A 120,882-nucleotide genomic window follows, 5' to 3' on the forward strand; every position below is an offset into this window, starting at 1 on the left:
GAACAGAATTTCAAACATTCATTTGCTAAAAATGTAGAAATCAGAAGTGGAAGACAAAATTCTTGTGAACCCTTATGAAGTCTGATTTTAATTAAAATAATGGGATCAGCGAATCTCAGCCTGGTTTGGGTGGGAAGGGACATTAAAGCTCACCAAGTTTCTACCCCCTGCCATGGGCAGGGACACCTTCCACTATCCCAGGTTGCTCCAAGCCCTGTCCAACATAGGCTTGGACACTTTCAGGGCTGGAGCAGCCCCAGCTTCTCTGGGCAACCTGTTCCAGGGCCTCCCCACCCTCACAAGGAAGAATTCCTTCCCAATATCCCATCTAACTCTGCCCTCTGGCGACTTTTATGGCTTAAAAACCCTAAATGAAGTTTTCCTAAGTCTAATGCCAACTCTGCATTCCAAGCTGCAAAACTGGCAGTGAATTTAGCTAGTCTTACTACTTTATATATACAAATTTGCTTTACGTGGTGGAAAATATGAATTCAGATGCGTCCCCAAAGAGGTGGAGTCCTGCTCTTGTAGGACAGGTATGGATTTCTTGAGTCAGTCCTAAATACTGCACTGAGAACTGTAAAACAGTTTTTAATTGATGTAGCACAGATTGAATATGGAGCACATGGTAAAGTCTAATTCATCATCAATTGGGCCTTTCAAGACATCAGATGAATTTTGGCATTAGTTCTGTTACAGCTCATTTTTCCATCTTGTGATATCTCAGTGGCACCAAGTTTGACAAGAGCAAGTGTTCACAACATCCCTATTGACAGGCAGTGGATTCATCTGTCTGGCTGCTTTTCCAGCTGAAATTTCAGACCAAGGAACCAAACAGAGTTCTTGAAGAACAGACTGGACCAACATCTGACAAATAAATACCTAATCAGCTCTGCACACAAGTCTCTGCTGACACCAGACCTCAAGGTCAAACCCAAATCATGCCAAATGAACAGGCAGGAGAAGAGACAGTCAGCTGAAATATTTTTTTCCCCAAAATGTTTGTTTGAAGCCTATGGCTCGTTGGTTGGCAATTTAGAGGAAAATGAGTTAGACCTTGCTCAATGTGTTTGCATTCACCATGAGAAGAATTTCTGACCATGAAAAAAAAAAAAAAAAGAAACAAGAGAAATTGTTAGCCTGGCATCTCATAAATGAGGAAGGCAAAGATCGACCTCCAGAGGCTGGAGGACTTTGCCAATTCCAAGAGAGCTTGAAAGACTTAGCACAAATTACCCAAATCTGAAGGAATTTGAATTTTCCAGGAAATCAGCTGGCATCTTGCTAAAAGGACTAGCAGTAAATACTGTGGTTCTGGGAAACAGCAAAAACTTATTCTCAAAGCCTTTACCTGTCTGTCCTGGACAGGTGATGTCCAGAACATGCTGGATGCTATATTTCCAGTTCACTGCGATACCTAACCTTGTCAATTTTTTAGGATTAGGATCCATGTGGGAAAATAAGGAAATACAAGAAAGAGATTTGACTGGGTAGAACGAGGTGGCTTTTGACTGTGTAGAATGAGGTGCTCTGGTGAGGCACCTGGAAAGCTGTGTCCAGTTCTGGGCCTCTCCTGGTAAGAGAAACATTGAGGGGCCAGAGCATGTCCAGGGCAAGGACTGGAGCTGAGGAAGGATCTGGAGCACCAGAAGCAGCTGAGGGAACTGGGGGATATCATAACTCATTGGTTGGTTCATTGTAAATCCTCACCAGGCTGAACTCTTATTGTACAGTTGCCTCAACTCCAGCAACCAGCCAGTTGAGTCTAGAGTATAGACTCCAAAGGTGTTTGCCAACAAGCTCCTGAATATTTACAATGCACTTCCACAGGATTGGTGGCTACAAGCCCTTAATTTTCTGCAGTTAACTTTCTTGAGTTATCAACTCCTAGCACAAACTCCTCCATGGAGCTGGCTAACAAGCCACAGGACCACTACTCAGTGTCCCAACTCCCACAGCCACATTCCAGGGCACAGGATGGAATGTGACAACCATGCTTTGCCCAGGCAAAGCAAGGGAGCAACTCCAGAGCACCCTGAAAACTGCAGACCTGTCAGTGTCACTTCAGTGCCTGGTGAAGTTATGGAGAAGGTTACTGTGGGAGATATGGAAAATAAACCTGAAAGACAATGCAGTCATTGTTCACAGCCAGAACGGCTTCATGAAAGGAAGGTCCTGCTTATCAAACCGGATTTCCTGTTATGACAAGGTGATCTACCTGCTTGATCCAGGAAAACCAGTTGATGGAATCTTTTTTTAATTTCAGTAAAGCTTTCAATACTGTCTCTCCCAGGATTCTTCTGGACAAAATGTCAGCCCATAGCTGGATGAAAACATCATGGGATGCGTGAGCAACTGGCTCACAGGTCACGCACAAGGGGTGACAATGACTGAGGTGATATCAGACTGGAGATCTCTTACTAGTGGGGTTCCACAGGTCTCTTTCCTCAGCTCTGTGCTCTTCAACACGTTCATAAATGACTTGGATGCAGGACTAGAAGGGATACTGAGCAAGTTCACAGATGATACAAATCTGGGAGGGAGCAGTTGACTCCTTCAAAGGCAGGGAAGCCCTGCAGAGAGACCTCAACAAATTAAAGGTGGGTAATCACCAAATGTGTGAAGTTCAACAAGGGAAAGTGCTGGATTCTGCACCTGGGATGGGGCAAACCTGGATGTACAGACAGACTGGGGAATGAGAGGCTGGAGAGCAGCGCCTGGAAAGGGACCCAGGGGTCCTGGTCAATGGATCTGAGCCAGCCAGGGGGGACATCCCTGCCTGGGGAGCATCAGGCTCAGCATTGATGGCTGGGCAGGGACAGGATTGTTCCGCTCTGCTCTAGGCTGGGGCAGCCTCACCTTGAGTGCTGGGGGCAGTTTTGGCCACCACAAGATAAAAAAAGACATGAAGCGGCTGAAGAGGATCCAAAGGAGGGAAACAAAGATGGTAAAGAGCCTTGAGAGGAAGCCATAGGAAGAGCAGCTGAGGGCACCTGCTCTGCTCAGCTGGAGGAGACTGAAGGGAGACTCACCACAATCAATTTCCATGTGAAAGGAAGAGGAGGGGCAAACACTCCTCTCTGTGGTGACTAGGGACAGGACCAGAGGAAATGGCTGGAACCTGGAGTATCAGGGGAGGATTAGACTGAATAGCAGGGAAAGGTTCTTCCCCCAGAGGGTGCTGGGGCTCTGTCCAGGCTCCCCAGGGAATGGGCACAGCCCCAGGGCTGCCAGAACTCCAGGAGAATTTGGGCAGCACTCTTAGGGACAGGGTGGGATTGTTGGGGTGTCTGTGCAGGGCCAGGAGTTGGACTCTCCTTGTGGGTCCTTTTCAACTCAGGACATTCTGTGGTTCTGTGAAATAAAGACAGAAGAGGGGGAGGAAGAGAATAAGAGCAAAGAATATCACTAGTCCTTAGATCCCACCTTGTTCCTGGAGCTGGGCTTGTGAGAAAAAGCAAAAGTGAAATAGAGGAAAAAGAGAACCAGGGGGCCAAATCTACTTCCTTTCATAGTTAACCCAGAGCAGCCACCTAAGTAAATTAGATTTTTTTTTTTTTTTTTTTTGGTGCTGTTTTGTTCACATATGTACAACACTTTCAGTCCTCCTTGAGAGGGGGGACTGAGCACGAGCCTTTGGGAGTTGGCTCAGCTCCATGGGATTTTCTCTGACCACACCTTTCCTGTTGTGGCTGTCACAATGTCTTAGACAAATCATGCCTATGCTTGATCCTCCGCAGGGGAGGACCTGGAGAAAAAGGAGGCTCAGAGGGACTTTGTGGTTCTGCACAACTCCCTGACAGGAGGGGGCAGCCAGGGGGGTTGGGCTCTGCTCCCAGGGAACAGGGACAGGACAATAGGATACGTTCTCCAGCTGTGTCAGGGGAGGTTTAGTTTGGACACTGGGAAAAATTTCTTCATGGAAAGGGTGATCAGGCCCTGGCAGAGGCTGCCCAGGGCACATGTGGAGTCACCATCCCTGGAGATGGTCAGGGGATGTAGTTTAGTGATGGCTTTGCAGTGCTGGGCTAACAATTGGTCTTGATGATCTTAGAGGGCTTCTTCAGCTGAAATGATTCCATGATTCAGTGAGTCTGATTTGTGACTAGGATTACAGATTTTGTAGGAAGCTGGAGAGAGATTCACAAGCACAAGTTTGGGCATAAGCAAATCCCATTGACAAGGTGCTGGCCAAGAAGTACCCACAAGAGCTTTTAAAGGCTCCCTTCTGGGATGAAATAGTGGGGTGTTTCTCCAGGTAACTTCTTGAGGCAGCCCAAGGTTTGGATCAGTGCAGGATCCTCTCAGAATGGTGACACGGACAGACTGTGACTGGTCATGGTGGCTTTGCCTGGTGTCACAAGTGTCCCCATGACACCTCTCTCTCTGTAAGCCCACCACTGGTTTCATGGCAGGTTCCAAACTCAGTCTTAGTTTATAAAGGAATAGTAATTCTAAAGATTATAATTTTTTAGGTGTATCAGGAACCACAAAGATCAGAAGATGGTCTAAACCTCTGTGTCTTGAACCTCAAGATGTGCCAGTGGAGGTTCAAGATAGACATGTGGAAGAATTTCTTCATGGAAAGGGTGTTCAGGCATTAGGAGAGGCTGCTCAGGGAATGTCTGGAGTCTCCATCCCTTGAGGTGTCCAAGGAATACCTGGATGTGGCACTTAGTGCTCTGATCTGGCTGATAAGGTGGAGTCAGGGGTCCTGGAGGGCTCTTCCAACCTGAATGATTCCAGGATTCCGTGGATGACTTTATAACTCAACTCTTTGCCCAGGTCGTGTTGTACATAAAATAGGAGAAGGATGATTGGGTTGGGTATAAGTTACCCTAATGAGGAGGAAGACCTTGGAGAGAATCAGTGGGTGATTCTGCTCTCCCCGGTCCCAGCAGGGGATGCCTTCTTGGTAACATTTTGCATACAATTATTATTACCCATGTTAGCACACCATTATTAGTGTGGTTGTTGTTGTTGATCATCATCATCATCACCATCATCATCGTCACCACCATCATCACCATCATCATCATCACCACCATCATCATCACCATCATCATCATCATTCTGGTGCATTTATCAATGGCAATTCCAAACCTGTATTTCTGTTGTTTCAGTAATTCCTACTGCTTGTGAATTTGTTATTACGAAAGTCCTTATTAAACAGGACCAGACTTGTGGTGCCTAGTTGGTCATAATTGGAAATTCAAGCCAGCTGTTCCCAGCTTCTCTGAGGACCAGCTGGGACACAGGGGGATTATTTTCTGCCAAATTTCTATAAACTCCATGGGATAGCAATAATTATCATGGGCAAACACTTGATGTTGGAAAAATTAATTTAGTTTATTGCAAATCAAAATATGGTTGGATGGTAAGAAACCAATACAAGATTTATATCACTTTTTTCCCAGGCTCAGCTTCACATCCCCAACTCCTCTCTTTCCCTCCAGCCTGGGCAGTGCAGTGGGGATGGGGAATGGGGGATGTGGTCAGTCCATAAAAACTCCCCTCTGCTGCTCATTCTTCCTTGCATTTCTGCTCCAGTGTGGGTACTCCATGAGATGGATGTAGTTTCTTCAGGAAGTTCACTTTCTCCTGTGTTACCCCAACGCCCTGTTGCTACCACAATCGGGACATTCATAAATCCAGAGAGTTTTGACTCATTGTCTTGCTTGGGGTGGAGGGGGGAAAAGGGGGATGCATTGGTGGTGAAGTCACTGTCATTGGGCATTGTCCTGGTTTGAAGGACAGGTGTCTGCCAATAAATGCAGAAGCTTCTCTTTGAAATGGAGAATGCAAACCCCCTTCCTCCAAATTATTATTTTTATAATTTTGAAATTAAGAGGGTCTCAGGCAAAGATATGGAAATTAGGAATAACAGTTCTTTACAGGGAAAATTAAAATAGAAATACAGTATTACAAAGAACAATCCCAACCCTGCCAGAGTCAGAATCCAAGCTGACACCTGTCAGTCAGTCAGGGTGTTGGCAGCAGTCCCATTCAATGGTGGCTGCATCCTCCTGCAGTGGCAGATGTGGTTCAGTTGGAGCAGTGCTCCTGGAGAAGGTGCAGTTTTCCTCTGAAGGTCCAGGGATGATGTGGAAAAGTCTGGCTTTCCTCTGGAATCCAGTGGAAAGAAGGTAATTTGGTATCCAAAATCTCAGTTTTTATCTAGGTAGGAAAGGCTTGGCTCCTCCCCTGGCTGGAGCATCTCCCAGTGGGATGATGGAATTTTATCAGTCATGCACTGGGACTCAATGGGCCAGCAGCAGATGATATCTCCTGGAGGGAGGATGGCTGTGGAAAAGATAAAGATGATTGCCCCAGCTGGTTTAAAGATGGCCCATTAGCAGATAATATGTGTCAGGAGATAAAGATCACTGCCACACCCGGCTGCAACAGATGGTGACAGAATACACATTTCTGGCCACATCAACTCAACACAGACATTTCAAGGAGTGACTGTGTGGCGCTCAGTGCTCTTGTTCAGCTGGTGACCTGTCACAGGTTGGACTTGATGGTCTTGCAAGTAATTCTCAACCCAAGTGATTCTGGGATTCTCCTGGTCATGAAGCAAGAGAAAGAGAGGACAGAATATGAAAAGGTCTTTCAGTCTATTTCCAAGGAGCAACATGCAAATTAGTGACAAGAATCTCTCAAGCAGTTCTTTAACATCTCAGAATCCCAGAATCCTAGACCAGTTTGGGTTGGGAGGGACTTTAAAGCTCATCCCAACCCACTTCCTGCCATGGGCAGGGACACCTTCCACTATCCCAGGATGCTCCAAGCCCATTCTTCATGGATAACCTGGCCCATCTTCATGGATAACATGACATGGAGCACCATGTTTGGCCACACTGGTGACTGTCAGTGTGTTGGCTCTGGGCTGGGGAAGCAGCTGAAGCTCTGGGAAGTTGGGGTTTGGGCTGACACAGTCATTCAAACTACATGGGCTCATCCTTGCCAAAGAAGGAGAATAAGCCTTGTGACACAGATGGAGGGACACAGCTTCCAAAGCTGTTCCTTCACCTGCAGATAGCAACCAATGTGTCCCCAGCATTTCACATCACTTTGGCAATTTATGGTTAGTAAAGCAAGATTTTAACAGGTTGTTATAAATGATTTGTGTTAATTAAATTGTATCAATATTGGCAAAATTGTGGCATTATAATTAATCAATAATGGTATCTAATTGCTATAAGGCAAAAAGAGATTAAGGAAATGGTTAAACAAAGCAGAAAAACTCAATGTCCAGATGTTAGGTGGGAGGCAGGATGGGAAGGGTATAGGTCTAAGAACAAGTGTCTAGAAATAGGTTTTTGACCTTGAGTTGGGCCAAATTGGGGTGATTCCAAAGAGTTGGTCACTGGACTGAGGCCTCTTGTGGGAATATATATTTATTATATAACCCTAAGCTCAGTGTGTCTGTGCTACCTGAGAGGTCAAACAGCGAACACTGAGGAAGACCCAGAGTCTTCATTGGAAACAAGACCCTGAAAGGAGGAGAGACCCCCGATCACTGGTGACGCATGGCAACACAACACAGTGATGTGAATTTTGGGAATAGAAAGGAGGAGGAGCTTTCTAGAACATTCTGTATTAATATGCATTAGTAACCAGTATATAATTGAGATTTTGGCTTGGCTGATTGGGTACATGCAGGAGGGAGAATCCCTCCCCGTACCCCCCAGTCGGTTTTGCTTATGCATTATTCACCGAACCAAACCTCTATTATAATCAAATTGCTGCCACATTTTGTATTTACTCAAATTTATATAACTCATACATTTTAATTATATTCATTTATAGACAATGGCTATTATTAATAAATTACTGTTAAATTTAACTTTGTGGTTTGATTAATTGGACAAAATTGAACACATCCAATACCCATTTATAACAAGGTGATTTTGAAACCCTTCCCTTCCCTTCCCTTCCCTTCCCTTCCCTTCCCTTCCCTTCCCTTCCCTTCCCTTCCCTTCCCTTCCCTTCCCTTCCCTTCCCTTCCCTTCCCTTCCCTTCCCTTCCCTTCCCTTCCCTTCCCTTCCCTTCCCTTCCCTTCCCTTCCCTTCCCTTCCCTTCCCTTCCCTTCCCTTCCCTTCCCTTCCCTTCCCTTCCCTTCCCTTCCCTTCCCTTCCCTCACTGCAGCGTTAGAGAGTCTGATACTGCAAATCATGGAATCATTGAGGTTAGAAAATCCCTCCAGGATCATTGAGTCCAACCTGTGACCAATCCCCAACTTGTCAACCTAATTAATATAATATAATATAATATAATATAATATAATATAATATAATATAATATAATATAATATAATATAATATAATATAATATAATATAATATAATATAATATAATATAATATAATATAATATAATATAATATAATATAATATAATATAATATAATCACCTTTAGTATATGTATTTATACACTTGTATACACACACTTTCATGTCTATAGGTCCATGTATTTACATAGTCTCAGACACCCCTCTATCCTAATGTTACACCAATATATATGATTTGTGTTATTTTCACTCACCATTTTATGCACATACACACACACACTTTTACACTTTACAAATGCACACACTGCCAGGCACTCTTTCACTTCTCTATATAAATCTAGTAACACAGAATATATAACAGAATGTAGAGGATATTTTATATCTGTCATGTGTTACACAGTATATTATTTGTACTTTTATTTACTATTACATCCTACAGAGTCATGTTATTGCTTGTTGTTGGGTACTATACATGCTGCTATATTAGAACATTATCTGTAATTACATATTATATATGTACATATATCACAGCCTCACACAATCTCATTTTATGTAAACATATACATTTGTAGTCTGTGAAGGCTCAGATGTCTCTTTTCATAGCATCTACATAATGTAATACAAAAATATATTTACCTCATGTAATCTGTAATACAGATTATATAAAATTTAAGACCATAATAATGATACAATTTTATTGTCTGATTATGTAATTATTTATGACTTTTATTTCAATTTATTTTACCACAATTAATTATAATTATACAATTGTATCATTACATTAGATGATCTATTATAATTTTATATATTACATAATACACATTACATATAAATCTCACTGATAGCATACAATGCTTCTCACATTGCATTCACCCCACTTCCTCTGACACACCTGTCCTTGCATTACAACATTAGAACATTGTATTATAGACATCTATGTAACATCATATTATAGTAGACATTATCATATTTGCATATGCAAATTGAGGCCGCTGCCCCGCCCCGCCCGTTTCCGCCCGCACCGGAAGCGCCACGCCCGCGGTGCCGCTCGCGGCCGCCGGGTGGCGCCACTTCCCGGAAGTGGCATTCCGGAAGCGGTCGTTGCAGGGGCGGGCGGGCGGAAGTGACGCGCATGCAGAGCCGCGGCGGGGCCGCCCCGCCATGTCGCGGAGCCTTGAGCAACGGGCGCAGTTGTGAGTACGGGCGGGCCCGGGGATCCGGCTCGCAGGGACGCCCCGCCAGGTACGGTCCCGCCGCTCCCCGCCCTGCCGGGACCCGTGGGCGGAAACGGGAGGGCGGGGGCGGCGGGCCCGGCGGGGGGTGGCGGGGAGGGCGTGCTCTTATTCGTTCCCTTCCCTTCCATTCCTTTCTTACTCCTTTCTGTCTCTTTCCTTTCTTCCTTCCATTCCTTTCTTACTCCTTCCTTCCTTCCTTCCTTCCTTCCTTCCTTCCTTCCTTCCTTCCTTCCTTCCTTCCTTCCTTCCTTCCTTCCTTCCTTCCTTCCTTCCTTCCTTCCTTCCTTCCTCCCTTCCTCCCTTCCTCCCTTCCTCCCTTCCTCCCTTCCTCCCTTCCTCCTCCTTTGCTTTCCTCCTCCCTTTTTCCCGTTCCCAATCCGAGCAGAGCACTCTGTTATAGTTCCAGCCTCTCCCACGTGCAGTACCGTCTCCGGCTCGACGCTAGTTGTGTTTTGCTGTCAGAGGCTCTTGGTATTTGTTGTCACTGCGGAATTATTTCTGTTGGAAAAGCTCTTAAAGATTAATGAGTCCAACCATTCCCCGAGCACTGCCACATTCACCACTAACCCAAGTCCCCAAGTGCCACATCCACTCATTTTTTTTAACACTTCTGCAGATGGTGACTCTGCCTCTGGAAGCGTTTACCAGTCTTTGGCCACCATTTCCTGAAAGAATATTTTTCTAATACTCAACCTAAACCTCCCTTGGCACAGCTTGGCGCCGTTCCCTCTCGTCCTGTCCCTGTTCCCTGGGAGCAGAGCCCGACCCCCCCTGCTGTCCCCTCCTGTCAGAGAGCTGTGCAGAGCCCGAAGGTCCTGCCTGGGGCCCCTTTTCTCCAGGCTGAGCCCCTTCCCAGCTCCCCCAGCTGCTCCCGGGGCTCCAGCCCCTTCCCCAGCTCTGCTCTCTTCCCTGAACTCTCTGGGTTTCTCTCATTCTGGCCGAAGCACAGGGAGGTGCCTGTGCTGGGCCATCCTGGCTGCAGTGGTGCTGAGGGAATTCTCCAGGCTGCCAGCTCTCTGTGCTTCCCTTCCTGCTTTAGGCTGGAGCTCAGCAGGCCCACGGCTGCAGCCCTGCTTTGGCTCCTGGCCTTTCTGTCTCTCAGGAGTTCTCAGGGTGCTTTGTGTGTTCAGGGATGAGTTCTGGGTGGTTTCTGAATCCCGGGGCTGCCGTGGGATCCATGCTGGGTGTTTTTGATGGTCGCAGATTCTACCAGAGGTGTTGTGGCTGGAGGAGGATCCAGTCGTGGAGCAGGAGAGTTGTGTCCATAGTGGAGCACAGGGAGTGTTTCCTGGCAGTTTGCACATCCACAATTATCTGTGCTCCAGGGAATATTCCGCAGTGGATGAAAAGAGTTCCAGAAACAATCAAACAGAGAGTTGTTTCTCTGCTATTATCGAAAGCTTCTGGTTTAGGGTAAAACCTCAGGTCATTCGAGATGCCTTGAACTGAAATTCTGGTCAAGATTCCTCCAAATTCAACATCAATTTTTAAATTGCCTTTAGATGATGATAATGATAATAATGATGATTGTTGTATATTATCTAGATTATATGTTACTATATATTTATTTTTAGCATTACTATATGTTACTATAATTACTATATATTATCATATGTTACTATATATTTATTTTTATCATTACTATTACAATTTTCAGATAATCCATAGAACGAATGCAGCTGTATAAAATAAATATGTATCAACTACAATCAATTAATTTTACTTTGTCCCTGGGCACACATTTCCAATTGACAATAAATTATTAATTTGCCACTTCCTGGATCCAACTGAACCTATTGAAATAAATTCTCTTGGTCCTCTGGAGTGGCCCATACTCTCCTTGGTTATTTATTTGCATTTGTGAATGAAAGTTGTGCCTAAAGGAACAGCTGAGAGTGGAGGCAGTGGATAGAAAAGTACCTCATTGTTCCTTCTTAGGACTTTACAGTAAAATTGAGCCAGTCTGTCTCTTTGGTCTCCTTTGATGCATTTTTTAATGGCACAGTCAGGATTTCTGTGGGAATCATGGTGGTGTTGCACTGGATTTGGTGAATGAACTTATTTGGCAAAAATAAATATTCCTGTTTCTTGAAAAAAATCCAAGGGTGTTTTTGTTAATACAAGCATAAAGGACAGAAGGTGAATAAATACTTGGTATTTTGTGTTTTGTGCTGCTTACTGAGAGTAATGAACAGTGAGAGAAGTTTAGACAGTAAGACTGGTATGTCTGGTCAAGAAAACAGGAATTCTGGTGAACTGAAGGAAATGTAGATTATTCTTTTTATTTTTCTGTCTTGAAATAAGTAAGTAAAGAAATAAATCTTCCAGTTTCTTTCTGTTTTCTCTGCTTTCCTGCCTTCCTTAATGCCACATCCATAGGGAGATGTTGGTGTTGCCACACACAGATTCTTTACCAAAGTAAATCTCCTTTTTAGGTCCAGAAAATGTGATCTGGTTGGCAGATCTCTCTGTGAATGTCACAGAATTTTATTTGATTGTATTTACTGAATTTGATAATTTCTCTGGTGATGTTAAATAACATTTCTACCAGTCCATTTTTTTCAGCCTTTCATGAGCTTTGTTTTCCCTTAAGGTTTGCTCATGGATATGCCTCAGGCCTTTCTAAAGTATCATAACAACACAATTATTTCTGAGTGTTTGCATATGAAACTTGAGGAGGTTTATTCTTACGGGTTTGGGAAGTGAAGTAGGATGAAGAGGGGAAGAGAAAACTCTGCTTCAGTAACTATGGGAGAAACCCCAAGGACAACCTGACATGATACAGATTTCCTATTTTGCTTTGTTTTGGTTTTTTTTCTTTGTTTTAGGAAAAAAATGAACCTGTTCTTTATTCGAATTAATCTGACACCCTAAAAAGGGGATACTGAGGGAGTTTTTGTTATTCTGCTCAAGAGATTCTTAAAGATTCATTAATTCAAAGAAGCAGTGACTTTGAACACTGAAGCAAAACAACTTCTAACTCTCCTCTTCATCACTCAGAAATGTATGGAGATGGTGCTTTATTTTATTCTGGTAACATGAAACTTCCTTATGGTTATTTCATTGTATCACTTGGGAAAAGCTTCATGCTGTGAAACTGTTGCAATTGCACCTTTTCAACTTAAAGAGCTAAAAACATTTGCAGTGATCCTTTCTCTCCTCTGTTGTTTGAGTAAATCTGTGTGAATTCCACTTCTCAGTATCTCCTTGGACTTTTCCTTTTCTCTTGCCTATCCATTAGCTTTTTATCATTCTCCAAACATGTAAATACCTGATACTTGTTTATAGATAAAGAATGTTATTTCCCGGGCAATTACAATTTTGTGATATCTTTTTCTTTTTCATGCAGATAAAAAGCTACAGTTGCCTTCTGTAGTCATTAAAAGCAGAATAATATGAAATTCAGGCAAATGAGATTTTTTTACTGGTGCTTTTCTCCCAGTTTGCTTTTCAGTTCCTGTTTGTGGCACAGTCAAAACTAGTTTGTAAGTCTTGTCAAGCTGGAGGTGAATGGTGATTCCAGGTGGAATGAGGAGGTCAATGCTGGAAACTGGCAGAGGAAAATATTGATACAAAGATATCTTCAGCTCATCTCTCCCTCTCTTTCTTGCTTCCTCTTCTTCTGATCCGCTCCCCCTCCTCTTGCCCAAAAGTTAGAAGTGTCCCTTTGCTTTGACAGGTGGAGGAACAAGCCTCTTCGGAGGTTTCTTCTGCCCCTTAGTGTCAATTTGCAGCCCTAGTTAGTTGGGGTGCAGGTAAGTGCCTGTTTGTCTGTTCCACATTTGTGGGACTTGCTGAAAAATTCCTTCTGAATTTGCCTTTACTTTTTATATAGAAACAAAATTGAGGCTGTAGATCATGGAGTTATGAAAGAAGTGTTGAGAGATTCAACGCACAGAGCAGACAAAGTGTTGTCCAGGAGCTGCTGCTGTTCCTCATTTGCATTGTCAGTAGTGCTGGGAGGTTTAAAGAGCTCCAAAAGTCTTATTTCTCTGCTTTAATTATGTTCAAACACACAAATATTTCTGCTTCCTCTTCATTGAAGCAAAACTGTGTTCTGTCAGATTGTTGCCTGTCAGTGCTAGTTCATCTCAACTCTCGTTTTTTATTACAAAGCCTCCAATTCCATTTTGTTGCTAAGCCCTCCAGTCACAGCTTCCCTTAGGAACCATGTGATATATTGCCCGTATTTTAATTTTCAGTACTTTAAAAACAAAAGTACTGCAGAATTTCCTGCCCACTGCATCGATAGCTCATGTAAAAATCTCAGTTTTCACACATTGTGACCAGAAATGAGGCATTGTACCAAAATACTAGATGTAGGAGTTAATTCCAAGGTGACAGCAAGGAAAGCTCTGTGTGCCTGATGCTTTAGTGTGTTGGGCAGACAGTAGTGGGGTGTTTGTGTCTGTCCCCAGGGGAGTGGGATCCCCAGCAGCAGCTGCCCGACTTTGGGAGGGAAGAGCATTCCTGTGACTTCCCACTTGATGGGAAAAGGCAAAGGTTGGCTGAGTCCTGAGCAGACACAGTGGTGGGATGCTCTCCCAGGACTGAGCTCTCCCAGGCACTGCTCCAAGCTGAGTCAGAAGCTTGAAGAGAAAAAATGTTGGTTTCAAAACTGACAGAAAGCAGAACACAGCACTGATGTGATTGGGATGGCACTGGGAGCTACTCCATGTCTGTATTCCCAAGGCATTTATTGGTGTACGAAGTCGATGGGGTGGAGCTGGTGCTCTTGGTGACTCCAGGTGGAGTTGGCAGCTCTGCCTTTTAATTGCTCTGGTTCTGTGTCAGGAAACAACTTCCAGTGATTTGGTCTCTTCTTTTCAGTGAGGGCAGCTCTGTTTGTCCACACATGTCTCTGCTGTGCTTTGGGTAGTAGATTGTTCTGCTCAAGAGTCCAGGAGTTGTGGCAGAAGAGCCTGCTTGTGCAAACTCCCCTGAAGCGGGAAAGGTTCTTTGTCTTGCCATGGACTCAAAAAAATCTTGGCATTTGGAGCAGTCACAACTAACTTATGTTTTGACAAGATCTGTCTGTCTCTTGGCAAGTTCTTACCTTTACCTGCAAGAAATCTCTGTTTTCTCTCCAGATGTCCCTGGTGCTCTTTCCATATGTTCCTCATTGGTTTTGAAGCTTTTTCCTTCCCAGACTTAAACTTCTGTTCTCAAAAATGTTCATAGCCCAGTAGCCTTTGAGGGTTTTCCATCTCTTTGAGGATGAACCACCTCTGTATCTGCCTCCAGAATGCTGGGCAGATGTGATGGAGACACAGGAGCCACCTGTTCCACAAGATAAATGCATTCTGCTTCTAAATTCCTTTGTTATGTCTGAATTTCTCCTTCCATCTTGCCATGCAACTACTCTCCCTGTATTTTCCTGAAGTGCTCTTGAAATTCATAGTTCATAGCAGTCAGGAAGGATATAAATGGTAACAGGGAGGTGGGAAAGGGAAAAATAAGGCTTCTCTGGGAAATCGTGAGGTAGTGGTTTCATTTTCATAATGAAAGGCCCCATAAGGGGAAGAATAATGTTAGATGTTTCCTGGGGTCTTTTAACTTATTTTTAATCTGAAAAATATGCCATTTCTTGCTACTCTGGGGTCTAGAAGTTGGGCACTATTTTCAGACAGTCTGAGGTAGTCTGAAATGGAAACTGAGGTAGGTCAGTAGGAAGCTCCTGAAGATTAGCTCAGGCATTTTCCAGGAGTTCATCTGCTTCAGCCCCAGGTGTAGAGTTCACTGATGCTCATGAATTAAAGTACCTATGCTTACTCACTTACACTGCCTTTCATTTTTCTCTCTTTTCCCTTTTCTTTGTTAAGCATTACAGGCTGTATGTACCGAGTCATTCAGACAACGGGACCAGATGGAAAAAACCTTCTGAAATTGCTTCCCATTTCTAAAACTTCTGGAAGCTTTGTGCCAATAGCTCAGTCTCCAGCCATGCCAAATAATTCTAACGCGAATATTTCTAGCCCAGTCCATCTTACTTTTAAGACACAGCTTGGCAATACTACTGCACCTTCATCTGTTAAGATACCTATATTTCAGCCTCCTAACCCTGGAAGGATTATTCTTACAAGGACATTAGACAAGCAGGAAAGTGCTAGGGCAGGTTCTGAAAAGGAAAGCTTGATTCCAAGTGCAGCTGCCAGTGCCCAGAGCAGCTGCACGCCCACGGATGGAGTGTCCTTGCAGAACATTGGCATCATGAGCTCCTCTCACCAGAGCAGCACAACCTATATGGTGGTGAACACCAAACCCCTCCCAGTGACTGTCAAGTCTCCAGTGCTGCCCTCTGGACACCACCTCCAGATTCCAGCTGATGCAGAAGTGAAATCTGTCCCAGCGTCTCTTTTGCCACCTGCAATACAGCAAAAAATCCTGGCAGCTGCAGCCACCAATGCGCCTGGAGGAGCCGACAGTACAAAAACGCCGATGGTGATTTACGTGTCACCTGTGAACACAGTGAAAACCCCCCAAGTCCTGCCCAAGCACTTGCAGAGCTTTTGCCCCAAACCTGCCACAGAAGTTTCAAAGACACTGATTGTGACAGCTGCCCAAAAGGAGTCAGGTTCTTCTCCCGAGCCAGTCACATCTGAGGGGCAGCAAACTCCCATGAAATGGATTGTGCAAGAAACTGCCCCACTCTCAGCAGCTTGTCTTATCCCTGTAAAATCTTCAAATAATGTGGCATCCAAGATCTTGAAAACTTTATCAGACACAAAGAATGTAGAAGTTAATTCTGCAAATATTTTGCCACTCTGCTCTAATGGTCCTGGTGGAAACCAAACCAAAATCACACCATTAAAAGAAAATGCTCTGGTCATGTACAATGGGAAAATCTATTTATTGACCAAAAGAGGCTCTGATGTTCTGTCAGCCCAGGCTGAAAAACAAACATCTTCCTCTTCTGATGGTTTACTGAAAAAGGAGACAACCAAGCAAATTGATTCTACCAAAGTCAATAAAATAACCAGTAAAGTGGTGAATCTGGTGTTGTCAAAAAGCAAAGGAGTGGTGCTGTCTCAGAAAGACCCAAAACCATGTACAGTCTCCAATAATTCTTCACCGATTGCCTTAAGAAATGACTTAAAATCCACACCTGCAGCTCCGCTGGTATCAGATGCTTATCAGCAGGATCCCACTGTAATCCAGAGACAGAGTTTGCCCTTCACCAAGAGTGTTTCTTGCAGTGGAGTGATCTCAGTTCCAGCAGTAGGGATGCAGGAAAGTGTGTGGCAAAATGGCAAAGACATGAGTCATTCCCCAAAAGCAGCAGGGGCTGTGTTACCTCAGGCTAAGCAGGAATGTGCTGTCAGTGAAGACGGGCCAAAGGTAATAAATCATAAATGTGCCACCTCAGTGTCTGCTCAGTGGTTCTGTGGTCCTGGTTTTAGGTGGCTCTTCATAAGTTTGCACATTTTTGTAACTAGATATCCTGGAAATGCTGCTCTGAGGTTGGTTCTAACCAATAAATGGCCTTTTTCCCAATAATTTTGCACTGTGCAAGTGAGAAATGCATAGAAAAGAAAGGGGCGGAGGAAAGGTGCCTTTGATTTCCTCCCAGGATAAATGGTCAGTGATAACTGAACTCCAGGGAGGCTGTTCATGGTTTGGGCTCCTAGATGTTGATGCCACATGCTCACAGCACAGCCTTAGGACTGTAGGGTTGATGTAGGGTAGAGAAGAACAAGTTTGTGGCTTCACAAGAGGAAGACAAGTTGGAAAAGCAGAGTCTGTCCTCCAGAGACAGCTCTGCTGTGGCACTGTTGGCTCCAGGCTCTGCTTGCTCTGATGGCCATGGGCAGGAGCTGTGTTTCCTTCCTCCCCTGCCCTAGTGGGGAGGGTCCATCTCCTTCACTCCTGGGTCTACATCAGGCAGAAGGAACTCTTGAGTTCCTTAATAGCTGCATTGACATATTCTTGTAAGATCATAATGTTGAAAATATGTTAAAAGTTGTAAGCCTTCAATCCCCAAACTCCCCATGCCGGATTGGGAGTCATGTTTTTAGTAGCTCCAGAGGCCAGGATGAATTTGTCTCTGAAGAAAAAAATAATTCTGAAATTAGTTTGTGTTGTCCAGGCAGAACAGAAATGTCAGCTGGGTATATTTTTGCAAATTTTAGACATTTAATTGTTGCAACAGACTGTAAGACCTAGTTTTTTGATTGTTTGTCATGTGAAAAATGGTTGAGTACCATTTATTTTCTTCAGTGCTGTGTGATGCTGAGTGTAAGCATTTGCATTTGCTTTAGCCTTGGTGAGAAATAGCTCAGCAAATTTGGTGTTCTTGTCCCTAAACTTGCAAACCCCTGGATTGCAGAGTAACGACACTACCTGCTCTTTGCTCCTCTTCCTTTGGTATTTTGAAGGGGTAGAACAAGTGATTCTTTTGTTGCTTCTTTTATTTCTGTGGGTGCTGGTTGGCTGGGACATTTTCTGGATGTTCCACAATGTACTTGGAATGTTAAATAACAAGGGTTAGACCTACGATAATTTACATATAATTTATCAAAGTTGGCTTGTCTGTGTTAAATGTTACCTGTGTTAAATGTAGCTCTTGAAGAATGGCAGACAAAATAAATGTCTTTCTAGTACCTATTTTTTGTATATTAATATATTTTATCTATATATCTACATATATATATAGAAAGAGAGAAAGTGAGAGAGTGATTGATGGCTCTCTCACTGTTTCTGTATTTCAGATCCAATGTGAAAAGATGGATTCACCGGGAAAGGTTATTCAAATCAAACACCAAGAGCACCCACACTGGAGACAATACTTGGAATTAAGGAAAAAATTTGGTCTCTTTAAGGAAGAGAAAGTTTACCTTATGAGAATACCATTAAGGGCCTTCTGTGAGAACCCAGAAGAAAGGGTTTGTTCCAGTAACAGCTTGGAGAGGAAAAATGATTCTTGCAGTTCATCCTCATTGGATGTGGAAATAAGGAGTCATCATCAGGAATGTGTAAAAGAGCAAAAGGTATCTGGGATTTCTCAGTGCTAAACACACTCAGAAAGCAGTGTATGTTTAGTCAGTACAAAACTGGGCATGTTTGGAGCCTCCTACCTCTAGATTCACCAGGAGACTCAGGAGTTGTTGGGATCTCTGTGAAAATTGTTCCTAGAATTTGTTTAAGATTTCTGTATGACTTCAGCACCCTCTAGGAATTTTTATCCGTGTTTTTGGGTTCTACTGGAGGAAATTTGAAACAACAAATGCTTATGAGAAGACTGTCCCTACTGTCCCTACTACTGTGGTGATGGTCCTTGTTGGAATAGGGGCCAGACCTCCTCAGGATCCTGATTTATATTTAAGCCTCTGCAGATGGTTATGTTTGTCTAGCAGTGCAGTGGGTACAGGCAGAGGAATGGGTTTGTTAAAAGAAATTTACTAATGGATCTGTCCAATCTTTAGAATTACAAATAATATAAACGTACAAATATAAACTTTGTCATTGGTTGGGTACTTCTGGAAGCGAGAACTTCCATGTTAATGTATGAAAAGGATTTTTTCCATCCAAGTATTTCTGTTTGGCTATATTTTCTTCTGTGTGATTCTACTCAACTCAATCAAAGACTTTCTCAGGTTTTACTAATTTTGTGCTAATAATTGAGCAGATCCATGGCCGCTCTTAACATTAACATTAACAAACATTAACATTAACCCATCCCTTAGAAGTGTCCAACACCAGGTTGGATGGAGATTGGAGCAACCAGGTCTCATTGGATGGTGTCCTTGCCCATGGCAGGGGGTGGAATGGAAAGGGATTCAAGGTCTGTTCCAACTCAAACCAGGGTGTGATTCTCTGATTCAAGTAATAAAACATCTGGGAAGAATTTAGTCTAATAATGGACATTGCTTCTCAGAGTGAGGTTTTGGAAATGTAGACATGAAGAATTCTTCTACACTGAACTTTCCCACCAAATTAGAAAGTTTTTGTCTTGCAGTACTGTTAACTTAAACAGCCACAGGAGATGATGGACGTGCCCAGGAAAGGCAGACATGCAGTGTTGACTAAGGAAGGAACTCAGTGTTCTGGAGTTGTTAACTGAGAATCTTTGCTGAAATATCATCAAGTGCAGAAATATGTTTGTTCCTTTGCTGAAAGGAACTTCTTCCAGGAAGTAATTTTTAAAAGCTTGCAGCAAATAACTCATTATTTATGCTTAGAGAACTTGGTGTTATAATGTAGCTGATGCCAAGTTTAACAGAAGTGAATTTTGTCTGTTTCTACTGTGCAGATAATTGTGGATCTGGAAGAGGATTTGATTAGGAAAAGGAAAATAAAATCCTCACCTTTGTTGGACAGTGGCAAGAGGAGGAGAACTTCAATCAAACCAGCCACAAGTCCCAGTTTAGAAACCACCAGCTCGACTTCCAGTGCACTTACCATTGCACCTGCAGCAGCCTCACCACAGCCAAGTGTTCCCAGTGGCTCTGTTGGAGTGTCCCAAGGGAGGGACTCGGAGCAGGACATACTGCCCCGGTACAGTGACACTACCCACCCAGGGATTTCACTTTTAGTGACTTCTGAAGAGGATACTTCAGTTCTGGAAGGTTCTTTCCGAGATGATGCTTTCCCTGTGGCTCCCCCGGACCTGGATGAGACGATAAGGGATGAAAAAATCAAGCGCCTGAAGCAGCTGCTGCGAGAGCGGGAGGCAGCGCTGGAGGAAATGCGCTGGGAAATGCAGCAGAGCTGAGACACCTGCCCTGGGGATCACCCTCGTGCATCACCTCTTCTGTGACTTCAAGAGGAAATCCCTTGCTTAAATTAATATTTCTGGTAGATAGAAGAACTAGATAAAATTTAAGTACGTGTGTATTTAGAGAACTGTAGGTTTTTGTTAAATCCAGAAATGACAGATTCGGACCATCGGGACATGATCCAAGAGCACAGACAAAGGGCATTTTTACCAGCATATTCCCCATATTTTGAATCAAGGGGGTTCTGTATTAGTCTTAGGAAATAAACTTTCCCCTTTCAAATTCCATGGCTTGGCTCTTACAACCCCAATGCAAACTGCAAACCCTAGTTGTAGATACTTCTTTGTTTTTCTCATGTGCATGAGAACTTTGATGAATTCCTGAGAACTGTCAATTTTCAGAAGAGGTCAACAGTCAGTGGTTAATAAATGCTATTTAAAGGATCTGAAAATTAGACTTTGGACAGTAACAATGCAGATATTTATACAAAACTTCTTGCAGATGTGAGGACAGAGGCAGGAGGAGCCCTGTGACAGTTGTGTGGATTCATGGCTCTTCCTGTCATTATTGTGAGCCTTTATAAGGCCATGGCCAGCTGTGCAATGTGGAAATTCTGTTGTGAGGTTGTTTTGGTAGTGTGGGATGTATTTTTTTTAAACAGAATTCTATTAATAACAATTTCTTGAAGCTAAAAGACTTCTTTATCCCTGGATGGTATCTTTAACAATCCTCAATGAGTGTCTTATAATTTGTTGTTGTTTAAATGTGTCTCTTGCCACCTTCAGTTGTACCTTAGCTCACCTTATAGGAGGGGATGTGCCCTCAGACTTACATCCTAATTTTTATGGAACTTTGTGTGTATTTTCCCATCATGCTCTGTTGTGTGTGTAGGGATGTCTTTCCTTGTCCTCTGTTGTCTATGTCTTTGATCCTTGCAGGTTCCTTCTGCAGTTTTCAGTTTCCCTTCCACCAGTTAATAACTTTTTTTGACAGCGGAGTTTGTCATTGTTTTGTTCTTGTCTATTTATGTCTATGTTAAACTTCACCAATCCCAGCAGAGCTCTGCTGCAGATTTGTTTTCATGAGAGGCTGTTTTTTTCTGTCCTTGCCTTTTTTTTTTATTCTTATCTTGTTTAATTTGTTTAAGCAGATTTTCGTCTGTAGGGTTTTCATTTATTATCCCATGGATGCCCAGTTTATCTGTAGGGTTTTGGTGGAAGATGGATGTTTCTTGAAGAGCTTAGTCCCATATTCCTTATTTATATAAGTTTTGACAGTGGAAAAAATTCCAGTGGATTGGAGAGGCAGGAGAGGTTTTTACAAGGGAAGAAAGAGGAAGCTCCTGCTCTGGAGAATGACAGAATCAGAGAAGGGTTTGGGGTGGTTTGGGGTAAGGCACCTTAAAGCTTATCACATTCTACCCCCTGCCACGGGCAGGGACACCTTCCACTATCCCAGGTAGCTCCAAGCCCCATCCAGCCTGGCCTTCGACACTTTCAGGAATGGGGAGAGCTTGAGCTAGACCAAAGTAATGGACCAAATTCACTGTGGTGGCTGAGGAGGAAAGATGAATAAAGAAAATAAACTGTAGTGATTGAGATAACTTGGTAGGATGGAAGTGTGGCGGAACAAGGAAGTCAGGGTGGTACTGTGGTATCCATGGGCTCACTGAGTATGGGATGGGTGTTTTGGGAATGAATGGACTGAATTGGCCAACTCCCAGACATGCACATGCTCCACTTGCACTTCTCCTGTGGGATGAGGGAAAATGGAAGAATGGAATTGTGGGTGGGGATAAAGGCAGTTTAACATGTCAAGCAAAAACTGCTTGCATAAAAAATAAAAGGAGGGATTCAGTCACCACATCCTATCAGCAGGCAGAAGATTGGCTGTGTCTGGGGTCTCGTGTGTGCAGTATTCACAAGGAAGACAAATACTGTGACCAGAAATGTGTTTCCATTCTCCTGCTTTCATAAAGTTTTTATTTGCTGAGCATGGCCTCCTGTGGTGTGGAATATCCCTTTCATCAGTCTAGGAAGACTGTCCAGGCTCTGTCTGCTCCCAGTTTCTTGTCCATCCCCAAATTCCTGTCCATCCAAAGCCTGCTAGGGGCTGCACAGTCAGAGAAGGAGAAAACCTAGATGTCGTGGAAGCTCTCCTCAAAACACAGGTGTGTGATCAGCAGTCTCCTCAAAATCCCAAGCACAGCACAGTGTGACTACTGTGAAGGACATTGACTATCCCACCTGAAAGGATGAAGTGGGAATTGGGAAGGAGATGGAGGAAGAAGCCTTGTGTCATGTCTGGTGCTGCAGTCACCTGGTAGATACTCTTCCAACAGGCTCTGCTCACTTACTGTCCTCTAAAAAATGTCTTTCCTCTATTTTCCAATGATCTCCAAAGAAATTAATGAAGCTGAGTTCTCTTACCCTCTTATTTCACTTGAGCATTCCAGCATTGACATTCTGCAGTGCACCATCTTCTATCTCCCAGAACCTCTGTTACCCTAACAAAGTAGTCCATTTACCTGAGTTTTTCATAGAGACGATAAAATACTCAGAGTTGGGAGAAGAATCCTCACTGCAAAATTTTGAAGACGTAACCAGGATTTGGTGGAAGAGAGTGAATGGGCTATGTCCAATATAGTGATGGAAAACACTGTTTCAAAACAACAGTGAAACCAAGTATGGGAGAGAGAGAGATTTCCTTGGAACAACATCAATGCAAGGTTGGAGGGATCACTGAGAACCAAGAGAAGCCTCTTGATGTGCTGATGGGGGAAAGTTGTGCCAAGAGGAGCAAAGGGGCTTCTGACAGCCAAGGAACTTGAGGCTGTTGGAGCTGCTCCTCATCCAGACTCAACATCTGCAGCATGGGTTAGATTTTGCTGCCCTGTTCATCCTTGGACTCCTGCGATTTATGAAGAGTCTGTAACAAGAACTAGAGTTCTGGGAATGCTCGCTGTCACCACAGGAGTGAAGGTGACTGGTGGCCATCCCTGAGTGCAGCCCAGGCTGTCAGGATGGTGTTACACACTGAGATTGCTGTGCTAAGTACACACAAAATCCATGGATTTAGGATATGAGTTACAAATTACTTCAAGCAAATTCCTGGGAAGAATCAGTGGAAGACCTTTTAGGAATTTCAGCATCCAAAGAGCAGAAGTGGACAGAATTAATCCTGGACAGAACAGAGCAGGAAGCAAAGATGGTGCTGGGCACATTGCCAACATTAGCCAAAACTGGCACCTTGAAGTCTGGCCAGGACTGTCCCTGTGCTTGTCTCCTGTATTGGAGACCCACCACAGCCCCAGAACTTCTATGTGAGGCACAAACCTTCATAGAATTCTATCCAGACATAGAATCATTGGATAATTTAGATTGGAAAACACCTTCAAGATCATCAAGTCCGACCATAACCCTGGGGTAGCTGAGCCTGGCACTGACCCAGATCTGGGCATTGCCAGATGCAGCCCAGGAAGCCACTGGGGGTGGCTTTTAGGGGGCTGTACCAGGAACACCCATCAGATGAAGCTCTGGACAGACAATAGCAGTGTCCTGTTCACAACACAGCAGAGCATTATTGATCCAGGAGGTTCTGGAATGTGTTGAGGGTAAACTCCAAGTGGGAGGAGCCAGCAAGGACAGGAGCTATGCTGGACCTTGCGCCCACCAGCAAGGAGGACCTGGTGGGAAATGAGAAGCAGCCTTGAACATGGAATAGTAGATTCAGGACCCTCAGGGCAACAAGGAGGGCACAGTGAGCCCTCAGATTCAGGATGCCTCTTCAGGGATCTGCCCTGGAGGGAAGAGGGGCCCAGGAGAGCTGGTTGATATTCAAGGATTGCCTGCAAGCTCAGTAGTTACGCATCCCAAGCACAAGGAAATTGGACACAAACTCCAGAAGGCCTGTGAGGGTGAACAAGGAGCTGCTGGACAAACTCAAAGAGTGTGGAAGCAAGGACAGGCAGCCTGGGAGTAATACAGAGGGATTATCTGAGCAGCCAGGGACTGGGTTAGGAAACCTGAAGCTCTGGTAGAGTTAAATCTGGCCAGGGACATCAAGGGCAACAGAAAAGCTTCTACAGGTAAGTTGGTGATAAAAGGAAGACTGTGGGCCCTCTCCAGAAGGAAACAGGACAGCTACTTACCCAGGACATGGAGAAGGCTGAGGTTCTCAGTGTTTGTGCCTCAGTCTTCACTGGGAAGTGACCCAGTCACACCACCAGAGTCACAGTGCAAAGGCAGGGACTGGGAGAAGGAAGAACCATCCATAGTAGGAGAATCACAGAATCCCAGAACCTTTAAGGCTGGAAAACCCATCCGAGGTCATTAAGTCAAACCTGTGTCATTGAGTCCAGCCTGTGACCAATGAGTGATCTTGTCATTCAGCCCTGAGCACTGAGTGCCACGTCCAGGCTCTCCTTGGGCACCTCCAGAGATGGTGGCTGCATCATGTCCCTGGGAAGCCCCTTCCAATGCCTGACCACTCCTTCCAGGAAGAAATTCCTCCTGATGTCCAACCTGAAACTTTCCTGGTACAGCTTGATGGACCTCTTGTACGTTTCCTCTTGTCCTGTCCTTGTTCCCTGGGAGCAGGGCCCCACTCCTCTGGGCTGACCCCTCCTGTCAGGGAGTTGTGGACAGGTAGAGAGTTCCCCCTGAGCCTCCTTTACTCCAGGCTGGGCTGTCCAGTTCTCTCATCCATTCCTAATAGGACTTAGGCTCCATGCCCTTCACCAGCTCTGTTCCTTTCTCTGGACTTGATAAAATTCAGGAATGTTTAAGGAATATGAAGGTGCACAGATCTGGGACTTGATGAGATGCATCCGTAGATTCTGGGGGAACTGGCAGAGGAAATTCCTAAGCCACTCTCCATCATATTCGAGAAGTTGTGGCAGTTCAGTGGTTTCCCATGGGAAATTTGGCCCCATTTTCCCAAAGAGAAATAAGGCAGAGGCAGTGCAAATCAGTCACACTGGTGTCCAGCAAGATCATGGAGAAGATCCTTCTGGAAATTATGCTAAGACACATGGAAAATAAAAGGTGATTGGTGACAACCAACATGACTTCTCTAAAGACAAATTGCACCTGACAAATTTGGTGGCCTTGTTTGACAAGGTGACAGTGCTGGTAGATGAGGGCAGAGTGACTGACATCATCTACCTGGACTAGGCAAAGCATTTGACGCTGTCCTGCAGGACAGCCTTGTCTCAAAACTGGAGAGAAATGATCTAATGGGTGGAACACTCACTGGATAAGGAATTGGCTGGATGGTGACACTCAAAGGGCTGTGGTCTGCAGCTGTAGACAAGTTTGTCCAAGTGGAGCCCAGTGACAAGTGGTGCCCCCAGGGCTTAGTGTTGGGACCAGTGCTGTCTTTGTCAGTGACATGGACAAGAGAGATATGGTTATAGACAGTGAGATGTGTGGTGGGGTCACATGCTGAAGGGAAGGGATGGGGCCTGGATGGACTGGAAAGGTGGAATTGTGTGAACCTCATGAAGTTCAACATGGCCAAGGACAAGATCCTGCCCTCGGGTTGGCACAACTCCAGGCTGGGGGATGAATGGAGCAGCCCTGAAGAGAAGGATCTGGGAGTGTTGGTGGATGGGAAGCTCAACAGGAGTGACTCCATCAGTGATGAGGGAAGGCTGACAGATGTAATTTATCTGGATTTCTATAATCACCTGATGATTTCCCCCAGTATGCTAAACTACATCGGAGAAACGGATTTAACAAGTGGACTGTCAGGTTGGATGGTCACATCCAGGCAGTTGTGGTCAATGGCTCAGAGGACATCAGTGACCAGTGGTGTCCCTCACAGGTCCGTACTGGGATCAGTAGTGTCCTCAGGGGTCTGTACTGGAACCAGCGTTATTTAATATCTTCATTAATGACAAATGAAGGGACCTAGGGCATCCTGAGCAGCTTTGCAATTGACACTGAGCTGGGGGGGCAGGGACACCTCTGAGTCATTGAGAGGGACCTGGACAAGCTCAGAAATGACCCATGGGAAACTCGAGGTTTAACAAGGCCAAGTTCCAGGTGCTGCACTTGGGTTGCGGTGACTGAGGATGGATCCAGGCTGGGAATGAGCAGATGGAGAAACCTTGGGAGAATGACTTGGGGGTGTCAGTGGGTGAGACCCAGCTGGACATGCCTCAGCCCAGAAACTCCCCAAGCCCTTCACTGACCCCCCAGTGTTGGGCAGCAGGGGAGGGTTAGGGTTAGGGTTCTGCCCCTCTGCCCTACTCAGGTGAGACCCCACCTGCAGAGCTGCCTCCAGCCCTAGGGGCCAACAGCAGGAGAAAGATGTTGAGCTGCTGGAACAGGAGGCCGTGGAGATGCTTTGAGGGATGGAACTGGGGGTGTTCACCAGAGAACGTGAAGAAAAGGCTTCAGGGCAAACCTTAGAGACCCATCCAGTGCTAAAAGGGCTCCAGGAGAGCTGGAGAAGGAATTGGGACAAGGGATGGATTCACAGGACAAGGGAGAATGGCTTCTCACTGCCAGAGGGCAGGGTTAGATGGGATACTGGGAAGGAATTCTTCCCTGCGAGGGTGGTGAGGCCCTAGCACAGGGTGCCCAGAGAAGCTGTGGCTGCCCCATGCCTGGAAGTGTCCAAGGCCAGGCTGGATGAGGCTTGGAGCAACCTGGGCTGGTGAAAGGTTTTCCTGCCCATGACAGGGATGGAACGAGATGATCTTTAATGTCCCTTCCCACCCAAACCATCTTGGGATTCTGTGAATCGAGGTCTGAGGACTGTCCACAGAATAAATCCTGGGGCAGAGCTGAACCACGGCCACCCAGAACAGCTCAAGCCAGGGCTGGATGCTCAAGCTTGGGTTCATGTGGAGCTCGTGGGCCATGAGTGTGTGAGGAGGTCCCAGAGAAATTCCTGCTCTCTGGGGCAGGAATTGCTTCTGGGAGCAGCAGTTGGATGTCTGTTGTCAGTATCAACCTCTCTGTGTTTCACAGGGATCCACAGAGAAAGTGATGAAGGGGAGTTGAGGAAAGCCCTGGGCGCAGGCAGATGCCTTCTAGAGCCTCCTTGAAAGCTACATGAATGAATCAACTGGGGTGTTTTTTTCCTCCTCCTATCATGTCAGACAAAGAGCTCTCTCCCTCCTTCTCCACAGGGATCCCATCACTGTTGGGACCATCTCTTGCTTAAATAATTTGTCTAATGAGCCTTGAGGGAGGCAAAAGATTCTCTCAGCTGAGGCATCACATTTTCTACATTGGAGCAGTTAATCAGGAACTGGGGTTTACTACTCCCTACTTAGGAAGTGTGTGGCCAGGATGTGCAGCTCTCCAAGGCAGCTGGGATCCCTAAGGATTCATCAACAGGTAAAATACAATACTTGGGAAACCCTCCCAGGTCATGGAGCCCAGGGTTCTTTGTGACTCCATGTGAATCACATCCATCTGTCCTCTTACCCCACTGCTCTCAGCAGTATGGCATCTTTTGGCCCCAAATGTTGTTTCCACCCTGTGGATTGTTGTTCCTTGTGGATTGTCTGAACTCTGGCTGAACCACGCTGGAAACACAGTAACAGGGATGGAGACATTTCATTTAAATCTGGGAGAAAGAAGCTACTCAGGGAGCTGCTGGGGTTTCCAGGAGACTTCCGACTTAGATTCATTCCTCTCCTGGTACTTTGCCTGCTCCTCTGGGAAGATACCAGCATAAGGGATTCTGGTGTGGGAGGAAATGGGCTGGAGCTCATGTACAAGCCTTGAGAAGTAACTTGGGAAGGAAGCTGAGCTATTCTTGCCAAGCAGGGCTCAGAGGCAGCTGTGGAGCTACTTGGTAGGCCTGTGTGCAATCAAATATCCCGTTAATCTGCTGTATATTGGTAGAATTTGAGATACTTGTTTTTTAGGCTTCTGGCTTGGTGTGGGCATGACTATGGAGTGTGAGAGATTGTCCCTGTGGATTGACCCTAGAACCAGCTGGTGTTCTGGCACTTGCAGGCTTGTGGAGCTCAGCCTCTCAAGCACACAGACACTACACAGGGCTGGGATATAGGCTGTCGGCACTCTGGGAGCTGCTGGAAGCAGCTGGAGGAAGGAGCAGCTGGCTTAGGGTGGAGGCTCTCAGGGAGCACCAGGGGTGTTGAGGACATGAGAACAGGAGTTGCACTCTGGGGTGTTTAAGGGACAGCTCTTGGCACAGATGGAACAGGACATGGGCTACCTTGTCCAACTCTTCCACCTGTGCGACAGGGACGCTTGGCATGAGAATTCCTGGGTCAGCCTGCTCATCAGCTCCAACAACTGCCAGAGAAAGGGAGGGAGGGAAGGTCAGGTCAGACGGGCTGGAAGCAGCTGCTCTAGTGGAAGGTGTCCTTGCCCATGGCAGGGGGTGGAATGGGATGAGCTTTAAGGTCCCTTCCGAGCCAAACCCTCCTGGGATTCCATGGCTGTGTGGTTCCAGTTGCTCCCTGTGACACCTCTCCAGAGCCAGCAGAAGATTGCCCTTCCAGCAGGAGGGAGCTGCTCAGCTGTCTCTTGACCTCCAGAGAGGCTGTGATGTGAAGAGTGTTTTCCCTATGAGTTGCTCAAAGAATGGGATGGCTTTGGGATCCATCTCATCTAGTCCAAAGTGCAGGGTATGGATTAGCTCCCTGAGCCCAAGGGGAGCAGAGGTGAGGCTGGAGGTTCCACCATCCAAAAGGATTTGGCCTAGGAACACTCAAGAGAGAAGGGTGAGGGAGGTAAAAATGGGTGTGGAGGAAGAGATGAGACACAACTCATGAATAACCTTCATTTAATCCTTCATGACACTGGAAAATGTAGAAATGTCACAGACTCATTTACAGTACTGTTAACATTTGCATTGCTGTGGGTTAATAGCAAAGCCCTTGATGTCAAGTACAAGAAAATCACTTAATACATTTTTTAATATAAAATCAATGTTTAGAAATAACAGCTGCTATTGCTATTCAATTCCTGAGTTCTCTCCATCCATCAGATGCTCCCTGCTATGAGCAGTGCCTGGTCCTCTGCCCTGAAGCTCCCTGGGCTCTCGTGCAGGGTCTGGCCCTGCAGGCTGACCACGGCTTGTAGGGAGATTTTCTGTGGAGGGAAAGCAAGGGAGTCACTGTGAATGGCTCCCTCTCTGCCTTGGTACTGGAAAGTTCAGTGGCCAGAGGAAACACCACAGAATTTTGGAAACACCAACAGATCAGCTCAGACCCATGTGCTTGGCTCCTAGCTGTGCTCTGGACTGGCTCCATCATTTGCCTTGTCCTGGAGAAAAAGGCCCCTGTGGCAGTGAAAGGTCTGGAACTGAAGCCAGTCAAGGCCAGGTAAAGTCAGTGTGATGCTGGAGCTGTTGTAACACAACAGGGACAGATTCTGTGGGGGTCACTTAGAGCTGCTCATGGGTATCCAGCCCTGGTGACTGATCCATGCCAGGTTAATGGCTGGACTCCATTAATTCCCACTGAAACAATTCCATGATCTCATAAAATCTAAGGCTGCCCTGCTGCACCACACTGGGCCATTCAGAAACAGAGAACAGTAACCTCCTTTTACCTGGAAATCACGGATATAGGTGAGGAAGAAGCTGAGGAAGGAGAATGCCAGTGACCACTCAGAGACAGTGCTGATCATGTGGGGGGTGTAGCCCTATGTTACAGAGGGGAAAAAATCCATGTGAAAATTGCCCTGGAACATGCAGTGGCACAAGGATGGCTTGTGACATCCCATGAGAAAATCCTGCATCCACAACTATTCCCACTGGAGACCAAAATCCCTTATTGTATCTGGAGTCTCCAAGAATGAAGTGCTGAAGAATGAGAATGACCAGGAAAACACCTGCTCCCACTGGGATGATGCCCATCAGGAATTTAATAACTACCTACAAAACCTGAAGGCTCAATGCAGAGCTCAATGAATAAAGAGCAGGGAGGTTCGAAGCCCTCCTCAAGATGCAGGAGGGGTTAATTCAGAGTTACACTTTAAGATCCAACAGTTTTGTGAGATCAGAACTTCAGCAAGTGCTGGCACAGGGTGCCCAGAGAAGCTGCAGCTGCCCCATGCCTGGGAGTCCAAGGCCAGGTTGGACAGGGTTTGGAGCAACCTGGGATAGTGGGAGGAGTCCCTGCCATGGCAGGGGGTGGGACTGGATGGGCTTTAAGGTCCCACCTCAGACTGGGATTGTGGGATTCCCAGGAGCTAGCAGTTGATTCAGCTGGCACAGCTCTCCCTCTCCCTCTCCCATCTGTGTCATGAGCTGCAGGAAGTTCCTACCTGTCCCTCCAAATCCAGCAGGATTTGGTCTCCATTCCCCCGCCCCCCCAGTCACTTACTCTTTCCTGGGGATCCCAGTGCAGCTTCTGCACCAGGTTCTGTCCATACAGGCCACTGTACAACACAACTGAGGACACAAACACTGAGGGAAGAGGTTAAGGAAGATTCAAGGCCAAGAATGAGGAACATGGAACTTGCAGACTGTGCCAAGGGTGAGGTCTCAGCCTGAGGAGAAGTAATGGTGCTATGGACTGTTCACATTGTGCTCTTCAACCTGTAGCTTGTCCCAACCCAGTCATTACTGTCATGTCATTGAAGTGTTTAAGCTATGATCAGATGTGAGCACTTACTAAGCATTTGAATTTAATTTTACTGGTATTTACCATTAATAAGAGTCTAGATCTCTTTTTCTGATGGCTTTTCAATGTCTCAACCACCTTGCATTCTTGCTGTGGGCCACAGGTTGGAATTTTGTATCACCTGCAGCACAGAAGATTTCTGGCTTTTCTGTTTCCCTCTTAGTCAAGGTTTGAGAAGTGCTTTGGATTTCATCCCATGTGACAATGATCCCCCATTTAATCCAAAACCTCGATCTTTCTGGAGTGTTTGATGTCACTTTTTCAACATCTTACAGAGGGAAAGTACCCAAAAAAGTGTTCCTGCAACACAACAAATGAAACTCAGATCATGAATTTATAGATGACCTGATTTTCAGAGGATTTCAGTGGTTAATGAGATTAAACATCAAGAGCTTCCTGATGTGAAAGATTAATTTTGGTGGTGAACAAGGCTGGACTTCCTGGCACAAACATGCCTTAAGAACCCAGACTTCCAAAGCTTATTAAACAATGGACCTGAGTGGTTTAGGAGCTCTGGTTACTGACTGGACCACAGACACCCAATTTTCTGCTAGCTGAACTGGACAGATGTAGGAGCTGTTTGTTATCTGCCCAATTTCCTGCTGCAGTGGGAAGAATTTAATCATTGTAATATAAAAAAATCTAGTTCCACCTTCCCCCATTACAGTGGGTCATCAGCTGCCTTGCTCTGGGCTGGCAGTTCTGCTGTTACACTGCACCACAGGAGCAGGAGTATTTTCATAGATTCAGAGAATTGTTTAGGTTGGAAAAAGGACTCTGAGGTTGAGTCCAATTGTTCCTCAAGGCCAAGACCACCACAAACCCATGTCTCCAAGTGCCACATCCACATGTCTTTTAAATCTCTCCAGGGATGGTGACTCCAGCACTGCCCTGGGCAGTTGTGCCAGTGCCTGACCACCCTTTCTGGGAAGAAATTTTCCCCAATATCCAACCTTGAACTTCCCCTGGCACAGCTTGAGGCCGTTTCCTCTTGTCCTGGCCCTTGCTGCCCAGCAGCAGAGCACAACCCCATCATGGCTCCACCCTCCTCTCAGGGAATTTTTCAGAGCCACAAGGTCACCCCCAAACCTCCTTTTCTCCAGGCTGAGCCCCTCAGCTGCTCCCTCAGCTGCTCCTGGTGCTCCAGCCCCTTCCCCAGCTCTGTTCCCTTCCCTGGACAAGCTCCGGCCCCTCAGTGTCTCTCTTGTCAGGAGGGGCCCAGAGCTGTGCCCAGGACTGGAGGTGCCCCAGCAGTTCCAGCACTGGGGATATTCACTGCTGTGACCCCAGAGCTGACACAAAATACATTTCCTTCTGTCTTCCAGTACCTGTTACAACCATTTAACTCAAGGCCACAGACTCCTCCCTTTCCCCATCTTTCCCTTACTACATTATGAGCTGTTAATTTAGAACAGTAATTTCCCTTTTCTTCCCCTTTCATGTTATATATGTACACAACATTATTTCTATTACTTCCCTATAATTTTGGTTAGACTACATTGGCACAAAAAGCTCTACCAATCTGAGGTTTGTGGGCTTTTGGCATCTGTAAGAGAAGTGTAACTTGCAGTAGATCATATTGTTCGTAGAACATATTTTAGTTTCCCCCTAGTTTGGTTCCTTGCTATTCAAAGCTGAAAATCTTGTTTCCTGATAGCAAAATTTTCTGTTAAATACAACAGTTCTCATGTTTCTCGGATGATTTCCTTGCTCCCTGCCAAGGCCCCTCAGCAGGTGAGGGTCCTTCATGATGGATAACAAGCTTGTGCCCCACTGTCCCTGCTCCTCTGGCTCCTACAGATACTATAATCCTGCAGCAGAAGGGATGGGAGCCCAGAGATGCTCCAGCCTTGGGAATGGGACATCTGGTTTACTGATGGTATTGGCTGCCAGCCTGGAAATAAGTGGGGTTGGTGGGTATTAAACCAGTGGCCTGGATACAGCTGCAGATGGGGCAGTATTTAATCAATGGGTTTTGCAACTTGTGTCTCTGGAATTCAGGAGGTTTGGTGGTGTTGTTTGGTTTGACACAAAAACTGAGTTTATTTTTTAAATCCAATGTTCAAATCCTTTGTGGTGAGCAGAGGAACTGTTCTGGTGCAGTTTCCCGACTGTTTCAATGATTCAGGAAAGGAAAAAGGCCTCTATTTTTGAGTAGGTTTGCCCACATTTGTTATATAAATATATGGATAAATGGGAATGGATTCCCACTGTGAGAGGGCAGGACTAGATGATCCCTTCAATCCAAACCATTCTGTGTTTCTTTCTCTAAACCCCACAGCTGCTTCCAGCACTTGAGATTCAGAGCTAAAGGGGGTGATGGATTCTGACACCAAAGGAAGGTGCAGGGAATGCCAGTAAGAAATATCTTGTCTTTTGAACTGCAGGATGGGCAGGGAGGAGATCAAAGTCCCCTACCCTGCAATGTTCTCCAGACTCACCTCTCTGGCAAGTGCCAGCACATCATGCCTGCTCTGGAGCCAGCTGGCACAGCCAGCCCTGGTCTGTTAGAGTATTTCCTCTTGTGCTACATTCTGGGTTTCTTTCTTAGTTGTATCCAAATCTAACACTCTGCAGCATTCCTATCCTCAGGAATACACTTTTATTTCTTACCTGTTTTTTTCCCCATTGAAACCATCTACCCCTTAAGCACACTTCCCTTTGGCTCCATATTTCTTAATTTAGTCAGAACTCTTGGGGATAAACTCTTATTTTCACTCTCTGGTGTGCAATAGGAAAGGGGAGGAGAATGGGTAGTAACCATCCCTCTCACCTTTTTTTTTTTTTTTTTTTTTTTTTTTTTTTTTAATATCCAGGGGGATATTAAAAGTATTAAAGGGATTAACCATTTTCCTTGAAATTCCCAGGATGGAGTACAGAACAGGGCACTCGACAGGCTGAACCATCAAGGATGACAAGCCTCTTGTGGCACATGGTGGTGGTTCAGTTCAAGTAGGTGTAAATCCTGTGGAGGCTGCTGGGTTTTGTTGTCACTGCCCAGGCAAAGGATACTGCTCAGGATGCTGGAACAGCTCCACAGGAACACGGCCAGGCGTGCCCAGAAGATGTCTTTGCTGTGAAGTTCTGGCTGCATCAGGTAGGACAGGATGGTCTGAACCAGCATGTAAATGGACCCCACCCCGAAGGTCAGGCAGGCTCCCAGCACGTGGATGTAGTACAGGATGCATTTCTAGGGAAAGGATGTGCTGCCTGTGAAAACCTGCTTTCATTTTCTTCTCTAAACCTCTGGCATCCACCCCTCAGTGACCTTCTCCCATCCCCAGCTAAGCAGGTCTGGACTGTGCCAGTCCTCAGGAGACTTTTCTTGGAAGCCCCATTGGGAGGTGTCCAGAAGCCAGAACCTGCCAGCCTCTGGAATTTCTGCTTTTGTTAAGTTCTTGTGGTGAAGTTACAATCATACCTTCAGTATAGAAATTTGTGAGAGCTCTTCTCATAAATGGACAGTATCACAGGAATTGGGTGAGAGAATCCCTGCAGGTGGACAGGGAATGGGAGTGACAACATTTCTACCCTAGGAACCTGTGCATCTATGAAAAGATTATGTGATATGAAAGATTATGTAATACAGGACAGATACAACACGATTCTAGTACCCAATTTGGGATTAAAAATAATAAGGTTTTGCATTTCTCTGAATGAACTGTGGCTTGAATAAAGATTGTTTGTCAAATTAGTATATTGGAATACTCTGAGGGAACAAGGTTCAATCAAGCAGCAGTACTTAAAAACACCACCAGGAGAACTAAGTGTCAAATAGCAAAAATAACTAAAACCAGAAGATATTGCAAAAAACCCAACTCAAGTAAAAAATTATTATTAAAATACATGTGTGTGAAAACCCATGTGTGTTCAGCCCTTTCCTTTCTTTCCCAGCTTAGCACATGAGCCAGAGACAGGGAACAAAAAGTGTCATCTGACCTGTTGCACAAGGCAAGGCCTGGCAGCCTCCTGCACCCCAATTATGCAGATGTTTTCTGCCCTAAAACATGAGGTTCTCTGTATATCTTACCAAATAACTCCTAAGATCAATCTTTTCCTTGTGCACTTTCTGTGCACAAATGAATTTTAAGTGCTGCATCCGCAGTGAGAATTTCTATTTAAGAAATAAGCAGGTTACAAAGGTGTATGCTCCAAAATCATGTGCTGTGCAGGGAGGTGTCAACAGAGAGAAATTCTCTATTTTCACACTTTGGGGTCTTGAAATCCACCAGTGGATTTCAGGGCAATATGCAGGTGCATCACTTCCAACTTTTGTTTTGCTGAAGATTAAATGACACACTAACTGTTGTCCAATTAACATGCACCCCCTGGGTTTTGATTGTTGTGAAATACAAAGAAAGTAGAAAAACCCTTCCTTGAGGGCAGTGGAGGAAAATTATGGAGTTGAGCAGAGTCTGGAGGATTCTTGGTGGGTGTGGAATGGCACCTGGAACATCTGAGGGCTCCAAAATAAAAAATACCTAGAATGACAGTGCTGAGGTTTCTAAGACAGAGGCTTCTGAAGCACTGAGGACCTGTGCTAGGGAAAAGGTGGAGCTTCCCATGAGTTTTTCCTCTTGGGTTTTCCCTCTCCTTAATCCAGCAGGAGCCCAAAGTGACACCACAGTTTGTGGTGGCTACAGGCACCACAACAGAGCTCCAAAATCCATCGGTAATTAATGTAATAAGGCTGACAATTATTAAATATCCTGGAAAATAAAGCCAACAACAGGGGCCTGCTCATGGTGTGATGAGTGAGAATATCAGATTTTTTTTTTTTTGGAGTGGAAACTATTGGGGGAAAAAATAGAGAACAGGGATGGAGAAAATCAGAAGAATTAACATTGCAGAATTTTCAAGAATTTGAGAAGGTTTGAAGGAAAATCTACCCAAAAGGGCAGGTTTTCCAGAGCTGAGCTTGTGGGGTTGGGTGGTTTTGTTGGCTTTACTTCTAGTTGTAACAAGTTTTTACTATTTGATACCTGATTCTCCTGATTCCTGAAAGCTGTGGGCTTTCAATCTGGATCTCAGGCTTTTAACCCGCCTGGAAGGAGATCCAAACATGGCTTCTGCAATGCTTGGTGGTAATGAATAGTTTGGTATGTCATGAACAGCTGCTCAGAAGTCCCAGAACAAATAAGGAATAACTAACAAAATATAAGCCAAACTTTATATTTTTTAACCGTTCTCTGTAAAGAATTTGACAAAAAAGCAGTTTGCCATGGAAAGCTGCTTTCTGCAAATCCCCAGTTTATCAGGTATCTCAGAACAGACACAGCTCTGGCAGGAGCACAGCAGAGCAGACAGAGCACAAACCTGGAAATTGGCAATAATGCAGAGTCCAAAGCAGCTCATCCATCCCAGCCTGAGGCCCAGCTTATTCAGCCTGAGGATCTTGGGTTCCTCTGGGCTCAGGGCAGACACCTGCTTGTATCTCACGTACATGGTGGCTATCCCTGCCAAACAGAGGCACAGGCAGTAAGATTCCTGCTGGGGAGCAATGCCCTTCTTCACCTGGGAAGATGCTGAGTGACTCTTAAAATACAAGGATTTTTTTAGGGCACAGTGAAATTGGAAAGCTGAAGGGCTGGAAGTGAAAATTGAAATAATATAACAGCAAACAAGTAGAATTAATAGATTTTCCTGATCTATTTCACTTTAAACTCCTCTATTGTAGCAGCACAGGTAAGATGACTGCCTTGAATTTGCATTTTTATTGCTTTTACTTTTCTAGTTTTTGAAATGCATTTTTTGCCCTTCCAGAATCCACAACTGCCATACTGGCAATTTGTGGATAACATCCCTGACACACACTTTGAATTGCTTAAGAAAATTGAGATTTATTGCTCACTATTTAGTTTTTGAATAAGAATTTTGGGTTGTTTAATGATCTGGAGAAGGAAGTGAACTTGTTTAAAGATGTTGCATTCCAGAACTGCCTGTAGCTCACCAAGGACAGCTTTTGGTACTCACCCAAGAAGGTTGAAACATTTAACATGATCCCAAATAAGCATCTTTCAGGTGGTATTGTCCCTGTATCACTGGAAAAGATAAATGGAGTGATACATATCCCATATTATTTATATCTATATTAAAAATACTTCCAACAAAACTTTACTTATTTCAGTCTACAAAGGACATGTAAAAAAAGCCTCTCCCAGATGTTTTTCACTGAATTTTTCATCACTCAGACTATGCTGTGCTGGTTTTAGAGCTGTAGAAATCACCATGGTAAAGACAAGCTAGCATTGGAGCAGGGAATGATCATGCTCAGAGTAACTGTTCCTTTCATATTGATCTTGATGCCATAAAAGGTGAATAAAAAGGAATAAAACTGGAAAAATTAAGAACATGGAAAAATAAAGTTAGCACTGTAGATTTTAGTGTGGATTTACTGGTGCAACAAACCTGGTGGCAGTGAGTGGCTTCACTCTGAGTAGAAGTGTGGCGAGGCACCCCCAGTTCCTTTGCTCATCATCATTTTAAGGGTATGTTCACAGAGCCAAAGCTTAGAGTTTTGCACAAAACCAGACATCTTTAAATAGAGTAACACAAAAATCTCAGAATAGGTTGGATTGGGAGGGACCTTAAAGCCTACCTCAACTATCTCATTCCAACCAGGGACACCTTCCACTATTGCAGGTTGCTCCAAGCCCCATCCAGCCTGGCCTTGGACACTGCCAGGGATGGGGCAGCCACAGCTGCTCTGGGCAACCTGTGCCAGGACCTCACCATCCTCACAGAGAAAAAATTTCTTTCTAACATTTAACTTGAATCTCGCCTCTGTCAGTTTAATATCACCTACAACTAAATATATAATGGCTATAAACAGTAACTTTAGAACTGGAGCTGTTGGGTAAGAGCTGCTATTTAAGTCTGGAGTTGGGAAGAATTCACAGGAGTGGGATCAGTTCAGTGTTCTGACACAGGGTGGACATCACTGACCTGATGTAGGGCACCAAAGGGTCAACATGGTGTAGGACAATTGCAGTAATGTAGGAAAACACAAAGGATGCTGCTGACCACACAACCAGTGCCACGGGCAGGAACGAGAGCCCTTGCTGGAACCACCACATTTCAGGGCTGACTTCTGCCTCCAGACACTGTGAAGAACCAAATGCAAAGGTTTACTGACTTCTAACATTTCCTGAGATTCTCAAATTTTCTCAGTTCTCAAAGGTTTACTGAGAGTTCTCAAAGGTTTACTGAGATTCTCAAAGGTTGACTAAGATTTTACTATAAGGACTCTGAAGTTTTGCTTCCTTGAGGAGGATTGCTTCCTATACAGCAGTTTGATTTTGCTTTGACTCCTCTCCTCCAAACCCAAAGTGAACATTGACTTCACAGATGAAATCACAAATAAGCAGAACTAAATCTGGAAATGTTAATTTCTGAAATGTTTAGAGGATCATTAGAAACCAGTACTGCCATTTTACTACGTGGCTTGGATTTGTTGCTGCCAGAAAAGGGTCAAGTGGGTCACTCTGAGTAAGTGACTCCATTTTCTTCTCAGCCTTGTGTCACAACACAAGGTCAGTAGAGTGAGTTGACAGAGAATGTGTCCCTGCACTGACACTGCAACTGATGGTGGCTGTGGTGGAGCCTCCAGCTTCTATTAACACTTGGCTGGGAGATGTGGAGAAAATGGCCCAAAATTACTTTACTACTTGCCCTCAATTATTCTCTGTCAGACTGTGTGACTCAATCTGTTATAGAGTCCCAGGGCTGGAACAGAATTTAAACCCTATCTTGTTCAACCCCCTACCATGGGCAGGGACAGCTGACAGTATCTTCCACTATCCCAGGCTGCTCCAAGCCCTGTCCAACCTGGCCTTGGGCACTTCCAAGGATGGGGCAGCCACAAATTCTCTGGGCAACCTGTGCCAGGACCTCCCCTCCCTCACAGGGAGGAATATCCCAATATCTCATCTAACCCTGCCATCCCATAGTTGCACACATATAAGTTTTATTTTCTACTCTGCTTCAGAGTCTCATTTTCTTGTCTCTACATCACAGGCTGATGGGCTCTCTCAAAGCACTGGGGGGTTCCTGGGCTCACTGTGTTCATGTTGAGCAAACAGCTGCATTTCCCCACTTCTCTTCTCATCCTGTCTAGATGTGGGTATTGCCAAGGAGAAGCCTGCACTGAGGTACCTCACAGAGTGGGACAGAAAATGACTTTGCCATTCTGCAACAATTTTTTAAAAATAGTTTGTTTTCAAAATTTTTTAATGTTTAGGATGAAATGTCAGTGAAAATACTAAAAAAAATATTTTGGATGAAATAAAACCTGAAGTAATGATTAGATCTATTTTTCCTATGCTGTAAAGTTAACTTTTGGAAGATCTCACCAATGGAAGTTTGAGAACATAAACCAAATTCTTCTGTGAATGAATCAGAACTTTCCCACGGATTGTAATATCAATAATAACAGTACTTACATTGACAGCTCAGGGGCACCTTTCACTAGAGCAAGTTGCTGAGCTCCATCCAGCCTGGCTTCCAGCCTGACCTCTCAGCTATCTGAGCTCACTGGTACCAACCACAACCCTCAAACTCAAGGGTTACTCACAGCAGTTGCTGTTTTACAGGTGGGAGGAAAAGATCCATGTGCAGTGCAGTGAAATGATGACTCTGTACTCAGACTGTCCCAGTTCCCTAAATCACAGCCTGACAGAAAATCTGTCTCACCCCAGTTCTCTAAGAGCAAGAAGGGCCCTGGTGAGTTCACACAGAGAGAACTGTGACTCTTCCCTACTCTTGCTGCAAAAACAATTTGCTACTAGCTTCAAACACAACCAGAGCTATTTCAGTATCCCAGAAAGGCTGAAGGGGGGAAGGAGCTCTGGAAATCACCTGGGCCATCCCCCTGCTCAAGCAGAGCCACCAGAGCCAGTAGTGTAGGATGACACCCTAAGGATGGAGATAACACAACCTTTCTGGACATTCTGGGATGACCAGTGCCAGTCACCCTCACAAGGAAAGAATATTTCTGATGGTCACTGGAGAGAAGAGGAGAAAAAGCATTTCAACCTACTTAAAACTGGACACTGTAAATGGAAGATGAAAAAGGGCATCCAGGCAAAGATCTGCACATGACAAAAGTGAAATAATCTTAAAAAATTAGAAGGAAGTACTGAGAGGTTTGAGAAGGGCATGGCCTGGGGTGGAGAGGCTGAAAGAAAGGAGGAAGAGAAAAGGAAGAAAGAGGAAGCACCAAGACTAGAAAGTCTCATGGCAAGAAAAAAGTTGAAACAAAAGTGGGTGAATCTTGCAAGAAATCAGAGCTGGTCAACCCTTGCACAGAATGAACAACTACAAACTTGTAGAGGTGAAGATTCAGCTGCTTGTGAGAAAGCTGGTTAGTGCCAGGTAAAGGTGTTTAACAGGATATGTAGTGAATAAGAAGAGATTGACAGAATTCAAGTTGTCTGATTGCTTGCCCATTTTTAAGCTAAATATAAAATTTGCCATCTGATCATGATTTTAAGACTGCAGTGCAGTAATAACTGTAACTTCACAATCCCATCTCTAGTATGAGCAAATTGGGAATTTGAAAGAGAAACGTAGATTTTGCATTACATTCTCTGTTATAAATGTTATGTGCCTGGGTATGTAATTCCCAGCTCCAAGGAGTCAGTCTGAATACACTTTTCCTTTCACATCAAAATATTCATAGTGCCTAATTTTATTTCTGACCTAACAGATTTTCCCCTGCAAACAAACCAACCAAACCACCAAACAATCAACCCCATTCCACATACCTGAGAAAAAGGACATCAGAGGACATGTCACTTAAGGGAAATCCAAGGTCATTTTCTGCTGAAGCTTCACGTTTGCTTCATTTTTATGACTCTCTGAGACAGAAAGGAAAATAAGCAAGATGTGAGGTACTTCTGTACCTCTTGACTTGTTCTTCCTAGCACCTTCTGTTAGTCACTGCTGCTGACTGGACACAAGATTAGACTGTTGGCTTGCCCCACAATGTTTTTCCTGCATTCCAAGTGGTTTAAAGAGTGAAGCTTGTGTGTGGTAGGGAGGTAGAAATGAAGAAAAACTGGTGTTTAAGGCATTTTGATTTTAGGAGTTGTCTACACAATCTTTTAACTTGAACTGAAGAGCTTGCAAGAGATGGGAGAATGCAACTAAAACCAGTGCCTAAGACCACAGCTTTCACCTAAGAAAGGGAACAGAACCCAGAGACTTCCCATTTAATTGTGGACACATATCCCAGTGTCCTGCTGGTGCAATGCTAAATACATGGCTGGAGAGGGGCTGGTGCAACCTCAGTATCATAGGATCATTTAAGTTGAAAAACTTAAGATATCAAGTCTAACTGTTCCTCTGTCACTGCCAAGGCCACCACTAAACCCCATCCCCAGGTGCCATATCCATGGCTTTTAAATTCCTCCAGGGATTGTGACTCCATCTCTGCTCTGGGCAGCCCAAGCCAGTGCAGGACAATCTTTCCAGGAATAACTTTTTCCCAATATCCAACCTGAACTTCCCCTGCTGCACCTTGATGCCATTTCCTCTTATCCTGGCCCTTGCTGCCTGGCAGCAGAACTCGACCTCTCCTGGCTGTCCCCTCCTGTCAGGGAATTTTGCAGAGCCACAAGGCCCCCCCTGAGCCTCCTTTTCTCCAGGCTGAGCCCCTCAGCTGCTCCCTCAGCTGCTCCTGGTGCTCCAGCCCCTTCCCCAGCTCTGTTCCCTTCCCTGGACAAGCTCCGGCCCCTCAGTGTCTCTCTTGTCAGGAGGGGCCCAGAGCTGTGCCCAGGACTGGAGGTGCCCCACAGTGCCAGCACAGGGCACCACACTGGGCCTTCTGGACACATCATGGCTGTGACTGCCCAGGTGCCACTGCCCACCTGGGCACTCCTGGGTACATGTCCAGCCAACTGTCATCAGCACTACCAGATCCCTTCCCAGTTTTCCAGCCACTCCTCCTCCAGCTTGGAGCATTCCAATGGGACTGTTGTGACCCAAGGGTAGAAGCTGGCATTGGGCCTGGTTGACACTCCCACTGTTGGCATCAGCCATGGATCCAGCCTGTCCATTTAATCAGACATTCCATAATTACTGACTTCTCTTCCCACAGGTTTGGGGGATGCAGATGGGCTGAAGCTCTTTGGGGATGAAGCTCACAGACAATACAGATTCTCTACCTGCTGAGGGTATTTAGGTGCCTGTGCAGACTGATTTACCAGGGCTAGGACAGGCTTAGTAAAGCAGAACAGCTATTGCCAACTTCTCCCTGCATATTGCCCTTACTACAAAATAAATGTGTCCACACAGGCAGCCCATCAGCACTGTGTGCTCCAAAGCAAGTGGGCAGCAGAGGAGCCCTCTCTTTGTTAGGACTGGGAATCTCTGTACCCCGAGCTGTCCCCAAGCCCAGAGTTGAGCCCTGCACATGACTTACAATTTTCATGTGGTCTGGCAGAAAGAGCACCTTTAGTCACACCCCAGACTACTGCTGAGGCACAGCTTTTTACTGAGAGTGTAGCTGCAGGCTGGCAGAATCGTGGAATATCCTGGGCTGGAAGTGACTCACAAGGATCATCCAGTCCAATCCCTTCTGTCTGGGCACAGAACAAGACACCTCCAAACACCAGGAGGCAGAAAGGAATTGCCAGGTGCCAGCTGCAAGGTCCTGAGATAAATCATTATTAACACCTCATCCTATCCCATTGTTTTCAAGAGGGAGAAGGAAAATACACTAAAATTCCTTGTTTTTTCATAAACTCCTTTGCAAGCAGATTATACAACAGCAATGGCCAGCCTCAATTTTCCATATAACTATGGTTTTCTTAAATGTTTATCCTGATCTTTAGGGACTTCAGAATTCTAAAGGGTTTGTTTTAAGCTCCAGTTTGAGTATCACAGATTGTTTCTAATATCAAGAGCAAGTAAAGGAAGTGTAGGAGATTTTAACCCTCTTGGAAGTGTTTCTCCCAGTGCAAGAATGCAGCCACACCCTGCCCAGGCTGGAGCATGTGGAATAGAAACTCCAAAGGAAAATGAAAGGTGAGCAAGACCATCAAGGGCAGAAAGTTCATGTTACCTGGAATGACAGAAAGGTGCAAAAATGGTTGGATTATGAAAAGGGAAATTCCTGAATGACTGCTGATCCCTGGATTATCAACCTGCCTCTTCCCTGCTCTGTCAGGCACACAGGTGGAGATAAGGTCCTACCAAGGGACACTTCTTTTTGTCTCCAGCAAATTGTCCAGTGCTCAGTGCTGAGGGAAGGACAGAGGAATTTGTCTGTGCCTTCCTAAACAAACAGAGGTGGGATGGGGCTGTGTCTAAACAGCTTGCAAAGCTGCCTGTCAGGTCCCACTGATAAGCCACTGGTAAAGGTCACTGATCCTCAAAGCACTGATGTAAGGAAGTAGAAAATGTGTCACCTCTGCCCTCCCTGCTACAGGGTAATGACAGGTGACTCATTATGAGTGTTTTTGCACTGCAGACACCAAAAAATTGTCATGAAATCTTTCAGGGGGGCTTTCCAGGAGCTTCCAGGGCATCTCCATGTTCTGGCCCTGCTCCTACTCCCTGTCTGGGAAGGCACAGCATGTCCTGGAGCCAACCCAAACCGTGCCAGGCCCAGGACACTGTGACACAGGATGTCCCCAAGCCTGCTTGGGACACCTGGCACCCTGTGACAGTGGCTGGGTACTCCGGTTGATGCAGGAGCTCTGTGTCAGGAATGAACCCACAGCACTGGCCAATGCCACCTGCCCGACCTCAGATTCACCTCAAACCACCTGAGCCCTCACAGCAGAGCCACCAGCAGGTTCCCACGGGACAGCTGGGACTGGAGCCACTGCATGGTCACAGGGGGAGTGGGGGTGCTGGGGGCCATCAGAGAGGAACGGGAAACCAGGATGGAGGGAGGTTAGGAGAGGAGGGGAAGGAAATGAAGGGGAGAAGAGGGAGGCTGAGGGCAGAGAGATGAAGGGGCAGAGGGGCTCAGTGGGGTCCTGAGGACAGAGGAGTTACGGGAAGTGATTAGGGTCACTGGGGATGTGGTGGAGGGCACAAAGGGGATGAGGGGGATTTGTCAGGAGAGGGAGGGAGGGAGGACACCTGAGGTTCCTGGGGACCTCGAAGGGCAGAGGGGACTGCAGGGCACCCAGTGGGGGCTGCAGTGGGGTGGGAGTGACATGGAGGGGGTCAGGGGACACTGGGGGATCACTGAGGGGGTGATGAGGGCTGACAGGGAGGCCATGGCGTCACTGAGGATTTGGGGGCGGTCTCTGACAGGGGGACAGGGACACCCGAAGGTCGCTGAGGGGGTGACAGAGGATCTCACAGGGGGTAACGAGGGCTGACAGGAACACCGGGATGTCGCTAAGAGAGGTGGCAGGGAGGCCGGGGGATGGTCGCTTGGGGGTGAAGGGGAGGTTGTGAGGTCGCTGGCGGGGGTGACAAAGGTGAGAGTTACGCGGGTTTGGGGTTTGGGTCCCCCGTCCCTCCCCCCTTCACCTCAGCCGCTCCCGCGCCGTCCTCGCGCCGCCCCGGCCCCGCCCCCGGCGCGCGCTGCCACCACCTCCTTTCCGGCCGTCGCAAAAGGGCCGTAAAAACAGCGCCGCCCGGTACGGGGAGAGGAGGTAGCGCGGGGTGCCCGGCGGTGGCCGGTGTGCGCGGGTGCGGCCGGGCGGGCTCTGCAGGGAGCGGGAACCGGGAGCGCCCCGAGGTGTGGCTGGGCCGGGCTCCGGGGGGACCCGGGCTGCGCCGTGGGCGGGGGCGAAGCGTCGGCGGGTCGGGGGTGCCTTGGGCCCCTCCCCGGCCGGGTGTTTGGCAGGCCCGGTGGGAGTCCCGCGGCAGGCGGCCGGACGTTCGTTTTGAAGAGCAAGGCGCTGTTTTCCCTCTGGCTCGTCCCCTCAGGATGAGGGGAAAGTCCAGTTGAATGCACTGGGAGTAGTTTTTCTGGTCATCCGGGGCAACACCCGCAGGGACCTTCGCGGTGACCAAGTCTGGTGTCCAGGCAATTGGAGAGGTGCAGCTCTGCTTCCTCCCGAGCTTATCGAGCACGGCGAAGGCCTGCCACTTTCTCTTCTCCTCCCTCTGACGAGGCTGCCTGAGGTGGCTTTTCACTGCTGGAGTTTGCCTTGCTGAGGGTGTGGAGAGTGGAGCTGAGAGCACTTGTTCTTAGGCCAGTGATGACCTTTGGTTTGCACAGTTTTCTCTACTCGTGCAGTGTGGATGGCTTTAGAGCTCTCTGTCTTCTTCCTTTCTCTACTTTATTTGCTGAACTTCAACCAGGTTTTTTTTTATTATTTTCCCTCGTTGTCTTCTACAGATTAACAGCACACTCTTATTTTTAGTTTCCTTTCTCTACTGCTTCTCTACTTCCTGTGGAGAGTTACATCTGTCTGGTCACCCGCTTTCAAGAGAGATGGAACATTGTGAGGGTCCTTGTTTGTGCTGGAAAATCTGTTCCTGACCCTGTTTTCTTTTTGCAGCTGCTTCGTGCTATCTCTAGCCAACTAAAGCTTTCCAGCTCCTGCATGTTTCTTGTATGTCTTGAAAGTTGAACAGACAATGAGCTAGGTTAAATTTAGAGAGGAAAAAAGCTGCAGCAAAACTGAAATAAGGAACAGAAATCTGAAAAAAAAAAAAAAAAGCATAATTGTTTTTAAGTGGTTCTCTAGCATCACTGCGGAGACAAAGCTGCTTCAAACCAAATTAACTTAAGACTTCTCAGTACTGGTACAGCTTTTAGTGCTGTCAGTTGATAACCTGAGTGGTGTCACCTGCTCTCCTGGGAGAGGTGTAGGGGGACTGGCTGTGCCCCAGTCTGTAGTATAACTCACTGCTGCGGTGGGAGTTTCTGCTGCTGCTGGAATTTTGGCTGGTGGCTGCGGGGTTTTACAGCTGCATTGGGAACACTTGTTTCTTGTTGTTCCTTCAGCAATTCTCCAAATAATTTTCTCTTTGAAGGAGTAATCCTGTAAAGTCACCTTGCTTTGCTGATGGCAAATGAAATGCTCTTTAGGGCGGCAGCTGGAAACTTTTGATATCCTAAAATCTCATTTTATGTTCAAGTATGTCTTACCCCTTTGTGTTGCAGGATCTTATGGTTCTCCAGCCCAGTTGCTGCCTGCCCAAGACACTTGCTAGGCCACCCAACCCATGAGTGGGCACCGGAGCATCAAGAGGCGATGTGGGGAGTCGCACCTGGAGGGCCCCACGGGCTGTGGCCACGGCCCCAGTGCCGCCTGCGTGCTCAGCAAACTGGTGCAGCTGCCCACGCCGCCCCTGTCCAAGCACCAGCTCAAACGGTTAGAGGAGCACAAGTACCAGAGTGCCGGACGCTCCCTGCTTGAGCCACTCATGCAGGGTTACTGGGAATGGTTAGTTGGAAGAGTTCCAGCCTGGATCGCCCCCAACCTGATCACCATCATCGGACTGTTGATAAATATATTTACAACTCTGCTCTTAGTATGTTACTGCCCAACAGCTACAGAGCAGGTGAGTTGTGGTCTCCTGACGCTCTTTGTTACGGTTGCTGTCACTGGTTTTGGGTGGGTTGTTGCTTTGGGGAGAGCTGGTTTTTGCTGTTCACCCCGCAGTCCTCGTCCTTGTAGCCTGCTCTGTGTAAATGTTTGTGCCTCTCTATGACGCTGGCATGCAGAGAGAGCACGTGTGGATGCTGGAGTGAGACAGCAGTTCCTGGGGCAAACACACCTGTGTGGAGCAGGGCCTAACACCAAAGCAGCTGTGAGGGACCTGCTGCACAAATCTCAGCCCTGCCAGGAGTTGGAGCAGTGGCTCTTCTGTGTAGCAGGAGGAGTTGGTACCCGTTTACTTTCTGTGCCTTGAACGGGGTGGCTCCCCCTCGGCTCTGGGATTGGAGTTATCACAGGAGCTGGGTGGGTTGGACACACTTGGGCTGCACCAGAGCCGAGGCATTGAGCTCTAGAGTAGTGCTGGTTAAGATATCAAAGCTGATGTGATCAAACCCAGGTTAGTGAGCCACAGGGGCACCTTCTTGGGCCCCAGCAGGTTCTGTGTCCTGGGAGCTCAGTCAGGACTTTGGCACAGTGTGTTGGAGCTGTGAGGAGGCCAGGTAAACATCTGTGGTTTTATTCTTTGTTCTGAATGCTCCTGACCTGCCATGAACAGAACTGTTTTAACCTGATTTCAGGGGTAGAGAAGCCTTTTTGAGACATTTTAACTTCTTTATCACCAGTTACCTCATAAGGCAGTTGAAGACTCCTTTTTGTGCACCAAAAAAAGTTTTCACTTGAATGTTGAATCTTAAGAACTGTTTCTATGTGTGTGCACTGAGAAAGGGAGCGATTTAGTATAGAAATGTTACACGCCAAATGGCTGGGAGTGTCTCAAGAGTTCCAGCTTTTAAAATATCAACTTCTTTCTAACCAAGTCTCCCAGCTGAAATTGGGAATCCAGCAGGACACGCTTTGTTCCCTACTGGACTCCAAAATCTCACATAGGTTGGCACAGTCAGCACTGCATCCCTGCTCCACGTGTGACATGGGAAAGGGATGTTTGCCTCTCCTAGAAATCTGTTGAAATAGCTTGTTTCACAATAACCTGTGGAATTTGGCAGGTGTAAGGTAAACAGTGACTATTCAGTTTGACCAGGATATACTTGAAGCAGCTCCTTCCTTTTCCAGTCTGTGGCACTGTGGTTTGGCTGGGTTTAACTTGTGTTTACTTCTGAGCAGGGTTATGTGGGGGCTCAGACTCTGAAATCCGGTCTGATGGAGAGACTTCACTCTCAGGAACCCAGAGCTGGTTTGGGTCACTAAACCAAAGCAGAATTTAGAATTTGGAGAGCGGGTGCATTTTGGTTGGTAATTAAACTGCTGAAGTGCACTCCAAGAAGCTGCAGTTAGAGCTTCAGGAAGTCAGTGTTAGCTGCAGGCTGCTGTATGGAAGCACTGTTTGGTATTTAACAGTTTGAGAAGTACTTAGTGTGAGGTGAATTGAGATTTTTCTCCTCACTTGAACTGAAAAATAACTTAGTGCTGAGGCAGCTTTTGGCCTGATCTGATTTGCCACATGGCATAGTGTGACCAGGGAGGTGCTTTTTAACCATAAAGGAGCTGTGTGGGGAAGAAGACGGGGCTCTGAAACTCCAGGAGCAGAATTTCTCCTCCTCCCCCCAAACCACTATTGATTTCTGATGTAAATTTTCTCCTCTTTGGAGCTCAGCCTTAGTTCTGCTTTTTTTCAAGAGTGACTCCTTCCTTCTTGTTGCAGAAAGATGCAGCAAGGGCAGAGCTGTCACTCAGGGCCTCGTGCAGCCAGAGAGTAAAGGAGATGCAAATACTTCCTGCTTAGCTGGGAGGACCCAGCTGACTGATGTGAAATATGCTGACTGATGGAATGGTATCTGAGCTTAAAAAAAAAAAAAAAAAAAAAAAGAAAAATTACCTGGATAAAGAGAGAGCTGTGAAATGTTACTTGGATATAAATAGGTCTAAGTGGAAACACCTACACTGCTCATGAAAGGAGCTTTTCAAAAAGGAGAGCCAGCAGACTGATTTTTAAGTTTATAGAGAAACCTTCAGGGTGATGCAATTTAACTTAACTGTGACAGATAAAATCTGTACATGAGGGATAAAAATGGGAGGGAATTGTGTGGCATCCGAACATTGGCTAAATGTGGTGTTCTGCTCTTGGGTGACATATTTCCTGTTTCTCACCTTGTGCTGTTTGTACAGACACTGCTAAAAGCAGAGCACAATGGCAGCTTTTGGGGTAGAATGAATTGTTTTGGTAAATGCAGGAGCAATGCAAGCTGTAGAAGGAAATACATTTAAGTTGATGTGCTGCAAATTAGTTGTAGTTGTGTTTGCCAAAACCAGCTGGACTCCAGGGCTTTATGAGAGGCAGGTCAGCTTGTATTTGGGAGTTGTTGGTGTGGTCTGTAAAATAAAGCTGCTCATAAATGCTCACTATTATAAAGTGTGGCAATTGGTTAAGATTACAAAATAGCCAATAACATCTGATTGATGGATGTGTAAATGGAGACAGAGTAATGGCAACTCCCTGGCTTTTGTTTTCTTAAGGGTTTATGCTTCAAAAAGCATAAAAAAGCTTGGATTGTAATCTTTGCTCTAGCAGGGCTTTGGCATTGTCTGTGTTTCTGTCAGAGTAGAAGTTATCATGGATGTGACCATTGAGGGTCCTTAAGACAGATTTGGCAAAGCTTCTCAGTGCCTTGTAGGGAGGGAGCAGTTGGTGGTGGAGGGGCTGTGCTGCAGAGCTCCAGAAATGTTCTTGGGCTTCATGTCTGGGCATGGTCAGTGACACAGCTTTCAACTGGTGAGTAGTGAAGGGCTGGTGAGGAGGAGCTCAGTGTTTGTCACAAAGTTGGGGCTAAAAGTTCCCAAGTTTCTTAAATCACTGGGACAACTTGTGTGTATTTAATGAGTACTTTGTTGTGCACCACTTTGCAAATGTACTATTGCAATTTTTCCAGCTCTACAGTGCAGCTTCCTGCTTTAGAGCAGGGGCTGTAACTAGTAATCTGTCACTGGTTTATTTACATTCCACATGTAACAACCCATTCTGTCTGTCCCTTTAAGGACCAGCTGCTGAAATGTCCCTAGGTGAGGAGGACATGTGTGCAAGTGGAAAACTGTTGTGTCAGGCTGTGGGACAGCTCAGCTGCAGGCTTGCTTTTTTTTTTTTTTTTTTTTTTTTTTTTTTTTTTTTTGTTAAGGATTATTTTAAACCTTATTGTGATTGCCTTTCTCTCTTAGGCACCTCCCTGGGCATACATTGCTTGTGCTTGTGGCCTTTTCATCTACCAGTCCCTGGATGCTATAGATGGCAAACAAGCAAGAAGGACAAATAGCAGCACTCCATTAGGAGAGCTTTTTGATCATGGCTGTGATTCCTTGTCCACAGGTATTGTTGTCATTTTTAATTGAAATAGGAGGATTAAATTACTCTGTTTCAGGGATCAAATCTGCAATACCATTAAAAAAGCTCCTTTACTGAAGAAAGGACCACTGGTATCACTTTCAACAAGAAAGTCACCTCTCTTTCCATAGAACAGTGCTCTGTATCAGCTGAATGTCTTCTCTTGTGTTACATTGAAAACCGAATTAAGCGTGTGACTAATTCAACCTGAGCCAGCACTTCTCTGTGATGCTTTAGCTTGGTTCTAAAATTTCTGTGCAAAGTTGTCAGAATACTCTGCTATATTATTTCATATTGACTTGATACAGAGTGATACCAAGACAGGTCTAAGCCTAAGCAGTGGGCCTCTGTAAGTCAGAGTTTAAGATTAGAATTGTCCAGGTCAGTTCCTGGTTAGGTGGAGTTCATTCAGCCAGCCTGAAGCTTAACCCCATTGCAAAAAAAAAATATTGTAAAATCATAGAATATCCTGAGTTGGAAGGTCCCACAAGATCGAGTCCAACTCCTGATTGGGTGTTTCTGGTTCCTTAAATTTTAAAGGTCTTAGACTTTTTAAATTTTATGAAATCTTTATCAGAATTGTGTATGGAAAGGGTGGAGGGGGAAGCTGAGATGTTGTACACCCTGAATCTATATCTTTGATTTTCTTGGTGGCATCAGAAAAATTCAGAAGACAGGGGAAAATGTCCGGCAAATAAAAGAGAAAACCCTAAAACTTGCTGCAGGCTGTGGCTGCAGAAATCACTCAAATCCCTTAATGAGATTAGGCATCACAGGGAATAAAAATATGGGAGACTTAAAAACCCTTAATATTGATGACTTCTAATAACTGATATGGATTGAAATCTGTTATGCAGCCTGTATATTTTCAAGTGGAAGCGTTACTCTTGTATGTCTGTGAAATAACCATGCCAGGATAACCTTCCCACTGTCCCTCCTCTGGGCCCTGTTGTTAGCTTTGCTTCTGGTGAGGATCCTTACACACATCCACCCTTTTCACTCTGTGACTGATTTTCTCCTGCAGTCTTTGTGGTTTTGGGAACTTGTATTGCTGTGCAGCTGGGCACCAACCCTGACTGGATGTTCTTTTGTTGTTTTGCTGGGACATTCATGTTTTACTGCGCGCACTGGCAGACGTACGTCTCGGGAACGCTGCGCTTCGGCATGTAAGTACCTGACTGAGAGAAAGGACAATTCTGCTCTCAGCTGCACCTTGTGTGGTCACAGTGTCCTCAGAGCAGTAGCAAATTGTTTTGGTACACTTAGAGCTTCTGGCAGATGTTGGATCTGTAATTAATAGTGAATGTCCCTTAGCTTATGTTAGAAGTGGTAAAATATCATTTTGGCCTGTTAGCTAATTAGAACATTTTATGTGGTGTAAAGCTAAATAAGTAATGGAAAATACCTGCTGTTTTATCACAAGACTGGAATGCTTTGGTCAGATGGTGGCAGTCTGGCTTTAGCATTGATTAAACTCTGTCTTGATACTGCTTGATTGTGATGTGCAGTTATTTGTTAATATTAGCTGTAACTCTTAGAATATACTGTATTAATTGCCATTGTACCTCCAAATTAAAGTTCAAAATCCCTTTTGGTTAGTGCAGATTATAGTTCTGTCAATAAATTGAACCAAAATTGCAATGCCAAGGTCAGGAGCAGAAATCATGTTTCCTGCTGGATGAGGCTGGGTGGGAGGTGTAACACAAGGACTTGGTGAGCTGTGGGATTCTCTAACCTTAATGGGGAAATAAATGTATTCCATGTTGAGAATTTAGTCTGTGTTTGCATTCATAGAGTAAACAAACACATTTCAAATAAACACACTGCAGATTTTTTTTTTTTTTCCCATCTGGAAATTGAAATTTGATCTTAGTTTGTGGGATTTTGAAACAATTCTACAATAACTACATGCAGATGTCTAAGAGACCTGTTATTTATGCTCTATAATTTCTATTCTATAGGTACCCAGTTACTGCTAACACAGCACAAGTATGGGCTTCTTGGGCCAGCTTTTATTGGCAGGATACTGTTTCAATAATGGAGATGCTCTTGAGAAATTTCATGGTTTTGCTCCAAAATTTAAAATTCTTTAAATGTCTATTAGAGGATGAAAAGAGGAAAATCTAGACTTCTGTTCCAATTCTGAGTACACTGAAGCAGATTGACTGAAACTATCCCATTCTGGTACTTAAATCTTTAAAATAAGACATGTTTCTCAAATAGTTTCTGTTTTAGGAGCCTCACTTTCATGCTGTACCAAAGGTCTAAATGCTTTTAGCTCCCTTTGAACTTTACAGGACCCTGATAATCAAAGATTTCTGGTTATTGATCAAAGAACACGAAAGCCCAGCCTTGACATGTGCTTGACTTTACAGATGGAAGTATGAACCTCCCCAAACTGCTGTTGTGCTGCAGAGACATGTTTGAGTCAGTGCTGGTGTTCACTGGGATATTCCTTTGTTTGTGTTTTAGAGGCATTTTTCAGCCAATTGGATTTTTCTGCGTGGCTTATAAGAATGTGGTGACCATTAATATGTAGCTAATTCAAATTCAAAACAGGCAATAAGCCTAAATGTGTGTATCATTAATTTATGTAACACTGCACTGTGTTGTAAACATTCATTCCTTCTTTTGCTCTGTGTTACAAGGTTAATAGACTGTCATAAGCTGATGTTCATTTTAATGCAAAACCAATGAGACTGTTTATCCAGTTAACAGATTCTCAACTGTTTAATACTTTCTTTTATGAAGCTTTTGTTTCACTAATGTAAAACTGAAAAAAGGGTATTTTATCAACCCTTTCAGACTCACTGCAGTGCACAGACTTAGATATCCTTAATCCTGAATAAGTGGGATCAGAGACAGCTGTTGAAAGGAGCCAAAAAGATCCTTGTGCACAGGAGTTTTTCCCTGTTTGTTTCCCATGTCATGACTCAAAAATCTTCAGGAAGAGGGTATAATAGTGATGCTTTAGGAAATGTAACTGTGTTTTTGACATGCCTTAATTCTGAAGCAGCAGGAAAGAGCAGACAGCTGGCCATCACTTACTCTATTTGTCATGAGATATGTCCAAGAAGTTGTATTTCAGTGTAGAGAGAACTTGATAATCAGATGGTTTGGAGAAGAGCAGAGGGTGCTAAAGGAGGAGATTGTATTTCACTCCTTCTACCCGGACCTGAAATATTCAGTTACAGAACCAACCTGTCTCACTGGAAAAGTCCATCTTAAAAAAAAAACCAGGGAAATTAGTGTGTCAGACAAAGTGTGTACTTGTGGAACAGTGTGTGGTTTGTGTATGGGGAAGGGGCTGGAGCACCAGGAGCAGCTGAGGGAGCTGGGGGGCTCAGCCTGGAGAAAAGGAGGCTCAGGGGTGACCTTCTGGTTCTGCACAGCTTCCTGACAGGAGGGGGTCAGGTTCTGCTGCCAGAAGGATGGGATAAGAGGAAATACCCTCAAGCTGCATCAGGGAAGGGTCAGGTTGGGCATCAGGAGGAATTTCTTCCTGGAAGGGGTGGTCAGGCATTGAAAGGGCTGCCCAGGGAGGTTTGGGGTTCCTATCCTCACCCAGGGCACAACTGAGTGGGATACTCCGTGCCCAGGGCTGGTAATAAGGTGGGGAGTGGTCAGGCTGGACTTGCTGATGCTAGAGGGCTTTTCCAACTTTAGCAATTCCATGATTCCCTCTGTCACTGCATCTGCCTTGGGAAGTCCCTGAAGATGAGCAGAACATGTCAGGCTGCAGGGCAGGATCAGTTCCCCTGAGGGAGCAGGAAATGGGATCCATTCTCTGAGATTCCTAGAGACTCTGCAGGTGGAGGAGGAAAATTTTGTTCAGTTGGGCCATTTACTGAATCCATCAGCTGTGTAGGTTCTTTGTCTTCTCCCTAACAGCTGTGGGGGGATACCTGTGCTACTCCAGGATTTAGAATAATCAGTTGAGTCAATAAAGTCCTGTCATATGTCTGCATCTTCAAATGATCACATAATTCCATTAGATCCTGGTAACCACTGCACTCTTCAAAAAGCAACTGGTCTTGGTTGAACAGCTAAAATAATAGCTAGAGGTCAGTATTGCTTAAAAATTCCCCAGGAGGAAGCAGGAAGTATCTCAAGGCAAGTGGGACAGGCTTCAGGAAAGTCACAGTAATGATTTCAGCAGTGCAAAGGCAGCAAGGAACAGCAGGGATAGAGTTAAGTGCAGAAGTTTTACTTAAAACACCTGATCTGGGAACGATCTTAGAGAACAACAGGAACACTCAGCATATCTGAAAAAGAAAAAGGTGGTTTTTGAATGGCAGAGAGTCACTTAAAATTGAAACAGCCCAAATAATTACTTGGTTCTCCTGACCTGGTTTCCAGCACAGGAACTGGTTTGTCTGGGTTGTGGATTTGCTGTGGTGCAGTACAGGATGAGCTGAGTCATGTGTTAGGGCAGCTGTGCCATCACTGGGACACCTTTGCTTTGGAAACAAAGAATTTTTTCCTGCGTATCCCAAAACTCAAACTGGCAAGCTGCAATGGATTTCCATGTCCTTGTGGAAGCAGATGTGATATACTCCAGGAACATGCTGCAGAAAGCAGATTGTTATGGAATACGGTGCAAAATCCTGAAAGGGTTTTCCTGATGTTATCTGGAACCCAGGTGAGATTGCCTGGTTCTTCCCCATTCCTGGGTTGTCCCACTTGGATTCAGTAGTGGTCCTCGTCCCATAGGAAGTGCAGGAGGAGAAGCAAGTGTGTGCAGGCTCAGGATGTTTCCAGCTGCTCAAGGTCAGAGCACAGCCTGGCTGCAGGGGCTGTCTATATCCAGAGGGGGGCCGAGTCATCCAGCCTGGTCAGAGCTGGATCCTGCAGCACAGCTCAGAATCATGGAATTGGTTGAGTGGGAAGGGACCTTAAAGATGATCCTGTTCCAGCCCTGTCATGGGCAGGGGCACCTTCCACTATCCCAGGTTGCTCCAGGCCCCAGTGTCCAGCCTGGCCTTGGACACTGCCAGGGATGGGGCAGCCACAGCTGCTCTGGGCACCCTGTGCCAGGATCTCACCTCCCTCACAGAGAAGAATTTCTCAATATCCCATCAAACCCTGCTCTCTAGCCGTGGGAAGCCATTGCTCCTTGTCCAACCTGGGTGTTTTCTTGGGAGACAGACACAAACTGCTCAGATAAAGTCTTGCTGCACTTGTTCATGATGGAAGTGCTGGATGTGCTGAATTGTATTGGAAAAACCCAGTGGGCACTGAACACTTAAGGGTCCATCCAGAGATATGAGGGTGCTGCTGTACCATGGTCTCCAGCAATTCTCCTACAAGTTACTGCATTATCTGGTTTATTCCAACCTTTTCAAATGAAAACATCAAAAGTTGGTGATGATAGGAATTATAGATGTGTATGTATGTGTAAATATAGACACAGTGAGATGGAAATTAGTTTCCAAGGAGGCCTCACAAAGGTATAGCATAAATATGAGAGAATCCATTTTTACCACCTTGAATATAACTGAAAAGTTAAAAATGGTTACTTTGCTATTTGAATAATAATCCCCAGGGAAAGGAAAAGAATTCAGGCTCCTGAACAAAGCAACCTTTCTTGAGGAGAGTTGGAGAATTTGGGGGAACATTCCTGTTCAGTGACTCTGGAGTAGCTGCACAAGAGCCTGTGGGATAATGGGTTGGTTCATTTGAGCCCTGTCACCAATACAGCCACTAAGATCCACAGGAGAGGTGAGGAAATAGGGCTGGATTTCAGAAAGCAGCTAAGCCAGCCTTCCTCTTCAGCCTCAGCAGAGGAGGAGTTGGTGTTTTATCTCACATAGACAACACACACAAATACTGAAATGCAGCAATGGAAACCTTCCAAATCAGAGTTTAGTACATTGAGTTCTTGCTCCTGGGAATAGCCTCAGGATCTCCACTCTGAGATAAGGCAATAATCCCCGTGACTGCAGAGCTTAAAACTTTCCAACGCTTCTTGGAGAACTTTTACACCCAGGTTATTTACAGAGGAGAGTCTGAGGTTAAGTAGAGGCACTGTTGATGTCAGGGAGTGTTGGATGTTGGGTGCCTGCAAGCAGGACGTGTTGAAGTGTGTTTGTGGTGGGTGTGAAGTTTGGTGCTGGTAACCTGCACCTCCTGCTCCCTCAGTCGCACTGGCGGCATCACAGAAACCTGTGCAGCTGCTGAGGGCTCATGGAAACCATGGTTTTCACATCCTCCTCCTCTTCCCTCCCACAAGTCCTTCAACAGCATTTTTAGCCACAATCCCATTGGTCACGTGTGGAGATGCTGCTGCTGATTGTTCTGATAAATCCTTGTAGTTCATTATTTCACAGAGCAGTTCTCACTGCCACTGTAAACAGCAGAAGGAAAAACTTATTGGATGTGTGTAAGAACAAGGAAAGGGGTGTATGACGTATTTTTAATATTATTTTTCATTCAACATGAATTTCCTGGTGCTGAAAATAATTCTAATTCATGTTCTCATTTTTTTTCTGTACAGTTTGCTTTATTCATGCTGTTGTATTTCATTGCATCCAAGTGAAACCGCTGGGTTGGAATGAGTTAGGATAAAACTCTAATAACTTTATAACTAAGCATTTGCACTTCTAGCATGTGACTCTCAGCCTTTCTTTCTCTCATGTTCTGATGTTGACACTCTTTTCTTGCTGCTGTGGTTTCCTTAAGAAAACAGTCCTTTGTCTCCTACTCAGAGTCCCAGTTCATTGCCCAGCCTTAGTAATCCCACTTGCATGCTCAGTAGGTAGAGACAAGACAGATGGAAGAATCATCATTTTTCAGACCAGAGCATTAACTCGCAGATAGATCCCTGTGAGTTTTCCAGCCCCATAACTTCAGTTTTCTGTTGAGGCAGGAGTATTTTTCTTGTCTGCTGTGATTTAGGACTTTTTCACAGTTTTGTGTTGGGAGACGAAGGGAAGGATGGTGCATAAACCTCCCCCATAGTTTCACATAGCCTTGAAAAGCTGTATTAGATCAGCTGTGTTGCTAGTGATTGACTTGATTTCAGGGCCATCTCCAGTGTAAGTGACTGTTTCCTGTTGTCGTTGGATCATTTTCTCAGGAAAATGTCTCCATTTGAATTCAGTTTGGGTTCCCTCTTAGCACAAGGAAGGGACTGACTGCAGCTGTCTCTGAACCCTGAGCCAATGATGGCTTTTGAATTGTCTAATGACTTGTTTAGTCAAACAGGGCCTTTTAACAATTGCCCATGCAATATACTCAATAAATTAGCACTGACAAGGGAATATTCTGGATGTAGCACTAATCCCCTGTTTGTTAATTGGCTCCAGACTTAGGAGCCTGACAGGGTTCCCAGCAGAGCAGGCACAGGGATTGTCAGTGCCAGCATCTCCATGGAGTGAAGCACATGCCAAGGTCGATACCCCTTCTTTAACTCCCAGATGATATTTAAAAAATGGGTCTATGTCTGAATCACAAATACCACCTAAAACAACATGGGGAAAAAAGGAATAGAAACTGCAGCTGTTGTGAAGCACAGAAGTAGCTGTGGGATTTGGGCATGGGGCTTTCTCTTCCAGTATTCCCTAGAATACCAACTATTACCCTCCCAGCTATTTATTATTATGTGCTGTGATAATTAAACTGGAAATGCTTACCAGGCTGAACTTCAGTAGCCCCTCTCTTCAGGCCTGATGTCAGGTCTGCCTATCATCACTGCACCTGAGCCCTGCAGTGGGGCCACAATGACTCTTCTGTTCTGCCCATTTTTAATCCCTTGGCATGGTGAGTGTCTTTTCCAGCACACTCTGATAAGCACAGCAATAAACAGGAGCTATGTTCTGGCTGACCCTGCTGCTGAGTTATTGTCTTTTTAAACTAGATGGTTTGATTTTTTTAAAAATTTGATCCCATTTAAAAATCTTTTAGTTATGGTAAAATGCAGGTTTATGTGACTGTATTAGGAGAAAGGGTGGTTTCTATGGCTGTGTTGGCTCCAGCATATTTTTTCATCTCTGTCAGGGATGAGAAATAAATATATATGGAGTGGAGTGTGATTGCCCCTGAGCAGGGGTTGAGAACTCACTTCTTGGAGCATTATTTGCCTAGGACCTGCATGAGGAGGGAGGTGAAGCTTCTTCCTTTCCCTCAGAGGTGTCAGACTGAAATACAATCTGCATTTCTGTTCCACTGAAACATGCAGGAGTATCTTCAGCTAAGGAATTCATGTTTTCAGTGTCATTTGCAGACAGGAACGTGAGGTCAGGAGATGAGAGTCCTGAATTATGCTTGGTTATGGATTTTATTCAGTGTGACTCAGAGCAAGGAATTTCATTTATTCCCTCATGCACACACCAAATGATTGTTTTTCCTCATGTATTGGAGTGATATGGTAAAACTGTAAACTGCAGAAGTTCTGAATGAAGATTTAAATGTGTCAAATGCTGTGTGAGTTAGAATGGCTTTGTTAATTCATTGATACTCCTGAGTTTTGTTGTTGTTAATCCCTTCCCTGACCTGCACTTTGAATCATCCCAACCGAAGTTTTGTCCTTTAGCCTGACTGAAGATGTTTTAATGGCTCCCCTTCAGAGGAGTGCTCAGGAGAATGTTCTGAACTGTTTCTCTCCCTCACCTGTAGATTTGATGTGACAGAGTCCATGCTCTGCACAGTGGCCATCCAGCTCCTCACGGGCACGCTGGGGCCCTCCTTCTGGAACTACACGGTAAAGCTCTGCTGGGCAGTGCCCCGACTGAGCAGGGCAGCACCTTTGTCATGCACTGCTCTGTGGAAAGCAGCTCCTCCAGGGATTTCACCAGTGTTTTCATATTTAACACAAGGAGGAAAAATATTTGAACAAGTAGGAAAATTTTGATTTAACTGGAAACAAATTTATTTGAAAGTATCACATTTTATATGAATCTGGAGCAAAACCTTCTATTTAACAAAAGTTTGATTTAAACTTTTCTTTTTATCACAGTTTTGGCTTTGCCTAAAAGCCAAGCAGGGCTGTGGAAGCAGCTCTTAAGCGTGGGTGTTAAATAATATTGTTGGAACTATTTTTTTAAAAAGGTTCTTTTGTTGCTGCCATTTCAATACCTTTCCACCAAAAAAAAAAAAAAAAAAAAAAGAATTTCTTGGCTCTTTCAAGAAACTCCGTCTTGTGTAATAACTTTAAAAGTCTGGTTAAAAATGTCTGGTTTAAGCTGTGCAGCTTGATCCCTGTGCTTGTAGCTTCATGAAGAAGTAACTTCCTTTCCAGCATGTCTTTATTTTCAAAATACTTTTCCTTTTATCTGTGCTAAATAAATCCTTCTCCCCTCTAGTTTGCTACTCTTAGAAAGGATTTTCTCTTCCTTATTTCTCCTGTTTTTTTCCTAATACATTGCATGTAGGTGAGTTTCTCTCCTAATAAAATGTTATCATTAAAAGCAAATGAATTGGACTCCTTGAAATATCTCACAGATCATGATTATTATTGTTGAATTTTTAGCCTGTACTTTTCCTTGAAATATTTGAGGATACAAGAACAGCTTTTTGATCTCTTTCTTAGAACTGCATCAGATGTTAAACAAAAGTGAGGTTATTTTTTTGGTGGTTGGTTTACATAGCCTTTGTTAAACCTGTGTCAATGCTAATTATTTTCTAATAGTTCTTTAGTTTAGCTCAGCAAAGTCTCTGCTTTCAGAAGTTTATTTAGGAAGATGAATTACTGGCTCTGCTTTAGATGCAGTAGCATCAGCAATCTGGTAAATCCTGACATGTCTTCAGCTGACCCTGGGAGCTGGGTGGCTCTAAAGGGAGTTAGGTGACATCAGTGACTTAATTTTTAAAATATTTTATTAATAATCTATGAAAGGCTGGAAATAGTGTCAAAAATGGTAATTTAGCAAGCAGTAATTGAAAGGAAGGAAGAGCTTAAATCGGGATTTTAGCTTGTGATGCCAACATCAACTGACCAAGGAGTTGCTTAGGGCAGAAAAAAATTATCAAATCACATAGTTCTGGAACACTCAATCTGAAATCATTCCCTGGTGTGATGGCTATGGGGTGGAAATAGATTGGGTGATGAAAAGAACTTGTTTGAACTGGAGTAGGACAATTTGCTATGGGATGGGAGAGAGAAGAAGGTCAGGTGCAGAGGACCTGGAGCTGCTGGAGATGTCCATCTGCAGCCCCTCGTGGCAAAGGAGGCCTTGCCATTGCAGGAGATACTGGTGATACTGGTTTTACAGCCAGCTGAGGAGTGGGGTGTGGGGGGATGGGCCAGGCAGGGCATTTTCACAGAATCCCAGGAGGATTTGGTTTAGAGGGACCTTAAAGCTCATCCCATTCCACCAAACACACTGGTACAGCTTGTTTTATTTTTCCACACCCCCTTTTATAGGGGGTTCAAAACTCTCATGCCGGAATCCATGGTTGGTTAAAATCTCTGTGCTGCCCAGCTCCTTGGCCAGTGATATGTCTGTATTTAGGATGGAATGGGGCAGCAGAGGTCTCTTGTTTGGGTTTGAATCCAACCTGTCATAACATAGGCCAGCTGAATTGGGTTTTCTGTTAGGCCAGATTTATTTGTTGAGCCACAGTCCAGCTGTGCTGTGACAATCTATCCCTTCCCTCTGGAACTGGGAAGCCACTTCCCCCTTGTTCTGTCCCTCAGGCTCATGGCACTGGCTCCTGAGACAGAACCCCAGGTGTTGCCTGTGACAAGTCTCCTCACACACTTATTTTAACACAGTTTTAGGCACTGAGTTACAGGATAGACTTTCAAATCTATTTAAATTCTGGCATGAATAATTTCAGATGCCTTCTGGCATCTTTAGTTTTACTCTTAACTCATAACTAAAGTTGCTGCTGCTTCTGAGTGATTTAGTTAGACACACCAAGCATCAATCACTTATTTACATACTCAGAGGTCATGCAGAACAGATTTTTAGGTCAGTGTTGCATATCTGCAATAAGGTAAGCTACAGAAAATGCATATTCATAATCTGACTGTTTCATGTGACAAGCATTTGTACTGAGAAAATATAATAATACAACCCTGTCTTGAAAATAATGCAGGAGTTGGAACGTATGAAGTGAGTAGCTTCAAATTCTTGCAGCACAGCTAAACCTTGTACTTGCTGGGTAGGAAAGTTTTATGTTCACCAAGGAGGGGAAAATGTCTTAAATTGTTAATGAAGTTTGCTATCCCTGTAGCATATGGGAAAATTATTTAGAAGAACCCAAAGGATTAAAAAGCTGCAAAATAAAAATATTTTGGGAGTCAAAATGGGTTTACTCCATTATTCCCCACATTCACAGTAGAAGTGTCAGAGTTTCAGCCTTATCTCCCTCTCCCTGAAGCTCTGCAGTGTCACACTGCAGTTCTTGTACTGATGGAACGTGACTTTGGTTTGGAACATTTTGCCCTGGTGATTTTTCAGAGACCAGATTTAGACTGTTTTAATTCAGTTTAGCTCAACAATATAGAGGAATTGCAAATAAAGGTGTTGAGGATGATTCCATCTGGAAGCTGCTCAGCCTTTTTTAGAAAACAAAATGTTAAAACAGTAATGTTCCTGGCAATATTTGACGACACAGGTGAGTAGAGGGATAGAAACCTCCTATGAGGAAAGGTTGGGAGAGCTGATGATGTTCAACCTGTAGAAAGGAAGAATCCAGGGAGATCTTAGAGCCCCTTCCTGTGCCTAAGGAGCTGGAAAGGGACTTTGGACAAGGGATGGAGTGCCAGGACAAAGGGGAATGGTTCCAAGTGCCAGAGGGCAGAGATACATGGGATGGTGGGAAGGATAGTGAGGGTGAGGAGACCCTGGCAGAGGCTGACTGGAGAAGCTGTGGCTGCCCCATCCCTGGCCATGTCCAAGGCCAGGCTAGATGGGGCTTGGAGCAACCTGGGATAGTGGAAGGTGTCCCTGCCTATGGCAGGGGGTGGAATGGGATGAGTTTTGAGGTCCCTTTTAACTCAAATCAGGCTGAGGTTCTTCTCTTATTTGGGCAGACTGTACAAGTTAGAACACTGGCAAATAATCTGCATTTCAATTTGTCACAGCAGGGAAAGGAGAATCAGTAGAGGAAAACACTGCAGTGTGTGCAGGAGAATCCATGGATGGCAGTGTCACCACAGGAATTGCAGCTGCCCCTGGAAGCTCTGCAGGAATTCTCCTGTCTTGTGAGTTTAGGCAGATAGGGAGTGAGGGGTGAGATGTTTAAAAACTCACAACTTCTATGCTTCCCTGACTTCATTTGAATTAAATCCTTGGGAATTCTGCTTTGCAGCCCATGGTTTGCCCCCAGTGCAGTGCTGACATTTTCTGACCCTGTCCCTGCCTTCTACAACTCTTCTGGTTTTTATTCTTCCCTAACATCACTTTGCTGCAGAATCAGTACTTCTCAGCATTGTTGTGAGTGTTCTCCCCAGCCTTGTCATTGGATGTTCTATCTGGGCATTTTGGTTTGTTAAATACTGAGTTGTCAGCATCAGCTCTTTGTTCTTTTTCTTCACCTGGATGTTCCTGCTGATCTTAAATCCTAATTCAGGGTCTTCTGTTTATTTTATGGAAGATGAAAAAGCCCCTGGTTTATTTGAAGAAGAGATTTTTAGAACTTGTCCACTGACCTTGTACAATAACTTTCCGTCCATCTATTGTAGTGTGGGAATGTCTTGGGAAAAGGGTTTGTTTCATTTTCTTCATTTTTTGGGGCTTAACAATCCTCCACACAATGTGCACAGTGTCAGTGTCTGGGCTGTGCTGACACAACTCAGTTGTCAGGAAACATCAGGCAGCAAAGCCATCAGACTGGGGGGAAGTGTGTCTCCAGTGATGCCTGAAAATAACCCACTGAATAAAAATATCCCCATTCAGAGGCTTTAAGGACCTCTTGCAGAATTCATGCTGCTTGCTCTTCCCTTTTGTTTTTTCTTCAGATTTCCACTGTAGTATTTAAATGAGTAAATAAATACAAACACAAGTTGAAAATAGAATCTTTGAACTGGCTCGTTCCCTTCTTGCTTTGAAATGGGTTTGCTTTCTTACAACTCTGTGTGTGGTAGCTGCTTGTATGTAATTGTGATTATAGTAATTAAATGAGGCAGTCTGCAGTAACAAAGGCCTTTCCCTATTTTCTGCTTTTTTGCCTTATTTTTTTACAATAATTTGATAAAATATGTATGTCTCCAAAATTGTGTTTTCTCTAATGTTTACCATGGAAGAGTCACTTAACTATGCAGTGGAACTTGATGTAGAATAAAATATGGTGCTAATGGCATCATATCTAAGCAGGAAGATTTTCACCCTACTTTATGAATAAATTACCCATCCACTAAAGCAAGCTGCATGAATTTTCCCTCGAAAAGAAAGGGACTGGTCAGTCTCCATCCACATGGAGCAGGTTTCCTGCAGCCCTGCTTTTGCCATCCCATTTTATTAGGTACTTCCCAGCTCTACCAGGAGTTTAAAAATGCTGTGGTGACTGAGGCAATTTATGGATTTTTTTTTTTTTTGATTGTCAGCTCATTTTCCCTGGACCCATTGCATAAATTGAAGTTAATCATTTAGGTCCAAGAATGTCCTCTGGATCACCCCATGCATTGGTGCTGTCCAGGCAGTGTGGATATTGCACTGCTGAGGTCTCTCTTGACAAAGCCATTGTTGCTTTGGTTTACAATGGCATTCTTTCACTTTTTTTTTTTTTCCATTTTAGGAGCTGTTTAGGACTTTTTTGAAGACTGGTAGCAGTCCACTTGTCTGTCATTCCCATTTATTCCTCCCAAGAGGAGCTGCCAAGTCCCACTGGCTCAGTGTTGGGTTGTGTGGCTTCCAGGGGCTGAGCAGATCCTCCCTTCCCCCTCCCAGCATTCCTGAGGTAACAAAAAAAGCACCAGGGAAGCTGATGGGCTGGGAACTGGCACAGGAATTTCTTCTTTGGTTGGATTGTTTTAGCCAAGCCAATCTCCTGGCCCCACTGATGGCAGATGGTGCTGGCACGGGAGAGAAAGTGGGGCTGAGCAGCTGTTTTTGGGGGAAGAAGTGGTCAGATTTTAAGGAATTAGGGATGATTGCTTCATGTAGCAGCATCCTAGATGTAGCTCGTTCATGCTGTGGTTGCACAGTTACCTTGAATTCAAGTTAAACCCAGAGGGAAACTGTGTGTGTCTCTTTCACCACCTTGGACTTCCAGTTGTTTCTTCCTTCTGTGGTCCATCTCTTTGAGGAGTTGCCTATGGATTTCTGTCTAGAGGCCACTTGACATCCTGTGAAAAAAATTCACCAAATAATTCCAACATCAGGCATGTGCTTTACTGATGTCAAGCCTATCATTTTAAGTCATCTTACAGTGCTTTTAATGAGCATGGGATGTTCCCAGGTCTTTTCCCTCCTTGGGATTAAGATTTCATGCTTTCTTTAAGTGACAGTTTGGTGTTTAGTTTCTCCTCAGTAGGTCTTAATACTTTTGTGCTCTGTTTTAAGGAGCCATTTGGTATTAAAAATCTAGAATATTAAGGTGGAGCTGAATTTAAGACTCATATTTGTTCTGTGATAGGACATTGTTACTGCAAGTCAGGGAGGAGTTTTTAACAAATACTCTTGGCTGCCTGCTGCTGTTTCTGTTTGAGTTGGAAGGGCAGAGCCCTGGGCAAGGGGGTAAAGGTTGTGCCATGGCTGTGTAAAGATAAAACTATCTCCCTAAACTCAATCCAGGCACTGCTCCCCATGTATTTATTGGGCTCTCAGCCTTGTGCAAAGGTTTGTCTGGCAGAATAACTTGGGTTTCCATACACAACGTTGCTTTATTGTGCCTAAGATTTCTGCTGCCAAAAGAAATCTGGTTTCCTGTCCAAGGAAAGCTGTAAATTGGAGTTACCTCCCTGAGTTATTAGTCACTATTTCTGTGAACTTTCTCAGTTTCTTTCTGTTCTTTAGGTGATTGGCAGAAGTAGTGAAATGGGCTAAAACACATTCCTGTGCTCCTGGAATGGAGCTGCTCCAGCCCTTCCTTGGCTGGGCACACTGAGAACACATTTCCATCCTGACTCCAGGGGCTGTGAGGAAGCAGTTTGCATTAAATCAGTTGGTTTGTGTATCTCTGCTGAGCATTTTAACTTTTTTTCTTGCAAGGTACCTCAGTGACTCCATTTGTTTGTATCAGGACATTCTTTCCTCAGTGGAAGTTAATTTTTCCCCCAGCCAGTTGTGATTGCCTTGCAGGATTGTTGTTGAGCAAATTGGATATTGGAGGGCTCCAAAAAACGCTGTGGTGTCCCATCTCCAGGTTTGTGTAGTGAAAAGCAAATTGACAAAGTTAAGAATCATGGAATGGGTTGGTTTGGGAAGGACCTTAAAACTCATCTCATTCCAACCTCTGCCATGGGAGGAATGTCTGCCATGGGATTTGGGTGCAGCCTAGGAATTTTCCCTTGTACGTAAGGCTCTGCTGCTGACCAGACTGGAGATCCTGAAATGAGAGCATCCACTCCCAAAGGGAAACAAAGTCTGCAGAGAAACTCTGAGCTGATATTAACATCAATTCCATGATCTTGTAGCTCATTTAAGGCAGAGCCCACCCCATAATGCTCCTTCCCTGTGCAGGTGATATCTGCAGGGCTTTGTCACAGCAAAGCCTGTGTGTGCAGGAAGTGATTTTGTGTCTTTTAAGTAGAACCATCTAATTGGAAATAAGGATAAGCCAGAAATGTTTCAAACTGACTTAAAAGATTATTTTTGATGCAGCACTTCAGGACAAGATACTATTATATGGCTATAATAGATATATTATATATAACATTTTTATATATAATATATATCTATATTGATATATCTAGATGTATAAAATGTGTATGCCTATTTATAACATATAGAGTATATATACACTCCACATATGTATCACACCAGCAAGTCCATCCTCTTCATTTTACTTGTATTTTTATACACTTTTATTTCTGGCATTCATTTGTACACCTGTGTTTCCCTCTTTTTACCTCCAAGACTTTTACATGCTCCTTAAAACAAAGCCTTAAAGCCCTGTTTTCTCCCATTCTGTGCTGTAGCACATCCTGGCTCTGCTGGAAATGCTGCCACTGTAGCATTTCCATCAACCCTTTAGGGATTTGTGTTTCTTTTTGAAGCTTGGTGCTATTGAGAATGTTCTCGTTAAGATAGGGGAGGGAATATCATAGGAGTTAGAAATACATTTTTAGAATTTTAACATCTGTACTAAATTTTTTTTTGGTGGACAAGGTTAAAACTGAATATTTATTAGTGCAGCTGCCACAGGGCAGTGAAGAGTTCCAATGTTTCAATTGATAAAATGGATTGATGTTACTGCATTGTGAAGTAAAACAAAATTATAGCACAATATTGCTCTTAATTTAAACAATGAAACTAAATACATTTTTGCCTTCTAAATTATTTGTGAGTTTTCCTCAGCCTTTTGGGGTGTTTATACTGTGCATGACAGAGTTGCGCCACTGAGCTTGCAAATAACTGACTTGAAATTGCTTTGAATAATTCTGCTTTTTTTTTTGGCTTTTTATACATAATCAGAATTGATGTGACTGAAGTACAAATCTTCATAATAATCATGCATTTACTGGCAGTGATTGGAGGACCACCTTTTTGGCAATCTCTGGTAATTTTGCTCATGTTTTTATCTTATCCTTTGTAATAATCCCATGATTACTGAAGAACTCCTGCACATCTTGAGACAGTTTCACTTCTGCAGGAAGGTTTCACTTGTCCTTATAAATAAAACCAGATTTTTAAATTCAGATCTCATGCAATTAATGTGGATCCTGGCTGTAACAGAGTCATTAAACAAGGTTATTTTATACCCTGTGCATGCAGGTAAAAAGCTGTGAAGCATTGCATGAACTTAAACCTTTGGTGAAATCCTGGCCAAAACCTGAATGAATTCCATGCAACAAACAGTGGAGGAATATTAAACTGGGATGAAGATTTGAGGGAACTCTTGGAAAGCAGTTGGGAACCATCAGTAGATAATTTGGCCTGAATGTGGCTGGTAACTCTTGATTTGTCTAAGGGGAAAACCTCCAGTTGTCAGGTTTTTCCTTTTAAACTAAGATGAGTAAATGAGCTGCTGGCACAGCCTGGCTGCAGATGCTTTATTTATATCTATATATTTATATCTGTGTATATATATCTATATATAATATAGATATGTTGATACAGGCTCACCAGGTCATGTCAGCTGCCAATTTAGTAATAACAATAATAATAATAATACAATAGTAAGTATTACTGAAGCCACATTGAGCTATCAAAATGGCATTGTCCGCAGAAAAGCATGTATGTGCATACATAAATTTAAAATATATAAATTTACAGGAAATAAAATTCAAAGCATGGATTTTCTGGAAGGTTTTCCTTCCTGGTTATTGATCTTTCTGTATTTGTTAAATGCAATTCTTAAGGAGAAAGAAATCCTGATTTCATTAGCACCAAGAGATGGTCAAAAGTCCCTGAAAAGCTTCACCCCAAATGGATGAATTTCTAATCTGCTCTATGGAAGCAATGAACCCACAATATGTGGAGAGCATCCCAAGTGAACTAATCATGGCCATTGATTCTGCTGCTTGTGCTTTCAGGCTTAAAACTGCAAAGCCCTTAATTAATTCTATAAACTGCAAAGTAAATACCATCTAAAAGGAATGAGGGTAGATAGGACTGATCAAAAAGTAAAAATGAGGCTACACATCACTTTACTGGTGCCAGGTTTTCCAGAAATATTAGTGTGGCCAAAGTCTCCATGCAGCTATAATTTAATATTCTGTGTTACCAAGAAAATTTCTCAATTCCCATTCTCAGTTTCCTTTAAAAAAAAAGGAGTGTGGGGAGGGAAATGCTGCTACAGCAACCTCTGGCACAATTCAGTGATGTTAGTGTGAGCTTAGAAATGGGTTTCTTGATATTAAATTGGTAAAATAACTCTAAAATAGCCTTTTAAATAACCCTTTTTAGCAAAATCATGAGATCTGCCAGAAGTTCTGGGTTGCAGCAGCATTTGCCTAAGCTCCCAAAAATACTGAACTATTTTGGTTGATTTAATGAAACATTTCTCCAGAGAATAGCCTTAATCAGGTCTCCCATGACAATGCTGTTTAATCCAATGAGTGAGATTTTGTGTTCCTTTAGAGATAAATGTTATTTACTGCTTGCAGAGCAAAATAAATCAAACAACCTCTTCTCACCCAGCCCTCTCTAATCCTTTAATACTTGATGTAACTGCAAAAATGGCGGTTTGGTATTTTGGTATTTTTTATTCACTTCTATATGGGGGAAATACAGAGTCAATGTGGTTGTGTACTCAAACATTCCACTTTTCATGGGGAAAGCAAAATACTCTGAACAGGTGAAATGCAGAGTTGTGAATTTTGGCAATTGTTGCTTTCATTGCCTTTCCTTTATTCCATGAAACTGTGTGTGCCTGCCATGGCTCCCTCCTTTCTGGCAGTGTAGATTCTCTTTGAAGCCTGTTAAATGCTGCTCTCAAGGCTCCTGGAGCTGGATAATTCCTCTGGGATGCTGAGTGTGGCTCCAGCTTGGACCATTTGGGACATGCCAGTAAAGCAAGGAAGCTCAGGATAACTCATTTAATAGATTGTATATTTGGAATTGATTTTCCTGCTTGAAGCACGAAAAGTGCTGCACTTGCTGGAGTTTTCTTCCACAGGGTCTGGAATAGGAAAAAACACAAACACTCTGGGAATGTGAAGCTGGAGTTCAGCCCTCAGGAAGCTGCTCCTCTGGCAGATGTGACTGCAGTGTGTCTGGACAGCTCTGAACTCCAGCTGGGATCCAGCCCTGTGAGAAGGGCTCCAGGGTCAGGGTTGCCCAGCTGGCTGTGGTATTTGTGGGATTGGTGACAGGAGTTGTTCCTGGAGGAAGTGGCTCTGTGTGGTCACTCTGTTCTCTTACATGCTCCTCCCTGCTGCTTCTATGAACCCTTAGCTGGGCTCTGCTCTGGCCTGTTCCCTTATTTTTTTTTTTTTTTAATCCAAATTCATTCTGCATAAAACTGATAGAATGTACTCTGGAATCCTGGCAGTAATTTTCTGGCAAAATATCCCAGACTTGCTTTAATGCTGTCTCTGGCAACCACTTCTGCCTGTCCATTGCCTGCTGCCACTTGGTTACTGCCATGCCTGGGCTGTTCCCAAACAAAATCTGGGGTCCTGGAATGGCTTGGTTTGGAATGGATCTTAAAGCTCATTCAGTCCCACTCCCTGCCATGGGCAGAAGCACCTTCCACTAGAGCAGGTTGCTCCAAGCCCTGTTCAGCCTGGAATGCTTCTTTCCCAGGCTTTTCCTGGATTCTGCAGCTCTCTGGGCAGTGCAGCCTTCCCTCTGTGATCAGTCTCTGAGGGTTTAACAGACAACATGATTTGCCTGTTAAAAATGTCACTGGTGATGCTTCCCTGCATTGCTGATGTGGTTTTGGGAAGTTCTGCCTGCATGAGACTTTGGATGAAGCCCCTGGAATCACCAGGAAGGGCAGAATAATTGCAGGGACTGTAGTGATACATGGAATTGCAGACAGGGAAGCCTGGCAGCTGTCTTCCAGTGTCATCTGAATTAAAATTCAGGAGCTGCAGTGCCACTTTGTAGGAACATTTCCCTCTCTCCCTCTACTCAGAGGGAAAAACTAAAAGTAATCTGGTATTTGCTTGATTTTGCTGCTTCCCACTTTTGGCTTTGTTGCTCCCATTTTGTACATGGAGAAATTCAGCAGGTGCTGACTTTTTAATCCACTCCTGGCTTTCCTCTGCTAAATTTCTTTATGTGGCTGGTTTTTACAAATTTTTTCTTCAGGCATGTTTACACTGATGACGCTGCTGTGGAGGCCAAAAGGAGGGTGTTAAGAACTCAAAATTTGCCAAACTGGATGTTACAATAGTGTGGCCTTGACTTTCCCTGAGCATCCTTCTCCAGTGTTCTAGTGGTAGCTGGAAGTTTTCCCCAGCAAACTCCCTTTGTCTTGGGGAATTGTCAACCTTAATGTCTATTGACTCCTGTGATGGGAGTTTGCTATTGTTTCCTTTTGCTTGTAAAAGTCAACCCACCTCCTCCTTTAAATACCAAAGTATCAGTTCTGAGGCAGAGGCCAGCACAGGTACCTGCTTTTAGAAGAGCTTCCTGATGTTAATGAATGATTACAAGTAGTGCTCCAGTCTGGCAGTTCAAGCCTTCTCTTTATTTGTCTTTATTCCTCCGCTACAATCTTCTAGGAAATGCCTTTTTTTGCCTTAGCAAGGGAGAAATATATTTAAGTATCATGAAACTGGGTGGGGTTTGGGAGTGGGCTGAACAAGGCATGAAGGGTTAAAGCTCCTCTGCCTCTTTACCATGCCCTGGAAACATCAGGAGATTCAGTTATTGAATGGAATAGAAAACTTAGGATCTTCAAGAATCATCTTCAGGCTCTGGGAGTGTTTAGACAATGCTCTCAGACACAGGGTGGGATTGTTGGGGTGTCTGTAGGAGCAGGCGTTGGACTGGATGCTTCTGGTGGGTCCCTTCCAACTCATAATACTCCATGATTTACCTGCTGAAGGCTACTCTGAGGGTTTAATTAAAGAAAAATAGAAGCAACTTGACCTCCTTTGGGCTCTTGTTCCTGACTGGACTCATTAGGGAGCCAAGCTTTTATTCAGTTGAGTGCCATGACTGCAGTTCCTGTGTAAGGAGTAGTTGAATACAGTTGGCAAGTTTTGGATTGTTATCTCTAAACACTTGCTTCCATAACATATTTCCTGTGGTTTACTTTGGGCTATTCTTCATTTCTAGTTTTTCCTGTTCTGTTTGAAACATGACTGTTAAAAAACGAAGGAAACTTTCAAAATTGCCTGTGCTCATTCTCCCCTTCTTTAGCAACCTCATCCTTCCTCTGCTGGGTCACTGACTCTGATCTGACTTGTCTGGTCTCTTTGCTTGCCTTGCCTTGCATGAAAGATCACATCCAGTACTTGAAAGGGTTTATCTGACCATCCCAAGTGGCCCTTGTTCTGCCCAGTTTGATCTTGACTGCAGCTTCAGGAAAGGTGATGATTCTCTTCCCTGGGATGATTTAGAGCAAGTTCTTGGTTTCTGTTAATTTTCCTGCTTTTGGTATCTCTTCTCTGGTAACTGAACACAAGTCTGGCTTTCTGGGAAGCTTCATGGAAGGATTTTTGTAAAATATATTTTTCTCTGTAGAAATGTCAATCTCTGTATAGCAGAGAGGGAGAAGAGCAAATATTGTGTTGGAAAGTGGAGTGTTTGAGTGCACCTGAAATATTAACCCAAATTTGAGTTTGTGCATATTTTAACCTCTTGTCTCTCTTCCATTAAGATTCCAGTACTGAATATTCAGGTGAAAATATTCCCAGCTCTTTGTACTGTGGCAGGAACCATTTTCTCCTGTACAAACTACTTTGGTGTGATCTTCACAGGTGGAGTTGGCAAAAATGGATCCACTATAGCAGTGAGTACCTTGGGCTGCCAGTTCCTCCTCAGCACAGAGGCTCTTCAGCCACAGTTTGTATTTAACATAATCCCTCCTCCATGGGAAATAGTTTCCCTTCAGCTCCTTGCTGGCTTAGGCAAAACAAGTTAATATTGTGTGTGTAAGAAGAGTAGAATTATGAGTAAAAGTTTTAAAATTTTTGATTGAAAGTACTTATTTTGTACTTTGATATTTGTTTTTGAATTAATGAGATAAACCAAGTTATACACCCCTCACTGAAGAGTTCACAGAAAAATCCCATGCAAAAATCCATTCAGGAGAAAATTTCTCAAGAAGATTCTGTGTTTGATCCTTCTGAAAGATCTGTATTATTTATATTACCAATGTAAAAGAACAAGTGGAGGTGTCTGCACAAGCACCTTCTGTTGCAGTGTTCTTGCTGCCTAAAATCTGATTTTTCCCCAGCACCAGAAAGTTTACACCACATTCTCAGCTGCTGCATGCTCAAGTTTCACCACTTTTTGTTTTTTATTAGCAGCAGCATTCGGAAAGATGTTTCTAATGTGATTTTATTTTTAACCCCTCATTGCATACCACATGAGGGGCTGAGGTTTGTTTGCAATGTGCACATTTTATTAACCTCATGCTTTAATCTCACCATAGGGAACAAGTGTACTCTCACCTTTTCTCCATATTGGCTCAGTGATCGCCTTGGCTGCAATGATCTACAAGAAATCTGCTGTGCAGCTCTTTGAGAGGCACCCCTGCCTCTACATTCTGACTTTTGGCTTTGTGTCTGCCAAGATCACCAATAAACTGGTGGTGAGTGTGCCAGAACCTTTCCAAGTCCTGTTGCAGGAGAACTTTTTATAGATTATAGAGCTCTCTGGGTGTTCCACTGAGTAACTGGCACTTGTTTGTGCACTGAAGAGATATTTGTGCTTTGCTTAAAGTAGCCTGGAGGTGCAGCAGAGCTTTTTCTGTTTGAAAGGGCAGTGGAATTTGGAGTTGATGCTGTGGTGGTTGCACGGGCAGCACTGGGCTGTTTCTCTTCATTCCCCAGCTGTTCAATTCACACTTCTGCAGTGTATTTGTGCACATGTGTGAAGAGTTGGGCTGGAACAGAGGTGGATGGAGTCCTCCTCAGATGCAAAAGAGAGGAAGGTTTGGCAGAAGGAGAGGAGGTGATGGAGCTGTTGAGCTTTGAACCTTGCTGAGGGTTTAACCTGAAGAATTGGAGGAAAATAGGGATTAAAATCATTAACAGGTTTGTACAAGGGTGGAGGTGTCAGTGCATGAGGGTTAAACAGCTCCTGCCTCAGATGCCCTCCCAGTCCTGCAGGCCTCTGTTGGGCTACTGTGAGCTGGGCCAGTGCTGGACTTAACTCACAGTGGAAGAGTTTAAATTCATAGTGGAAGAAGAGTTTCTTTCTTACCACACCTGCTTTGGTGCTCAGTCCCATTCCAGCCATGCTGAGCAGTGAGGGTGGAGTGTGGGATGGGTTCTGTGCATGTAGGGAGGTGGGAAGGGCACACTTGAACACCAAAAATGTTCATCAGATTGTAACCTGAGAGAAGTGATCCTTATGGAATGGGAGAAAAAGAGGTGGAGAGAGAGGAACAGCAAGTGTCCTTGACTTTTGAAGCTCCAGCAGCTGTGAGTTTTTGTTTCCAGGCTAAGCTTTAAAATTTACTAGTCTGCTTCCATTTCACTGTTTGGTTTCTGGCAGGAGGAGGAGGTGAGCTGGAAAACTTGTTTTTTTTTTTCCTGTGCTACATTCTCTGCTCTAATCTCTGTAGCTGTGGAGCACCATGTTTCAAACAATATTGTTGCTGCCACTTGAGTATTGAACATTTTACAGTAATATGGCTTGAACTGTATAGTTTTGGCTCTGTGTATTCTGAAATCAGTCTGCCTCAACTGGCACATGTTTATTTCTTAAACTTCCCTTTTTTTTTATTTTTACTGCAGGTTGCCCACATGACCAAGAGTGAGATGTATCTGTATGACACAGCATTCATAGGGCCAGCATTGCTGTTCCTTGACCAATATTTTAACAGCTTTATTGATGAGTATATTGTCCTCTGGATTGCCCTGGTGAGTCCAAGCTCATTTTATTAATTAGCTCTGCCATTAATTCATTGTGTTGGCTGTGCCCAGCTGAATCCCCTGGAGGGGATGGATTTGAAGCTGGTACAGAGCTGAGCAGGGTCACAGTGTCCCTGGTTTGGTGTTGGGACAGTCCTGGGCACTGTCATTTGGGATGGTCTGGGTGAGGGCACTGAGGCACTCCCAGTCATTTTGCATAAGACACCAGCTTGGGTAGGATGTGGATATTCTGGAGGGATTCTGGACAGGCTGGATCCATGGCCAAGGCCAGTGGTGGGAGGATCAACCAGGCCAAGTGCCAGGTCCTGTCCTTGGGTCACAACAGCCCCATGGAATGTGCCAGGCTGGGGGAAGATGTCTGGAAAGCAGGAAAAGTATCTGGTAGTGCTGGTGACAGTGGCTGGACATGTACCCAGGAGTGCCCAGGTGGGCAGTGGCACCTGGGCAGTCACAGCCATGATGTGTCCAGAAGGCCCAGTGTGGTGCCCTGTGCTGGCACTGTGGGGCACCTCCAGTCCTGGGCACAGCTCTGGGCCCCTCCTGACAAGAGAGACACTGAGGGGCCGGAGCTTGTCCAGGGAAGGGAAGAGAGCTGGGGAAGGGGCTGGAGCAGCAGGAGCAGCTGAGGGAGCAGCTGAGGGGCTCAGCCTGGAGAAAAGGAGGCTCAGGGGGGGCCTTGTGGCTCTGCAAAATTCCCTGAGAGGAGGGGACAGCCAGGAGAGGTCGAGTTCTGCTGCCAGGCAGCAAGGGCCAGGACAAGAGGAAATGGCATCAAGCTGGGCCAGGGGAGCTTCAGGTTGGATATTTGGGAAAAAAAAAATCATGCTGAAAGAGTTAATCAGGCATTGGAATAAGTTGCCCAGGGTAGTGATGGCATACTTGTCACATACTTGGAAGTGTTCAGAAGGTGTCTGGATGTGGCACCTGGGGTCATGGGTTAAGGGTGATCATGGTGGCTCTGGGGTGAAGTTGAGACTCCATGATCTTGAAGGTCGCTTCCAACCTTGATGACTGTGATAGTTTAAAATTTCAAAGCACTGTAGCAAGTATTCAAGGCTTAGAATAGAGTATTTTGCAGATGATTGTTGCTTCCTCGTTAGCAGGGGCTCTGTGATGAGCAGTGCAAAGGGGCTCTGGCTGTGCCTTAAGCTCTGTCATGACTCCAGCACTCATAGCAAAAAGAATTTGAAATTCAACTTTACCTGGGCTTATCAAATGGTCAAGTTTAATGTACAAAAACAGTGTTAATCTTTCAGTAAAATTGTGTTGATATGATGTGAAAAGATACATGTGTGGTTATCACCATTCAGAGTTAATGGGACATTTGACAGTATCTCTGTAGCTGCTGTAGCTCTTCTCTATTTTCTGATTGTAGAATTGAGTGTCTCTCTTGTCTTAGGCTGGAAGAAAGCCCAGCATTTGCAGAAACTCTAGTGAATGATGCCCAGGCCAGGTTGGACTGGGCTTGGAGCAACCTGGGTTAGTGGAAGTTGTCTCTGCTGGGGTGGAGCTGGATGGGCTCTCTCTTCCATCCCAAGCCAGTCTGTGATTCCATGGTTATTCTGAAGTTGGAGATTCCACTCAATGAACCACAGTGCTGTGGTTGTGGAGTGTGGGCTGTTACACCCTTGAGGGACACAAGGAGCAGGTGGGTGTAACTGTGGATGATTTTTCCCTGTGCAGATCCTGTCCCTGTTCGACCTGCTGCGATACTGTGTCAGTGTGTGCAACCAGATCGCTGCCCACCTGCACATCCACGTGTTCCGCATCAAGGGCTGCCCCTCGCACTCCAACCACCACTAGGGCTGGCAGCACCAGGGGGATGGAGGAGGAGTTGGGTTTCTGCAGGAGTGGATGAAGACTTGTAGGAGACTAAGGCTAAAAGCAGATAAGAACAAAGTAATTTATAATAATCAATGTTGTATAACTTTTCTTCTTTGTTATCAATAACACTCCTTTAACTAGTCTCCTGCCTGAGAGAGTGAATTCCAAGTACACCCTAGTCAACTCTCCATGTAGTCAACTCTGTTGGTTCCAAGCCCAGGAAAGCATGCAGGAAGTAAATGCTCTTTGTAATTACCTTGATTACAAATTAATCTCTATACGGTGAATGGATCCCCACCAACTGAAGTTTCTAATGTAGTATAATTACAGCTGCAATCTGACTTGCTTTTAATTTTAATATTTCATCATCTCTTAGTGAAATACTTGTTTAGTGTCCACTTGGAATTTATTTACTAAAGACCTGAGCTGGTAAAAACCCAGAGATATCTCACTAAGTTGTGTGGCTGCAGCAGCTGCCAGGTGGGAGCCAGGCTGGGGTGGTTTTGCTCGTGCATTGCTGACAAAGCGGTTTCATGCTGAACAGGGTCCTGTGAGCCAAGGGGTGCCCGGCATGCAAAATAGTGTGGTATCTTTGTCAATTAATTTTATTTTTTTAAATAAACATTATCTAAAAAGACAACTTATTTCTCAATTTTCTTCAGTGGAAAAGACTATAAGAAAAAAAAATTACTGTTTACTTTTTATGTACAAAACTTAAGCAAAATTTCCTTTCTGCTCTTAATAAATAAGAATTCTGAGAGCAACAGTTGTCTTGAGATCTATGTGTTGCTGTCCTGCTTAGACTTGTGAATGTAAAACTTGCCTGAGGTTTAGAGAGTAGTTTTCCAGTGCTTTTATGTGGATCTTGTTGTCATTCCAGGATCTCTGAGAGCTTTGCCTGCTATATAGTGCAGTAATTTGGGGTTTATTTTTTATGTAATTGTTTTAATACCATTTTAACTGTGTTGAACTGCATGAGGGACACTAAGGTTAATGGAGGGTTTAATTGCATGTTAATGAAGTTCACCTGGTGCCACAAGTCCTGGCACTGAGGGGAACTTCAGCCCCTGAGCAAAGGGGCTTAAGTGCTGAACAGGGAGTGTCTCTGAGCAGGGTCTGCCTTGGCTGTGGGGAAGCTGCTGGGGACAGCTGGAATGCTGGGATCCCATGTCTGAAATCCCAGCCCTCTAACCATGGAGCACCTCTGTGAAGGTGGGAAGGAACATCTGTGCTGGGAGCCCAGGCCAGGCAGTGCCTGTGGACAACAACATGGCTCTGAAGGAATTAAATACAATTCATGGTCAGAAAAAAAATTAAACAAAAAATTCCACACCTCAGTAGCAATAAATCAAAACCTGCCTCATCTCCTGGAAGCGCTGATGTGGATTTCCTGTGATACCCCAGTGACAGGAAAATGTACTCAGGAAATGGAGGGAAAACTTAGTTCCTGCAGTGCCTGGAGAGGTTTGAAACTCTTGTTCCTTCTCACTGGGCAGTGCTCAGTGTCCAGCTGCTGTGGACTGAAAGATTGGGCTTGCTTGTGTCCTGGCAGGGAGAGGACTGGAGGAGACATAGAGGAAAGTGGCTCTAGCTTAGTGGTTGCAGAATTTGTGGGGAGAGACCAGGCTGGCCCTGCTGGGCTGTGCTGGGAAGTGGAGCAGAGGTGCCAAGTCCTTTGGCTTAGCCTTGGAACAGGGAAGTGCCTGTCTTGTGCTTTCTGTGCTTGGAAGAGTCTTGATTCCTTCCTGTGGGGTGGCACCTTGTCACCAGTGAGCTGGAGGTCATGTGTCAGCCTAGGGACACTGGGGGAATCAGAAACATGCTCAGGATGAGGAGGAGTCTCCTGTAACACCCTTGCACTCCCACTTGCACTTTGAATCTTGTGAGCAGCAGTTTTATGGCAAGCACAGCTGAGGATTCTTTGGGGATCTCTGGCCCTGTGTTAGGGGTCCTGTCATGGTCCCTCACAGGCTGGAGCCAGAGAGGGGGTTTGATCCCTGCATCCTGATACTCCTGAAGTATCTTGGAGATAACCTGGAGCTCTGCTCCTAGTGCCTTGGTGCCAAGAGCATCTCTGTGTATGAGGTGACAGCTCTAGAATGACATTTTTAGATATAGATGGAATTCAAGGAACTCATTAATTGAGTTTTAACTGCAATGAGCTGGGGAAAGGGTTGATCTGGACAATGTAGCCTCTGCTGCTGTCCTTCAAGGGGGGCAGGTAAAAATCTGCAAGGGAAGAGCCTGGAAGGGTTTGAACGTGCCCTTTACAGACCACGTATTTCCTTTCAACAGCACAAAGTAGGTGAAGAACTGTTGCTTGGAAAGTCCCTCTCTGGAGTATGAGTGGTTTCCTTGAATCAGAATCAGTCTGGTGGTTCATCAGGTCCAACCTTTAACCAAACACCTCTGTGCCCACTTACCCATGTAAACAAGGAGATTCCTGCTCTCAGTCCTCAGGGGTTTAAGATTAGACCGCTCCAAATAATTGTTAGTAATACTTGAGACTGGAGAAGAACAAAAGCCTTTAAAAGGCTGTGCAGGACCAGACTTCCACGTGCAAAACTGAAGCCTGTTGCTGTTCAGGAAATGCAGTACAACCCCATTTTCTGAGCTTTTCACTCCCTGGAAGTTTGGATGCCCCCAGCCAAGAAAAAATTTCATTTCTCTGCTGATGTAGTTTCAGTGTTATCAGGGAACAGTGACTGCTGGCAGTCCAAGCCCTCTAAAATGCTATGGCTCTGGGTGTGGTGACAGATGATGGAATAAATAATATTTCCACCTGCCTTGTTTGTGGCCATGGGTCACATCAGATGTGCTTGTGACATTGAAAAGGAGGACAGGCAATGTGTGGGCTCAGCCTGATCTCGTGATGGACCCTATCACTTTCTGCTGTCTCAAGAAAACACAGGAGGAAGAACTTCTGCAGCAGCAGCACCTGGCACTGAGAACACACTTGCTAAAAAAAAATACAGTTCTGCTCTGCAGGTTTTCCTCTTAGTTTGTAAAGAGAAGCTGAAAATTTCCACCAGGTGTTGTGTTGGCTCTTTAGGAACTGCTGAAGGAGTTCCCTTGCTCTGATAAGGGGTTTAACACAGGAAAGTGGCAGGTTAGGACACCTCAGGGCCTCTTTCTGTGTCACGAAAGCATCAGCTTTGTTTCAAAGTACTATTTTCCTTTTCTTCCCATCCTGCCCAGCTTGCCCCAGGTACCTCCAGTGCTGCTGTGTCCTAGCTGTGAGCGTGGAATGGAGCTGCAGAGGAGTTTAATAATTTTCAGAGGGTGAGGACTAGAGCAGTTCAGAAGTTATGGCCAGGTGGGCTGGGAGTGGGAGCAGGGGCTGTTCCTGCCCTGGAGCAGTGGGAAGCACTGTGCTGTCACCCCTGTGCTGGCTCCAGCAGGGTGAGCCCTCCCAGGACTGTTTGCTGGCACTGAGGCACTGGCAGAGGGTGACACATGCCAGAGCATGGAATTATCTTCCCCAGAGCAGCTGCATAGCAGGGACTGAGTCCCAAATCAGCCACAGGGGCTGAGCTGCCTGCTGGAGCCCAGATTGCTCGCATGGTGTGAGTTGGCCACTGCTCTGCTGGGAACTATGTCAACAATTCAGCAGAATAAACCAGCTCTTTCCAATTCAGGGAAACGTTTCTTGGTGCTGTTTTATTTACTGTTGTAGGCTTGGATCAAGTGTTGGGCAAATCTTGAGCAGGAAGAAGGATTTAAAAATATGCTGTGGGTTATGCTGATGTGCTGCAATGTGACCCAGCCCTGGTGTCCCTGCTCCTAGCAGCCCCAGCTGAACCTTCCCAGTCTGTCGCCAGCAAACACTGTCCACCCTCTGGGCATTAAATGGAGGGTATTAAACCCAGAACTTAATAAATAGCTGCAAAAAAAAAAGGAGAGTGACTTTTTACACAAGGAAACAGTGATAGGACAAGGAGGAATGGATTTAAACTAAAATAGATTTTTAGATGGGATGTTAGGAAGAAACTCTTCCCTGTGAAGGTGATGAGGCCCTGGCACAGGCTGCCCAGGGAAGCTGTGGTTGCCCCTGGATCCCTGGAAGTGTCCAAGGCCAGGTTGAATGGGGATTGGAGCAAGCTGGGATGGTGGAAGGTGTCCCTGCCCATGGTGGGGGATGGGTCTGGGTGATCATTAACATCCCTTCTAACCCACACCATTCTGGGATTTAATGATTCTAAGGCAGCTCCCGCCCTTCTGAAGCTGAAGTTCACCTTAGCCTGACAGCTGGAGCATTGACTGCATTTAAAAATTTATATATTTTTTTTATTTAAGAATGCATTTTTGTGTATCTGTTTTCAGAAGTTGAGGAATAACTGTCAGTTTTTTCTCCAGGAGGAATTAAGCAATCAAACAGTCCAGACCCTTGGATGATTTGTAATTGTTTCCAAAAAAACTACTCCCAAAACGACGACCACTTCCCAGTTTCTCAATGAGTGGTGTTTGGTTTCACAACCAAAAGGTTTGGCATCTCTTCACAACATAATGAACAAGCAGAAGGGTGAGGCAAGTGGCTGTTTCCAAAGGGATTGTTAGTGATAGATGCCCTTGATTTTCCACACCATTTTCTGCTGTAAGTTGAACATTGAAAAATATATTTTTTTTAAAAATCCAGAAAAATACCACAAACCTTTAATTTCCTTGTAGTTAACCCTGTGCTCTCTCTACCTGTGAGGGGGAACTTGTGGAGCCAGAGATGACAGCCCCAGTGCCAAAAATCCCCTTTTTTCCTACCAATTCCTTTTCCCCCTCCAAACACTGTGGGGGCTGAACAACAAATCAACTATTTCCTTTCAGCAGGGCTGGAGACTTTCACTGCTGTTTGTGCCCTATGCCCAGTCATGTTTCTGTCACATTGTGCCTGAGTGGATGAAGGGTTCAAAAATAAATGTCCTTTATCTCTCTTGTTTGGGTGGATGTTGTCCAGTTCTGAAAGTAAAAGCCAACTGGCAGCCTGGTGGATTTCAGTGCTTGTGCAAAATCCCCTACTGGGGCTTCCAGTACCTCTGCAAAAGTTGTGTTAAACTGATTTGGAGCCAGAGGAGGAGGCATCAAGGTGGTCAAAGGGATGGAGGAGCTCTGCTGTGAGGAAAGGGTGAGAATTGGTGGTGTTTGGTCTGGAGAACAGAAGCTTTGGGGTGACCTAACTGTGTGCTTTCAGTACCTGAAGGAACCACAAGAAAAATGGAGAGAGACTGTGGACAAGGGCCTGCAGTGACAGGACAATGAGGAATGGATTCCCACTGGAAGAGGGCAGGGTTAGATGGGATACTGGGGAGAAATTGTTCTCTCTGAGGGGACATACCACAGAAGCTGTGGCTGCCCCTGGATCCCTGGCAGTGCCCGAGGCAGGTTGGATGGGTCTTGGAGCAACCTGGGCTAGTAGAAGGTTCTTGCTCATGGCAAGGTGAAATTGGGTGATCCTGAATATTTTGATGCCTGGTGGGTACCAAGTGATGCAACAGCCTGGCTGCAACATCCCAGGGAGAATGAAGCTCTGCCTTCACCCCCAGCCTTTGCTGGGAGAAGTGCCTTGCTTGGATTTCTATGGGTAGGACCAGTCAGATCTGCAGTCCCAGCCCAGCTTCCCAGCTGCAATATTTATTTCCTGGGTGAGTGTATTCAGAAAGGAGGAGAGCCATCATTTAGCTTGAATCTGTTGCTGGCATCACATTTCAGAGAGGAACTGTGAGGTTTTAAGAGAAGTTGTCACCAAGACCAGACCCAAGGAGGATTGTGACACATTTTACTCTGGGATGGAACAAATCCATTCTCCCTCCCCAAAGCTGTTGATCAGCTGTTTCCCCCTTGACACGCTACAGCCGTGTGGCCTTCACAGTTTGCTCCAGCACTAATAAGTAACCTGCTGGAAATTACTATTTTTTTATTTCCTTAGAAAGCCAAACTTGGCTCTTTGTGACACCAGTGATGTGACAGCTGCAAAAGGAAACGACTACTAGCTCCTCCCCCCCCACCTGCTCTTGCTGGTGTTTAACAATGGCTTAATAAAACAATATAAAACAGTTGTTAATAACAAAACCTCAGGAACTGTGCAATGGGATGTTCCTTATTTGCAAACCCCTGGTTTGTTTTAATAAGAAGTAACACTATTTCCTACTCATCCCTTTTTCATTCCCCTTCTAATAATTACTCTAAACCCCTGTTGTTCTGCAGCCAGCCCTGGCTGTCCTCCCTCTGTGTGAGGTGCTGGGGGAACAAGGACTGTGCAGGGCAAGCACTGGGAGTCACAGTCTGCTCCTGGAGCAACCACAACTGGGAAAGAAATCCTGGCCTGGCACTAGTTTTGTGCAAAGAGTTTTCCAGTGCAATGATGCCCTGAGGAAGAAAGGGTAGGCCTGGTGCTCAGTGCTGCCCAGGCAGTTCAGGAATCCCAGGTGGGAGGAACAGAGTGCAGTGTGATCCTGCTGGCAGAGATGTGTCAATGCTGGTCTTGTTCCTCTGCTCCCAGGCTGGTCTTCAGGAGTCCCTTCGGTGCTTCTTCTGTTCATGGTACTCTATTATTTTCTGCTGGAAATATGCTGTGGAGGAGAAAAGGTCATGGGCAAGGTGCTGGTGTTTGGAATGGAGGATACAGAGCTGCACAGCCCAAATCCTGGGAAGTGTTTGTGTCCCAAACCGTCCTGGGTTATGAACACCTGCACCCAGGGAGGACCTGGGGAAATGTGGAAATGAAGTGTCCAATGCAGGTTGGATGGGGCTTGGAGCAACCTGTGGAAGGTGTCACTGCCCATGTCAGGGGGTAGAACCAGATGCCTTTTGAACTCCCTCCTACCCAATCTGCTGGAATTCTGGGATTCTCTAAGTCTGAAATGGGGGTGGTTGCAATGCCACCCACCCCTCCCACCCAAAATGGACTTTATTATGCTGGGTTAGCCAGAGGTTCTGATCCATGTGTTCACTCCTGTTCAGTTCTGTATTTCTCACCAGCAAGGAATGGAGAAAGCAGCAGACCCAGCAAAAAGCCAGAATGGTGATGTAGACTGGGAATACAATAAGAAAACAGGGATTGTGCCATCCCTCTCTCCCTCCCCAGGTTTGCCCTGTAAGGTCTCTCATAAAAGGGCAGAGAAACAGCACCTGAGGCAGTGCTAGCAGGAGTTCCCCGGGTGGGGTGGCAGATCCCAGCTCAGGATGCCTCCACCCAGCAATACCATTTGTGGATGGTTTCCTCCGCCTCCACTGCCCATTTGTCATCGTCCCAGGCTGGGAGGAGGCTCAGCTCTGCCCTGTCCCTTGTAAATCCCCAGGAAAGGGGAAGGACCAGTCCTGGTGCCAGGGAGCTGGGGACTGAGCTGAGTCAGGCCCTTGCAGCTGCTGCTGTGCCCAAGGCAAATGTTTGTGCTGCTGCCGCTTGTTTGCCTCAACACGGAGCTCCCAGTGAGCCAGCTCCAGCTCCAGGCGAGGGACAAGATTTAAATGAATCATAGAATCCAGAATCTCACACTAGTTTGGGTTGGAAGGGACCTTAAAGCTCCTCCAGTTCCAAACTCTGCCCTGGGCAGGGACACCTTCCACTAGACCAGTTTGCTCCAAGCCTCATCCTACGTGGCCTTAAGACACCTCCAGGGACAGGGAGTCACAAATGAGGATTTTCTTTTTGCTTGGCAGGGATGGAGAAATGAGGCCATTGAGAGCAAACAGGATCTACTCAGTGCCCTGAGCACCCTCAGCTGGGCTGCACCCCATCCCTCCCCAGGCCCGAGGCATCTCTAATCCAACCAACCCAGGGTTCCAAAGAGCTCACCCGACGGGAGGAGATGAGAAACGGGGCCATTACCTTCCTGTGGGATCCTGCTCTTCTCTGCTTCCTCAATAAATAGGGCAAACATGTTTGTCTTCACAAACTTTTTCAGCAGTCTGCGGCAGCTCTTGGAGGCCATGGCCTTGCAGAAGGCTCGTTCCTGGAAGCTGCCGGAGCCACTCCTGCCCCACTTGATGTGGGAGCCGTAGTGCCCGACCAGCCGCACAAAGAAGTGCACAAAAGCCTCTGACACCAGGGCATTCACCTGCTCCGAGGCTGCAAGGGGACACACAGCATGAGAGGTGGGGTGGGACTCAACACAGACAAGATGGGCTTATTTTAACCTGGTCTGTGTTTGCATCCCAAGGAATTACTTGCTTACAGCCTTCCTCTGCCATCAAAGATCAGACTAATTCTGTGAAGGAACCCTGGCTTTCCAGGGTGGCAGCATCTTAATGTTCTAAATACTATCAAAAATCCATTCTTCCAGAAGAATTATCTGTTCCTGCTCTTGTGCTTCAAAGGAAAGAGGAAAAGCCAAGGGATTACCCCTGCAAACAGGGGGAGAAACATCCTAGACCAGGTGACTATAGGAAAATCCCTTGGCTGAAGTCTGTAGCCATGGAGAGGGCAGATCAGGGCTGTTTTACCATGACAGACATCCTTACTGTGCACATTGTTGTTGTTGTTGTGCCTGTTCAGAGATACCAGCATCTCGTTCTGCAGCTTCTCTGGCAGGATCTCCTCCTCATCACCCACCTGGAAGGCAATGGGGCTGTGAAGCACCAGAGGGAATCTGGCTCAGGAGGCCATGGGTTGGTGTAAGCCTGTCAGTGGGGCTTTCAAAGCTCATTACTTAATCATCATCACGATGTCCTGCAGGGATGTGGGTGTGAGATATCCAGGCATGGACCCTACTGTTCTGGCTCAAAAGCGAGGTGCAGTGGCTGTAGACATCTCCACATGGGATGTTCCCCCTGGAAGGGTGCCACTGAGATGGCTCTGCACCCAAAATCATAGAACCACAAAATCCCAGAAGGGTTTGTGTTAGAAGGGACCTTAAAGCTCATCCCATTCCACTCTCTGCCATGGGCAGGGATAGCTCTGTTCTGCTTGGCTTTGGACACTTCCAGGGATCCAGGGGCAGCTACAGCTTCTGTGGGCAACCTGTGCCAGGGCTTTACCAATTCCCCCAATTCACAGGGAAGAATTCTTTCCCAAAATCCCATCTAACCCTGTCCTCTGGTAGTTTGAAACCATTAAAAAAATGTGGAAGCTGCCACATAGCTGACACCTTCCTGGGGTTATCCAGGCTACCCCCATCCACACAGGGAGGACTTACCGCCCGGATGATCTTCCCTTCACAGAGATCAACTATCAGAGCCTGAAAGGAGAGCAGGGAGTGACCAGGTTTAGCCCTGCCAAGACATCTGGACTTCCTCCCACCCATTCTGGGATGGCACTGTTGTGACACCAGCCTGTGAGGGTGGCAGGAGAGGGATCAGCCCCTCTGCAGGAAGGACCTGGGCAGGGAGACCAGGGCATTCCCCACAAGGACAATTTTTTTCTGCGGATTTGGGAACTTGTCCCCGCACAGCTTTCCTCTGCTTCAAGACTGGGATGACCCCAAGAGCAGCTCCTGGAGCTGCAGGGGCAGGGCAGCTCCCAAGGGAAGGTGGAGGTACTGCCCCAGGAGACAGGAGGGGACATGGAGTACACCTTAATTTCCAGCCTCCCTGGATGGGAAAAGGGCACAATCAGAGCCTCTGGCCCCAGGGCCTAGCTAAACCTGGGGACACAGATTAGCAATGGCTCCATGCACTGCCCTCCCCCCAGGATGAAATACCTCCTCCATTGGCTGCTCCAGCACCTGCTCCAGGTGCCGCATCTGGATGCCGACCATGAAGGGTGTGGGGCAGCACACGGTGTCCAGCAGGCACTCAGGGACCACGGGGATGTAGGTGTGAGCCCAGGTGAAGGGGTACAGGAGAGCAGCCACGGCGTGGATGCACTGAGACAGGACACTGTGGGACAGGCAGCCAGCAGTGATATCACAGCAGGGAGGAGGGAACATCCCACCTCGAGCTCCACTGTGTCCTGTGCCACTTCAAGAACATTTTATGGGCATTTTTACAATAAAGAGATCAGGACTCACCTCAGCTCCTCAGACAGGAAAATGAGCCGTCTCTCCAGCATGGCTGAGGCAAAGATATGCAGGATGAGGTGAGGGCTGAGTCGCTGGAGCAGAGCCTGGAACTCCACGTGCTCCAGGTGGGCATCCACAGGCCGTGTGAGCTCGATGAGCTGCCAAGGAAGAGCCACGGAACCCTGGCTTAGGAGGGGCAACTCTGCCTGTCCTGCCCAGGCTCCCCAAGGTGATTTGGCAGCAATTAATGACCCAGTATTTGCAGCATCTGCACTGTGTCCATGTGCAAGGGAAAAACTCAATTTCTTCCTGCCAGGAGATTCAGCCTGTGCAGGGCTGACAGCTCAGGGAAGTCATCAGTGATGTGCAGTGTGGGGCTCTTTATTTGGGCACTGGATTTTTAATCTAATGCCTCTTTTCTCCAGAGCCCCCAAGTGCCTGGCAGAGGGTGGCAAGGACATGTCCCATCTCAGTGTCTGACAGGTCATCTGTGAGCTGCCAGGAAAGGGAGAAGTGGGGAAGGCATGACTTCTACAAATGCCACAAAACCTTCCTCTAAAGCCTCTCTGGCAGGGTCAGCCTGACGACTCCTGACTGAGATGTCCCAGAAGTGAGGGACCTAATAGATATTTGGAGGCAGGCTGGCTACTCAGCTGCTTTTGCCCACAAGTCTCCCAATCTCATCAATCCCCATAGCAGCTAGACATGGTGAGTACTGAAGGGTTAACAGGACTGTGCAGCTCATGACACAGTCCTGGGCCCTCTTCCCATCCTTCAGGGGGAAAATCCCCTTCTCCATGTGCCTTTCCACCAAAACAGCATCTTCCCAGCAGCTTGGCTGGGGCTCCAAAGCCCCTTTCCAGCACAAATCCTGCCCCATCCCCAGCTCTCAGCCCATGCACTACACAGGATTTATTTCCCCTCCTTTCCTGATCAGTGATCTTCTTGCCTTGCTCCAGCCACTGCCCACAGCCCCACAGTGCAGCTCTTTCGAAGAACACCCTCATTCCTCCTCCCTCTGGCAGCCCAGGCTGTGCTTCCAACCATGGCCCTGGGACAGAGCATTGAGCAACATGCAAAATCTTGCACAAGCTCCCTGGATGAGGAAATCCCTTAGATCACCAGCTGCTAAATTGCTCTAGGGAGGAGGGATCCGGCTCTCAGGCCTTCCTGGCAGGGCACATCCATGGGATGATCAGCATCGAGGATATTTTGCCCAGTGCCAGAGTGGATCTTCTGCATTTTCCCAGCTTGGCTTTGCCACATAAGAAAGAAAAAGCAAAATAATGCGGGCATGTGCCCGTGCCAATCTGGGCTGTGTGTGGGCATGATGAGATCTTTTTCATCCATGCCTGGATCAGATCTTTTCTCCACAGCAAAAGACTGGGCTTGTCACACATGTGGACCTGCCTGAGGGGCTAAACCAGGCAGTAATCAAGACTGGGAGTACAGTGGTATGGAGAAGAGTATAATCATGGAATCAGCAGGGTTGGAAAAGCCCTCTAAGATCATCAACTCCACATTCACCACCAACCCCCATCCCCAAGTGCCACATTCACATGTTTTTGAACACTTCTAGGGATGGTGATTCCAGCACTGCAGTGGACAGGCTGTGCCAGTGCCTGACCACCTCTTTTGGGAAGAAATTTGCAGCCCACAACAGCCCTGGCACCACTGTGCTCCCCAGCCTGCCAGAGGAGCTGACACTGGCTCAGGAGCAGAAGCAGCTCCCAGCCCCTGACACAACACCCCACTGCCAGCCCCTGACACAACACCCCACTGCCAGCCCTGGCCCAACACCCCACTGCCAGCCCCTGACACAACACCCCACTGCCAGCCCTTGGCACAACACCCCACTGCCAGCCCCTGACACAACACCCCACTGCCAGCCCTGGCCCAACACCCCACTGCCAGCCCCTGACACAACACCCCACTGCCAGCCCTTGGCACAACACCCCACTGCCAGCCCCTGGCACATCCTGCTCTGGCATCAGGGCTGGGCAAGTCCCAACACAGTGTACAGAGAGGTTTTTGTGTGGCAGTTCCAGCTCCAGGCTGGGGGAGCTGCAGGGGATGCAGAGATGGGGCAGCATCCCCTGGGGATGGGCTCTATCCTTCCCCTGGCTGCTCTCCTGAATCGGGAGAGAGGTGACACCCATATTCCCAAGGGACGAGGCGCTGGCAGCCTGACCCACCCTGCTATGGTGAGCGCCCCTGGGTGCTGCAGGTGAGGAGGATGCTCCCAGACTAACCCAGGCTGCTCATGTTGCAGCAGTCCAGGAGGTGCCCCCGAGTGCCCCACCAACCTCTGTCCCTGACTCAGGGATGAAGCTTTTGATGGTGACAGTTTTCCCTGGAGCTGGGAAGGGCGATTCCCGAAGGCCCTGCATGAAGGGGTAGATCACTGCCATGGAGATCTGGCGCCTCTTCTCCACCTCGTCCAGGATCTGGGTGAGAAAATGTGAACCAGGAATCTCCAGCAGACAAAGGAGCAGTCACCAGGGCCACCACTGGGCCAGAGCCACCATGTCCCTACCTTGGAGAAGAGCCCAAAGCAGCCCAGGCAGCTGATGATGCAGAAAACCTCAGGGAGCCGGACACCACGCCCGGATGGCTGGAAGAGTGAGGGAAAAGGATCTGAGCATCTCCCAGCCCCCTGCACCAGCTCCACACTCTCCAAAGGGATCCCCATTTGCTCCCCTCAAATTCCCAGTCATTCATTGGGGGATTTTCAAAGCTAAGGCCAAGGACAAGGATGCAGCTGATGCTGGAAAAGCAGAGGGTTCCCAGAGAAGGTGATTTGGGTGCCTAAGCTGTTAATTATTTTGGTGCAAAGTCCTCTGGCATATTACAAACTCTCCTCCCATCCAGACACACATCCTCCAAGACATCCTGCCCCACTATCGTTACAGTTAATCCTACTCCTACAACAGGAGCCATTGAGACGAGTTCTCTGGCTTTTTTCTTCCCTTTCCAACTGGACTGTCCTAGATCTGTTTGCTCTCTACACTTTCAGCCCTCCAGACATCCAGTTCCAAGAGACTGAGATCAGTCCTGGATGCTGGAATGGGAAAGTTCAGAAGGATGAAGGGGTGGTGGATCCAGAAATTCCCCAGGCTCTGGCACAGGGATGTCCTGGATTTATGTCCCTGTTTAAAGCAGGGAAGACCATTGCACCTCAGAGCCCCTGAGCTGGTCAAAACCATGAATTGAGAAACATCCACTGCTCAGATGAAGTTTGTGGGGATGGGGCTGAGGGCATCCAGCTCCTTGGCACCTGGATGGCTGCACTGAAATCCCCATCCTGACAAACAAGGGAAAGGAGCGAGGGAAGCTGTGGAAGCCAGTGGGGAATCATTTCCATTTGGAAAAGCCCTCCAAGTCCAAAAGTCAGCCCAGCACCACCACATTCACCCCTAAATCACGTCCCCAAGTGCCACATCCACATGCTTTGTGAACACTCCATTGTTTCCTCCATCCAACATCTGAGTGATGCCTCAGCAGAGCTTTAAAACCCCCCTTGGGTACCCTCTTGCTGCTTGTCATCACTTTGGTCAAGGCCGGTGTCTTTCTGAGGCAAGAGCTGTTCCCAAAGCTGAACTCTGGTGACAGCAGGAGTGTCCCACCGTGGGGAGGGGGTGACACCCCTGATGGGTGTGGGGTGGGGAGGGCTCACCAGCAGCCGCCTGCAGTAGCCAATCTTCCTGCTGCCATCCACGTTTGTCAGGACAAAAGAAAATGTTTCGCTGCAAGGAGAGAAAATGTGAGGCTGGGATGAGCTGGGATGGACTGGACTGGGCTGGGCTGGTCCTTCCAGCCCTCAGGAGTCCAGTGGGGGGCCCAGCCCAGACCCTGCAGTGGGGCAGGTACCTGGTGAACTCAGTGATAGGTGCCCAGTTGTTGCCATCAGGAAAGCAGAAGAGGGGGATGGCTTGGAGGAGACGTTCCTCCTCCTCCTTCTGGCCTTTCAGCAAGTTCTCACGCTGGAAGGAAGCGATGCCAAGAGTCAGGGAGATGGAGGGTCCCCACTGTCACTAGGAATGGGGTGGGATTCAGTGGAATGGGGTCTATCCCAAAGAGACTCCTGGCTCTGAATGATGTAGAAGGGGCACATGTCGGGACAAGCACCTCCCAAAAAAACAAATTTTGACTTTCACCCCATGGACAGTGAGGAAAAGCAGAGGGACCCTCTGCAAACTGGGAACTCTCCCTGTGCCACCTCCTGAGGTGTGATTTCCCTTTTTGGGAAAAAAGTGTGGTCTCCCTTTTTGGGACAGGAAGCCAGGGACAGCCCCTGGGAGTTTCCTCCTGGGGTTTTGGCCCTGGGCTGGGATCATGGGGAGAGATAGATGGTCCCAGCAACCCCAGCCCAGGACAGACAAAGCCCTGTGGTCTGGGGCTGTGACTCAAGGGCATGGGCCACTTCTCTCCTTCCATATCTTCAATGATGGATAAGGAACAGCATCCCTTTCTCTTCTAAATGTGGGAAACTAATCATATCAGAAACACAGGACTAAATACCTTTGGGAACTGATAGGTTATCTTGGGTTCATAATGTCCATCTGGCATCTTCTTCAGCGACACCACCACCAGGTACTCGAAGAAGAACTGTCCAGCAGAGCAGAAGACTGAGCTCCGCTCCCCCAGCTTCCCCTGTGGTACCCGCGGCGGGGGCGTTTCTCCAGCAGAGGCCCCATCTTTTCTTTCTGAAGCCAAAAACATCCCAAAAAATCAGATCAGAGTGCAATGAAAGGTGTGAGGAGTCCTGAGGACAAGGGAGAAGCTGCAGAGTTTCATGTGAACTGTGTGTAAAGTGGCTGGAGGGAACCAGATCCTGGTGCCCAGGACTTTTGGTCCCAAAAATGAACAACTGGGGACATGAAAAAGAAAGAGAAAATAGTTTTATGAGTCCTTTAGGGAAAATCCCAAGACACGCCCAGCCTTCCTTTGCCCCAGCTCAGTGAGGGCAGAAGGATGCCCAGAGCAAACTGGGTACATGGAATGAGGGAGACCAGATGGGCACTGCATTAAACATCTGCAGGGAGGTGTGGGAATGTGTTTCTAGCAGTTAATTTTATTCCCTTAGGGGAAGTAAACAGCAAAAAACCAGCTCAGATCTTGTCTGAGCACCTCCTAAAGCTCCAGTCAGATAAATCCTAACCTCTCCCTCCCAGATGTCCTGGGAACTGCTGACTGTGAATGAGCTACTCAAGGGTTTTCCCTAAGCCACAAAGCAGTGCAGTTCCAGGAGATTACAGTTTGCTCAAAGCAAAGCAGTTCCAGAAGATTACACCCCAGTTCTTGTTGGGCTGGCTGGGGAGGGCAGCTGGGAAGCATCAGCTGTAACACCCTGAACAACCAGGAATAGGAGGGAAAGAGCCCCATCCAGCATCTCCAAGGGCCCTGGCATGACCACAGTGGGACAGTGAGATCCAAGGGCTAGAAAGGAGTACAATGCTGGACAGAGAATGTAGCCAGGCTGTCCCACAGCTCTTCCCTCTCCCAAAAGCCACTTGTGCCTTCCTTTATACCTTGTTCTTGACACAGAAACTGTTCCATATCTGAATATGGTGGGGAGCTGGAGCAGAAAAGTTGAGCTGCCGTTTTAGGAATAGCAAGGAAAATAAATATATGGCTGGATAAGATTACTGGCTCTTGCAGTTTGTCCCCAGATCCCAGAGTTTGTTTCTGGGCTCTTCTAGTTGTGCCACAGCTGGTTAAGGAAAGGCATGGCCGTGATCAGCTATTCCCATTATCCTTCTCCAAGTATGGCATCCTCCTCCAAAAGCAGTGCTGGTGAACACCCAGCTCTGTCAATCTAGCTCCAGAGCTACCTCCTTTAGTCTGGAAACACCTCTCCAGCCTTTGTTCCAGGTCACTGGGAGCTGATGGAAATAGAAGGATCATAGGAGGAGGTGACCCTCACGGTTCCATCACAGGATGTTCCTTCCCAGGGACCAAAAATGCCTTTCCCAGCTCGGGATAGGGAGACTCTCAAAGCCACCTCTTCATGCACCCTGGGGCTGCACATGCAAAGTCCTTTCTCTTTGGCAAGGCAAAATTAATCCCAAAGAGGCCCTTTTGCAGCAGGTGAAGAATGAGACCTGGCTGAGGATATCTCTGGTTTATCCTCATTGGGGATCATCCTGGACCTGCCCAGTGAGTTGCTCCAGACCCAGGACAAGGTTAACAAGATGTGCATTGCTTCTCCTGCTCTTCCTTGGGATGCTCCAGCAATGGCTTTGATCTGGTCCCACCTCTCATCCAGGCAGGAGGTTGTTGTTGGGGGGATCCCAGGGAAAAACGCTGTGCCATGGGAGGGTTGCTGAACACTGGCATTGGTTGTTTTTCCATCACCAGGGCAAGATGAAAGTGCAGTTAAATCCTGCCTATCCAGTTCCATTCTGCATTTCAGAGAACACCAGATGTGCTCTCCAGCAAGGACTGGATTTGCATTTTGCCCATGGGGTTTACAAGCAAACAAGCCAAACCTGCTCCTCTGGAGAACCTGGGCATGCCAGGCCGGGCTCTGCCTCTCACACATGCGAATGTGGATCGCCCTGCAGTGCTGGGTCTGGCTGCAAAGCCCTCACAGGCAGAGCCTAAATCCTTCCAAGACCACAACTCCCCATTCCTGGGTGCAAGATGTGCTCCAGGGATGCAGGGAGTGAACTGTCAGGCAGGCTGAATGCGGTGTCCCAGCGAGATCCCAGCGCTGCCCTAAAGAGGCAGGATTCACAGTGCCTCGTGTCCCGGGAACATGAGCCAGGGTCACAGGAGCCAGCGACTGTCCCATGCCCATGTCGGGGGGATTCGGGGAGCACCCCCAGCCCCCCAGCAGCGGGAGCGTCCCCCGCGAGGACGGGAAGGATGCGGGTAGCCAGGGCGGCTCTCGTAGCTCCCGGAGCTGCTGCCGGTGACGTGGATCTTCACCCTTCCATCCACCGGGCACGGAGAGGGCAAAGACTGCCGCGGGCTTTTCTTATCGCCGAGGGCTGCGCTCAGCCCCACTCTGTGGCACAACCGGTTTCTTTCCTCCCGGAAAACTCCCGACCGGGTTTGCGGGGGAGCTCAGCTTCCCGTGCCGCCCAGCTGCCCACCTGCCCCAGCGGAGAATGGCTTTATCAAACCTCTTCTGCTGAGCTGGGAACACCGAGCCCATGCGGAACCAGAGCCAGCACAAAACTGATGGGGAGGGGAGGACAGAGCCCCCCAAATCCACAGATTGCTCCAACATGCTTGTTTTGGCTTGAGATACAAGCAGCCAGAAAACCCTGATGATCCATCCATTCGGTATCTGGGAAATGATCAAAAATCCCAAAGGACCGACTTCTGCACCGCCTTCTGAGGGCTCTGCAACACCCAACTGTCTTGAGGAGTAGAGTCCTCCTCGTGTGTCCCCCCGTGGATACCCCCACGGGGGTCCCAGATGCCACGCGCAGCCATGTCCTGCGATGCCTTATTCAGTGGGGATATGGGGAGACAGGGGATCTGTGGGGCCGCCCTGGGGGCTGGGGTGGGCTCACTTGGTGGGGTGCAGCTCTCGGGATGGGCTGAACCGCCGAGAACGGAGGGTTGGAGTTGTGGCGAGTCCCGGGGCAGCCGGCCCGAGCTGCGCTCCGCGGGGTGGGATGCGAACAGGCAGGGCTGGAGGGACCGAGCCGCTGCCGCCGGCTGCACCCGGGAACGTCCCCGCTCCACCGGCAGCCGTCGGTTCCCGCAGCCGCGGCACCGCGGATGGACCTGTCCCGACACCGGCACCGGCACAGGCACCGGCACCGGCTCCTCCCGGAGCCCCTCCCGCCCCTCACCTCTGCGGCCGGGGCGCCGCAGGCTCCGTCGCAAGAGGTTGCCGATGGAAGAAGCCATGGTGGCCCCGTCGCGGTCCCGGTGCGGTCCCCGTGCGGCCCCGACCCGGCCCGGCGGGGGAGGGCTTGGCTTCCGCCCGCCGCGCTTTCGCTTTCCCGGGGGAGGAGGGACTGCACGGGGCGGAGAGGAGGAGGAGCGGGGAACCGGGCAACACCTGGCACCTCCTGGGCACGGGAGACTCTTCCGGGGAGAGGGGCACTGGGGAATGTGTAGCCCGGGAAACCGGGAAAAACTGGCATGGGAAACCCGGGAGCATCGGGAATGAGGGGAGCAGAGAGCCGAGAATGCCAGGTGGAACTGGAAATGAGGGATCCGGGAGTACAGGACATGGGGCTAAGGGAAGAACTGGGAATGGAGTCCTTGGGAGCACGGGGAAAGAGGAGTCGGGAGCACCGGGCACGGCGGTACAGGGAGCGCTGGGATTTGAGACCGAGCGGGCACGATGGTCGTGGAGGCAGCGGGAATGGGGGAGCTGGTAACGACCCGAATTACAAGGATGCCAGCAGGAACCGGACATGCCATATCCAGGAGAATCGGGCATGGGGATGTCCGGAGCAGCGGACACAGAGAGAACTGAGCATCGCCTCAAACGTGGCTGGGCATCCTAGCGGGGAGCCGGCCTAGGCTGCGGCGCAGGGCGCGACTGGGCGTAGGGTGGGACTCAGGGCGTGGACGCTTCGAAGAAGGTTTGCCCTACATCACAGGGGACAGAGCACCATTCCCCCAGTGCCACAGCATTGCCCAAACCCTGCTCCAGCCTCCCGGTCCCTTCTAAGCCCTGTTCTCCCCGGGACCCCACTAGTGCCAGGATCGGTGCCCAGCGCAGCCTCTGTGGGTCGGAGATGGCACTGACGCGTCCCCTCCAGGGTACACAGGTTTTGGCGTCTCTCGCTGTGCAGTGCGGTGGGGAGTCAGCCCATCTCCTGCTCCGGTGACTCCACCGTGCTTCATTCCCATGTCGTGGGCTGCGAGCTCGTCCTGACCGTTCGCATACGCCGGCCGGGTTGTGCTTTACCTCGGGTTGGCGTTTCTCCATCGGTCAGAGGTTTTTTCTCCCTCCCAGAAATACTGAGAGATGCTTCGTTCAGCTCTGGGGCTGGAGCCAGTTGCCGCCCGCCTTCGTTGCAGGAAGGAAGAGCAATGTCCTGGCGCTGCGACCCGGGGGTTTCCCTGTCTCGGGCATGCCGGGGCTCTGCAGAGCTGCTCGGGTTTGAGGGCTGGTTTCACTGCTCCGCACACACCAACAGGGAAAGTCCCTTAAGAAACAATTATATCTTTACAAGAAAAATCCCTCTTTCCCATTCTCAGCCTGTCCACCAATATCTCCTCTGCTGGTTTTGGGTAGTGCTTAGGCGGTACTGAGATCCGTTCCAAACCAAACAATTCTCTGATCCGAAAATTGAAGTAATGAACATCTTCTATGCTTCTAATTAAATACACAGAGGGATCTTGGACACAGCTACCCGTTATTAGACTCCAGGTGTGATGAGCTGTGCACAGTTCTCATCCCCAGTGTCAGCGTGGGGCTGTTTGCAGCTGTACAGCAAATTCCCTACACCAAATGTCCTAATTTTTTTTTTCCCATTTTTGCAACATCTCCCATCCGTCTCCCTTCCCCGAGTGTGGGCTGGAGCTCGAGGATGGGTTTGCAGCTGCTAGGAATGGCCTTCGCCAGCTTGAAGAGGTGGTGAATGCTTCCAAAATTCACCCCCACAGAGACACGTGCCTCTGATTCAACCAGAATGCTGCCTCTTCATCGGGGTTATCAGGGAATTGCTAGCCCAGGTGTCATTTTTCTGGCTTGAGTGGGTGAGAAAGCATTTGTGCTTCTCAGAAGAGATGACAGTGTGTTTGTTTGCGCATAGAGCTTGTTCCCAGGACAAATTTCCTCTTGGCACAAAGAAAATGCTAGGGGTTTTTCCCTCGATTTTGGAGGAATACGCTTGCTTCCTGAAAATTTGCGCCACCTTAGGAAAACAGCTGCTGCTTTCAGCCAGAAGAAAACCCCCGAAATTCTTTGATTTTATACTCATAAACACAGTTTCTCCCTTTAAGGCAAGTCTCTGATTGCTATCCCGCCTCAATAACGCCGTGATTCCGCTCAGGCAGCTTCTGCGCGGGAGTGAAAGCGCCGCGATCCAGCCACAGAACCTCCCGCTCCCAGGGAAACACTGTCCCTTTGTGCCACCGCACAATCCAGCAAACCTTGCGTTGCTGAGAGAGGTTGAACTTTCGAATATTCCCACTGAAAGCTTCTTTCTGCGGGAATCCGACCGCCCATGGGGACAACAAATGGGCGCATTGTGGGGCTCCTGGGGGCCGCTGGCCACCGCGCTTCCCCCGCTCGCCGTCGCGCTGCTCTGTGGCCGCTGCCGGAGTCATTTCGCTTCCCTGACGAGCCCCAGGCAGTTTTGTGTTTGGCTATTTTTCCCCTCTTGATGTCCCGGTGCTGCTTAATACGCGCTGAATTCGGCTTTCTACAGCCACGGTGTGCTCAGGTTGCAAATATTCCGCGGATATTTGGAGCGGTAGCGGGAGGGCAGCGTCTGGAGTGTCCCCCGCATCTCCCTGGGACCAGGGTGTCCTCATCGCTGGGATCCTGCTTGCACCTCAGCTTCCTCCTCCTCCTCGGCGCCTGCAGCCCTCGCCTGACCCGATGCATCTTCCCTCCTTCCCCATTCCCTCGCTGGGTACCGGGGCAGCTCCTGGTGCCGTGTGAGCGGGTTCCATTCTGCCCGTCGCACCCAGGCTGGGATCGGGGCTTAGAAGCGGAGGATGGAGTGCAGTGGCAGCATCTCTGGCAGGGAGGCCACTGAGGGCAGCCCGAGGGTGATGGGAACCCAACGCCCTCTTTTCCAGCCTTTCCCATGTCCGAGAGTTTCTCCCACCGGATGGCGGCATCAGAGCAAAGAAATCTCTCTGGGAGAGGGGACCCCCACTGGAGAGACTTTATCCTCCTGGTTTTCTGGCTCCCGAGAGGTTTGTGCTGGGGCTGAGGATGTGTGGGTTCAGCATACTCGTGTTTGCACCATTCCTGCCACTCAGGATGCTCAGCTCTCTGCCCTGTTCTGTGCCCCATGGTTCCTTCCAGCACCCCAAAACAGGGTGCCATGGAACATCTTTCCCTGTGGGTGCAGAAGGACCTGCTGGGGGCTCAGCTGGGGCACTCTGAACCACGACCAGGAGCAAAGCAGAGCCAGACTGGGCAAGGAAAAGAGATGTCAACCCTTATGGTACACCAGAACCACAGCTTCTTAGCGAGGCACATCCCTTATTTGCCCAAAGCCCTTTATGTTCGAATTGCTGGGGAGCCGAGACCCCCATGTCAAAGTCACACCAAAAAATGGCTTATTTTTGCATGGAAAAAGATTTGGGCCCAAATTTTCCGTGGTGGTTGTAGAGGAGGGTCCAAAGCTCCCAGGCACTGGAAAACAAAGGCAATCTGGCACCTTTCCTTGCACCTCATGGTTTTAACCCCAAATATTTCAATCCACCTTTGGCATTTCATGGATGTGGTGTTGGGCAGAGAGGTCTGTGAGGTGCTGGGTGGGCAGGGAAGGTTCATGCAGGGCTGCAGCCCCTTTGCAAATACAGTGCAGGGCATGTGCTCTGGGGCTGTTTTCTGGCCAGGGGACATCTCAGGTTACAGGCTCCCAGCTGGGCTGGCATTGCTGTTGGCACACGGGCAACCACAGATTACAGAATCACAAGAACCCCTGAATTGGGAGGCACCCTCAGGGATCATCCAGTCCAACCCTTGCCCTGCACAGACACCCCAATAATCCCACCCTGTGCCTGAGGGTGTTGTCCAAACACTCCTGGATCTCTGGCAGCCTTGGGGCCATGCTCATTTCCTTGGGGAGCCTGGGCAGTGCTCAGAACCCTCTGGGGGAAAAACCTTTCCCTGGTTTCAAACCTAACCCTTCCCTGACACAGTTCCATGCTGCTTTTGCTGAATTGTTTTCCCTGCACTCTGAGGACAGTTCCACACAGCATCTCAGGCTGGAGCTGTCCCACAATGCCAATAAGCAGGAACACTATTTTTAATATCAGCCTGTGTTGCTTTTACACTTGACCTTAGTAGCTTTTTATTTTGTAATATTTCCAGAGAGAACAGGAGCTCAGCTATACTGACAATGTCCTTCTGACAAGCAATTTTTTCTGCTCTCCGTGATACAAACAGGAATGACCTTCTGTGGCCAACACAAATCTTTTCAAGAACTCAGTGGCAGAAGCTCTAAGCCTGAAATAAATCAGAGTGTTCACTCAAACAGCATGGATGGAAGAGCAGTAGCAATCAGGGTTTCAGTCCCCCATTCCTCCAGAACTTTGGTGGAATATTGCTCTGGACTGAAGTGGTTTCCTCTGTGGTATTCTCAACAGAGACAGCTGCATCCAAACTACAAAATGATCTGGAAAGGGTCAAACCACACAACTCTCAAGTATAGCGTGGGATTTTCCCTAGGACCTCCCATGAGGACCCAGTGATTTATCCTGGGTTAAAATGCCGTCTCCAGGATATTTTGTCTTTGAGAAGGTGTTTCAGGTGTTGATCTCTTGCAGGATGCAGAGCCTGTGGTGATTTTCCATTGAAATGCACCTGGTTTGGTTTCAGGTACTTGATGAACCTTTTCTGGCTCAGTTCCAAGGGTTTCTCCCTTCTCTTTTTCTCACAGGCTGAATGAACCCTCAGTTGAGCTTGGAAAACTTGTGGCATGTCTGGAAGCACCAGGGTCCCACCTCCCAGGTAACTTTTAAATCCTGGGCATTTCTGTGGAAAGCCCAGTGCTGGGGACTCTGGGGACTCTGGGGACACTGGGGACTCTGGGGACACTGGGGACACCGGGGACACCGGGGACACCGGGGACTCTGGGGACTCTGGGGACTCTGGGGACACTGGGGACACTGGGGACTCTGGGGACATGGGGACACCGGGGACACTGGGGACACCGGGGACTCTGGGGACTCTGGGGACTCTGGGGACACCGGGGACACCGGGGACTCTGGGGACTCTGGGGACACTGGGGACACCGGGGACTCTGGGGACTCTGGGGACACTGGGGACATTGGAGAGGGAGGGGTGGGGGATGATGCTGGAGGTCAGGTGACTTGTCCCAGGGAGCACAGGATGATGCTGGAAAGGGTTGGGGCAACTGCTGGGAGCTGGGTTTGTTTGATAAAATGAGGGAGGAAATTGGGGATTTTCCAAGGTAGTCTGGAAAGGAAAAGGCAAAGAAATCAGAGAGTCAGTCCTGCTCCTTGGGAGTACAGGGTGAGAATCCACAGGAGTGGGTTGCAGGACCTCACCACCACTGCTGACCCCAGACCTCACCCCATCTTCTCCAAAAAGCAAGGATTTGCAGCTTGGTGCAATCCCTGGGAGCTGGAGGGTGTGAGGTGAGAAAGACTCCCCCAGTTACGCTGGCAGGGCTCCAACTCACGACCCCAAAGCAAGCTTTAAGATTTGCTAATCTCAAAATATTGTTGGCACTCAGAGCAGTGATTTACTGTGTGTTTTGCCACAGCAAGTACTTTCCAAAAGGCCATGCTAAGTTTACACTGGAGCTGCTGGGATCAGATAACTGGTCCTGGCAGCTCCCTCCTTGTCCCCCCCGTCTCTCCTAGTTGCTGTGCTGGGGTGCAAAAGGATAGCACAGCTTCTCCTGCACCCCACAAGAAGAGCTAACCACAGGCACAAGCAGCATTAAAAGAAGGACCAGTAAAGGTGTTTTTCCTTGTGCAGGTCTGGGATGGGACTGGGTCACACCCTGGCTTGTGGGAAGATGTGAACTTTTGGAGAGTCCCAGTGCTTTACTTTGAAGTCAGAGTGCCAGAGACAGAAAAGAACCATCTCTGGTGCCCAGCCTGGCCACGTCCACATCCTCAGGGCTTTGCAGGTTGTGAAAATAAATCAGCTTCTCACCTTCAGCACCAGCCAGGGCAGGCAACAGCCCTGCACATCACTTGGCATTCCTGCCACGTTTGAGCACCCCAGGAGATCCCAAGGGCTTTGCAGGTGCTGGCACAGTGACACCTCGGGCCACGGGCATTTCCAGCCTGCAGAAAGGATGGCCTCCCTCGGGGTCTTGGCTGTGTCACAAGCAAGGGCTGGGTCCCTGCATTCAGCTCGCTGTGCCATGGAATCCCAGACTGGTTTGGGTGGGAAAGGACCTAGCCCAGGTTGCTCCAAGCTCTGTCCAACCTAGCCTAGGACACTTCCAGGGACAGCCACAGCTTCTCTCTCTGAGCCAGGGCCTTCTCACCCTCAAGCCAAGAACCCCTCCCCACTATCCAACCTAACCCTGCCCTCTGGCAGTGGGAAGCCATTCTGCCTTGTTCTATCAGACCCTTGTCTCAGTCCCTCTCCAGCTCTCTTGGAGCCCCTTTAGCATCTGGAAGGGGCTCGAGGGTTCTTTCCAGAGCCTTCTCTTCTCCAGGTGAACACACCCAGCTCTCCCAGCCTGGCTCCAGAGCAGAGAGGCTCCAGCCTCAGAGCATCTCAATGGGCTCCTCTGGACTTGCTCCAGCAGCTTCACATCTGTCCTGTTATTGAAACCCAGGGCTAGAGGCAGCTCTGCATTTGGGGGGGGGGGGGGGGGGGGGCGGGGGGGGGGGCGGGGAGAGGGGGTCAGTTCTTACCTGAATAGGACAGAGGGGCATAATTCCCATTCCTCTGCTGCCCATGCTGGGCAGATCAGCCCAGTTGGCTCAGGGGCTTTCTGAGACCCAGCACACGTGGCTGGGGCACACTGAGCACCAACACCCCAAGCCCTTCTCCCAGGGCTGCTCTCAGATTTTGTGTGACTGAGAATTTCTCATCCTTCTTAAGAGTCAGCACTTGAGAAGCAGAAGAACCCCTATCTCTTCCTCTTGTCTCTGTATCCCTTGGGATCTTTGCCACCTCCTAATCCCCAGGAGATGGGTAAGAGCCAAAGCCACCTCCAGCCTCATCCCTGGCCCTCACTGTCCTTGGTCATGTCCAGCTGGAGGTTTTGGCCTTTCCCTGCAAATATACAAGTGTCCTTTTGGCATTGACTTGCTCATGGACAAGGAGGATGAGATTGGAGCATCTCCCATGGCTGTTTCTTTGCAGATTATTGGATCAACAGATCAACCCCCTTTTGTTCTCTGAGCACCATGTCTTGGCCAGCTGCTCTGGAGGTGCTTTGGGGAAATGCTTCCCCCAGGGATGGCATGGGGCTGTGGTGCTGTGCTGAACAGGGACAGGGCAGGGAGCAGCTCCTGGTGACCTGACTGTGGCAGTCAAGCCCCTGCATCTAGAACTGGGCTGGGCCACAGCTGCCTCCCTGGGGACACCAGGGACTCCAAGGACCAGGTATTTCTAAAGCTTGGCTGAGAGGATTTCACTATCTGGAGAATTTTGGCAGGACCCAGCATGAGGACAGCTGGACTGAGTGTCCTCATGATGCTCCCTGGTGGCAGCAGGGAAAGGATGCAGCTGGGCCCTGTAGCACAGCCCAAACTGGTGTGTATTACCAGTTTACTGGGACCTGGTAGAAGTCACTGGGATTTGGGGATGCTCCAAACCCTCTCATAGCCCCTCTGACCCAGCAAACTTTCCAGGGAGGGGGACACAATAGGGAAGCTCTCAAATAAAGGTGTTTGGGTTAGAGAGGGTTGTGGGGTGGGCCCAGGATATGCTGTCCCAGCAAGGGAGCAGATCCTATTTCCTTCCAAGAATCCTGGAAAAGGACAGTCCTTCCCAAAAACCCTAGGCACGGTGAGGTGCAGACAGCCCTTGTGGTCACCACCACTCTGGGCTTCCTTGTGATATCACTGCCCCATCTGAAACATGGCTGGTCCCAGTAGCACCAGTGTCCCCAGCACTGGGGCAGGTCTGGCTGCAGGACATCCTGAACAGGGATGCTCCAGGGTGGAGCTTGGCAGAGTCCTGCAGGAACTGTGAGCAGGCTGAAGGGAGCAGGGGGGAAGAGGGGATGGGGAGAGCACAGGGAAGGTGAGAGTGCCAGTGAAAGCATGGGGAGAGGAGAGGAGATGGTGGACGTGGGAAAATATGGGAAGAACTGGGAAGGGAAATGGAAAAACCAGTATTGGTCCTACAGGAGGAACTAGGTAGGAGCAATGGCCTTGAAGACACTCAAGGTGGCCTTAAGTCCTTGATGGAGGTACAAGTACCTGATGAAGGTACTTGGTCAAATGATGAAGGTCAAATGAGAGCAGGAGTGTCTAACCCTGGGTGTTACTGGCCAATGTCATGGTGCACCCTGGCAGGGGTTTCAGTCCCTCAAGGTCTTTAGGGCAGGGCTAGACATCCTCCTGAGGATTGGCAGTGCCTGGCCCTACCTGGGACTGCAGGTGAGGAAATGAACAAAGCAGGCTCTGAGAGATGGTGCCTGTCCTTGTGCAGAGCAAACACTGAGTTCCCTGCTGGTTCTAACCCATACTGAAATTTGCCCTTGGTGCTGGGGGAGCCTGGGGCTGAGCTGTTCCCTCCCTCTTCTCCTGCAAAGCCTCTCAGCTCCCTGCTCAGTAGAGAGAAGTAGAGAGAAGGCTCTGGCCCCTTTATACAAACATTCAGAAAAAAACAGCAAAGGGGCTTTGAAAGAATTCAGGCCTTCCTGAGCTTCTGGTTTTAACAAAGAAGAAAAACCTGAGTTGCTAATTGAAGCTTCTCCCTGCCACAGAGCAGAGCCAGACAGGGCAGGTGGTGACAGAGCCTTATTGGCGTCTCCAGCTGCTGTAGCCAGGCCTTGGTAGAGGTGACCCTGGGCAGAATGAAGAGACCAGGGCTGGCACAGCCCTGTCCCTGCGGGCTCTCTGTCCATGGGGAGCTCCTGCTGCAGCCCCAGAAGTAGGGCAGGGCTGGAAAAAACCCACCCCCAGGGCAAGCAGTGCCCCAGGACTGGCACTGCTCCTGGGCACACCTCAGGTGACAGCTGCAGTGCCGAGGGGCGTGAGGGCTCCTGCTGACCCGGCACGCTCAGGCCCAGCTGGGCTGGGTGCAGCTGCTGCAGGTCACTGCCCTGCTGCTCTGCCATGGAGCCCTGCCCTGCTGCTCTGCCCTGCATCTCCTGCCCTGCATCTCTACCCTGCAACCCTGTCCTGCTGCTCTACCATGCAACCCTGCCCTGGAGCCCTGCCCTGTAGCTCCTGCCCTGCAGCTCTACCATGCATCTCCTGCCCTGCAGCCCTGCCTTGCAGCTCTACCCTGCAAGTCTGCCCTGCAACTCTGCCTCCGGTTGTCTGTCCTCTCCTACTGTGACTGTAACTATGGTGGCCCCACAGGTGGCCTTGGGGTAACAATTTTGGCTGTGAGCAGCAGCTGATGTCTTTCTGTGATGGTTTTTCCACTGCAGTGCTGTGGCAGGCTGGAGGGAACACGGAGCTCCCTGGCTCAGCTCCCAGAATGTCACGGGGCAAAACTAGGACATCTCTGCATGGGTTTTCCTATCTTTCTACCCCATCCATCTTGAAAGAGAATATTCCATTACAGCCCCAAAATAACTGCCCAAAAGTTGGTTCTTGGTGTTTGCATCCCCTGCCTGCATCTGGCAGCTCCTGATCTGGGCACCCATCCTGCTGCTCCATGAGCAGATGTTGGGGAACCTGGAACTGGGTGAACCCTGACTGATCATGGAATTAGACAATCAGTTAGGTTGGAAAAGACCCTTAAGATCATCGAGTCCAACCCTTAACCCAAGGCCACTGCCCAAGGCCACCACTAACCCATGTCCTCAGCTGGCACATCCACATGGCTTTTACATCCTTCCAGGGCTGGGGACTCCACCACTGCCCTGGGCAGCTTGTGTCAGGGCTGGACAACTCTTTCCCTGAATAAGGGGTTACTGGAGAATCAGTGAATCAAACTGCTGCTGTTGAGTGCTGCTGGGGTGAGCTGGGCAGCACCCAGCAACAGGGACAACTCTGGAACCCGTGGCTGTGAGGACCCTGTACCAGTGCCCACCAAGGGATGTCCACCAAACAGGAGATGCTCCTCAGCACCTCAGAGATGCTCCTGTCAATGTCACTTTATTACCTGGTTGTGTTTTCTGGACCAGACAAAAATATTTTAAAGCAATACTTGCTTAAAATTCCTGTCCCAGAGTGACACCTTTCCTGGAGGCTTTGGGAAAAGGAATTGGGGCCATGCCCCAGTTCAGCCCTGGAGCCCCTGCTTGCAGTCATTGCTTTGGGATGAAGTAAGTGTCTGCTTGTGTGTGACAGACAAATGGAAATCTTGCCTGGTCCCAGCCCACCTGCTGCCTGCCCCGGCTGCTTGACTCAGTACTCTGGGAATATCACAGTGACAGCAAGGCTGGAAATGCTGCTGGGAGCTGGAGCCAGGAGCAGGGATGTGGGATATGGGATATGGGATATGGGAGCTGGGAGGGGATAGGTAGGACATTGAGCTTACTTACTTAAATGCCCTGCTGGCTTTTGTGGTTGACCACTGTGTGCTTTCCAGATGAGTTCCCTGGTTTTCTGGAGATCTGAGTTAACCCTGGGAAGAGGACAGGCAAGGGCAGGAACAGCAGTTGGAAGGAGGGCACAGACTCACACAGGAATCAACTCTAGTAACCACCAGCAATAGCTCCCCTGAAGGGGCTTGGGCACCTCCTTTCTGCTGAAATTCAGGGGAATTGAGCATTTTTCTGGCCTTCTGCGATGTCTCCCATGGACTCACAGTCCACACTATGTGTGCAGGGCTGGATGTGGCCAAAGGGAGGTGGGGATGGTTACTTCTCTGTCCTGTTGGGTGATTCTGAATTTATCTCACTGGAGTTGGCAGTGGGGACCCTGTCAGTCCAGGCTGTGGCTGACCCTCCTTGCTGACTCCCATGCTGATCCCCTGGCTCTCTCTCCTCTGCCCTGGCCAAACCCATGACTGTGCCAAGGACCAGAGGATGCCATGCCCAGATTCTACAATGGCCCAGGTGTGGCATCCACCTGCTGCTTTCACAGTCCTGCTGAGGTGCAAAGGACCCACCAGGATCTCCAAAGATGTTCATGGGGACAAAGACAAGAGGGAATGAGCATAGAAGATGTGGCAGCTTCAGAGAGTCCTTCCCACCCTGGTGACACGAGCTCCTTGTTTATTCCAGGCCTTTGACATCTCCCCTTTGCTTTATGATGCACAAGTGGGAAGATCTCACCTCCTCCTGTCTAATCCTAGAGCCCTGTTTAGGGGTTGGTCCTAATCTCTGGAAGCCTCCAGGATTTGCCCCAGCTGTCAGAGGCATCTCCCATCTCCCTGCACCGACACATCAGCTGTCATGGGAAGGTTCCCAAGGCTTCCCCCATCCCCCCTGGCAAGGCCTCTGATTTCCTGAACTGTGAGTCTGGGTGGATGGGCCAGTCTGATGGTTTGGGGGAATAAATTCACCTTTTTTGCAATGGAATCCTGTCAAACAAATACGGCTGGGAAATGATCGACCACTGTGCTGCATCATCAGGGGCAGTTGGAATAATAGTGGCATGAGGAGGATCTGATTCCTTTGGGCATGAATGATACTCCCCTTATTTAGACCTATACTCACTTGCAGAATAAGTAAGGAAATGTATCAGTGACTCGGTGGGCTGAAAATGTGGGTCAAAACCAATTTATAAAAGTAATAAAAGAAATTTTTTCCTCACTGGAAAACAGGGATAACCTGCATTTCAGCTAAATACTGAAATACTTATAGTTTCAGACAAAAATGTGCTGATAATTAAATTATCACTAAATGTTTAATATTCAACCCTCCCAGCTGCCTGCAGGAGCAGCCCCTTCCATGTGATTTTCATTGCCATCACCAGATTAATCTGAGCTTCCTCACTCAAAACTGGGGGCTGGGACAGCCCATTCCTGTCCTGGGTGGTGAAATCACCTCCTGGCAGCAGTTTCTCTGTCTCTGTTGTGAATCCACAAGTGAAGCCATTGTGGTGGGTAAGGAAATGTCAGCTCCTGCCTCTGGAGCCTGTGAGAAACTCTTTAATTCAGAACTGGGACAACTTCCCTGGTGCCTTTGCCATCGACAGCAGCAGCTCCTCAGTGTTTCCCTGCTGGAGTTTGCTCAACACCCAGTGCTTGCTGAATGTGTGAATAAACAAGATGCCAATAAACTCTAGTAATGTGGCCCAGATAGCAGTGGGTGATAAACCACATTGATTCAATTGCTCGTCACCTATTAGTCACCCCCTGAGTCAACAGAGCAAAAGCATCCAAACATCATGGAGCAGGCTGACAGATCCAAGTTTCTTTCAGATTGAGACCTACAAGTGAAATTATTGCTTTGATGTTCTTTATTTTTTCTGGGGAAAGTATTTAAGTTTCAGCTGCACTCTCCCAAACTGAAATCAGAGAGAAATCTGAGTGCTGATTTCCCTGTGAACTGGAGTTTTGGTGTTGACTTATTTTTCTATCTGAGCTCTTTAAATTGCTTCTCTTAACATGTAATCAAAACAAGACCTTTTTTTTTGCAATGAAGTGGGTTTTTTTGTTCAGATTAAATATCATGATTGAGAAAGACATAAGGAAGATGCCTGAGCAGATGTTTGTGGGAATCTGGAACTGGCCACCTGTGAGCTGATGGAAAGGGTCATCAAGGCAAGGCCCATGTGGAGAGGTCAAGTGGAAGAGTCAAGAAAGGGTCAAGGTCATCCAAGGCAGGGTGAAATCCTGGTGGGCCAAGGTATGGATAAAACAGAGCTTCTCCAGTTGGTCCCTGGGAGCCAAAAAAAGCTGGAGCAGGATGGATGGATGATCCTCTCCAGCCCTTTCTTGCCATGCTGGGCAGCAGGACTTGTCCTCTCCATGGCTGGAGTAGCTGCAGTGAATTTGCCAATGGCAAATTTGCCAATGGCTTGGCAATTTTGAGCCACTCCAAGGTACTCAGGGCAGGAAAGAAGCTGCCAGTACCCATCCATGCAGGCTGCAGAAATGCCTTGGAGCTCCATATCACTCTCTCCTGCCTCAAGGACCTCACATCTCAGGCATTCCAAGGGTATTTTGGGTAAGGTGGAACTTTTTTCAGTCATATTCCTCCTCACTGGGGAAGTAATCAAGGAATACCTGGGTTATCAAATTGTTTGGAGCAAACAGACCCTTCCTGAGACATCAACATCATGTCATGGTATCCTGGCTTTGTCCAGCTGCCAAATAACTAGGAGAGAAAAAACATCCCTCCTGGTGCAGGGTAATGCTGCTCCAGCTGGGGTACATCCCTCTGGCTCTTTTTTGGGATGTCACCATCCATTTAAAGACCAGCCTGGCCATTGGGGCTGTGCTCTTTCTTCTCTCCCTCCCATTCCTGGGTGACCATAGCCTCCCCCTACCTGGAAAACCAGCCCCTTGTTAGCAAAGCTGGGATCATCTGGCCCTGGCAGAGAACATGCCTCATGCTCTGGCTGTCTCAGAGATGCCACCTCCACATCTGGAGGTGTTCCCTGGGGACCACAGAACTGTGAGCCAGTGGAACCAGCAGCCAGGAGAACCAGGCTTGCTTGGCTGCTCCATAGCAGCATCCCTGGAGACAGGGAATTAGCTGGGCAATAGGGAAAACACTCTCTCAACCTGAATTGCAGGAAGATTAGGGATACACAGACACTTCTATAGTGTCTCATGCACAGCATGAGGGCAGGTAAGGGAACAGGAGCAAGCAGGGGGTTAGTGGTCTATGACACATAGAATTAATGGGGTTTTCCTGGGTCACTGGGGGGATTTTGGGTGAATCGGAGTTTGGGGGTAACAGTAGGGTGGCTGGTCATGAGTTCTGGGGTCTCCGTGGACAAGGATGGTTGATTGAGCAGAACAGAGGCTGGAGAGCATGGCATGGGGCTGATGAGTGATTTATCTTCCCCAGAAATGTGGGTTAGGGGTATGGGCAGCTGAATTGGTCCAGATGAAACGAAAAATTGTCTTCCAACCTCTTCCACCCCAGTGGGATTGAGGATGAGGCTGAGGAAGGGCAGAGGGACCAGGGAGGTCTGGGGTTACAGGGACTGTGGGAGGACATGATGGGGAGCAGGTGGGTTGGGGGGTCAATGCAGGATTAACAGGGAGGGTTGGGGTGGGGGGAAGGTGTTAATGGGGGGGCTAAGGAAGGCAAGGGGGGTGAGGAGGCCCAGAGAGAGTCTGTGGGGTCTGGAAGGCAGTGGGTGGCTGAAGAGGTGGCAACGGGGTGGGGAAGCCCTTAGCCAGAGGGGTGCTGGTGCTGGACACAGAAGCCAAGTCCCCAAAGAAAGGTAACCTGGCCCTGGCCTACCCAGTCCTGAGAGCGCCCAGGGGGGCTGCTGGGGGGGCCGGGCCAATATGCTGCCATCCCATAGGAAGGGGCAGCTGAGGCTGCTGAATGTGCAGGTCCCGGGCGGCTATTCCTGGCAGCCCCGCCTGCGCAGGCAGATTGGTTTGCAGGGAGGTGACAAGTGCCAGCGAAAGCCTATAAAAGTCACCCAGCCCTGCCTTGGCTCAGTGACCTGGTTCCCCCCTCCCTGCACGGCCGTCCCGGAGCAGAGACCATTGGTGCAGAGTGGGGACACCTGGTCCTGAGCCGGGACCCCAGCCTCGGAGACCACCCCCAGATCCAGAGGAGAGATCTTTGTCTGGAGCAGGAGCCCCAAACAGAGCAGAGACCCCGGAGCAGAGACCCCAGAACATCCCCTGTCCAGCCCCTAGGCTTTGCAGCAATGACTGGCAAAACCACAACTCCAGCCAAAAAACCGGCTCCGGCAGCAGCCAAGAAAAAGGCAGCACCAGCCCCGAAGGAAGAAGCAGCCCCGAAGGAAGAAGCAGCCCCAGCCCCAGTTACTGAAGAACCCCCAGCCCCTGAGCATCCCCAGGAGCAGCCCCCAGCCCCCACAGACGAATCTGCTCCTGTCCCCACGGAAGCTGGAGCAGAAGTGACTCCAGTGCCTGCAGAAGGTTCCTCAGCTGTCCCAGCTGAACCCCCAGCCCCTGAACCTGAACCAGAGAAACCAAAGGAAGGTGAGTGGGGAGCACTGCAGTGGGGAGGGGACATTAGCAAGGCTTGGAGGGGACATATGCCAGGGAGAAGGGACAGGGGATGAAGTCATCAAGGATATTTTTACAGTGGGATAGGGCTGAGGATTAGGTGGACTGAAGACAGACCTGAGGTTGAGTGATCCACCGGTGTGCTCTTGGAGTGATCTCCGAGAGCACTCCAGCCCTGCCCTCACCACTGTGGGTTTGTTGCAGAGCCACCCAGCTGCCCCTTGTCCTTGGCCGTGGAAGAAGTGAGTGAAAACTCATTCACACTGACCTGGAAAGCCCCGGAGCAGACGGGCCGGGCAGGCCTGGATGGATATGTGGTGGAGATCTGCAAAGATGGAAGTAGGTTTGGTCTGCCCTGCCTGGCGAGTATGGAGAGATGGTGCGTGGGTGTGGGATGGGGTGGAGATGGGTGGAACCCAGCAGAGCATTTTCCCCAGCAACAATTCCCTTTCTTTGCCCAAAGAGATGTATTTTGAATGGTTATTTATTTTTTATGAAGGAACAGGGCATTCCATTGTCTTCAGACAGTAGTGATGTCTTCAGCAGGGGCTTGGAGCAGGTTTAGAATCACTGCTATGTCCAACTCTAGTGTGGAGCAGAGACCAACACACCCCTTGGGGATGGTCTCTGATGAACTGGAGATCTGCAGAGACTTGGGGCTGGGATGGTAAACCAAGAAGACAAGGGCAAAAGTATTTGCCCAAAATGAAGCATGGAAGGAATGGGCATAAAATGGGAGGATGTGGAAGGAAGGGGTCCTGAGCATGTATCAGCAGACTTGATTATGTCTGTAAGGAGAGTGGCTGTGGTGGATGGAGGTGGACTGGGAGGTGGCAGCAGTTATCCAGCAATTGTCTATGGTTCTCCAGTTGTGTTACTGGGCAGTAGAGGATGGGTGGATAAGATTTGTGTTTTGGGCACTCTCTTGAAGCCCTGCTGGGCTTTGGGGTGAGAGTGAAGGGTCTGTGTGGCTGGGGGGAATCTGCAAGGGGAGGCTGGGGTGGAGTGGTTTAGGAGACCCAGGTGGCCCATGGACCTCAGGGAACCTGATCCTCAGCTGTTTAGCTTGTGGCACACACGATGGACACATTCTTGGCTGTGCAAGAGTGCCATCGTTGGGCTGGGGGTGGAGAGGTTACCACGACTGGGTGGGATGTGTGAGGAGGCCCCTGCATGGGACAAGGAAAGATGCAGCCATTCCTGAACAGATGTCTGACAGCCACCCAAAGGGCCCAGTCTGGATGCCCTTCTGGCTTGCTTTGGGTCTGCTGGAGGACAGGAGAACTCCAGTCCCTCTGTCATCACTCAGGAGCCATGGGACTGCTGTATTTGGGCTGGTACAAGACTTTCTTTGGCTGAAATATGGTGAAATTTGAGTGAGGGATGATTTGAGTAATGCCAATGGTGAAGGAAAAGAGGATCTAGTAGGATTTGGCTGCTCCAATGCCATCAACAAGAAAACCTTCTTGTTCTGAAGGTGTACATGGGGGCTTGGCACACCCTGGCATATTGGGGTCACTCTCAATGCCTGCCTGGGTCACCCAGTCCTTGGGGGACTGGGGCAGTTTATTTTCTAAGTGAGAAACATCTTGAGAGGATTGGCACATGGCAAGGCTATGTTAGCTGGGGCTGGGGGAGAGCTGAGCTCTGGGTGGAGTTTGAGACTCTGGGTAGGTCTTGAGTGCCTTACAAGCAGGAAGAACACTTGGAAACATCCATCTGGGTAGAGGCACGTCCTGAGCAGAGCTTGCCCAGTGTGGAGGGGTTTGTGGAGACATGGTGAGCCCCAGTGTTATCGTGGGGCAGTGAGAGGAGCAGAGCAGCTGGCAGGGAGCTCCAAGGATCTTTCCTTTCAGAAATGCACCTGGTCAGCTGGATGTGTTCACTGGCCCGATGCCTTTTCTTGCTTGCAAATGTCCTCGTGCTCCAGTGTTGAGCTCCTGCCAGCACTTCATACCCCACACTCCTTGGCAGGGGTGGCCAGCCTCCCCTCCAAAGTCCCTTTTTCTGCTGGTGCCCCAAGTCATTCCACATTTCCAAGGAAGTGATTCTTTGCCTCTGGGTCTCACCTTCTGGGCCTTGATCCTGCTGCTCAGGGTGTCTGTCTGTCCATGGCACATCCAGTGTGCTGTGCTGGGTCTGTTGCAGGTTCAGACTGGAAAGCTGTGAACCAGGAGCCTTTTCTTTCCACGCGCTACACAATCCCAAATCTCAGCTCTGGGGACAAGATCCATGTGCGGGTGGTGGCCGTCAGTGCCAGCGGAGCCAGCGTCCCGGCCACCCTGGAGCAGCCAGTGCTCATCAGGGAGATCCTCCGTGAGTACTGCTCCTGGGTGACATCTGTCCAGCCCTGCAGCATGAGCAGCCTCTCACAGGTCACACCCAGCCTTTGATGTTATTCGCAGTGACTGCAATTCTCTTGGGAGAAGCTTCCCGATCTCACCAATCTTGCTGGAGTTGAAACTTTGGGGGTGAGGACTCAAAAGGCTGAGCCACATTTTCCCATTAAATGGCAAGAGCTCGGAATCCACATCCCCCTGAGCACATGTCCTCCCCTTGGCCATGTCACATCCCAAATATGCCACAGCAACATTGGACAGCTTTGTTTATTTAGCTCAGGGAAGTCAAGAGCTGGTTGTCTTGAGCATGGGAACTTTAATCATGCTGAACTCGCTAATGAATGAGTTGCTCCCATGCTTAGCAAGACTCACATTCCTCTCCTGGTGCTGCCAATGTGCAGAGGCTGTTGCAGAAGGGCGGGGTCAGTTTACACTCAGAAAACAGCAAATACAGACTCATTTTCCCTCTAGAAGGAATTATTAATGCTCAAGTGTTCTTATTACTTAACACATCAGATTTTTCAGCTGCTTAAAAATAGTAATACTAACAAAAGTTATTTCAGGAACCACCAGCTTTAGGAGAAGCTTGGAGAAGACTATCAGTCTGTGGAAAGGGTTCTGCAGGGTCCATTTTCTCAGTGTGTTCGGAGGGTGTGGTTGTGGCTTAGGGGTGGTGGCTGATCCTGTTGACCTCTGACCTCAAAACCATCCCACCAAACCATAAAGAACTGGGAAAACTGGGCTGTGAAGGACTGGCATGAGATGCGAAATGCACAGCTTGTGCTTTCCTCATCCTGTCCCTGCTGTCTGAGCTTTGTCTCAGGCACACGTACAGGTGTAAACCCCAAAGAATGGAGAGACCCACATACAACTTGATTCTCCTCTCCTCTCCTCTCCTCTCCTCTCCTCTCCTCTCCTCTCCTCTCCTCTCCTCTCCTCTCCTCTCCTCTCCTCTCCTCTCCTCTCCTCTCCTCTCCTCTCCTCTCCTCCTCTCCTCTCCTCATCCTCTCCTCTCCTCTCCTCTCCTCTCCTCTCCTCTCCTCTCCTCTCCTCTCCTCTCCTCTCCTCTCCTCTCCTCTCCTCTCCTCTCCTCTCCTCTCCTCCTCCTCTCCTCTCCTCTCCTCTCCTCTCCTCTCCTCTCCTCTCCTCTCCTCTCCTCTCCTCTCCTCTCCTCCCCTCTCCTCCCCTCTCCTCCCCTCTCCTCCCCTCTCCTCCCCTCTCCTCCCCTCTCCTCCCCTCTCCTCCCCTCTCCTCCCCTCTCCTCCCCTATACTCTCCCCTCCCCTATACTCTCCCCTATCCTCTCCCCTATCCTCTCTTCTTTTTCTTTTCTCCCTTCTCATCCCCTCCCCATCTGTTGCCTCTTGGCCTTCACATTTTCTCTCAGCCTCATTTTGTACATCACACCAGTTCATTTATAGCACCCCAGGGGATTTTAAATAGCAGCAATCGGACAGCACAGAGATTAACAACAGGTGGGATGAGTGGGCTTGGGAGGTGGAGAGAGACAAGGAGAAACCAGATGAAGGATCAGTATGTGTCACATTTTGCAGGGAACAAGGGCAGGGAAAAGGCTTTCCCACCATGGCTCTTTGTCACTGGGGCCACTGACCTTGGCCAGCCCCATCTCTCTGAGCGAGGCACAGGGAGCTGGGGAAAACACCCATGAATTAACATTCCTCCCCCAAGGTCAGGTTTCCCTGCCCTGCTGAGACTGATGAGCCCAAGGGGAAGCACCGGGGATGGATCCCTGCAGAAATCACAGCACGAGCAGAGCAGGGACGGTCTCAGCTGTCAGGAAAGGCCATCTGGGACTGCCAGGCCTGTCCCTGCCCTCCTCAGCCCTCACAGCTGTTTGGCTCAGGTCTGGTTTATTCTGGCCAGGGCCCCTCCCTGGGGTTAAGCTCGTGCACATTTAACCCAGACAGAGACTCCCAGCTCCTTTTCAAGGGGCTCCAGAGGGATCCTTGGGTATCACTGAGCTGACAGTTGTACAGCTTCTATTCCTCCCTGGGAAGGGGACACACTCCATGAGTATTCTCCAGTGGGGTTTTTGATTGTCGTTGTTATATTTCCTTGGGGATGTTTGACTTCTTCATGAGTCTTAGGCTTCCACATCTCTGGTATGACCAGGCACCTCCTTGGTGTCTCAGTGGCCTGGACTGCACAGGGAAGGTGGAGATCTAGCCTTGTCCTTGCTGGAAGTTGGGCTGTGTGCCTCTGGAAAGTCAGGGGGAGAAACATTTCCCAACTAAGAGATGCTGTTCTCTGCCTTGTTACCACATAGGTTGTGTTGTGGCCCTTCTGGTTGAGGCCAGGTTGTCTCCACAGCCTGGCTGCAATGAAGAGGGGTGAATGATCAATCAGAATGCTGCCCTTGGGTTGGTGACTTGGGATCTCAGGGATGGATATCACTGGGTACAGGCAATGGGATAGGCTCCCCTGCAGGGGAGCAGCACTGTCCAGGAGATGAGAGGGAGAAGGTGGCCATGTTGGGGTGGATTTTCTTGGTGGCCAAGCAGGGGTGTGCATGGGGAGGGTCAGCCAGCTGAAGAAAGGGAGCTCCTTGTCTCATAACGTGAACTCCTGGTCCCCAGAGCTCCCGAAGATCCGCATGCCTCGGCATCTGCGGGAGACTTACATCAGGCGTGTTGGGGATGCTGTCAACATCATGATCCCCTTTCAGGTAGATGGTGGTTTGGGCTGTAATCTGCTGGGCATTTCACTCTAGGTTAGCTCCTGCAAGTTAGCTTATGGGTCTACCTGTGCTCTGACTTGGCCTGGTCCCTGTGTCTTACGAGCCAAGGGTGGGTGATGGGGTGGGAATCTCTCTCCTCTTCCTGCCCAAATCCCATTTTTCCCCTGCTACATCTTTGTTGATGATGCTGCTGTGGGACAACCCCAAACACATCAGGACATGGGCTGGCTGTTGCTGCTGTCTCAGCCAGTAAGTCCAGTTCAGCTCTTGCTCCTGGCCACATCCCTTGGGACCCCATAGCACAGCACTGGGGTCCCTAGAGCATCCTTTGGAGAAGGGCAGCCCCAGGGCTGTGTGATGGCAGAGCAATGCTGACACTGCTGGGCTAGGCTGAAGGTTGTCTCCTCAGCTATCTCTCTCACCCTGTCTGGGACATAACCAGAGCATCTCCCCCATACAGCTGGCTCTGAAACATATTGAGGGAGTGAGATGCCCCTGAGCTGATGGTCTTGTCCATGCCATGTTTCACAGACAATTTGGACTCTGTGCTGGCAGTGCTCCAGACATGAATTTTCCCTGTATGCTGAGTTCAAGCCCTGGTGCTAAGCTGGAGCCTGAGCTCAGCACCTGGACTGTGAGAGCACAGCTCTGCCTTGGCAAGTAAAGCTGGGCTTGCTTCATGAGGACCTTGGGGAACCAGCATGTTCCAGCTTCATCCCTGGAGCCTGATGGCTCCCATTAGTGAGTCTGACAGGAATCAGCTGGAGATTCTTTCCCGGGGAAGATAGGAGAGGTGGATAGGAGAGGTGGCACCCAGGCTGCTGCTGCCGGGACGCATTGGGGTGGCTGTGCTGCGACCACGTGCCCAAGTGGCTCCTGACCTGCCTGTTGATCCAGGGAAAGCCACAGCCTGAGGTGAGCTGGAGCAAGGGAGGACAGCCCCTGGACAGCAGCCGCATCAACATCCGCAACACGGCTCGGGACACCATCTTCTACATCCGCCAGGCCCAGCGCGGAGACTCGGGCAAGTACGAGCTGAGCGTGCAGATCAATGGAGCCGAGGACAGGGCCACCCTGGACATCCAGGTGGTTGGTAAGCTGAGGATGGGACCCTGCAGGATCGCTCTGGGGCTCAATTCTCCTCTTGGTTGGGTAGGTCTTGTTCTGGATGGGGTGTGATGCGACAGCAACAAGGCAAGGGACTCTTGAGTCCCTGTTCCAGGGGGATCCTTACCAGGATCATGCATGTGAACTTCTCTGGTTGGGGGTGCAGAGTTTCTGCCAGCCCTGCTCCTTGCAGCTTCTCATCCCTTGTGTGCTGCTCCAGGGTGAGAAGAGATTAAAAGCAAGGTCAAGGGATGGTCAAGGTACAGAATACGGGGGAGCAAACTGGGATATCACCCTGAGAGTGCTTGTGTTTGCAGAGCCACCTGGCCCTCCCCAGAACCTGAAGCTGGTGGATGTGTGGGGCTTTAATGTGGCCCTGGAGTGGAGCCCCCCCGTGGACAACGGGAACTCTGAGATCAAGGGCTACAGGGTGCAGAAGTCAGACAAGAAGAGCGGGGTGAGCCTGGGCACTCCTGCTGCTGGTGATGCCCTGATGGGAGAGGGACAGCTGCACTCCCTGCCACACCCCACACCTTCTCCATCCTTGTCACAGCCTCTCTTTCTCTCTTTTCCTCACTGCTCTCTTTCTTTCTCCTGTTTTCCTTCCAGAAATGGTTCACAGTGCTGGAGCGCTGTACCCGCACCAGCTGCACCATCTCTGACCTCATCATTGGTAACACTTACTCCTTCCGAGTGTTCTCCGAGAACATCTGCGGGCTCAGTGACAGCGCTGCCGTGGCCTCCGGGGTGGCCTCCATCGAGAAGACAAGTGGGCACATGTCCCTGGCTGAGGGGCTGGGGAGGGGGGTAGCCAAGAGTGGTCCTGACCAGTGGGGCTTCCTCGGAGTTGTGCTGATGCTGCTAGGCTGGTCCCCAGGACAAGACCAGCAGGGGTGAGGCTGAACACCCCCAAGGTCCAGAGGTTCCCTGCCCCCCCCGCACCCCATTTCTCCTTTGGAGAAAGCATGTGCTATGCTCAGCCCCCTGAAGGGAACAAGGCATGGACATCCTTGGGATGAGATGGAAGCAGGAGCTGGGAAGGGTCAGAACAGCCCTGGCTTTGGGCCCATAGCTGAGGGCCAAATCTCCATACCAGCCCTGCTCTCCTTCCATCCCTTTCCATCCTGCTCCCTGGTAACACACAGTGACCTAGGGTCTCTGCCATCTCCCTCCAACTCTTCTTTCCATGGACTGAGATTTGGGGTTGGAGTGGGAGATCCAGAGTGCTCCTGGTCTGGGTCTGACCTGCGGAACCCAGGATGTGTCACAGTGGGTTTGGGGATTGGCATCCCCCCTGTTTCCTTGCAGGGCCTGGGCACTACCATGTCATGGTTGGATGAGGAAACAGGGCTGCTCTGAGCTGAGGGCCAGGTCCTTGGGTCAGGCCAGATGACATCTGGCTCCTTACAAGAGGGAACAGGAGTGGATTTGGGTACCTTGTGCTGAATTCCTGTGTTGGTCAGCCCAGCAACCTGAGGTCTGCCTCAGGCTAGAATTAATTATTTCCTTAGAAACCACTTACCAGCCAGAGAAGGTGCCCCAGCGGGACATGATGGAGCCTCCAAAGTTCACGCAGCCCCTGACAGACCGCACGACCACGCGGGGCTACAGCACTCACCTCTTCTGCTCCGTCAGGGGCTTCCCCCAGGTCGGCGGCTCCTCCATGGACACAAAACTTTGGCCTGGGAACACCAGTGGGTTTTTTGCAAGGTGGATGGAGGTGTCTGGGAGATGGTTGGGCTGCAGCTGCCTTCTGAGTCAAACTGGGGCATGCTTGGGGTGTTTCTGCATGGAGATGGGAGACTGGTCTTAGATCAAGCCAAGTCCTGTTTCCTCTGTTCTGGGGGAGGAAGGGTGGAGCAGTGGTTAGGGCTCACAAGTGGGAGATTTGGATCTTCAAAATACTTCTGATTGTGATTCCCATAATGGCCACAAGTGTCAGGCATGGCCAAGGCAAAGGCAGAGAGAGGTGGCTGCATTTTGGGCCCAGTTGGATTTCTCATTTCTCTCCCTGCTTTAAACTTTCAGCCCAAAATCATCTGGTTGAAAAACCAGATGGAGATCCGGGAAGATCCCAAATACATAGCACTGATTGATCAGGGTGTGTGCTCCCTGGAAATCCGCAAGCCTGGCCCTTTTGATGGGGGTGTCTACACTTGCAAGGCTGTGAATCCTCTGGGGGAAGCCTCAGTAGACTGCAGACTGGATGTGAAAGGTGAGATTGGTAGAGGGGAAGGAGGGGCAGGAGCTCTTGCCTGCCTTTTCCAGGTCTCACTTTCCCAGTGCTGGGGTTTGTCCCTGTTTTTTGTTGATCCTGGCTGTGAGGGAGTCTGAGGACACTGGGCAGCCCTGTGGAACTGCACTTTTGGGCTTCTTGGGTTTATGGTCTTGAAGCATCTTGAAATCGCCTTTCCTTATTCATGGGATAAAAAATGGGGAGGAAATGAGAAAGGGCAGAGCCAGAGGAGCTGATGGAGGCCTGGCCCAGCACTGACTGCCCCTGCTCTTGTCCCATGGGTGGGGTGTATGTGAACCTCCTCCCCTGCACCTGGGCTGCTCTGATTTATGTCTCAGGATCCTGCCCACACTTTCCACTCACATTTCCCTGCCTCAGCAGAGCATCTGGAACAGACCTGCCCTGTGTTGCTTCCCACAGCTCCTCCTCAGCCCATGGAAGGATCACTGCCTGCAGAGTGTCCGCATATTCCTGTGCTGGCCACGTCTCCTTTAACACTTCTATTTCCCCTCCTGTGGCTTCCAAGCACTCTCTTGCCCCCAGACATGCTCTGCCGCACATCCCACATAGGCAGAGTTCCAATCTGGCAACCCCAGCTCCCCAGTCCATGTAGAAACTCCAGGGTTGTTGGTGTGGGTCAGTGCTCAGCTCTGTGGGAGCTGCTGCTGGACCCTCCAGCTGGCCCTGGTCCCATGGCCCCACAGGCACATCCTCAGTGCAGCTATGCAGGGGCTCTGTCGAGTCACAGAATGATGGTCTGGGTGGGAAGGGACCTCACCCAGTCCCACCCCCTGCCATGGCAGGGACACTTTCCACTAGCCAGGCTGCTCCAAGCCCTGTCCAGCCTGGTCTTGGACCCTGCCAGGGATCCAGGGGCAGCCACAGCTTCTCTGGGCACCCTGTGCCAGGGCCTCACCACCCTCACAATTCCTTCCCAATATCTCACCTAACCCTGCCCTCTGGCAGTGGGAAACCATCACCCCTTGTCCTGTCAGACCCTTGTCCCTAGTCCCTCTCCAGCTCTCCTTGAGCCTCTTTAGCCTCTGTAAGGGGCCCTGAGGTCTCCCCAAAGCCTTCACTTCTCCAGGAGAACACCCCAGCTGTCCCAGCCTGGCTCCAGAGCAGAGAGGGCTCCAGGCCTTGCAGCAGCTCCGTGGCCTCCTCTGGGCTCTGTGCAGCAGCTCCAGGTCCTTCCTGTGCTGGCAGCCCAGGGCTGGAGGCAGCTCTGCAGGGGGGTCTCAGCTGAGTGGGGCACAGGGGCAGAACCCCCCCTGCCCTGCTGCCCAGGCTGGGGATCAGCCCAGTTGGCTAGGGAGGATAAGCTGGGCACTGTGTTGGGGCCATGGAGCACCTGGGAGTCACCCAGGCCAGGATCTCAGGGGACACTGGCCAGGAGCATGCAGTGAGGGTGGTGTGTGGGATTGCTTGGAGCAGGTGTGTGCAGGGTTGGGATGTGCAGGTGCACACTGGGGTGAGCACAGTGGCACATTTGGGAGTCAGAAGGGGAGTAAGACAAGGACAGTTCAGGGGATTTTTGTCTCCTCTCCTGCAGTGCCCAAGTGAGGACAGATCAGAGGACAAGACAAAGAGCAAGGTAGGTCTGGCTTGGGGCACCAGGATGGAGGGAAGGTGGATCACTTCAGGAGGCTGGAGTGGGCTGAGTGTCCTGAATTAGCCCTTGTCACCTGCTAATGGAGTCCCAGGTCAAGTCTTCCTTGTCCCATGGCAGGAGATGCATGGATGAGGTGGGATGATGAACCTGAGGAAAAACTGTCCTTTGGTGAGGTGGAGGGAAGGCTGTAGATGTGGCTGGGTTTGTCTTGCATTAGAACTGTGTCAGGGACATGTTTCCCACCCATCTCTGACTAGGGCTCTCTTGGTGACCTTGCAGGGCTCGGATCTGGTTCCTTTTCCCCTGTGGACCCTGCAGGTGCCAGGTGGTGGCAGGGCAGGCACTGATACCCCTGGCCATGGTCTCTGCTGCCTGCTGGCCTGCCCCTGCTTGGTAGTGCTTTGGGGGCTGCACTTCAGCCTGCCATGGCATGGCCCTCTCTGAACCTGTCATTACCTGTGACAATAAAACAAACCAGCTGAGAGGCATTGGTCCTAATAAAAGCCACCAAACCCTTCTGTCCTGCTTATTTTGGGTTTGGCTTGGGTGGGGGGATGTGGAGAGGTGCCAGGACTGCTGTGGGGTCACAACCAAGGGTGGAGAAGATGGCTTTTGAGCTTGGAAAGGGAGGACCAGCGTTATGAAACACACAGAGATTTCTGAACCAGAAGGAGCCCAACAAGGAGAAAGAGAACGCAGAAAGATTTCCTTATGGACCAGGGGAATAATTCTGGCTGTGGAAAAAGAAATGCCACATCAGTGTTGTGGCATCTTAATGCTTCTTTATTGAAGGGCAGTTTTTTTATCCACACCAGTGAGGCAGTGATCCAGCCAGGAGCTCTCACCTCCCCACAGTGGGTACAGGACATGCTGCTGTGTTACCCAGGGGAGGGGACTTGTCCCTGTGAGCTGGAGGCTCATGTGCAGGGTGAGTTATCACTTGAGCTCTGGGCCAGCTTGGGGCAGACACTGGGTGTTAGCAGAGCCCAGAGGGCCCCATGGAGCACAGGGTTACCCAGTACAGGGTGATCTCTCCACCAGCACTGCCTCCCCCTCGCTCTGAGGGCACAAGGGTAGGAGCTCTCCCTGCTGCCTGGCAGCTCTGTCATGGGGCCAGAGCCACATCCTGCCCATGTCCTGCCTGGCCCTGGCGTTGCCAGTGTAAATGCAAATCCAGGCTGGCATCCACAGATTGGAGCCCATCCCACCCTTGGTGCCACAGAGAGCAAAGCTGGGCAGTGCCTGTGATTAATCAGACCCTCTGATTTGTCCTCATCTGTCCCTAGGCACCTTCAGCCCAAACTGAAGTCCAGAGAGTGTTGCTGTTCCCAGGGGCTCAGCACTGGTACAGCACCATCCACGCCAGGGTTGTTTCCACCATCAGAGGGCATTGTTGGATTAATTTTATCTCACTGCTGGTCAGGATGGATTTTTAAGGTGATTGGTACTGGTGGTAATGCTGGAGAGAGGAGGTTGCAGTCCCAGCTGGCAAGTGGAGAGCTTGTTTTCCCTGGCATGCTCACACCCAGACCTGGACACTGCTGGGGGTGTCCTGTCCCCTTTGGTGTCCCTGGCACCTGGGCATGTGGCCTTGGCCAGTGGAATTCTTTCATGAACAGGGTCTAGAAGCAGGCTGTGAGGTGATCTCCAGGACTCTGGCATGCTGTGCCCTTTCCAGGCCCTTATTTCAGTCCTGCAGAGCACAGACTGTGATTGTAACCCCACAGGGGACCGAGGTGGGCAACAACCACTTTTAGTGAGGGCTCCCCAGGAAAGATCTGGAGACCACAGAGTGGAAAAATCTTGGATATTATTTTTGATGAAGCAACCATTCACGTGCCCTTTAATTTATGAGCATCCCAGTCACCAAGTTCCTGAGTACTTTAGCAAGGGTTCAGGCCAAAGTTTCAGTTCCAGAAAGGCAGGAGAAATAAGATGCAAGTGGGAGTCAGAGCAGGGCAAACAGCAGCACAAGTCTGAAGGCAAGGTGCTGCTCTGCCAAGGGATCACAGCCTCAGCCTGGGGCATCCTCTCTGCACTAACCTGGGGTTGCAGCATCCTCGGGCACCACTGATATTGGTGCTCCATGAGACCTGAGGCACTTCCCTCTGCCCTTTTCAGGAGATGCTGGCTCTGGCCAGAGCTGGCACAAGATATGGCAAGGTGGGGGCACAGGAGTCACTGCACTGGGCAGAGGAGCCATTGGGCAGATATGGGATGAGCCAAAGCCTCACCTCATGTGAGAGGTTCAGCACTCGCTCCAGGGCACCTGGTGGTGCCTGGGAGAGGGTTGTGGGCTGAAGTCCATGGGGAATTGCTGCCCCCAAATGCTCAGCACCAGCACAGAACCATCTACACCATGGGAAGTTTGGCAGGGGATTCAGGACCCCTCTGCTGTGATGTGACTAAGGGAAGGACTTTCTCCTGTCCTTGCCATTGTTTTTCTGCTCTGCTCCCATTTTTCCCAATGTGATCTGAGCCAGGAGCCTGGAAATACATCAAGGCCCCTGCAAAATGTGGGTGGCTGAGCCTTTCATCTCCTCTCTTCCTTGCTGCCCTCCTCATCCCTCCAAGCTAAACAGAGCTGCCTGCTGCAGTGGGAGGAAGGGACTCTGGCTGCCCCAGTGCCTGTGCTGCACACTCCCCAACATTGCTAAAAATCACCCATAAATCTCACCCATCCAGGATCCTTTTCCTCTCTCCACCCTCAGTCTCTGTGGGAACTTGCTGCAGTCACTTTGCCCACTGCTGACGTCCCCTCTGAGGAGCACAACCCTGCTGGGTCAGGGTCACAGGACCTGTGTTTGCACTGGGAGCCTGGTGAACAAGGGACACTAAGAAAATAATCACAATCCACTAAATTCACTTTTCCCACCACTGCCTCAGCCCTGGAGGAGATCTTGCTGCAGAGCAGGAACTGGGACTTCCAGCATCCAGAGGGACTAGAGCTGGATGAGGGATGGTCCACCTCCA

At 48.1% G+C, this 120,882-nt stretch overlaps 5 protein-coding genes across 8 annotated transcripts; 3 read left to right on the plus strand and 2 right to left on the minus strand.

Moving 5' to 3' along the window:
* Positions 1-9,370: 9,370 nt before the first annotated feature.
* On the plus strand, positions 9,371-21,326 carry LRIF1 (ligand dependent nuclear receptor interacting factor 1). 2 transcript variants are annotated; one of them, XM_079327334.1, is made up of 5 exons: positions 9,406-9,536; positions 13,209-13,284; positions 15,352-16,867; positions 18,238-18,516; positions 19,779-21,326. In XM_079327334.1, the coding sequence occupies exons 3-5, from the start codon at positions 15,365-15,367 to the stop codon at positions 20,238-20,240; spliced, it is 2,244 nt and encodes a 747-aa protein (XP_079183460.1). In that variant the 5' UTR covers positions 9,406-9,536; positions 13,209-13,284; positions 15,352-15,364; the 3' UTR covers positions 20,241-21,326. The 2 variants fall into 2 exon arrangements, with proteins under 2 accessions (XP_079183459.1, XP_079183460.1); XM_079327333.1 differs by lacking the exon at positions 13,209-13,284 and having other exon boundaries at positions 9,371-9,536.
* A 7,676-nt stretch (positions 21,327-29,002) lies between these two features.
* On the minus strand, positions 29,003-44,418 carry DRAM2 (DNA damage regulated autophagy modulator 2). The gene is made up of 9 exons (XM_079327344.1): positions 44,357-44,418; positions 40,630-40,720; positions 37,811-37,968; positions 36,839-36,906; positions 36,182-36,321; positions 33,878-34,055; positions 30,566-30,648; positions 29,790-29,882; positions 29,003-29,327 (listed from the first exon to the last, which is right to left on the minus strand). The coding sequence occupies exons 3-9, from the start codon at positions 37,939-37,941 to the stop codon at positions 29,220-29,222; spliced, it is 801 nt and encodes a 266-aa protein (XP_079183470.1). The 5' UTR covers positions 37,942-37,968; positions 40,630-40,720; positions 44,357-44,418; the 3' UTR covers positions 29,003-29,219.
* Positions 44,419-44,810: 392 nt separating this feature from the next.
* CEPT1 (choline/ethanolamine phosphotransferase 1) lies at positions 44,811-75,913 on the plus strand. Of its 2 annotated transcripts, XM_079327014.1 has the most exons (9): positions 44,811-45,026; positions 45,945-46,345; positions 49,612-49,759; positions 50,799-50,940; positions 66,298-66,382; positions 71,102-71,233; positions 71,879-72,037; positions 73,188-73,313; positions 75,009-75,913. In XM_079327014.1, the coding sequence occupies exons 2-9, from the start codon at positions 46,007-46,009 to the stop codon at positions 75,126-75,128; spliced, it is 1,251 nt and encodes a 416-aa protein (XP_079183140.1). In that variant the 5' UTR covers positions 44,811-45,026; positions 45,945-46,006; the 3' UTR covers positions 75,129-75,913. The 2 variants fall into 2 exon arrangements, with proteins under 2 accessions (XP_079183140.1, XP_079183139.1); XM_079327013.1 differs by lacking the exons at positions 44,811-45,026; positions 66,298-66,382 and adding an exon at positions 58,391-58,475 and having other exon boundaries at positions 45,948-46,345.
* Positions 75,914-79,742: 3,829 nt separating this feature from the next.
* DENND2D (DENN domain containing 2D) lies at positions 79,743-93,094 on the minus strand. Of its 2 annotated transcripts, none has more exons than XM_079327340.1 (12): positions 92,890-93,050; positions 89,600-89,784; positions 88,949-89,061; positions 88,755-88,824; positions 87,615-87,692; positions 87,385-87,525; positions 85,088-85,236; positions 84,779-84,956; positions 84,275-84,316; positions 83,601-83,691; positions 82,969-83,208; positions 79,743-81,709 (listed from the first exon to the last, which is right to left on the minus strand). In XM_079327340.1, exons 1-12 carry the CDS (start codon positions 92,945-92,947, stop codon positions 81,648-81,650), a joined length of 1,407 nt encoding a protein of 468 aa, XP_079183466.1. In that variant the 5' UTR covers positions 92,948-93,050; the 3' UTR covers positions 79,743-81,647. The 2 variants fall into 2 exon arrangements, with proteins under 2 accessions (XP_079183466.1, XP_079183467.1); XM_079327341.1 differs by having other exon boundaries at positions 80,608-81,709; positions 87,385-87,462; positions 92,890-93,094.
* Positions 93,095-107,505: 14,411 nt separating this feature from the next.
* Positions 107,506-118,331, plus strand: MYBPH (myosin binding protein H). Its single transcript, XM_079327339.1, has 11 exons — positions 107,506-107,891; positions 108,123-108,257; positions 110,067-110,234; positions 112,854-112,942; positions 113,852-114,047; positions 114,379-114,518; positions 114,671-114,830; positions 115,573-115,709; positions 116,090-116,276; positions 117,850-117,891; positions 118,189-118,331. The coding sequence occupies exons 1-10, from the start codon at positions 107,594-107,596 to the stop codon at positions 117,858-117,860; spliced, it is 1,521 nt and encodes a 506-aa protein (XP_079183465.1). The 5' UTR covers positions 107,506-107,593; the 3' UTR covers positions 117,861-117,891; positions 118,189-118,331.
* The last annotated feature ends 2,551 nt before the right edge of the window (positions 118,332-120,882 follow it).

The sequence above is a fragment of the Erithacus rubecula genome (assembly GCF_903797595.1).
Source record: "Erithacus rubecula genome assembly, chromosome: 26".
NCBI classification, from domain to species: domain Eukaryota; kingdom Metazoa; phylum Chordata; class Aves; order Passeriformes; family Muscicapidae; genus Erithacus; species Erithacus rubecula.

Excerpts from the sequence above, each read along its gene's own strand:
- LRIF1 (XM_079327333.1), top strand. The coding sequence starts at position 9,427 with ATGCAGAGCCGCGGCGGGGCCGCCCCGCCATGTCGCGGAGCCTTGAGC. Across the intron at positions 9,537-15,351 it reads TCGCAGGGACGCCCCGCCAG|CATTACAGGCTGTATGTACC; the intron begins GTACGGTCCCGC and ends TTCTTTGTTAAG. Across the intron at positions 16,868-18,237 it reads TCAGTGAAGACGGGCCAAAG|ATCCAATGTGAAAAGATGGA; the intron begins GTAATAAATCAT and ends TCTGTATTTCAG.
- DRAM2 (XM_079327344.1), bottom strand. The coding sequence starts at position 37,941 with ATGTGGTGGTTCCAGCAAGGGCTCTCGTTCCTGCCCGTGGCACTGGTT. Across the intron at positions 36,907-37,810 it reads CCTTTGGTGCCCTACATCAG|TGATACAGGGACAATACCAC; the intron begins GTCAGTGATGTC and ends TATCTTTTCCAG. Across the intron at positions 29,328-29,789 it reads CCTATATCCGTGATTTCCAG|AAAATCTCCCTACAAGCCGT; the intron begins GTAAAAGGAGGT and ends TTCCCTCCACAG.
- CEPT1 (XM_079327014.1), top strand. The coding sequence starts at position 46,007 with ATGAGTGGGCACCGGAGCATCAAGAGGCGATGTGGGGAGTCGCACCTG. Across the intron at positions 71,234-71,878 it reads AAAATGGATCCACTATAGCA|GGAACAAGTGTACTCTCACC; the intron begins GTGAGTACCTTG and ends ATCTCACCATAG. Across the intron at positions 72,038-73,187 it reads AGATCACCAATAAACTGGTG|GTTGCCCACATGACCAAGAG; the intron begins GTGAGTGTGCCA and ends TTTTTACTGCAG.
- DENND2D (XM_079327340.1), bottom strand. The coding sequence starts at position 92,947 with ATGGCTTCTTCCATCGGCAACCTCTTGCGACGGAGCCTGCGGCGCCCC. Across the intron at positions 87,693-88,754 it reads GCTACTGCAGGCGGCTGCTG|CCATCCGGGCGTGGTGTCCG; the intron begins GTGAGCCCTCCC and ends TCACTCTTCCAG. Across the intron at positions 83,692-84,274 it reads AAGGGAAGATCATCCGGGCG|GTGGGTGATGAGGAGGAGAT; the intron begins GTAAGTCCTCCC and ends ATTGCCTTCCAG.
- MYBPH (XM_079327339.1), top strand. The coding sequence starts at position 107,594 with ATGACTGGCAAAACCACAACTCCAGCCAAAAAACCGGCTCCGGCAGCA. Across the intron at positions 108,258-110,066 it reads GGAGATCTGCAAAGATGGAA|GTTCAGACTGGAAAGCTGTG; the intron begins GTAGGTTTGGTC and ends GGTCTGTTGCAG. Across the intron at positions 110,235-112,853 it reads GCTCATCAGGGAGATCCTCC|AGCTCCCGAAGATCCGCATG; the intron begins GTGAGTACTGCT and ends CCTGGTCCCCAG.